Here is a 144,179-nt window from a genome sequence, read left to right as displayed (position 1 = left end):
TCAGATGAAGTTATAGACCCCCTAGGGCAAGGGAGATAGATTTCTAATGCCTACCAAAAAAAAAAAAAAAAAAAAAAAAAATGTGGGTTTAGGCCTAAAGGAGAAAAAGAAACTGAACTCCTTTCCTAAACATATCATCTGCCTAGGGTTCTGAGAGGAGTATGAAAAGTCACCTATGAAAATCAAAACTCTGAGTCTACACCACACATAGGTTTAGGGTCTTAACTTATAAAGTTTCCATGATGTGGAACCTCTAGCTGGTAGTTTAACATAGTCTAGGGTCACTCGGTGTCCCCTGGAATTCAGCGAAAGCCAAGGCAAGATATATCTGTAGAGACACTTTCAAAGACGATCTCCTCTTGGTTGTTGCAAAAGCACTTTGAACCCTAGGTGGAATCATCCCTCCTCACCAAGCCTGGCCACGTGCCAATCCACCCTACTCAAGCATGACACCACTTCCCATGAAGGTACACGAGTCCAGGAATTGTCCTTGACACCCTACACCAATCCATCACCAAGGCTCATCGATTTTACCTTGTAAATATCTATCAGACCTGTCCCCTTCTCTCCATTTCCAATACCCCATCCTAGTCCAAACCACTGCCATCTCTCCCCAGTCCCCTAACTGGTTTACTCTGCATCCACTCTATCAGGTGGAACCATAGGAAATGGCCATCTTCTAGGACAAAAAGAATCTAGACATGAAACTTCCATAGGATTCAACCTGATATTTCTTCCCATCTGATTTCCACAGTACAGAGTGAGTTACCTTTCCATAAAGCTCCCTGCTGAAACCTTCCATGGCTTTACTACTGCTTTTGAGCTAAAGATAAAACTTCTAAGCATGGCCTACAAAGCCATGTGATCTTACCTTTCTCTCCAGCCACACCTCCCCACTCTTGCTCATTCCCTCTGCACCTGACCCACTGGATTTCTTCTAACGCCGCATCCTCTCCGCATTTCCTGTTCCACAGAACTTTTACACATGCTGTTTTCATGGCCTAGAATATTCTTCAAACCCCTCTTCAATCATACAACTCCTTATTCTGCAGATCTTTAGAGCCTTATCTGACCTTTCCGCCTTCACCAAAGGCCCCATCACATGGTCTCTTAATGCGAAGGTCATCTCCTTCACGGCACTTGTCCCAGTGACAATTTTACATTAGAACTGCAAGTCTCATGACAATAGGGGCTGGGTCTGTTCTCACTGACCACTGAATCTCCAACCCAATGCCAGGCATAGGGTAGGTGCTAGTGTTTTGGGGGGTAAATACAACATTTTAAAACTATGGAATGGAGGAGTGAAAAGACTGGATGCAAGGTGACCAAGGTGGAAACAGATGTAAGGGTCCTGCAAGGGAAGGTGAAGACCTAAAACTAAGGCTTATTCTTCATGCATTACCTTGGCTAGTCTTCAGAACAGCCCATGTTTTGCTTTAGGCATTTTATAAACAAGGAACCTAGAGATATCAAATGACTTGTCCCGCGTTCACATAATGGTAGACCTAAGATGACTATCTAGGTTATCCCCATCCAGTCTTCTTATTTAAAAAAAAAAAAAAAATTGACAGGGCGCCTGGGTGGCTCAGTCGGTTAAGTGTCTGCCTTCAGCTCAGCTCATGATCCCAGGGTCCTAGAATTGAGTCCCGCATCGGGCTGCCTACTCAGCAGGGAGCCTGCTTCTCCCTCTCCCACTTCCCCCCTGCTTGTGTTCCCTCTCTCGCTGTGTCTCTCTCTGTCAAATAAAAAAATAAAATCTTTAAAAAAAAATTGAGATAAGCAGAGGAGATAGCAAGGAGCTCTGGAGTGAGAGCCGGGAACTCCAAAACCTACAGGAGCCAGGCAGGTAATGTAAAGACTGAGGTACACCAGAGCTAAGAGAGTGTTGGGAACTGCATCCAGCTGGAAGGTGCATGCCCATTTAATTCCAGGTCTGAACTATTGTTGGTGGATGGGAATGCGGGCCCAGTATTTTTAGGCTGCCCTAATTTTAAGAGCAATTTAAACCTGGACGTTTGTATGAAATCACTCCGATTTTAAGACACTATGCAGATCAAACAGAACATGTCTGTAGGAGGAACGTGGGCTGCTGATGCCAGTTTGCAATCCTCAGTCTAGCTGGATGGGGGAGCAGGAGGAAAGATGCAGTGCACAGACTTAGCTTGCACCTTGCATAGAAAACATTTGGGTAGGGCCCTCATAAATAATCTTAGCAATAGCTATCCAACTTGGACTTTGATGGTTCCATAGAACTGAGACGTCAGGTTCAGTTAATCTGTAACTGGCTTTATTGTTCCCGGAGCACTGTGTTCTGCTAAAGCAAAGAAACAAAACCTGTGGGAGGATAAACATCTTCATTCTCCCCAAGGAAGGCAATGAGGCAAGGAACCCAAATGGCCACTGGGGGAGAATGTATAGATCACTGACTAGGTTGTTCCCCGTCCAAACAAAATACAGTCCAAAGAAAAGCTGCGAATGGCCCTCAGCTTAATTCAAATTCCCACTGAGACACTGAAGTCACTTTCAGTATCCCAGAGATCCTGGGAAAGTTTATCTTGATCTCATTCTGAGTTCCTTTTTCCCTAGCGTTTTTCACTGAAGGAATAAAAGGATGTCACACACTGCTCTTCCAAGAAAGAAGCTGTGATCGAATCAGTATCTGCTTTAGCTTCATTCAGTTCCTCTAGCTCTGGAGGGGCCGGGCACATAGAAGAGCTTCCCAGATTTTCCCAATTTGACCTCCCCCGCCTGACCACCAACTAAGTACATGCCTCAGCAATCACTGGGATCTTTTTTCCTATGCCTTTTATTTACTCAGTTAAATCACTAGCTACTCAGCCGCCATCATGAGCGTTATCTTCTGGAGAATGTTGCTGACTTGAGATCCTAGAATGTTTCTCATACTTACCAGTAATTTTTAAAAGGCATCAGAAGCCAGTAAGAGAGTTCAGCAACAACCTTCCCGCATTCCCGGGTCATGGGAAGGGAAACCATTTGACTGTTGTCCGGGATAGTCAGCGTGTTTACGTCGCTCTTGCATTAGTGAGGCTAGGCCAACTACTGGGACAAATAACCCAGAAGTTTTGACGCATTAAGAGAATAAAAATTTGTTTCTGACTTCCATTACAAAGGTCAGTTCACATTGGCAGGGCTGAACAGTTCTGCTCCATGTAGTCAATCGGGGACTCAGGGTCCTTCCGTCATGTGGTCCCACCATCCTCTTAGCCCAGGGGATGGCAATATTTTTTTGCAAAGGGCCATAGAGCAAATATTTTAGGCTTGGTTGGCCGTATGGTCTCTGTTGCAACTATTCAACTCTACCATTGTAGCACAAAGCAGCCATGGACAATACGTAAATGAATGGGCACAGCTATGTCACCGTAAAACTCCACCGTAAAACCTGAGGTACAAAGCAGGGAGTGGACTGCAGTTTGCTAGTGTTACTCTAGGACCTCATCTCTCTCTCTCTCTCTCTCTCTCTCTGCATTCAGACAATGGGCAGAGAAAGAGCAAGCTCCAGGAAAGAGGCACATGTAAAATTAATGTCTATCCCCGTATAACTGTCATGAGGATTACATTACACAGTGCGTACAAAATGCATAGCATAAAGGTTACTATTTAGGAGTTGCTTGATAAATGTCATCATTTTTAAAATCCAGAATAAACTACCTTTGATATTTACAGGAGTAAGTGGTCATATTTAATTGAGGGAACGCAGGGAAGGTTACAGTTGAGTCTCAAAGGTAGGGTGGGATTTTAACAAACAGAAGTGGGGGAGCAACTTGAGCAAAGGTGAAACCATTGGAAAGCAATGGGGGGTTAGTAAGTGCATTTGGCTCAGTTGGCTGGAATGCAGGGTCATGAGGAGGAATGGTAAGACATAAATCTGGAGAGGTAAATAGGCTTTGAATACCAGGTTTAAAGATCAAATGTTCAGTGGCAATAGGGAGCCATTGAAAGTTGTTAGGAAGTACACACCTAAGTCTTGTGTCTCAAATATCTGTTTGTAAATTTGTTATTTGAAACACAGACTATGTTTTCTAACATAGCAAAAGCAATGTCCCTTTGCCTTCTCTGGGTCTCCTGACTCTTGTCACAAGAACCTCAAAAAGCATCCTCTTAAAGTCCTTTTTTTTTTTTTTAAGATTTTATTTGAGAGTGTGTGTGTGCACAAGCAGGGTGGGGGTAGGGAGGCAGAAGGAGAGGGAGAAGCAGAGTCCCCGCTGAGCAGGAAGCCTGATATGGGTTGATCCCAGGACCCCGGGATCATGACCTGAGCCAAAGGCAGACGCTTGCTTAACTGAATGATCCACCCAGGCGCCCCTAAAAAAGTCCTTTGATACTAGTTTTATATGATGCTGCATCTACCTAGTATTTAAAGACAGATTTGCCATGACACTGAAAAGGTTCTTTTTTTTTTAAATCTCAGCAAAGAAGGCTGACACAATAGCCTGTAACAAAAATCTCCCCCCAGATTCTCTGTGGATTGTAGCTATCTTAAGGATATTCAGTGCAAATGTGAATGCTTGCAAAAAAAAAAAAAAAAAAAAAAAAGGCCATTTGTGACTCACAACACTAGTGCTGAATTTTTTTTTTTTTTTACTACAGAAAAAGCTTTAGGTATCCTCATATATTCTTGAACTCAACAATGGTCCTTCTAGGAATTAAGGTATAAACACACATACAGCTATGAGGAGGCTCATCAAAGCTTTGTTTATAGTAACAAAAACTTAGAAATAACCATAGAGAAATGTTTAATCTATATTACGGAAAACTATGCAAGGAAAATGGTGTTATAAGAAAATACTAAAGATAAGGGAAATATTTGTAATATATTAAGTTTAGAATTTGGTTTCAAATTAATATAAACAGTATGATGTCATGTTAATTGGAAATATGATAAAAATTGTACCAGCATAATATTCACATTCTTCCTCCCTACACCTCCAGGGCAAATTCATTCTTTGCTGCCCGGGTTCCCAGCACCACCACTGCCCAAGATACCTTTACGGTCCCCATCAATGACATCTTACCTTAAGCAAACAGTTCTGTTTTTCTCAGATAAATTCTTTGAGTTTCGTGATATGTAATCAGAATAATGAAGAGAGATGAGCTATTATTGCAGAAGCAGTAATAAAGAATTTGAGTTCTGTGAATGCTGATTTTGCTTGCTGGAGACCCAAAACTGCAGGAGGGACTTGAATTTATTAGGATTATATTTATATGCATATCCACAGGGAAAAAGACCGCAGGTATACCCACGAAGATATTACTGTGATTTGGATGAGGCTGTTTTATTCTTCCTACATATGTGTATCTCCCAAGTCTTCTAGCTCTGGGTGTCTGTGTATAATCTTTTTCATTTAATCCTCAAGTACCTCCATGAACTAGGTTCCATGATGACACCTAGTTTACAGGTGAGGAAGCTGGGGCACAGAGAGAGATGAACATGCATGCTGCTAGTATTTGAGGCGTGAGGGACGGACCTGAGCAATCTGACTCCAGAACCAGTGCCCCAAACACTGACAGTAACTACACAGCTTCTTATTCTTGTTTATTTTATTTTATTTTTATTTTTTATTTTTTTTTAAAGATTTTTTATTTATTTATTTGACAGAGAGAGACACAGCGAAAGAGGGAACACAAGCAGGGGGAGAGGGAGAGGGAGAAGCAGACTCCCCGCTGAGCAGGGAGCCCGACGCGGGGCTCGATCCCAGGACCCTGGGATCATGACCGCCGAAGGCAGATGCTTAACGACTGAGCCACCCAGGCGCCCCTATTCTTGTTTATTTTATAAATTTATTTTCAAATGAAATATTTTCATCCTATAATGCAGTATAATAATGAAAATAAAATAACAGATGCTCAGGTACCCAGCACGCCACCCTAATAAATCTTAATGTTTCACCATATTTTCTTTAGATAATGTTTAAAGAGAAAAATTATAGATATAACTAGTATGACTCTTTTTTTTAGGATTTATTTATTTGAGAGAGACAGAGAGAGAGAGAGAGGACACACACAGGGGTGGGTTGGGAGGGGCAGAGCAAGAGGGAGAATCTCAAGCAGACTCCCCGCTGAGCACAGAGCCCATGCTGGGGTTGATCTCATGACCCTGAGATCATGACCTGAGCCAAAACCAAGAGTCAGACGCTCAACCGACTGAGCCACCCAGCTGCCCCCAGTATGCTCCTTTAGTAATGAAGATTATATTACTAAAAGCAACGAAAGGCTGAATAACAGACTGTAGTTGTCCATGTCCCAGAGAAGTCCCCCTCCCCATAATCAACAAGAGGAAGCTCTGACAATATGAAGACTGATGCTCATTTTCCTAAGGAGGGAGCAATGAGCCAAAGAGACTGTGAGATGGTGGTAATGTGAAGCATTTTTTACCCTGACCCTGGTCCTATTTCTGAAGCAACAGCTTATCTGAAATTTGGTGTTTATCATTTCAAATTTTATATAATCCTGCATATGTAGGTCTTCATTAAATATGTAGCATTGTCAATCTACACATTCAATGCAATCCCCATCAAAATACCATCCACTTTCTTCAAAGAAATGGAACAAATAATCCTAAAATTTGTATGGAACCAGAAAAGACCCCGCATAGCCAGAGGAATGTTGAAAAAGAAAAGCAAAGCTGGCGGCATCACAATTCCAGACTTCCAGCTCTACTACAAAGCTGTCATCATCAAGACAGTATGGTACTGGCACAAAAACAGGCACATAGATCAATGGAACAGAATAGAGAGCCCAGAAATGGACCCTCAACTCTATGGTCAACTAATCTTCGACAAAGCAGGAAAGAATGTCCAATGGAAAAAAGACAGTCTCTTCAACAAATGGTGTTGGGAAAATTGGACAGCCACATGCAGAAGAATGAAACTGGACCATTTCCTTACACCACACACAAAAACAGACCCCAAATGGTTGAAAGACCTCAATGTGAGACAGGAGTCCATCAAAATCCTAAAGGAGAACACAGGCAGCAACCTCTTCGACCTCAGCCGCAGCAACTTCTTCCTAGAAACATCGCCAAAGGCAAGGGAAGCAAGGGCAAAAATGAACTATTGGGACTTCATCAAGATAAAAAGCTTTTGCAAAGCAAAGGAAACAGTCAACAAAACCAAAAGACAACTGACAGAATGGGAGAAGATATTTGCAAATGACATATCAGATAAAGGGCTAGTATCCAAAATCTATAAAGAACTCATCAAACTCAACACCAAAAGAACAAAGAATCCAATCAAGAAATGGGCAGAAGACATGAACAGACATTTCTCCAAAGAAGACATCCAAATGGCCAACAGACACATGAAAAAGTGTTCAATATCGCTCGGCATCAGGGAAATCCAAATCAAAACCTCAATGAGATACCACCTCACACCAGTCAGAATGGCTAAAATTAACAAGTCAGGAAATGACAGATGTTGGCGGGGATGCGGAGAAAGGGGAACTCTCCTACACTGTTGGTGGGAATGCAAGCTGGTGCAGCCACTCTGGAAAACAGTATGGAGGTTCCTCAAAAAGTTGAAAATAGAGCTACCATATGATCCAGCAATTGCACTACTGGGTATTTACCCCAAAGATACAAAAGTAGGGACCCGAAAGGCTACGTGCACCCCGATGTTTATAGCAGCAATGTCCACAATAGCCAAACTGTGGAAAGAGCCAAGATGTCCATCAACAGATGAATGGATAAAGAAGATGTGGTATATATATACAATGGAATATTATGCAGCCATCAAAAGGAATAAGATCTTGCCATTTGCAACGACGTGGATGGAACTGGAGGGTATTATGCTGAGCGAAATAAGTCAAACAGAGAAAGACATGTATCATATGACCTCACTGATATGAGGAATTCTTAATCTCAGGAAACAAACTGAGGGTTGCTGGAGTGGGGGGTGGGGTGGGAGGGATGGGGTGACTGGGTGATGGACACTGGGGAGGGTATGTGTTCTGGTAAGCGCTGTGAATTGTGCAGGACTGTTGAATCTCAGATCTGTACCTCTGAAACAAATAATGCAATATATGTTAAGAAAGAAAAAAAGAAGAAGAAGAATGTAGCAGGAGGGGAAGAATGAAGGGGGGGAAATCGGAGGGGGAGAAGAACCATGAGAGACGATGGACTCTGAAAAACAAACTGAGGGTTCTAGAGGGGAGGGGGTTGGGAGGATGGGTTAGCCTGGTGATGGGTATTGAGGAGGGCACGTTCTGCATGGAGCACTGGGTGTTATGCACAAACAATGAATCATGGAACACTATATCTAAAACTAATGATGTAATGTATGGGGATTAACATAACAATAAAAAAAAATTAAAAAAAAAAAAAGAAGCTGAATCACTGTTTTATGCACCTACTAACGTAATGCTGTGTCTCGACTATACTCAATTTAAAAAAAACAAAGGGAAAAAGGAAAAAAAAAAAAAAAAAATATGTAGCATTGTCTGGTCTGCTTTTAAGAATTATATACATGGGGTCATAACACGCCATCAAAATGTACACAATGGTCAAAGCCGGTCCCTGTCAAGTTCAATCTATCATCCCTTCCATACGCTCTGATTTTTTTATCCTTTGTCTCTCTATGCTGCATTGCGAGTGAATTCTTCAGTACTGCCTTCCAATTCCTTAATTCTCCCTACAAGTATGAAATGTTATATTGCAAAGACTTTCATTGTTTCTGTTTCCAGGATTTCTATCTAATGCATCCTTTTACATTTCAGATTTTCTTACTTGTGTTCTGTAATTTCCTTTTTCTTTTTTTTTTTTTTTATTTTTTTATTAACATATAATGTATTATTTGTTTCAGGGGTACAGGTCTGTGATTCATCAGTCTTACACGATTCACAGCGCTCACCATAGTACATACCCTCCCCAATGTCCATCACACAGCCACCCCATCCCTCCCACCCCCCTCCACTCCAGCAACCCTCAGTTTGTTTCCTGAGATTAAGAGTCTCTTATGGTTTGTCTCCCTCTCTGGTTTCGTCTTGTTTCATTTTTCCCTCCCTTCCCCTATGATCCTCTGTCTTGTTTCTCAAATTCCTCATATCAGTGAGATCATATGTAATTTATTTTTTCAATGAATTTTATGCCTTCCTTTTTCTCCTTGAATACCTTAAACGTGCATAGTTCATAGTCTTTGTCAAATAAATTAATATATTAAATAAATTAATTAGTTTCATCCCTAGTGAATTCATGTCTTTCTTACTATTAGATTCCTTCACGTGTTTGTAGTCATTAATTTACACGTTTGTTTTAAGATTTTATTTTTAAATAATCTCTACACCCAACATGGGGCTTGAACCCACAACCCCGAGATCTAGAGTCATACGCTCTACCGACTGAGCCAGCCAGGCACCCCTGTAGGTTTGTTTTAAATTGAAAAGATGGTGTTTTCATTTTCCTTTTATCTTTCTTTGCTGTCTGTCCCTCATTCCAGGAGTTTTGAAGCTGCCTCCACCTGGTGCCCCAGATCCCAATCCAGAGCACAGCCTCTTAAGGACAGGTTAGAGAAGCCCTGGGGATGACAACTGGGATATCACCAGTCAAGCCGCTGAGTCAGCAGGCAGTTTGGTTCAGTTGCTGCTCAAACCGTAGAGTCCGTGTCCTCCTTCCTCCCAAATCACGTGTGTGCCAGGATGCATGGGGTCCAAGCATTCGTTGGTAGAAGTGTTTCCCCAATCTTCTTTTATGAGACATCGAGTCCCATTCCAAGACCTGGCTTCAAGTAACAGTCCTGTGTCCAGTCCTCCAACTCTCGTGACACATTTTCAAGTCCCTGTTACCCAAGAGAGCCAAGCTCCTGATGCTACTGCTGCTTCCAGATCCAGCAAACCTGTAACTCCAGTCCCACTCACCACTTACATTGTTTGTCCATTTCCGATACACGGGGATATTTCTCTTGTGTTTTCAGTCCATGTATATTTTAAGATGAACCATATAAAAGTTCTAAAATTGGGTGATTTTACTCTATAAGAACTGTAATCACAGAAGGTTCAATTTAGTATTTTTTATTTCTTTTTTCATACCTCAGCTGTTTTGTCAGCATTTTGGAGCAGAGGAGGTATGTCAAAATATGAATTTGCTCTTCTGATTTGACCAGAAGTCTCTTCTCTCCCTTAAAAGGAATTTCCCGTTCCTGAGTTAGAAATTGACTGCCAGAAAAAAAACAATGAAGGTGCAGGGTTCTTAAGGTCAGAGCAAGGAATCAGAAAAAACAAAAAAGGAAGTGTCAGGGCACCTGGCTGGCTCAGTCAGTAGAGCATGTGATTTTTTTTTTTTTTTACGATTTTATTTATTTATTTGAGAGAGAGAGAGAACACAAATTGGGGGGAGGGGCAGAGAGAGAGGGAAAAGCAGACGCTTAACTGACTGAGCCACCCAGGTGCCCTGAGCATGTGACTCTTGATCTCAGGGTCATGAGTTGGAGCCCCACATTGGGCATGGAGCCTACTTAAAATATATATATACACACATATATATATATATATAAATTAAGAAAAAAAAAGTGCTACCCAATTAAGGACACTAAAATTAGGGGAGTCAATGATGGAGAAGAAAATAACCAGGGTTGAAAAGCGGGATAAGATGGGATTAGAGGAATCAAGAGGACACTCTTAGAGAAAACACTTGTGAAACATCTTTCTGAAGGCCCATTCAGGAAGTGAATGTGAGGTCCAGGAAAAGGAATTATATGCTTATATGCCAAATGATTGCAGAGAAAGCAGATTTGACCTAAACTCTGGATTGCCCTGGGAACTCCATCAGAAAGGTCCTTGTTTTTCCCAGGGAAAGGGAAATAGCTTAGCGGGGCTGGGTTCAAAGAGGTAGACTCAATGAAAACAAAATCATGTTACTCCATCTGAGACAGATGTTACAATTCCACTGTGTGTGCCCCTGTCTAGTGTCTGGCTGCAAAGCGGTTCTATACCAAGCTTCTCCACAAGACAATCAAGGAGACTTGACTCCCTACAGCCATGTGAGGCACTAGTGATTCACCACAGAGGAGGAGCCCTGGGAAGGATTAAGGGAAAGGACTATGGCTGAAAGAAGAGAAATCTTTGATCTGGTGGTTGATCACTGGAGCAATGAACAGGAGAAGTGATGGGAGTTGATTGTTTGAGATGCAATCTTGGGTTCTTTCATTCAGCTCAGGATGCCCCTTCCCCAATCAGCATCTCAAGCCTACAAAGGTTTTTCTGCAAAATAATACACACCACCTAATTCACAAGAGCATTATAATTACTATGCTTCACATACACAATAATAAAGACACCTAAGCAATGTTCTTCCATCAGAAGCGATATGGAATCACATGCTAAGTTTTCCCCTAGCCTTTCCATCTGGGTTAGCATTGTGATCTTAATTGTCTTCCAGTTCATACACTTTTCTTGAATGCATAGGAATAATGAGCTCTGGGCTCTGGTCTGTCTGTCACATGTGAATTATTAAGCCAGATTCCTAGACATTCCACTGTACAGCAGTCTTGTTTCCAGCAACTTCACATTCACCTGTATGAAGTAAAACATCTGGTTGCTGGACATGACTTCACAAGTGTGGTATTCCCATTACCTTGCAGGTTATCATGAAGACAGCAAGTCATTGCATCACTAGAAGTCCAGCTTCCTCTCCCTTCAGAGGACCACGTAAGAAGAGCCAAAGCCCCCAGCATATATGGAACCAGTGACATCTGCATTCCCTGCAGATATACCCTTTTACTCTAACTAGTCCGGGCTTTACTGCCTCCAAGGATTGTAAACTGTTTTCAGACTTGATTACAAAATTTCTTCAAAGATTTTGTGCTTGAATAAATTGTCTCAAAAGAAGTGAGTAAAAATCTTCTCATGAGCTCAGTTTTAGCTCCTTCTTCCCCGGGATGCCAAAACATCTTATAAGAAACATGAAGTCTAAAAAAAATAGATAAGGCTACTCTTTTTTGTTTATTATATGGAAACTGCCCCATTGCCTTGGAATTACACCTCATATATTTTATCTCATACATGCTAGTTGGTCGCATTCCATTATTTTATTCACGATGCACCAACTTTGGGGAATATCAGAAAAGAGAAATCCAAGCACAGCACTGCTGTATAGCAAAGGGAGAAGGGGCACAGGATTTGTTTCTTGGCCTCTCTGGACCTAAGTTTGCTCATCTCTTTAATTAAGAACACAGTACTTATCTGATAGGGGCCGTTAAAAAAAAGCATATGAAATCTTTGAAAACTGTACAGTATTGGAGGATTTTTATCACTGTTTTAATGATAAAAGAATCATAGCATGATGAAGCAGGAAGGGGCCTTGGAAATTAACTAGTCTGGACTTAGGAAATGAAGAAACTGAGCACCAGAAAGGCTAAATGATCTACTACTAATGGGCGTACACCATGCTGGGGGCAACTTAAACTCTGGATGCAGGTAACTGAATCCTTTTGCAGATACTCTCTTCAATACAAGGGCCACACAGATAAAAAGAGAGAGAGGAATGGTGAGCGCTGTGAATTGTGTAAGACTGATGAATCACAGACCTGTACCCCTGAAACAAATAATACATTATATGTTAATAAAAAATAAAAATAAAATGAATGGAGGGGCGCCTGTGTGGCTCAGTCGTTAAGCATCTGCCTTTGGCTCAGGTCATGATCCCAGGGTCCTGGGATAGAGCCCCGCATCGGGCTCCCTGCTCAGCGGGAAGCCTGCTTCTCCCTCTCCCACTCCCCCTGCTTGTGTGCCCTCTCTCGCTGTGTGTCTCTCTCTCTCTGTCAAATACATAAATAAAATCTTTAAAAAAATAAAAAATAAAAAAATAAAATAAATGGGAAAAAAATAAATAAATAAAAAATTTAAAAAAAGAGAAAGAGAGAGAGGAGCCAGGTGTCAGCTGAGGAATCAGTGGAGAGCACTGGGGATTGTAATGAGCTGGAAATGCATATCCAGCTCATCCAGGAAGGACATCTATTATTTATCTCCAGGTAATGTTCACCATATCAGAGCATAGGGCCAGGATTGCTAGATCTTCTCATTTTTTCTAGAGAGACCAGAAATCTAGATTTTTGATACATGAAGACTCCCAATTTTTAAATCTGTAAGCAGCAAAATGAAAAATAAACAAGTAGGACTACATCAAACTCAAATGCTTCTGCACAGCAAAGGAAACCATCAACAAAGTGAAAATCTTAAAAATTTTAAATATTTCCATTTTTTAAATATTACATAGGCGAAATACGTCAAACAACACACCTGAGGGTAAAAATTAGCCTATGGTTTACCAGTGTGTTACTCCGATCTACAGAGAAATGTCCAGTTTCTTTCTCATGGTAGCAAAGGCCCTGTATGATCTGTCCCCTGCTTCCATCTCCAGCTCACTCTCCTACCTGTCCTTGCCTTGTACTTAGGTTCCAGCTGCAGCAAACAGCTTATTTACTACAACAAACACAACTACTGACTCTCGCAAACGTGCCCACTGATTGTCACTCTACTGCCCCTTGCCCTTGCCCCTTGTGCCTTATGCCTGCAATTCACCTCTGTCCCCTAACTCGTATATTTATGATGGTTCAGCTCTTATTTCCACCAGGAAATTATCCTTGGGCAGTCTCCCCCCAATACCACCAAGACTCAACATGTTCATCCATTATGTTCTTATAATATCTTGCACATCTGATTGCATTTACCTCATAGTACTGTAAGTACTTGTTTTATGTCTATTGTTCCAACCAGAATCTCAACAAATGTTGAATTGAAATTAGACTCTTCATTCTTACTCAAACGTGACCATTGATCTCCCTTCCTAAACCTTACTCTGCTTCTATCCTGGTGTTTGACTCTAAGTACTACTGATCTGCTGGAAGAGATGCGGAAATTTTCTCAACAATGGATGACCTCATGGAGGACACCCTCCTCAGGAACTCAGATGACTCTACCTCTTCTTTGGATGGGAGGTTGTGGGATGCAGTCAATCTCCCGAACACAGCCCTCTCTTCAGCACCCGAGACAAGACTATCCCATGTCTTGGTCCTTCTTTATTTGTCTCCCCCTTGTGTTATTTTCCACTGTTTGCTTCTGTCCTATTCATGCTCCAAAAGGAGCTAAACTTTCCCTGACTGGTACTGGCCACTAAGCCACTAAATCTCCTTAGAGCTCCCACCTGATTCAGCCCCACTTGGGATCTTGTATAGAACTACAATTCCTCACTGTGACAAAGTGGGCTAACTGGAGGGGGGACGTGGAGGGTGAAGTTGGCTCTACCTGAATTGTATGGACTGACAGCAGAAGACTGACTGACCAAAGGAAAATCATGGTGCTCTTAATTAAAGAAGAATAAATGAATGCCAGAGAGACAAAAGCATAGATGAGCATTGTACTATATCTCTTAATTCCCAGTCCAAGACTTCTTCCACAGCCCCCTTCCACCCCAATCTGGGTGGCTACTTGAGTCCACGTCATCAGAATTTGATGTTTAACCAGAATATACTCTAATTGGGGTTATTTATCATAATAAAACCTGAAGTACAGTTATAAAGATTTCACTTTAACTTTGCAGAACCGTGGACAGCGCCCTAGCTTGGGCCATAAATTCTTAACCATGTGAAGCAGGAAGAAATCTTTGCAACAACACATTAAAGCTCTCTAATTTTACAGATAAGAAAACCAAGGCCCCGAAAGGTTATATAATGACTTGTCTAACGTTATACAGAGATGAAGGTCAAATTCAAGTCCTAGAATCCAAGTCCAGGTCTCTTTGCCCTAAACCCTGCTGTTTCCCAAAACATTATGACAATGTGGGGGAAATGGCAAAGGGACAGATCCAGGGAACTTTAGCGGAGACCTCTTATTTCTCATTTTCAGCATAAATCTCTTCTTACTTCTGTTTTGGGGAACTACAACTCCCCTATTGCAGGGAATATATCCTGCTCTCCTCTGGCCAGTGGGTGTGATGTGTTCCAGACTGGGCCAATTTATGTTCTCTCTCTCATGATTTCAATATGAGTAGGGTTACTTAAAAAAAGGACATATAGTTGAAGGTGATGTATTCCCTTGCTGGCATACTGAAGGGAATCTTTCAAATTTGAAGAAACTTGATTTCATATAACCTAGAACCATGAATGTATAAAGATATATATATTTTTTAATTCTCCCAAATATTTGCTCTAGCTCTTCCTTATTCTTACATCACTCACCTCTCTAAAACTATCAAGAATTAAAAACCATTTAGTATTTTTCCACTTCATTATGTAATTTATACCTTTTTCCAGCCTGTTGGACAGATAGTACAGGTAGAATTTAGCTCTGAGATAATAATCAATTCTTCACTCTAAAAATAGAAATATAAAAAAGTCTACTCATCATGACCCTTAAACCTGCCTTTGGAACATATTCTAAAGTTATTATTCTTTCACATGGGTGAGTCCGTAAATTGCTGAGTTTGGATTGATTCATATTTCATTCACAGATTGTGTGAGATTGCCTTCCATCTTATAGTCTTTGGTTTTGCCCTGAGTTCATTTAAAATGTGTCACCACACTCTCTGGAGACACCTAGATAGCATGATCCACAGTTTACTGATGGAGAGATTGTTAATAGAGTTTACACAGCTGTATATAACCTCAGAGAACAGGGTGGGAGTGAAAGGACAAGGGGAAAAGGAAAAATTAGGCATCTTGTGTAGTAAAAAGAGCCTGAGTTGAGGGGCGCCTGGGTGGCTCAGTCGGTTAAGCGTCTGCCTTCGGCTCAGGTCATGATCCCAGGACCCAGGGATCAAGCCCCACATCGGGCTCCCTGCTCTGCAGGAAGCCTGCTTCTCCCTCTCCCACTCCCCCTGCTTGTGTTCCCTCTCTCGCTGTCTCTCTCTCTGTCAAATAAATAAATCTTTAAAAAAAAAAAGAGCCTGAGTTGAAAGTGAAACAGCCTTGGGATTTTGGGGTTCTAGATCTAGCTTTGTCACTAACCAAGTTATCTTGAGTCTATCATGTCACTTCTCAAGATGGATGAAGTCGCCTCTAACATTCCTCCCAATGTAACACTGTAAGATTTCTCCAGTCATTTGTGCAATTCATAGTTCTATTCTTAATATCACCATGAATTGATCGATAATGGAACACTCCACGATGATGTGTTGTTTTTTTCCAGATCCTGAAAATATATGTTTATATAAGAAATTGATTGCACCCTCTGGCAGGGGGAAAACAGATATTTAGCAAGTTTAGCAGGATCTCATCATTTTTGACACCCTCTAGGGCCTTGTTTCAAGTGGATTTGGGCACAAATATCTTTGGATCCTATAATTACATAAGGGCTTTAAACTGCAGAAACACCTGGTATGATGCTAGATTGAAAATCCAAGACCTGAGTTCCGGCCCTGCCTATAGCTCCTTCTGTATATGACTTCGGTGCATTCGTTAGGACCCTGGTAGATGCAGAAACCCAACTCAAGACCACTTAAACGCAAAGAACGATGGACTCTATGGAAGGATTGAACCACCAAGCTGCAGGGGATCAGAAATGCATCTGAGCATCTGGAACAATCAGGAAATCAAGCTCAACCAGGACTCACCCTTCACCTGGTCTCTGCTCCTCCCAGCAGGCTGGCTTTGTTCTCTCTTATTTTACACTGGCTTTCTCTACTTGCTGGGAAATGCAGTCTCCCACAGCTCTAGACTTACTTACTTATTCACTCAATCAGCTATTGCTTTAGAGCCTGACTGCATGACAGGCACTATTCTGGCACAAGGGGCATGGTAATGACAAGGAAAGTGTCTGCCCTCAGGGATCTTATATTCTAGTGGAATAGAGAAAGTTGCACACTAAACAAATGTACAAATGATATACCAGGTAGTCGTAACTGCTGTGGAGAAAAATAACCAGCATAAGGGCTTAGAGAGTGCCAAGTAGTGGTGGTGATGGTGGTGCAGCTGTGTTTTATTTTATAAACATGGCCAGGGAAAGTCTCCTAATGTTTGGTATTATTTGAACAAAAAAGGAGTGAGGGAGAAAGTAATAAGAATATTTGGTGGAACAGTAAACACAAAGACTCTGAAGTGAGAACATGCTCTTGACATGTTCAAAGATAAACGAGGGGGCCAGTGTGCTAGAGCAGATGGTGGGGAAAGGAAAAGTGCTGAGATAAAAGATCAGGAAGATAGCAATGGCCAGAGCACATAGATCCAAGATAACTGTAAGGATTTGGGCTTTTACTCTGGGATGGAAAGTCACTGGAAAATACTGAGCTGAGAAGTGACAGGATCTGATTCATGTTTTAGTAGAACCACTCTGGCTATGGTGTGGAGATTAAAGGGTAGGAGGGCAAAGTAGAGGAGGGGAGACTATTTCAATAAGCTAGGTCAGAGAATATGTGGCTGGGTAAGAAATTATGTGGTAGAGTTTGTGAGAAATAATCATATACTAAATATATTTTGAAGGCAGTCAGCATGAGATGCTGAGATATTGGATTTGGAGGTAAAAAAGAAGAGAAGCCAAGATAGCTCAAGGTAGAGAATAAAAGAGATCTGAAGATTGAGCCCCAGAGCTCTCCAACCTTTAAAGATTGGGAGCTGGGAACAAACCCGCAAAGAAGACTGAGAAGGAATAGCCAGCAAGGTAGGAGGAGGAGCAAGAGAGTGGTATCCAGATGCCACCTGTAGAAACTGCAGGAGAGAAAAGGGATCAGGACGCTCACATGTTGTGAATGATGGAGAAAAATGAGGGCTGAGAATTGGCCAATGGTTATGACCACAGAAGGTTCACAGGTGACCTTGACAAGAGCTGTTTTTAGTGGAATGGCAGAGACAAACGTTCTAAAACCTGGTGTTATTGAAAAGGTGCTGAAGCCTCAGTTCCAGTGTTTAAAATCCTAGAGATACTCCATGATTAACCTGTTCAAGTAAAGTACCCATCTTTAGATGAATAAACTATGATCACAGGGAAAGGTAATTTCATGGATCAGTGGTGGACCAGTCAACAGTGGGGGATCTCAGGCTGTCATGTAAAAACATGGGCACTCTGAGATGTATGTGTGGATTGAGAAAGGGGGCAGGAAGGAGGAGGAGGACAAGATCACCATGAATCTCCCAAACACCAGGTCTGCCATTTAATCCTCAATTACAAAGTGGCATTGGAAGTTCCAGTTTCACAGAACTGGTTTTAAAACTGGATCAAATAAGAGAATGTGGTGACTGAACTCTGCATATACTGTAACTTCTTTATAAACTTGATGGATGGTCATCATTTTGCCAAAGTGAAAGTGCACACTTACATGGCATTTCTCCAGGCCACACTGCCTGGCCACACTAGCCCCATGAAGAAGCTGCAGGAATATATATTTAAAATAAGTGGATATTCTGGCTACAACAACACAATTCTTTTTCCCAAGTTTAAAAATTGGGAGCTCTTAGGAAAATGTACTCTTAATATCTCTCAAAACAGAAAGTAGAAAAAAACCACCCCAAGAGGAGCTTAAAGGGGTAGCATAATAAAAATAAGAAATTGGGCACCTGGGTGGCTCAGTCATTAGGTGTCTGCCTTCGGCTCAGGTCATGATCCCAGGGTACTGGGGTTGAGTCCCGTGTCCAGCTCCCCGCTCCGCAGGCAGTCTGCTTCTCCTTTTGCCCCTCCTCCCACTCGTTTTCTCAATCTCTCTCTCTCAAATAAATAAATAAAATCTTTCTTAAAAATAAGAAATAATTAGCAAGAAGGAAAGAGGCAAATAAAGAAGTTTTCTTTTTTTCTCCCTCCCTCTCTCTCTCTCTCTCTCTACTTATCTGCATGCAGTGGGGATTTGTCCTTGTTCTTTCTTCTAAATCTGACAAGGCATTTCAAATCTGAAGTGTTTTAAAAATAAAAGAGATCTTGAAGAGCCCTAACCCCAGATGAGCCTAATTACTCCATGGCTCTATGTTAGGGGCTTAAGGAGGCTTGTTAATTCTTTGATATGAAAAGAGCCCTATTTGAAGAAAGATTTGAGGAAGTTTTTTTCCTATCCTCAGAGAATTAAGAATTTTTAAGAAGTGCTAAGACCTGTCAGACTTCTTCTCTGGGAATTGTAGATGTCCTAACTTATTTTATCAAATCAGAAATTTTCTCACAAGGCTCAGTACACGAATATGTGACTCTTTTTCTGTGATATGCTCATCTTCTAAAACGAACCACAAAAATCAAGATAAAAGACAATGAAGTTCTGAAACCTCAGAAATTAGTTGAGTGAGTTTCCTATTGCATTTCATCTTCCTTTGTGTTTACTTTATAATCATGCTTACATATATGTCATCCATGTATACTCCAGAGAGATGCATAAATTCCCATGATATTTCTCTTTTTAATATAAAATATCTATAATTCTTACATAGGGGATGAATTTTCCACTTGTAACACTTAAAGAACTAATCTCACAGAGCCTTTAAGACAGAGTAGAATGAAGAATTAATATTGTTAAAATGTCCATTCTACCCAAAGCCATCTATAGATTTAATGCATTCCTATCAAGATTCCAATGGCAAATTTTTTACAGAACTAAAAAAAATGATCCTAAAATTGATGTGAAACCACAAAAGACTCTGAAGAGTCAAAACAATCATGAGAAGAATGAAGCTGGAGGCATGATACTTCCTGGTTTAAAACTATATTACAAAATCACAGTAATCAAAACTGTATGGCACTGGCAGAAAACACACACAGAGATCAGTGAAACAGAACTGAGAGACCAAAAATGAACCCACATATATATATAGCTATCTAATATTTTATAAAATAGCCAAGAATATTGAATGGAAAAAGACAGTTTCTTCAATAAATGGTGTTGAGAAAACTGCATATTTACATGCAAAAGAATGGAAGTGGAGCCTTATCTTATGCCACTCACAGAAATTAACTTGAAATGTATTAAAGACTTAAATGCAAGACCTGAAACCGTAGAATTCCTACAAGATGTTTAAACATAGGGGGGAAATTCCGACATTGGTCTTGGCAATAATTTTATGGATGTGACAAGCACAAAAGCAAAAATAAGCTTAACATAGACTGCTATATGCATAAGATGTTATATATAAATCTAATGGTAACCACAAATCAAAAACTGGTAGTAGATACACAAAAAATCGAGAAAGGAATCCACATATATCAACAAAGAAAACCAGCAAACTATGAGAGAACAAGAGAAGGAACAGAGAAGAACTACAAAAACACCCATAAAACAAGTAACAAAATGGCAATAAGTACGTACTTATCAATAATTACTTTGAATGTAAATGGACTAAACACTCCAATCAAAAGACAGGGCAACGGAATGGATAAAAAAATAAGACCCATCTTTACACTGCCCAGAAGAGACTCATTTCAGACCTAGACACATGCAGATTGAAAGTGAAGGGATGAGGGTCGCCTGGGTGGCTCAGTCATTAAGCATCTGCCTTCGGCTCAGGTCATGATTCCAGGGTCCTGGGATCGAGCCCCGCATCGGGCTCCCTGCTCAGCGGGAAGCCTGCTTCTCCCTCTCCCACTCCCCCTGCTGTGTTCCCTCTCTCGCTATGTCTCTCTCTGTCAAATAAATAAAAATCTTAAAAAAAAAAGAAAGTGAAGGGATGAAAAAGAATTTATCATGCAAATAGAAGTGAAAAGAAAGCCTGGGTAGCAATACTTATACTGGACAAAATAGACTTTAAAAACAGACTGTAACAAGAGACAAAGAAGCACACTACATAAAAGGGATAATCCAACAAGAAGATATAACAACTGTAAATATTTATGCACCCAACATGGGAGCACCCAAATACATAAAGCAGCCAATAATAAATACAAAGGAAGAAATCAATAGTAATACAATAAGAGTAGGGGACTTTAACATCCCACTTAAAACAATGGATAGATCATCCAAACAGAAAATCAACAAGGAAAGACTGGCTTTGAATGACACATCGGGCCAGATAGATCCAACAGATATATTCAGAACATTCCACTCTAAAACAACAGAATGCACATTCTTGTCAAGTGCAAATAGAACATTCTCCAGAATAGATCACATAAATCACATATTATGTCACAAAACAAGTCCCAAAAAATTCAAAAATGCTGAAGTCATAGCATGCTTCTTTTCCAACGATGAAACTAGAAGTCAACCACAAGAAAAAATCTGGAAAGAGCACAAATACATGGAGGTTAAATAACATGCTACTAAACAATGAATGGGTCAACCAGGAAATAAAAGAGGAAATCAAAAAACACATGGAGACAAATGAAAATGAAATGAAAATCCCAAAATCTTTGGGATACAGAAAAGCTGTTCTAAGAGGGAAGATTATAGCAATACAGGCCTACCTCAAGAAGCAAGAAAAATCTCAAATAAACAACCTGACCTTACATCTAAAGGAGTTAGAAAAAGAAGTCTAAACAAACCTAAAACCAGTAGAAGGAAGGAAATAATAAAGATTAGAGCTAAATAAAAATGGGGGAAAAAAAGAGAAACTCATACAACTCAATAACAACAACAACAAACCCATAAATAATCCAGTTTAAAATGGGCCAAGACCCTGAAAAGACATTTTTCCAAAGAAGATACTCAAATGGCCAACAGGTACATGAAAAAGTACAAAATATCATGAATCATCAGTGAAATAAAAATCAAAAGCACAGAGAGATATCACCTCACCCCTGTTAAATGATTATTATCTAAAAGACAAGAGGTAATAAACACTGGTGAGGATGTGGAGGAATGGGAACCCTTGTGTACTCTTACTGGGAATGTAAACTGATGCAGCCACCCTGGAAAACCATATGGAGTTTCCTCAAAAAAATTAATATTGAACTACCCTATGATCCAGCAATTCCACTTCTGGGTATAGATGTGAAGAAAAAGAAATCACTAACGGAAAGAGATAATGGGTACCCCCATGTTCATTGCCGCCTTATTCACAATAGCCCAAACATGGAAACAACCCATGTGTCCACTGACAGATGAACAAATAAAGAAAAGGAGATATATATATATATAAAATGGAATATTACTCAGCAATGAGGAAGAAGGAAATGCTGCCATTTGCAACAACATGGATGAAACTTGAGGGCATTATGCTAAGTAACATAAGTCAGACAGAGAAAGACAAATACTATATTATCTCATTTACATGTGGAATCTAAAAAAAAAAAAAAAACTGAACTCATAGAAACAGAGCGCAGAAGCAGATAGGTGGTTGCCAGGCGTGGTGGGGTGGGAGATGTGGGGGGGAAGGTAGTCAAAGGGTACAGACTTCCGATTTTAAGATGAACAAGTTCTGGGGACGTAATGTACAGCGTGGTGATGGTGATTAACAATATGATATTGTATATTTGAAAGTTGTTCAGAGAGTAGATCCTAAAAGTTTTCACCACACACACAAAAACTGTAAATATGTAATGTAATAGAGATATAAACTAATCTTATTGTGGTAATCATTTTGCAATATATACATATACCAAATCATTATGTTATATACCTTAAATTTATACAATGTGATATGTCAACCACATCTCAAATAAAGCCAGGGAAAAAAAGATAGTAAAATGTTTTCAAATTGGTATTGAAATTAGTACAAATAGTTTTATCTTTTTCATTTATGGAATAGATCCCTCACACTTTGAAATGCCTCCCCACTCTTTCCCCACCTCTCACTCAAATCTTAACAGTGAGTGTGGTAGGAATTACTAGTGTTTGAATTCTTTGCTGCTCCTTCTTCCAGACCCCTCCTTCTGGGAGGTTATCCATCCCTGACTCACTGAAGTCAGGTTTGGTCACGTGACTTAATTAAGCCATTGATATATCAGCGAAAGTAATGTGTCCATCTTTGAGTAGAGCTTTAGGAACCATCACATGGCCTCCATATTCTCTTTTCCTGACAAGATCAGCAGTGTCACGATTAAGGGCTACTCTCTCAGCATGGGTCCTAAAATTAATAAGCTAGAGCCAAGCTGAACCTGCTCATGATGGACAGATAGCAAGAACAAGAAATAAATGTCCACTGGTATAAAGTTCTGAGATTCCAGAGATCATTTCTTACTGCAGCATAACTTAAACTGACAGAAAGTACTTTAGAAATTATTTTATATATTATGTTTATATTATATAAATATAATAATTGTTTAAGAATTATATAATATGATCTCCAAATTTTCTGGGCCCCTAATTTTCTGGTAGAGTTCAAAAGAAAATAGCAACAAGAGGATTCCAAGAGAGTAGGAAAATTTACGTTACAAACCAGTACTTCTCAGATTATTTTTGTCTGTGAACCACATTGTCAGATTGCATTTATTTTAGATCAATAAAAGGACTCCCCAGAACTAGAGGGGTCTTGTCATTTCATAAAAGGAACTCTCAGAGAATACCTATTGGACCAGTCGACTCAAAGTAGAGTCTGTGAACTTTTTCTCACCAGTCTTCAATGAGATAAGCCGATATTAGGAATAAATATTTAGAAGCTCTTATAGCAACTTGACATTGCAAGAATATCCAAGCTCAAGGCTGGTCGAACTCCCAACACTAAGAACAGGGGTAGTCATTGGCAGAAAGGAATCATTTGTACATGAGGTATAAGTTAGGGAGAGTTTCCATGAATGAGAACTGAGGGAAGAAATATACAAATATTTGGAAGAGAAAATATTTGAAACATCATAGATATTGAAAGTGGAAAGACACCTTGCAGATGATCTAACCCAGTGTATTCCTAAGTGTGGGACATAAAATGTCTATAGGTGGTAGGCTTGCAAATCATTAAAATGAAATGGAATCACATAGTAAAGAAATCACTGATTTTTCAATTATTTTTCAGGTCTTTTATTATAACAAGGATAACAATTCAGCTGGGGTAGCCCTTAACAGCCCTCTCACTGTTGCTTATTTTAATAAGAAGAGGAGGCCTAGGGCTAAGAGTCTTCAGTAGGCAATGGTATCTTTGTAGCATTCAATAAAATTGTTTTGTTTTCATTATTTTTTATTTTTATCAAGATCTTGGAAAAGTGGTATTGATTTTCAATTTGTAATAATGATACTAAGTTTCTTTTAAAATACATTCATTTAGGAAAAATAAAATGAGCTCAAAGAAAATCTTAGGTAAATAGTGTAAGTGGTACATAAATATGGAAAAGAATTACGAAGGCGGTATATAGAACATTAAGCCGGGAAAACACTAGTCTAACCTAATGAACTTCATACTTGAATTTAAAACTGATGAGAGAGATATGCATACAAGTGGGGGGAGAAAACTGCACCAGAAATGGTGTTAAGGTAAAACACAAACCTGTTGCTTGTAGGTAGTTAATTCCTCTGAACACACCCATTTGCACAAACTGTAAAGGGATGCGGCCACAAGGTTAGAGCTTACAAGCTTCAGTGACACATGTCTTAGGAACCTCTGTGTATATCTGCACACTCAACCTACAGCATTACCAGAATCAGGATTTTTTCACCTCTTCCTCCTATGAGACAATCCTTAGGGATTTCCTACCATTTATAGATCTTTCAGCACATCTTTTTGTTTGTGACCAGAAAGAGGATAATCCTATAAAAATAATACATGAAATTTACATATAGCATTGTATATATTTTTAGTCTAAATAATGATAATAAACAACAATTCAGCATGATCTGTATTAATTCAGATGTCGTCAATAACTATGGGCATGCAGTATGCATTTCCTGTGAGTCAGTATGTGAGAATTTTAACCATTAAGGTGAAATAGCTTTGGTTGAGCTCAACAAATGTTTATTAAACACCAAAATATATTCCAGGAACTGTGCTATGTTTGAGGAATCATGATCAAAAAGAGATTCCACGGGCGCCTGGGTGGCTCAGTTGGTTAAACGACTGCCTTCGGCTCAGGTCATGATCCTGGAGTCCCGGGATCGAGTCCTGCATTGGGCTCCCTGCTCAGCAGGGAGTCTGCTTCTCCCTCTGACCCTCCCCCCTCTCATGTGCTCTCTCTCTCTCTCAAATAAATAAATAAAATCTTTAAAAAAAAAAAAAAAAGAGATTCCAGTCCCTGCCTTCAAGGCATCCACAGTTGTACAAATTAAATATGAGCCATACTATATTTATGAAATTTGTCATAGTTAATATAAACAGTGTTACCTGGAATTACTTTACTTAATGCAGAAACATTTTGATGTAAGACATTATTGCTATCTCCATTTTATAGACAAGGAAACTTATGCTTAGTCAAGTTGACTTGCCCAAGGTCATTATTAGCAATATTAGTAAGCAACAGAGAAAAGTCTTCAACCCGGGAATCCTGCCTCCAAATCAGTGCTTTTCCTGCAATACCAGCATTCAAAATTATTCCTCTTACATTTCTGCTTCTGGCTGTAATGAAGTAACATGTGGTCTTGCTGAGAACAACTTGAAAAGCCCAAAAAAATACAAAAATTAAATCTATTTGAAGGCATTTAGTCTATTTGACATCATTAGAAAATTGCCTTAGCAGCCACGATTTTAGAGTACAAGATGACAGAGGTGAGGGAACCTCAAAAATGAGGCCTACCAAACAGAAAAACAATGCAGAAAATAAATGAACCCAAAAACTGGTTCTGGGGGAGTGGAGGATGTTAAAATTCACAAGCTCCAACTCAGACTGATCCAGAAAAATATGAAGAGAAGACAAATTACAAGTATCAGGAATGAAAGAGAGGACATCACTACAGGCCCCAAATATATTAAGGCTATAAGGGTATATTATGAACAACTTTATGCCAATTAATTTGACAACTGAGATGAGATGGACACATTCACTGAAAGACACAAATTATAAAATTGACACAAGAAGAAATAGAAAACTTGAACAACCCAGTATCAATCAAAGTAACTTAATTCACAGTTAACACTTTCAAAAAGAAACTCCAGGCCCAGAACACTTCATTTGTGAATTCTATCCGACATCTAAGGAAGAAAATTACCAAACCTACACATACTTTTTCAGAAAATAGACAAGGGAGAAACACCAAATCATTTTATAAGGTCAGTATTATTCTGATTCCAAAACCAGACAAAGACATTAAAACTAAACAGAATTATAGAACATTATCTCTCATGACATAGATGTAAAACTTAACAAAATATTGGCAAGTTTAATCCAATAATATATATCTGGCATATTGGATAACATATATCCAATAAGCATAATGCATCATGATCAATGGGGTTTTTCCTGGGGATGCAGATTGGCATAGCATTCAAGTCCCAATCAGTAGAGAGAAATCACACAGTAACTAAAACAGAGAAAGTTTGATATGAAGAACTACTGATTCCAGGGGTGCCTGGGTGGCTCAGTTGGTTAAGCGCCCAACTCTTGGTTATGACTCAGGTCATGATCCCAGGGTCCATGAGATTGAGCCCTGCATCTGCATGAGATCTCATGCACCTGCATGAGATCGAGCCCTCCACGCTCAGCATGGAGTCTGCTTGAGATTCTCTGACTCTCCCTCTCCCTCTGCCCCTCTCCCCGCTCACGCACACTCATGTATGCTCTCTCTCACTAAAATTGGAAATGTCTTTGTCTCACTTACAGTTTTATTTACTAAAATTAGTAAATAAATAAAATCTTAAAAAAAAAAAAGAACTACTGATTCCAACAGAGGCGTAAATCTAAAGACATAAAGACAATGCTACAGAATACACTAGCCCTGAGGAAAGTATCCAAGGATGAACAAACATAGAAGAGGGCCCTCATCCCAAAGCTGGGATGCATACCTAGTTGGAAAGATGTGGTTACAGTCCATTGGATGGTGAAAAGGTCCTCTGGCTTGCCCAAGTAATCACTTGTCCATAGTTACCAGACAAGAAAGAAACGCCCTTCCAAGGTTTGGGTGGGCCAAAGCTGGTGTGTGGGCATGAAGAAAAAGTCAGGCACCAGGAGCCCAGTCAGAAGCAGAGCAGCGCAAGGCCCGGGGCGTGAAGTGTCTGCACTGGGCCAGAGTAGGGACTGAGATAAGCACAAATGCATTCTTCAAAATTGTAAGTGAGAAAAAGACATTTCCAGACAAAGAAAAAGATAACTGATTGCCATAAGACCAACATTACAAGAACTACTAAAGGGAATTCTTCAGGAAAAAGGGAAAAAAATGATCCCAAACAGAAATACAGAATTTAGGAAGGAATTAAGAGCACCAGAAAAGGTAAATATATAAGTAAACCTAACTGAATGTTGACTGTATGAAGAAAATGCTAATATTACCACTACTAATTCTGTCTTGTAGAGTTTTATATTTGTGTAAAATTAAAATGCATGACGGGGGTGCCTGGGTGGCTCAGTCGTTAAGCGTCTGCCTTCGGCTCAGGTCATGATCTCAGGGTCCTGGGAGCCTGCATAGGGCTCCCTGCTCAGCAGGAAGCCTGCTTTTCCCTCTCCCACTCCCCCTACTTGTGTTCCCTCTCTTGCTGTGTCTCTCTCTGTCAAATAAATAAATAAAATCTTTTTTAAAAATAATAAAATAAATAAAATGCGTGACGAAATAAACATCAAAGGTAGAGTTCATCTGTTCCAAGGTCCTGTCATTATGTGGAAGTACCAATTTATATTAGACACTAATAATTCAAGAATGAATATAGTAATAATCTCCAGAAATAAAGAATGTATAACAAACAAGTTGATTGGAATGATGAAAAAAATATTTAAGTCAAAAAGAAGCAAGTAATAAAAGAAAAAAAGGAGCATAAAGCAGGTGCAACAAATACTAAGTTGATAAAATTCAAAATATATTAGTAACTGAATTAAGCACAAATGAATACTCAACGTAAGAACTAAGGTTTTCAGACTGAAAATAAAATCAAACCCAAATGTTTCCTACTTTCAAAAGACACACTTTAAATAATAAGGACATAGAAGTTTTAAAAATTAGGAAAATTATATATCATGAAGACACTTAGAAAAGGAGACCAGTATTAGCAAGACTTTTAGATATAAACCATTACTAAAGATTAAGCGTAGTATTTCATAAAAGAAAAGTGTTCTCTTCACCTTACTGTAAGAGTCTGTAAGGCTGAGCATATTTAAGGACTCTCTAGCCTGGCATCCTCTAAAAATTTCTCAATCCCTGCATACTCCTTTTAACAATGCTAAACTTGTCGACTATCCAGAATTATTCCTAAATCTGTAGAGCCAGTTTTTCTGTGAGCTGCTTTAAAATCATGTCTTACATAAAGTTGACTTCCAACAGATTGAACAAGTCTGGATATACATAAGAAACTCACCAATATCAGATGACAGGTGGACACACCACTGTCTCCCACTGGAGGCTGTGGAAAGTAAGTTGTAGACTCAGGTCACTGAGCGACAGCACCACTACCCCCTCACCCAGCTTCCCAGGGATCAGCCCAGAGGCAAGCTCTATAGAGGATCATAGGAGCCCCTCCACAGTACTGATCTGCCCGGTGACCATGGGTCTATCAGCTATCACAAACCCTGGGGAATACCTCAATATTCCACATGGAACCCAACTAGCAATGGGCAGTCTGGATTGGTCAGTGACATCAGTTATGGTGGAAGGGATTTGTACATAAAATGTGTTTCCTTACAAAAAAAAGTATAGAAAATTATATATCATGAAAACACTAATTAAAATAAAGGTGGCATAACTATACTAGTATTAGAAAAGAAGATGACTTTCAGATAGTAAGCATTACTAAGGATTAAGAGTGATACTTCATAAAAATAAGTGTCAATACATCAAAAAATTATCTATTCTAAAGCTGTATGTATCTAATAATACAACTCTCATATATAGAGAGCAAACACTGACAGCACTAAAGAATAGACAAATCTAATTACAATAGATTTTAACTTACATCTCTTTAACTACATAAAGAATAAGGAAGAAAAAAATCTTTAAATATATAGAAGATCTAGATAATCTGATTAAGAAACTCAATATAATTAACATATATAAAACACAGAACCAAACAATGGCAGAATACTTATGATTTTCAAGGCATAAGGAACATTTACTAAAATTAAGTACACGGTAGGCCATAAAGTATCAACAAATTTCAAATATTAAAATCATTCAGAATGCTTTATGAATTCAGTGGAATTGAGCTAGAAAATAACAAAACAGATTAGCTAGCGAATTCCTCCAAACTTTTAAAGGGGGAAAAAAAAAAGAACAAATATTACATAAATTCCTATAGAGAAAGAAAAAAAATGCATAATTTTTAGCTAAATCCTGAAGCCTACAAAACCTTTATACCCTAATCTGACAAGGGCTTTGTAAGAGAGTGAAGTATTATGCTAGTATATGGCTCATGGAACTAGAAGCAAAATTTATTTTTAAAATTAGCAGGGGTGCCTGGATGGCTCAGTGGGTTAAGCACTGACTCCTGGTTTAGGCTCAGGTCCTGATCTCAGGGCTGAGAAATGGAGCCCTTCATAGGCTCCACACTCATCGCAGAGACTGCTTGAGATTCTGTCCCCTCCTCCCTCTCCCTCCTCCTCTGTTTCTCCCCCTCTCCTGCTCTGCTCATGCTCTCTCTCTAAAATAAATAAATAAATAAAATCTTAAAAATATAAAATAAAATTAGCAAATTTAATCCAGAAAGAAAACATAAAAAGGATAATACATCATGATCAAGTTGGGCTTATTCCAGGAATGCAAATATTTAACATTCAGTTATAATTACCATAATTCACCACGTTGACAGAAAAAGAGGGAAAAATCATATAATTATCTCTATAGACACAAAAAAAGCATAGTTGATATAATTCAACACCTGTTTATTAAGAAAACTCTTAGCTACCTAGAAGGAACTCTCATAACCTGATAAGGAATAGGGCACATTTTATTTAAGGTGAATTATTGAAAGCTTTCCTCCTAAGACTGGGAAGAAGACACGATGTCTATTATCACCACATCTATTCAATGTTCTAACCAGGACAAGAAAAGGAAGGGAACAGAAGGGATAAAAAGGGAAGGACTAAAATTGTCATTGTTTACAAATAACATATTTGTATATCTAAAAAATCAAAAATAATATATAGACACTTACTAGAATTGAAAAATGAATTTAGCAAGATTGCTGGAAAGAAAATTAATATAACAAAAATCAATTGTGGGGGCACCTGAGTGGCTCAGTCGGTTAAGCATCTGCCTTCGGCTCAGGTCATGACCCCAGGGTCCTAGGATTGAGTCCCGCATTGGGCTCCCTGCTGAGCAGGAAGCCTGCTTCTCCCTCTGCCACTCCCCCTGCTTGTGCTCTCTCTCTCTCAAATAAATAAATTTAAAAATCTTTTAAAAATCAATTGTGGGGGCACCTGGGTGGCTCAGTCGTTAAGCGTCTGCCTTTGGCTCACGTCGTGATCCCGGGGTCCCGGAATCGAGCCCCGCATTGGGCTCCCTGCTCGGCAGGAAGCCTGCTTCTCCCTCCTCCCGTCCCCATTTATGTTCCCTCTCTCGCTGTCTCTCTCTCTGTCAAATAAATAAACAAAATCTTTAAAAAAAATAAAAAATAAAAAATAAAAATAAAAATCAATTGTGTTTTCTAGATATCATTAATAAACAATTGGAAAATAAAAAATTTTAAAGATATCACTTACAATCATAAAAACCTAGATGTTTTTGTGAAACATCTTGTGAAAGATGCACAAGACTGCTACACATAAAATTATAACCTTTTAAAAAAAAACTAAGGAAGACCTAAATAATGAAGGAATATACCGGGTTCATGTATTAAAAGACTCAAAATCCATAAACCTGGTATATCATAAAGATGTCAACTCTCCCCAAAACTGATCTACAAACAAGACCCCAGAAAATTTTTCATGTACATTCACAAACTATCTAAACTTTGAAAATCCAAAGGATCATGAATAGGCAAGATCATTCTCTTTTTTTTTCTTAAAGAGAAAAAGAAGCTGTATATCGAGTATCCAAGCTAATTATAAAGCTACAGTAATTTAGACGGAGTGGGGATTGGTGGAAAGATAGACAAATAGACAAATGGATCAAAATAGAGAATCCAGAAACAGATCCACACATACACACATACAAAAGGGACAGTGCTGTGAACTGGAGAAAGGATGATATTTTCAATCAATTGTGCAGGATTACCTGGATATCCATACAGAGAAAAGCGGATCTTGACCTCTACCTCACACCATTCAAAGTAATGCATTCCAGGAAGACTTTAGATCAAATGAGAGAAGTAAAACAATAAAGCTTTAAGAACAGAACATATAATATCTTCATGCTCTTGGGGTGCACATGTATTTCCTCAACAAAATTGGTATTCACCAAACTTAACAGAAAATTTTGTTAAACTGGATTACGTTAAAATTTTAGAACTCAGGAAATCAGAAGAAATCATTAAGGGAGGAAAAAAGCAAGCCATAGTGAGAAAAGATACTTGAAATACATCTATCCAGCAAAGGATTCATATCAAGCAAAGAATACAATGCATAACCTGATAGAAGAGTGAGCGAAGACTTGAACAGACACTTCACGGAAGAGGAGATATTCAAATTCCCATGAACTATATGGAAAGGTGCTCCTTCTTGTTAGCCATTGCAGAAATGGACAGTAAAGCCACAATCACATGCCCACCAGAATGGCCAAAACTAAAATTTTTAAAAATCTAACAATACCATCACAGATCACTGTCCCAGGGAAACATAATCCGGCACTTCCAAATTTGTACACAAAGAGGTTTACTGGGCAATGCTCTTGAAAACATCTATAAGGTGTGAAGGAAGTAGGACTGGGCAGAGGGAGAAATCCTGTAATACAGGCCTCAATTAGTCTTGCAAGAAACTCTCAAGTTGGGATGGCCCTTGGAAATTGTCTCCACTCCACCATCACCACCATTACTACCTCCTCTACCACCAGCACCACCAAGCACTATCACCACCCCACAGACCATTATATGGTCTACTCCCAGCCGAAGGCACATGACTTTGGATGTGGAATCACTCTTTGCCTGAGGGAAATTCACAGAAGCAGCCTCAGTAGAGAGCTCTCAACCACCACCACCACCAGCAGTGAAGTGAATGAGCACTTTGGTCCCAAAGAAGAGTCCAGGTGGAATATTCCTTATATCAAGTATTGGTAAAGATGAGGAACAAATGAACTCTCACACAGGGCTGATGGGAGGATAGTTTGGTGCAGTCCCTTTGGAAACAATCTGGAAACATCTAATAAAGCTGAACAAATGCATACCCCATGAGGCAGCACTTCCATAATGAGCTATACGCCCAACACGTACATATTGTACCAAAAGACAGGCACAAAAATGTTCACAGCAGCATTATTTATAATAGTCAAAAACCGGACGTAACCCAATGTCTGTCAACAACATAATGGATAAATAATTGTGACACAGTCATGCAAAGAAACCGACTGCTGTAACAAGACAGCACGCATGAATTTCACAAATGTCATGTGGATTGAAAGAAGCCCGACCCAATAAAGCTTGAGGTGTGATTTTATAATTACAAAGTTCAAAGACAGGGAAAATGAATATATGTTAATAGTAGGTAGGATGATAGCTGTGTACTTAAAGAGTCATTCTCGTGATATGCCCAGAACAGAGGAAACTGGACCCAACTTAAGTGGATGTCTCCAATTCCAGGTCCTGAAAGCTACCAGTAATTTGTACGTGGCATTCCCCCAGCCGAGATAAAATATTTACATTCCATCTTCCCTAGGCTTCCCTTTATATTTAACCAGAGGAAAGAAGGAATAATAGAAAAGAGGGAGGAAGAGAAGGAGAGAGGGAGGGACATGTATATAACACTGGACGTTTTAGTCTTTCATATGTATTGTTTCTTTGTTTCTTCCAATAAAACTGCAGATATCAGTAACTTCATTTTACACCTTAAAAATATTTTTTAAGCTGTAAGAGAAACAAAAAAGAAATGCGAAATACAGACTTTGCCCATATGAATTTATAATTGCATATAATCATTAGTGGACTAGGAACTGGGAGGCTGACATACACATAAAACACCAAAACAATGATACCAGAAACTATGTGTATCTAAAATGAGCACTGGAGTTCAGAGAAGAGAGGGAGATAAGACATAGTCAAAGGCAGCTTTTTGAAGGGGCTGAGCTTAAAAGATTTCATTAGACAGAGGGGGTGCAGACTGCTAGTTGCCTAGCCAATATTTTCCATTTCTTACTTAGTAAATTAAAAGAGAAAAAAAACTGATTTTATTGGAGGCAGCAATCTGCACAATTGTCCCCATTTTCCGGCTTTTCTCACAACTAGATATGATCAGGTAGCCAAGTGTGTACAGCAAATTGTAAGCAGAGGGCTAGATGGGGCCTTTCCGCACTTCCTTCCTCCTGCTATCTGGCATATGGACATGATACCCAGCACTCCATCAGCCACTTCGTACCATGAGGCTAAGATAGCAGAGCAGAGAGGAAGGAGCATGGGACACCAACGACCATGGAGCTCCAACATAAGCACCAGGCTGCCTACCTTTGAACTTGTCTTCCTGAGAGAAAAACAGATGATCTCTAGCTTAGGCATAGAGAACTTTCTATTCAGGTATTAAAATGAGGTGTGGATTTAATGGTGTGATGGTTCATACTGGCTCACAAGAGCCGACTGTTTAACTTTCAGGAATATCTGTGAGCTGGCTGTTAAACATTTCCATTTATTTTAAAGATTTATTTATTTTATTTTATTTATTTATTTACTTATTTGAGAGAGAGAGAGAGCATGAGGTGGGGGGGTGCAGAGGGAGAGGGAGAAGGAGAAGCAGACTCCCTGCTGAGCCCAAAGCCCAATGTGGGTCTCAATCCCAGGACCCTGGGATCATAACCTGACCTGAAGGCAGACGCTTAACCAACTGAGCCAGCCAGGTGCCCCTAAACACTTCCATTTTTTAAAAATAAAATTAGGGGCACCTGGCTGGCTCAGTCAGAGTGTCCAACTCTTGGTTTTGGCTCAGGTCATGAGTCGTGAGATCCAGCCCCAACCAGGGCTCTGCACTCAGCATGGAGTCTGCTTAAGACTCTCTCTCTCCCTCTCCCTCTGCCCCTCCCCCCCACTCACGCTCGCTCCCTCTCTCTCTCTCTCTCTCAAAACTAAATAAAATGAAATTATACAGATGTAAAGCTAAACAAATTATATCAAAAACAAAGGTAATAAATACTCAAAAACTCACTATTTCATAATTATTTTTATGGCCTTTTACTATTAACTATGCCCTTGAGGTTATTTACATCTGTTCCATCTGCATGGTAGAAGTATTTCATAATACTGTTACTATACATCTCTTCCTAACTCTACATTCCATGATTTCATGTTGGTAGCTTGAAATTGGCCAGGATGGAAGTCCTTCACCATGGAATTCAGCAAATGTTAAAAATCAACGCTTCTTCTTTTTTTCTTTTTCTTTTGCTTTCTCTTTTCTTTTTTTTTCCTGGAGAGCTTGCTGGTAAACACTTGCCAGCATACTGCTGAGTGAGGTCAATGCTATCCCTTGTGATATTAATTGTAATAGCAAAATACTGGAACCAAACCAAATGTCTATCAGTAGGAAGCTTGTTAAAAAAAAACTATGGGTCTATCCACACAATATAGTATTCTGTAGCAGTTCAAAGAAATGAGGAAGACTTCTTCGTACCCATAGCTACACAAAGGAATATTGAACAGAAAAAGGAATGAGCAAGAGCTCTGTATCAGAGTATTGAGTGAGCACCAGGATCAATGAAAAAAGTGAGGCATAGAACAGGGCTTGGAAAATGTTACCTTTGTGTTATAAAGGGCGGGAGAATAGAAATATAAATATTCTGTTTATGTTTTCTAAAAAGAACCAACTGAAGGACAAACCACACAATAGACAGCTATGAAGTATTACATATGGTGAGAGGGAGAGGAAATGAAGAGTAGTGAGAATTCTCCGTGCTGTTTTAGTTTTGACTGAACTATGTAAATGTTTTACACGCTTTAAATCAAATTGATAGCATAACCACACAGGGAAAATAATTACTTCAAGTGACCACTGAACACAGTAATTTGACTGTATATGCCTTGAGGGATATATTCTGGGGCCAAAAGAACCACAAAGAAATCTTAAGCTGTATTCAGTGGTCTTACAATTAGACGTAATTTTTATATATGTATATATATAAATATATATATATTTTTTAAGATTTTATTTATTTATCTATTTGACAAACAAAGAGACAGCGAGAGAGAGAATACAAGCAGGGGGAGTGGGAGAGGGAGAAGCAGGCTTCCCGCTGAGCAGGGAGCCCAATGTGGGGTTTGGTCCCAGGACCCTGGGATCATGACCTGAGCCGAACGCAGACGCTTAACAACTGAGACACCCAGGCGCCCCTATATATATATTTTTTTTTGAGAGAGGTGGGCGGGGAGAAAGAATCTCAAGCAGCCTCCATGCTCAGCACGGAGCCCCATGTGGGGTTCCGTCTCACAACCCTGAGATCATGACTTGAGCTGAAATCAAGAGTTGGACGTTTAACCAACTGAGCCACCCAGGCACCCCTGTTGATATATTACTATTACGTATATATTATAGAATTAGGAAATAAATACTTGAATTAAGGTCTTTAAGAACCAAGATTTTCAAAGTAAAGAAAAAAGCGATATGAGTAAAATCAAAGAGATTTAATCAAAACTCTGCAGTGTTAAATTTGAATTGACTCACACATATTGGGATGGCTACTATTAAAGAGAAAAGAACCAGTGTTGGTGAGGATGTGGAGAAACTGGAACCCTCATGCTTTGCTGGTGGGAATGTAAAATGGTGCAGCCACTGTGGAAAACAGTATGGCAGTTCCTCAAAGTATTACACATAGAGGGATGCCTGGTGGCTCAGTCGGTTAAGCATCTGCCTTCAGCTCAGGTCATGTTCCCAGGGTCCTGGATCAAGCTCCAGGTAGGGCTCCCTACTCAGCAGGGAGCCTGCTTCTCCCTCTGCCTGCCACTCTTCCTGCTTGTGCTTTCTCTCTCTGTCTCTCTGACAAATAAATAAATAAAATCTTTAAAAAATATTACACAGAGAATTACCACATAGAATTCCACTTCGGTATATACACAAAAGAATTGAAAGCAGGGACTCAAACAGATACTGATACACCCATTTTCACAGCCTCATTATTCACAACCCAGGTGTTCATCAGTGGATGAATGGATAAACAAATGGATATTATTCAGCTGTGAAAAAGAAGGAATTCTGACTCATGTCAACACAGATGACCCATGAGGACGTTATGCTAGGTGAAACAAACCAGTCACAAAAGCACAAATATCCATAGATACAGAACATAGAAAGGGGGTTGCTGGGAGCTGGAGGTAAAAGGGAGTGGGAAGTTAGTATTTAATGGGTAGAGTTTCAGTTTAGGAAGATGAAAAAGCCCTGGGGATGGATGGTGGTAATGGCTGCAGAACACTGTAAATGCACTTAATGCCACAAAACTATACATTTAAAAATGGTTAAAACTGGTAAAATGTATTATGGATATTTTACCATAAGAAAATTTGAATAGGAAACATTAGTATGAACTCATTATTTGTCCCTTTCTATGAACTATGTATTTCTGAGTGCTGTCCACTAAAATGCCTAGAAATATTGACAACCTGGTAGTGATGAGCATCCCCATCACCAAGACTATAGTTTCTAAATACTATTCTCCACGATAAGGAACCCAGAGCCTTTGGAGAAATGGCTGATTCCAGGGCAAGAAATGTGTAAGAGGGTCCTGGGACATCTTGCTGAGCCAGAAAATAAGAACACTATTTGAAGACAAACGGTTTGGCCAAAAGACATGGGAGCCAAAATGAAGGGACTCCCATTAGCTAAAGATGGGACAATTTGAGCAAGGAAAAGAATCATGATTGTAACTGATGTGCACATTGATTTATATGTTTTGGATGGATTTATGTGTTTCAAAATAACACTAATAAAAGTATTCACAATAACACTAGTAAACATAATAACACTAATACAGTGTCCATCAGTGTTCAACAGTAGTATTCATAATAATACTAATAAAAAAAACAAGGAAACAAATCGTCAGTCACCATTGGAGGTTGCTCGTGCACCAATTCATGATTGAGAAAACCAATAAAGGGAAAAAGTTGATCGTGGATCCTGCCTTTTTTGTACAAATTCTATTTCAGGGTAACCAAATAGCTGATGAGGTAAAAATTCTTTTTATAGAAGAATCCCAGCAAATATATTCAGAGGAATGATAGAATTAGAACAAATTAAATAAAATGATCTTAAGCAACCATCACTAACAGATGCCAAAACCATATTCAAAAAGTTGATGGTGAATTTATCCCAGATGAATCAGGCTGACATCAGAATCCACTGTTCGTTCAATCTTGGCACTGCTAACTATCAGACCTCTAGATCTAACCACCAGCTTAGAGGAAACAGTGGGGGAGGGGAACAAATTAATTACCACCATGAAAAAGCAATCAGCCAAATCCAGTATGTGGGGAATCTTGTAGGACAAATGACCCAGTCCCTTCAAAAAACAAATGAGATTGGGGGGGGGGGTGTCTGTTGTAGAATAAAAGAGACTTTAAAACATAAACAACCCAATGTAATGTGTGGACTCGTTTGGATCCTAGTGTCCAGAACATTGTCCCTGGTTGCAACTTGCCTTGCGGGCCTTCATGGTTAAAACCTGCAGTTGAGAAGATATATTCTGCTTTTTCTCTTGGCTTCATTAGAGCTGAGGACATCTAGAATAGCCTCAGTCTGACCTCAGCTACTGATAGTAATAAACAAGTGAGTCTCTGCATCAGGCCAGTTCACACGGAACCCCCTCCCCCCAAAACTCTGAGAGTCGCCTTGTCCTGCAAAGCCCATCCCGTGGCTCTCCGTTCAGCATTCCTGCCACCAGGAGCCACGGGCGGCTGGGAAGTGAAATCTCAGATCCTCTCACTGCCTGACAACACTTCTGCCACATTTGTGTTGATGTGGTTGCACCTCAGGTTGGTAAGGGACAGCCTGGGAGGCAGCCCCCTAATGGGTGGTCAGAGACAGAGCTGTCACCCTCTTTTCTCTAACATATACCGCCTTCCTGGACAAAGCCTGGAGAGAGAAAACAGGACCAGCCTCTCTTTTACTCTCCCTTTGGTCTTCCCACCAACCCTTGACCAGAAAGTGTTAAGTCTTTCATCGGATTCCCTGTGTCTTCACCTCCTACTGCAAGAGTGATGCCTATAGGTAATGGGGTGGCTTTCTTCCACTACAGAGAATTCTATGAGATGGATTTTTCCTGCTGGGATTTTGATATTCTAATGAGGAGGTGAAGGAATATGAAACATTCTTTCTCAGGATAATAGCCTTTCCTGTTACATAATCCTACCTTCATGTAGAAGTGGAATGTTAGTACATTTTGTTCTTTAAATTCCTTCTGTAACAAACCCTAATCTCCCAAGCATATGAACACCTTGGCCTAACAGAGCAAAGAACACGAGCTCACACATTAATAACATTCAGATTACCGGGCGCCTGGGTGGCTCAGTCAGTTAAGCATCCGCCTTCAGCTCAGGTCATGAGCCCAACGTCCTGGGATAGAGCCCTGTATTGGGCTCCCTGCTCAGCGGGGGTCTGCTTCTCCCTCTGCTGTTCCCCCTTGCTTGTGCTCTTTCTCTGTGTCAAATAAATAAGTCTTTAAAAAAAAAAAGAAAGAAAGAAACATTCAGATTACCACCCTTACACACACACACACACACACACACACACACACACACACACTTCATTGTAATTACAATATGCATATTTTAAGTTTTATATTTTCAGGTATACAAATAATAAATGACTACAGCCTCATAAAAAGAACAACTCACCCACTGTTTTATAACTTACTTTTGCCATTTCAAAACATAGTTGTGTGTCCTTACCATTTTCCCATGTAATTCAACATTCTGCTGAAATATGCTTTTCAATACCTGAACAGTGTTCCATTGTCCAGTGTATCTTTACACACTTAACCAATCTTTACCCAATCCACTTTATTAGATAGTGAAATTGTTTCCAACTGAACTGGAATGGACAGCCCTCCCCCCACCACCGGTTTTTTTGTGTTTGTTTGTTTGGAATAAAGTTGTAGAGGTAGAATGATTGAGTTAAAGAATACAAAAACTTTTGATGAAAGATGTTACAAATTGCCTAACTAGCCTCAGAGAAGTCATAGCATTTTTTAGGTCTACCAGGAGTTTGTGACGCTGCCCATTTCCACGTACTTTCTCTAAGTTTACCAATTTATAATGTTAAAATTACACATTTTAAAATACTTTATCTTAAAATATCTTTGTTTAACTGGTAAACAAATACTGGTTTAAGTTTTCACTTCCTTTAATACCTGTGAGATTGAAAATTTGTTCATGTTTCAAATACATATCGGCCATTTGTATTTATTACTTCACATGGTATCTTCAGATGAGGAAATGAGGTTCAGAGAGGTCAAACAAATCGCTCAAGAACAAGCTTCTACGAAGCAGGTAACTATATATATAGTATATATATATACACTATATATATATTCTAAGATGAAATAGAATTGTTCTTCAGTTTGTCAAAGCAAGCAATAAAGCCTGTGGGCAAAGTTCTGTTGAATTCAGAGTTCAAGGACATCTAAATAATATATAAGTCTCTTCCGGCCAAATCATCTTTATAAAATATTGCTTGGAGAATTATTGTGAAGATTTAATGAATTATAGTTCTTTTACCTTTTAAATTATAATTGCGAGATGAATTAAATAAGGAAGAGATTGCTAAAACGAGTGAATATGCTGACAGCATCCTTCTTACCATCCATCGGTCATGGATGACTGCACAGCTGCAGATGCTGAAGGAGACTCTGGTACCCCATGACCTCCTTCTCCCCATTACCACAGCATGAGGACAAAGCAACCAACTGCATATGTTTTATGATGGTAGAATGCAACCAGCATACTATTTCCGGAGGTGATCAGAAGCTGATGCCTTACTTTTTGTCTCTGAATGCCTTTCATTTCTGTCCCAAGTAATATATAAGCCCACGCTGTCACGTGATGATGTAACCTTGTACAGCAAAGTCAAAGTCTCTTTTCTTTAATAACAAGAGTGTCCATGAGTCAATAATTGAGGACAAAGAAAAGAAAGAAACAATAACAGTAAAAGAAATACCAGAGTTGCTTAAATGTTAAAAAAAAAAAAAAGCACACTGGCAAAATGTAATATATTAAGAAATGGCCAAAGATATCAGCAGGGTGAAGGAGTTTGAGGGGTCTGGAAAAAAGGAGATGTTAACACCTATTGGAGGGGGAAAACCCTAACAATTCTTTCAACTTGGCTTTAAGGTCTTACTCTGGGAGAGTGAAGTTTTTGTTCCAAGACCTAGTGGTCAAGTTCCCCTCAGGGAGAGCTTACAAGGGAAATGCCTCTTAACTTTAGTTCAATTTGAGATCATTTGCATCCATGACTATCATAGGCAATGAAAATTAAAAAAATAAAACTGAAATCCTAGGTCTCCCATCTCCCCCCGCAAAGTGATGCTTCCTATACCCATAAGTAATGCTTATCTCAGGCAAAGAAATCATAGAATTAGGTGCCAGTGTAGCAATGGAGAGTGAATTCAAGAGTTCAGCCCCTGCCCCATAAAATGTAGGCAGCTTCCATGTGAGCACAGCACTTCAAGACACCCTAATGTCCCCTGGATTCGGACAGATGGACTCCTGAAGATCTTACATAAAGTAACTCAAGTAATTTCCCCGTAACAATTCTGTATTTGTTCCTCATAGAAGAGGCGCTGGTTTCAGGCACAGAGTTGGTGCATTCACCTTGAGCCAGACCACCTAGCTCACCTTGATGGTCCTCTTACCAACAGAGGGAACTGAAGGAAGTTACTTACCTTTGTGTGCCCCAGATTCTTCAGCTGTAAGAGGAAGATGATGATGACACACAATATCTCATCTGATTCTTCCAACAGTCCCATGAGGTATAACAACAGTCCCTACCGCATTCAGTTGTTGGGAGGATCAAAGGAGGTAATGTGTGCAGAGTGGTTAGAAAGCTTCCTGGCACATGGCAGGTGCATTATGTCTGCTTATTAATTATTTTTTATTGCCAGCTAAAGTGGAACTGCCATGGAGCAATAGCATAAATGCAGTTTATAATTCCCTTGGCCCACCTGCTTTGAACTTTTGAGATTCTTGACTCATATAATTTAGGAGATTTTTATTATTTCAAAATTAGTGTATACATGCTGGCTTTATTCATCTTTTTATATTGCACTATTTTAAAATTGCATGATTTAAATAAGCTTAAAGCAACTTTGTACTCTATGAGCGTTAGGTGTGAAAATGCGGTAGATTTAGATAATGGCAACTTTAAAGGGTAATTACTCTCGATAAATATGCAAGGGTTCCTGTGGGTCTGACGTAGTTCAGGGGACGTTCCTGACAGGCAGGCCACAGGAGAGAGGGAGTAAAAGATGCTTGCTCATGTTAATTCCAAGTAAAACTAGCGGGAGTGCTTGCTGAGTGCCAGGCACTGTCTTTTAAAAACACTGTATTCAACTCTTACAATACCCCCGTGAGATAAACAGTATTAATGCCTCCATTTTACAGATGTAGAAACTGAGACACACACACAAAAAAACTTAAGTAACTTGCCCAAAGTTACCCAGCCGGTAAGTGGTGGTACTGGGATTTAAACCTAAATATCCTACCCACAAAACCCAGGTGTAGTTGTTCTATTATACCCCAAAAAGTTGTGATGTACAAAGTTCTCCTTAGTTCTTCCACTTTTTTCTCTCTTTAGGGCCTGTTTCTCGCTTAAATACAGCCCTACCCACAACTGTAATGGGCATGAGTATGCTTACGGGAAACACTTGGGAAAATACAGAAAGAAAGCAGAAAGATTCGAACATGCTTATATCACCCAAAGACGACCGTGGTTAAAAATTTGGCGTATTTCCTTCTAGACTTTTTTTTCTAAGTATATGATTTTGTTTTCTATGTTTGCTTTACATAGTTGTGACCAAATTATATACACAATTTAATCTTCCTTTTTTCCCTCATAATATTATAACATATGCTATCTCATGCAATTAAAAATTTTATAAACTTCCTTTCTATAAGCTGCATAATGTACTACTGCGTGACAGTTTCATAATACATTTGCCTTCCTTTTACGTTGGACACCTGAGTACTTCCAGCTTTGTGTGTGTGTGTGTGGGATGGCTATCTCTACCTCCTCTTTCTTGGTAGTTTCCCTCCTGACACTTCCTCAGATCCTGCTCAGGCACAGAGTGACCTTGATACCCCTCTATCCTTCCTTCTCTCAAAATTTAGTTTCTGGAAAGGAGCTGACAAAGTCATTCATACTAAAGTGTACGGGGTTCATAAAGCTGAATTATAATCTCTTCAAGAAGGTTTGCATCAATTTCAGCCAAAGGAATGAAGCTCTAACTGTGGGGTTTTAGTCATCAGATAATCCAGTTGGGGAGCTCCCTCACCCTCCCCATTCACAGAGTAGCCTCCACAATAGCAAAAAGAGGTGCAGAGCTTACTTAATGTTAGGAAAGCTGACATAAAGGCCGCCTAGAGCTGGGGAGGTGGTGATGTGGGAAAGGAAAGGAAAGAGTTTGTCTAAGTGACGGTGAAATAACGGGGTAGAAGAATGGAAGAGAACTCGAAAGGTCACTTAGCCTCGCGGAATATATTTGGCACCACTTACCTAGTTTCTCCAACTCCTCTGTTTGCCCTTCCAGTGCATTTGGCCTTAGGGATGGGCCCGCCCACCATCACCCAACAAAGCTCCGCCGGGCGCTCAGACCTCATTACTCTGCCAAGTCTCCCAGTTTGGGGGCCTTTGGCGGCCACAGAGCCAGTCAAGTTCCTAAGAGGGCCGATTGCAAGCCCTGTGTCCACAGACCATCCTATTGGTGCCTCACCTCCCGCTACTCCGAGAAAAGAGTTAATAATACGGGCGGGGGCGGGGGGGGGGATTAGAGGTGAGAGCTCACAAAGTCCTGTTCTGCTCCCCCCACCCCAGCACTCTCTCTTCCCCTCCCGCTAGGGGCTTCAAGTTTTCTAGACGGCTGGCAAAGCCGAGGCTACGGCGGGGAGCAAAGGGCACCCACGACAGAGCTGTTTCCCTCACTTCTCCCCACTGGCAAGGGCTTCGCGGTGCCCAGGGGCTGGCGTGGAGAAAGCGGAGGGGGGGGTGTGCAGGGAGAGGTCCAAACCATAGTGGCTCCGCCCACCTGGGCTAGCCGAGGAAAACCTAAATCCGAAAAGCTGGGCAGGCAGGACAGAGGGGGAAAAAAAGCAGGGAGCCCAGGTGAAGGCTGGGCTGGCGCGTGGCTGCGGGCTCCCCGGCACCCCGCGCGCACGGCGCACGCCCCCACCCGCCCGCGCGGCCGTCCGCCCCTCCCTCCTTCCTTGCTGGTCGGCCCGGGCGCCGCAGAGCGCGGCGGCGGCAGGAGGAGCCGGGCGCGCCCAGCGCGCACTGCCGGCGAGGTGGCCCGGGCGGCAGGCGCGGCGCGAGGTCTCAGGTGGCGGCGGCGGCTGTGACAGCGGCGGTGACAGCGACAGCGGCGGCCGCAGCAGCCGGCGCGCACCCTCTCCCCCGCGCGCCCGCCTCCCGCCCCCACTGCGCCGCGGAGCCTCCGCCGATCCCCGCGCGCACGGCCGAGCTCCGCGCACAATAGCGGCGGCCGCGGCGGCGGCGGCTCCCGGCGCCCGCCATGGGGAAGCCGGCGAGGAAGGGATGCGACTGCAAGCGCTTCCTGAAGAACAACTGGCTGCTGCTGTCCACCGTGGCCGCGGTGGTGCTAGGTGAGCGGCGTGGCGGGTGGGCGAGGCGCGCGCCCTCACGCGCTCCCGGCGCCCAGGCCGCGTGCGGGGCTGGCGGGTGGAGGGTGGGCGAGGCGCCGCGGGTGCACCTCGGCGCCCCGGTCGGCCTCGGAGCCACGCGGGGGCTTCTCCGCGAGGGTGCCGATGTCTGCGTGCGAAGAACAAAGCTCCTCGGGGACTCCCATTTGGGTGCTCCACGAGCTGCGGGCTCCTGCTTTGCTCAAAATGATCAAAGGGGCTTGGAAGGGGAAAGGGAAGCTCTCGGTCCTTCCCGTTGGGAAGCAAACATGGTCTATTATTAGGTTTTCAATCCTATGTGCCCCCCCCATTTTTTCCGGAACCGTGCTGCCGGGACAGGGATCGAGTGCGGATTACGGTCCTCGGTCGGACTGGAAGAGGCACCTTAGCCTCAGGGATGGCCGGGCCCCCCAGGGAAGGGAGACAGAGGGTGTTGCCACTCACCCTAGGCCAAATTCTTGCCCAAACTCAGGGGTGTGCAGTTTGGGCCTGCAGGAGGTCACTGGGGGAAAGAGAGCTAAGAGAACTCGCGTTTCTTCCTTTCCCACCCTGGTAATCTGCCAAAATAGCCTCCTTGAGCTTCGTTGCTCTCCACATTGTTTTTCTGAAAATAATTTTTAAGTCCTGTTTGCGTGTTTTTAAACAAGGGTGTATTTAAATGATTCACTCCTGACAGATTACTATTCTAAGCAGATGTCTGAGCCATTGCTCAGAGGTATGGAGTTGTTCCTATTTAGATTATGAATTTCTGCCAATTTGTGTGTCTTAAAAGTTAGGCTCTGGGATGCACCCCTTTGGGGTTGGAGTCTCTCTCCTTTCCTCTATGAGCTCACACAGGTGGGGATACCCAGCAGGTGAGATTCCTTTCAAGTCCCCACCTTCGCTTTGGAAACGGGATCTGGGTTTGCTGAAAAGGGGATGGGGTGGCAGCCTCCGGACCTCATGCACCTTCTCCAGGGATGCTTCTGACTCTCAGAATATTTGGTATTGCCTACTCCCACGCTTGATGCCCTACCCCCCAAAAACCTATGGAAGTTAAGGGAATCCTCAGAGTCAGATTTGCTTCTCCAGAACCTTGTGCAAAATAAAGTCAGGTTTCTAGTAAAGAAATAACATCTTGGAATTGCTTTTGCAGAGGCCATTTGTGGGAGGAAAGAAGTAGAGAAGCAAGTCTTTCTTATCTGCTTAACTCCATTTCCCCCAAGGGCCAAATGGCTTAGGGGTCTTTAGGGAAGGTTTATCCTGCCCCCACTACATTTAAATAATATACCACAGAGAGAGTGCATCCAAACAGATGAGATGGCCTTGTTTGTTTTCCCTAGTGGTAAGAGTCCAGAATTAATTGTTAGACCCTTTTTAAGGATGGTTACTGGGTAACTCAGGGCCAGCATTTCCCTCCCAATTCCTGGTGAAAGTGAAATAATGCTGCATTTTTAGCTTTAGAGTTCTCCTATTAACCAAGTGTTGCATACCACACTTCAGTGTACCCATTCACTGGAGGCTGGTTTGGGAAGGATTTTGAGCAGTTGTTCCCTGGCCTTTGGAACCTGTTGAAAAATACAGCTTCAGGGTCAAGAGGAATTACATGCCCATTTTGCAGATCTGGCCTTTGGCAGCAGGGCACTTTCCAACAGTTTTTAATCTGGGTGAAGCACAGGAGCTTGATTCAGACACTCTTCTCAAGAAAGAGAAACCACCATATAAAAATGTCAAGTGCCCCCACTGAAGTCTTTCTGGACATTTGCTCCTCCAGGAGCAACACAGGGCTATCCTGAGGGTTTCCACTCCTGGTCCGAAAAGTGTCAAGCCTGAGCCATCCCCAGTGTGCCCATCACAGGCACCTCCCGAGGTCTTCCTTTTTTCTTTTCTTTCTCCAGAGTGCTGTGTGTGAGTGGAAATCATACCTCTGTGTTGTCTGCATGAGCTCAGTTGTTGAACCAGAATGAAATTCCAGCTAACTTAAAACAGTGAGGCTGAGTCCATATCTAAACTGATAGTGAGTTTATTTTAAAAGTCTTAATTGATACAGGAAATTACAAGCTCTCTAGTGCAGCCTCCTTTCTGGACCTTTTTTAAGAAGAAGAAACTTAAATTTATTAACTACCCTGACAGAATGTCATCTTCTGATTATAGCCATCAAAATGTTTGGCCCTGGCTCTAATTCAGCAGCCCTGACACTTTGAAATATTTTGATTTTTGAAATGAGGGGCAAAGGTTTTTATGAGCCAGCTTGAAGCCTCTGATTTTTCAGAGGGGAAATGCAGTTAAAGAGCATTTTTTTTTTTTTAACGAAGATACGGGAAGGATTAACCATTTTGTTTTGTGCCCCATAGCCTGCTTCTCAATTTGTTTAACAGGCAGAAATTCTAAGGGTAGAATTTTTGTGCTCCAGCTGAGAATTCTGTCCAACAGAATCACTGTGTGTAAAAATTCTGTGTCACAGCATTCCGATTCAAGTGACCCACTAATGATCATTTCGTGTACAGATCTTCCTCAACTTAGGATGGGGTTATGTCCCAAAAGCCCATAGTAAGTTGAAAATATCAAATATCATAATTCAAAAAATGCATTTAATACACCTGACCTGCTGAACACCATGGCTTAGCCTAGTCTGCCTTAAATGTGCTCGGAGCATTTACCTTAGCCTACGGCTGGGCAAAATCATCTCACACAAAGCCTATTTTTTAAAGAAGTGTTGAATATCTCATGTAATTTGCTGAACGCCGTAGAGAAAGTGAAGAACGGTGGTTGTGGGGTGCAGAGTGGTTGCGAGTGTGTTGGTTGTTTACTCTCTCAGTTGCGTGGCTGCCATGCCCATGCCCAGCGTCAAGAAAGAGGATCGTACCCCATCTCGCTGGCCCAGAAAAAGATCAAAATTCAAAAATTTGAAGTCCGGTTTCTATGCACACGTATCTCTTTCGCACCGTTGTGGAGTTGAAAAATCATGCCGGGGGCTGTGTGGATCGTGTTGGTAAAGCACTCGGGGAGCCCTCACCCCATTCACGACATAGAGCTGGAGCTTTCTGTCCAGGACCTGCTTTATTTCAGCCATTTGAAAAACCTGATTTCCACCTTGCAGATTTTCGGGAAAGGAAGTAGATGTTACTTACGTGACAGAGCTGGCAAGCTTATTCATTCTGAATAATTTTCTTCAGCGCGCTAAGAAAGCAATCCTTTATAGATTCCGATTCCGCTGTTTGACATGGAGAACAATTCTTTCACGGTATCAGTAACGCCCTTGCCCCAGCTTCGTGTCTCCTACCCTGGGGGCGCTCCCAGCATGTATCTGGCAGTGCTCGGTAGAGTCGTGGTATGTGCTCTCTTCCTGTTTCTCTGTGTCGCGAAGCCTCTGATGACGGGGGCTGGCTGCAGCAGGCTCAGGGTGCAGCTCACCTGCGCAAAGCCTTGTGTGTGGCAACATTCCAGAATGTATATCGTTACTGATAAAGCTCGTTTGGTCTGGCGACTCCCATGCCTGGTACCGCTGGGCCTCTAATCCGCTCAGTCTTGGAATATACCTGCAGCGACCAACGCTTAAATCGTTTGTTCATTCAGTAGAGACTGTTGTGGAGCCTGGGCGCACAGCAGTGAACAAATCAAAACCCCTTTCCTCGTGAAACTCCCGTTCGAGCGCCGAGAGGTAAACCGTAAACAGAATAAATGGGCAGACTGCAATACGGAGTGTGTCCGATGGTGAGGGTGCTCAAGAGTAACACAGAGCAGGGAGGGGGCTGGGAGGGGCTTGCACTTTTAAATAAGGGCAACAGGGATGGTCCTGCTGAGAAGGTGACCACTGAATGAAGACTAGAAAGAGGTGGAGGAACAGGTGCACAGATATCTGGGGAGCATCCTGGCTTGTTTGAGAAAGAACAAGGGGTGCAGGGAGTGGGGGGAGGCAGGAGGCCAGGAGGGGACAGAGCAGTGGGAGATTGTGGGCTCCTCTAAGGACTTTGACTTTTACTGGGAGATGGGAAACCGCTGGAAGGTTCTGAGCAGAGCAGCGTGGTCTGGTTTTATTTTAATCAGCTCCCCTGGCCGCTGTTTTGACCACAGACTGGGGGAGGCAGGGGGGGGAAGCAGAGCCAGGTTGAGGAGGCTGTGGTGCGCTTAACCTGCGACGCATTTGACTTCTTAAACTGTAATCTCATTTCCATCGTGCCTAGTGAAATACCAGGAAATGCTTATGAAAAAAGGCAATGAAAATGTTTCGCAGCTACGTAGTAGGCGTTGCCTATATATGTATATGTAAATGCCCACCTAGGGATGAGGGAACTGAGACTCCATGTCACGGTCACTCAGATGAAAACCGGTCCTCCTGTTCCTTTCCTTCCCCTCCTTTGGGCGGCTTCTCTCTGTCTTGCTCCCCAGCTCCCTGTCATACCTGGTCCTCGCCGACCCTCCTGGGAATCACAGCGCCGTACTGGGATGGCGTACTTTGGTCTGTATTGTTCTTTTCTCCCCTGAGACTGGAAAGGGGCAGAAACATGCCTCCAGGACTCTGCGAATCCCCGTGTGGGTCTTTGGAGGAATCCTGCTCCAGTGAGACTTGGCAGATTCATCGGCCAGGCTGGCCTCCACTCTGGGCTCAGACCCACTCTTATGCCTCCGTTCATGAGGCTGCCCAGCTCTTCCTTCCACCTTCAAAGTCTGCCTTTCCTACCTTCTAACAGAGGGGCTGGGCATGACTGCGGCGGAGGGTATGATTGAGGGACATGGAAAAACCAAATGAGCAAGGCTGCTGAAGAGGCAGAGGCAGCTCCCGGAGGGCCTGGAATGCCATGCTGACGAGTTCGGACAAGGTCTGAGGATTAGGTTGGCAAGGACACGGTCAGAGCTGTGCTTGGAAAAGATCACTGAAGCAGGTGCATGTGGCAAATGGATCCTGGGAGGGCGGTCTTGCAGGTAGGCAGACAGGGAGAGCTAGGGGCCTCGGCTGCAGAGCTGCCGGGGAAGTGGAAAAGAAGTGACAGTTAACTCGAGGGGCTCAGCAGGTTAAACTGATGGGGTATGGCCGGATTTGGTCCTCGAGGGGAAGAAAGTAGCCATCTCTAACAGGAGAGGGCGTCCTAGAAGTGGCACAGACTTGGAAAAGAACTATTGTGCACTCTCACTCTGCAGAAGCAATATCTACTTGTATGCATTACTCTGCAGTTAGAATATATTCTCTTTTTTTTGCCTCCCCCACCAATCCATGAGCCTCCCTGAACCCACAGCATCTGTCACAATGCATGGTGGGCTCAATACATTTGTTGATTTGTTGGTGAGACATTTATGACCCAGAGAGTAAGACATTTTCCTTGTTTATTGAGTGAATAAATGAGCCTTAACCTTAGCCTGAACTCCATTTCCTCCATAAATTCTCTTCTGCCTACTTCAGCATTCTCCAATCTGCAACGGTCACCCAGATTAACACTTAGTCTACATATATATATCAAGCACGGTCATCTTTTCTTCCTCAGAACTAGATTACAGACCCCTTGAGGACCAAAGCACCCTATTACTCCTGGCAGATCCTGGAAAATGAAATGAGACCTTAAAGTAATGAGACTGACTCTTCAGAGCTCTTTAAGAGAGTGTATCTGATATTTAAACTCTCTGGGCCTTTGTTTTCTTATCAGAAAGAAGAGGAATTTGGATGAGCTGGAAGAGAAAGGATTTCATTCACGTGCCACCTCCCCTTTATAGATAGTGGACTGTTTGGTGGAATATGTTTGTTGAGAAAGAATTGGAAACAGAAGTTCTGGAATTGATTACTGATGTCTGCCAAGGGCTTAGGAGCAGAGTATGGGCATGTGTCCTCCATACTTGTTGACCCTGGGTTAGAAAATCTCTGTGGTTCCTTCTAGCTTTAATCCTTTCGCTCAGTGATTGTATCATCATCGTTCCTCAGTTTATTGCTAGAAGCTCTTCCATAGGACAGTAAGCAAGTGATAAAGGTCATTATGGGAGGATGAAATGATCTTGATGTTGAGTCACTTGTAAACCTCTGTGACTTGAGTTTAATAATGTAAATTGTAAAAATAAGTAAATAAATAAATAACGTAATTTGTGTATGGAACTATTACCAGGGCAGTGTTCCATGTCAACATTAGATTATTCAGGAATATGAGGTCTAATAAACTTATGTTGTTCCTGTATATGTATACATATGTTGCATGTATCTGCTTAATTAAGTACTTTAGAGAAGAGGTCCTTTAACTGGCTTGGCCCAAGTTCCACGTATTAAAGAATTAGGAAAAGAATTTTGGGCTTTGAATGTCCATGCCTGATGCTTTCATTTTTGAAACCAAATCAGAACCAAGCAGACTTGCGGACTCACTGAAGAGATTCTGATTTTTGGTTGCCTCTGCATGGTATATATACCTCAAGTCTATCAAACCAAAACCCCACACAAAGCTATATGAACACAAATTGTAAAATTCAAAAATTATCACAGGTGTTGGACTCTGCCCCATACCTTATGTTGTATACACATTCTTAATACCATCTATTGGGAGGACTTTGAAGGTCAATCGCTAAAGTACAGAGAAGGGCAAAAGAAGGTGTGTGTGGGGGTGTGTGTGTGTGTATGAATCTGTGTCTGTCTTTCAGTTTAATAGTCAGAAAAGAGAAGATTAGGGGCACCTGGGTGGCGCAGTTAGTTAAGCATCTGACTCTCGATTTCAGCTCAGGTCATGATCTCAGGGTCCTGGGATCGAGCCCCACATAGGACCTGCGTTGGGCTTCACATTCAGCAGAGAGTCTGCTTGAGATTCTCTCTCTCCCTCTCCCCACTTGGTGCACGTACTCACACTCTCTCTCTCTCTCTCTCTCAAATAAATAAATCTTTTAAAAAGAGAGGGACAAGATTGTTCATAGATATTCAATATCTTGTTAGATGTCGCTTAATGTGAGACATTGGTTTTTTTAGTGCAAAGAAAAAAAAAACCCAAATCCTGTAGAATCAAAGTTATCCACCTGTCAAAAATTTGAGCAGCAAGCATAAGCAGTAAAGGAAACTTCAAATGAAGACACTCGATGTAGAAAATTACCATGTGCCAGATCAGGATAGGGTAGAGCTCACAAAGCAGCTCAGATGGCTAAAACCCTGGCTAGGTCAGACGAGGTGTGCAAACCTGGGGTGAGGAATCCGCTCTTGGAGAGCATATGCCTGCTCGTGTGAGCGCTTGCTTGTTAAGAGAGAAAGCTTTCCACATTAATTACTTGTGAGAAATTGTGATTACCTGTAACAGAGCTGAGCCTCCAAGTAACTGTCCTGTGGGGAGTCAGCGACAGCCTGGCCTGGTGCCAGGGAAGCCCGGTTCGCCGGAAGAGCTGCAGATCTCCCCCGAGTCGGTGCTGGAGATCGGGAGTCACGTATGCTGTGAGGACTGGAGCACTCTCGAAGAAAATGAATTCATTTTTGGTGACATCAAACACTCCTGCAGCAGTGTTTAAGGTAGCAAGTGTTTTCAGTGGCCTTTCCTATTTAGAATGTTAAACATGCATCTCATAGCAGAGAATATTGGAGACAGTGACTATTAAGCCAATAATTCACTTTGGAGCTATAGTTTGGCTCAGTGGATAGATTTAGAAGGAGCTAATTCATTATACTTGCTGAGGAAACAGCCCAAACTGCAACAAAGAGCGCTCTGTTGTAATTAGTACACTCCACAGTAACACCTCTGTTGATGGAAAGAAAGTGTTCCAGTGGCTCACTCGTTGCCAGAAATGTTACTACCCTGCGTTCGAAAAGTATCTGCCAACTGCCTGTTCCATTACCAGGGATGGAATATTTCCTTTCCAGCAAATACTCCTGCACTTTCCGGGATGGGAGGACCTTGTCCCAGCCCACAGACGCTTCACACTGTGTGTTCCGGGCTGTTCCTTCCCCGGCCCCGGTTGTGTGAGTTCTGGGCAGCAGCCCCCCCTCAGCCAGGACGAGGAGGACGCTGTGCCTCGTTCTCCAGCACAAGACCCAGAGCCAGCACTGCGGAGATGAGACCCTCCCACCGGTTCCTCACGTGCAGCCTGAGGTCTTTGTTACCCAGGCCCTTCTTGGTCTCGAGGTCCCTAACTGTGTCCACAGATGGGACAACTGTCACAGCATATTTTCCTGTGTCCAGGAAGGGTCCTGACATGAGCATCATGTGACTCTGTGAGGTCTGCATGTTGATGCAAAGGGGTGGCCTTTGGGGCCGGAACTTCCATTCAGAAATGACCAGAGAGGGTCCACTCTGTGTGTTTATTCTTATAACTGCCCTGAGACAATTACTTGGGTTCAGTGCCCTTGGGTTTTTAAAGCTACATTTACTTACTCAACTAAGAAGGAAACCCTTCGGGAAGAGAGCTCAAGTGAGATTATATAATCAAATTATCTTTCTACCACTATTCTGTTGCTCTAGAGTTATCTGGTTACTTATAATTCAGTAAAGAATTAAGTCTACAACAACAAAAAATGCATCGTCACCAGAAATACCTAACCACAGAAAGCCTAATCTCCAAGCCTCTTCCCACTTCTGGACGATAAACTGATTTTGCTCAGTTTCTGTGGGCATTTCATATACTTCATTGTCTTCTGATCCCATTAACCACTTTACAGGTTTCATACAAGATTCCCCAGATTATGGGACAGTGAGGAAGACACATTTTCTACTTTGAAAAGTTATTTCTCTTGTAGTTCACCAAGCCTACGATTTGCTGACATTTGTTGGGGGCTTACTGTGAGTTTTATGCACGTTTATTTCCCACTTGACCCTGAGTACAATGAGGTAGGAAGTTTGCCCTTCTGTGCAGATGAGGAGAAGGAAACATAAAAGGCTGAAGTCCCGTGGCTGAGGTCCCAGTCAAAGCTGGGATTTGTACCCAGGACTGTCTGACCCCAAAACTGAGGTTCTTAACCATTAAGCAAGTCTTCCTTCCTAACAGACCTTGATACACCTAAAGCATAGTTCAAATGATTCTTATAGACTCAGTCTTGTACAGTGACTAAATAAAGCCTATTCTCCACCTTCTCACTCCATCCCTTGCCTGTCTTTTGGTGCCATTTTATCCTGTCCTTAACGTGGGGAGGTCCCCAGTGGTGAGCATTCCCCCATGCTCCCCCTTGCAAGCCCTCTATTTGAACGGGTATTCTGGTCGAGCTTGTCTAGTGGTTGCTTTCCTGGAGTATGTTGTACTTTGCTGCCCTAATGCTTTTGCTCATTGTTTCACCCACTGTTATCCTACTCATCCTTGAAGATGGATCACCTAATTCCCACTCTTGCTGTATAGACTTCTCTGGCTGGTCAGATGATCTGCCGTCTCTGTGCTCTTGTCGCCTTTCATTTACATCTGCACGTTACACTGCATTTGCACCACCTCCCCAAACCCTGCCCTGTGGCAGACATCACTAATCGATTACTGCAGTCTTAACCACGGAGCTCAGTTATGGCCTCAAAATCCCCAAAACTATCCTCCAGGCAACCACTGTCAATCAAAGGGAATTGGCGTGTAAGAGGAAAGGTGTTGTCTCTATGATTGGGAAGATCTATTCATTTAGCAATCAATTAAGAGCTCAGTTCAAAAGGAGCAAATATTAATGTTACTGGCAGAAGACGCAGGGTGAAAGTCTGTGTTTCTTCCCAGTGCGTCAGAGGTGGTGCACGGGCAGATACCACCAACAGTAGCCCAAGTGTGGTAAATGCTGCAAGAAAGCTACATCTTGCCTTGGGCCTTCAAAGAAGACAGTTGAGAAAGAGTTCCTGGAGAAGGCCAGGAATGGCCTTGAGCAGGTGTGGTAGGATTCCTGGGCTGGATGATTGGAAATATTACAAGAGCCCAGGTTGAGATAACGATAGGAGGACAAAGGCCCATATTCTGTCTTATGTCCCGTTTTGGTATCATGTGCAACTACTATGCAATCAGTGCGTTGCTGTGTTTTCACAACTTCTCTGTCTCACCTCAGTTTCCTGAGGATAGAAAAAAATGCTGTCTGATTTGGGTCTGTCATACTCACGGCATCTAGCACTGCAGCTGCTTTGTAGAAGATGCCCCCAAAATCTTTTTTCACTGGTTACAAAACCTTTCTCGTTAAAGAAGAGGTAAACCATTGGTGAACCTCTCCCATTAGTCCCCGGGCTAACCACTTAGTTGTATCATTTTTTTTTGTTTTTTTTAAAGATTTTATTTATTTATTTGACAGAGAGATAGAGAGAGAGCACAAGTAGGCAGAGTGGCAGGCAGAGGGGGAGGGAGAAGCAGGCTCTCCACTGAGCAGGGAGCCCCACGTGGGGCTTGATGCCAGGACCCCAGGATCATGACCTGAGCAGCCGCTTAACCGACTGAGCCACCCAGGCGCCCCACGTTTTTTTTTTTTTTCTTTTTAAGATTTTATTTATCTATTTGAGAGAGAGAGCACAGAGGGAGAGGGAAAAACACTCCCCACTGAGCAGGGAGCCTGATGTGGGACTCGATCCAGGACCCTGAGATCACGACCTGAGCCTAAGGCAGACGCTTAACCCACTGAACACCCACGTTCTCCTGTTGTATGGGTTTTTGAGTGAAGACCCTGGGGAACTCTTATCAAGCTGGAGTCATCCCAGATGTACTTTACTTCTACTTTGGGGATCCCAGAAGAAGAGCAAGCCTGGCCAGCAACAGTTCTGAAGCCATTTTAGTGTGAGCTCCGCATGGCCTCAAAGCTCCCAGACTGGAGGGCATCTCCCCACTCCGAGGAAGGCGTGACCTTCTCAGGAAACCAGCACCAGAACCATGCTGATCTCCAGAGAATTCTGTGGACTGATTAGAGAAGATCCATCTGGTCTCCCGAATTTGGGCCATGGCATACAGCTGAATCAGCCTTGAATGATAGAGCTTTTTTGAATGTGGTAATTAGCAATTCCTCTGTCTGTTTGTGAATTTATTTCTAGGTTTCTGCCCACCCCCCCAACACACACACACATCTTTTTACATCCTTGTCCAAATTCTGCCCATTTCTTTCCCTGTCTGGAGATGATTTCTCTGATAAAGAATTAATTAGCCTGTCTGTGCTGCCTGTTCCAGGAGACCTTGAGCTTGAACTGCTTGGATAAACACTAGATTTGGTCATTAAAGAGTCTGAAGATGGGTTTTTACTTTTTTATTGGCAAAAGTTAATTGTCAACCAGGAGACGTAACAGGTCGGCTCCGTTTCTGCTTCCTCTTCATCGATTCCTTTCTTACATCTGGAGAATTTGCTGAGGTTGCGTCACCTGGAGGAGCTTCTGAGTTCCCTGGAGGGATGGAGATGGAGATGTTGCCAAATCAGAAGCCACAGACCCTGAGAAAGAAAGTTTACATCTACTACTGTTTAAGTGGGAACGATTGAATAAAGTTTGGTTGCTTTTTTAACCTCAAGCAGGTAACCGTAGAAGACAGGACTTACGGAATCTAAGATCTAGAACTCTAAATTTCCCTGGACTTTGGGGCTCATCCCAGAGCTTTCATAGGCTTTGTGAATCCTGCTCGGTGCTCTGGGCTCGGAAAGGGTTAGTGGATCACAGCAGGTGGGTTTGCAGCTGTGGCTTTTTACTTAGGTTTTCTCTTTCTCCCCCTTCACAGCCTTCCGCCACTCCCCAGGCAACATCTGTTGTCCGTGTGGGCAACACCGAGAAGGGGAGCTAAAGAGCCTCGCAAACATTAAACATTCCAAGGTTCCAAAAGTAAACAAAACCCTTAATTATTAATGTGAAAAGATTACACTCACCATGTTTGATTTTGGAGGGATCTCTGGTGGTCATCTTAAATGCATTTATGGTTATTTCTAGAACTTCTGTTTAATCCATTGTTCTCAAACAAGCTAATCCATGGACAGGGACTTTATAAACCTGGGAAGTGTCTTATAAACGTTTCTTATTGTTGGGGGGAGGTGCAAATGGGGAAATTTGGATCCTGGGTACAATGGTATGCGTTGTATACGTCATCTTTGTGTGTTTTTCTGGGACCCTCCTCTCATCCTGTATGAAAAGGCATCTGGGCTCCTTTTAGTGGCTCTCTGGTAAGTTTAACATTCTAAACAGGACTGTTCTTTCACAAATAATAATCAAACAAGTTGGCTCTCTCTTTGCCTTTTTTCTTCCGATGAGGATTAAGAGAAGTATCCAAGGTATTTACAGACAGATTCTTGACCCAAGCTTTCAACCCTGGAGACCGCTTTCATTTTAATTTTTAAAAATACCATAAAATTCTTCAAATACATCTTAACTCATTTGAAGATAAGAGTAAATATTTCTGTGGTCCTTGTGGGGGTGGGGAAGGTTAGTTCAGAGTTACAGCTCCGCAGAAGTTGAGGCAGATACGTAAACAGTCGGCAGCCAGGTGGCGTAGTTGGGAATCATTAGAGACCCACTTAGCCTTCTGGGTGCAAGGTTCCTCAGACTGGGAATTCCAGGCTTGGGACAGGTCTAGAAAATCGAGGGTAGCTGGCTGCCTTCTTTCTGCCAGAGGCCCATCTCTTTCTCTGCTCTCAAATTGCTCCTGACTAAAACCAGCTTGGGGGGAGATGGTCGGATTTTGTTTACTCATAGGGAGAAGGCTTCCTGAGATTGTGTAATGAACCCAGAAGGAGTTTATGAGAGTCGTTAAACTGGTTATGATAGGTAGTGTTTCCAGACATCTAGTGTTAAAGCTGAGGAAAAGGTGTGTCCTCCAACCAGAGGATCCCAGGGCCTCTCCAAACCATACAAGTGTGGGTGAGGGGATTTACAGTTCCTTCAGTGACTTGGAGGCCAAATAATTTGCCCAGGTACCAAGGAGGGGAGAGAATAGAGTGAAACCACAAGGTAGATGAAGGTCTTTCAGAGGCATGCATAGAACAAGCTGAGAGGTGGCATCGTCCATGAGATTATCAGATACGGTAGGAAATGGGAGATTTTAGAACCCACAAGTCAAGTCATAGATATGTATCTCAGAAATAGCCCAACCACACAAGTGTGGGACTGACACACCTTTGAGGGAGAGTCTGCTTGCTCCTGGATTGAAAGGTTCACTCACAACTGGCCTCTAAGCCAGTCAATGCTTCCTGTAGAGATTAGAGTCCTGTGGGGTAGTCCTACAACCGAGCTCATCCTCATGTGACCCCAAGGGGCTCTTTGGACTCCAGAGGCCCCAGAAGCCTGGGAGAAGTCCAGAGGCGTAAGAACCAGGCTCCCAACTTCTCATGGATACATTACCATAGCCATTGTCAAAGGGAGACAATCCCACGAGTCAGGAGACACTGGAGAGGCCGTATTTATGATGCCCCTCTGGGTTGGATGGCCCTGGAACAATGTGGCAGAATTCACGCCCACATTCCTGTGGCCCAGTTTCCGCCCTCAGCTGGTGACATCCTCTCTCCGCGGTTTCCTCTTGCCTTTTGTAATCAGGTGTGGTGAGTGAAGAGTAGAAAATGCATGACCTCCTGGGCCCACACAATGCATGGCAGTTATGCATCCCGGGTTCAGTTCGGTGCAGCAGATAGCAATCAAGTAGCTGTGGAGGGTCAGGCTTGGTTCCCCGGGGCAGGGGGAGTGCAGACGTGAGCATGCAGCGGTTGTGCATCAGGAGCTCGAGATGAGGGGATGGGCCGAGACAGAGGTCTGAGAGGGGGTAACAGATGCAGATGAAGCTCAGCAGGGCCAAAGAATAGACTCAGTCCGCCTGGGGAGAGAGCCCAGGAAATGCTTTTTGGAGGAGGTGACATTTTAGCTAGGTTTTTAGGGGTGAGTAGGAGTTCACTAGGCAAAGAGAGTGACAAAAGGGTTTTTTGTTTTTTGGTTTTTTTTAGAAGGGGATCTATACAAAAAAGGGCACAAAAGCAAGGAGCATCTTTAAGAAATAGCAAGGAGTTTGTTGAGACTATATATGATGAGACAGGGTGGTGAGGACATGCAGTCCTGTATCAGTTAGGGACCTGTCAGAAAACACAGGGCCCACTCACTCAAAAGTGTTTAACCGGGGCACCTGGGTGGCTCAGTTAAGCGTCTGCCTTCAGCTCAGGTCTTGATCCCAGGGTCCTGAGATCGAGCCCCTCATAGTGCTTCTTGCTCAGCGGGGAGCCTGCTTCTCCCTCTGCCTGCCGCTCCCCCTGCTTGTGCGTGCACGTGCTCTCTTTCTCTGACAAATAAGTAAATAAAATCTTTTTTTAAAAAATCTTAAAGAAAAAAGACACCCCGGGCTAATAACTGTGGCAGCTCTTAGCTCCCCTATACCTAGACAGGCAGGGGGAGAGGGTGGCATCAGCATAGTCCAGGGAGGGTTGGGGCCCCGTGACGGGACCTGCGTGGTCACAGGAACACAGCTCCTCTGAGAACCATGGCAAGGCAGGGAGGGAGTACAGGTGATAAGTACCCCAAGCTCACACGCTCTCTCTGTCTCTCTGTTTCTCTCTCTCTCTCTCTCTCTCTCTCTCTCTCAGATCTACAGCTAGTGCCTCTCCTTCGCTAAACTCAGCCGAAGCCAGAGGACTAGGAACCCTTGGTTACACACTTCGTAGAGATCAGCCTCCTGGGACATAGAGCAGGGCAAGAAAGGACAAGTTAAGTCTGAAAGGCAGGTAGAGAAGAACCAGCACAGAGCCGTATGGCATTGAGTGCTAGGTGGTTTTCCGAGGACACTATTATACAGAACAAGTGTTGAAAAGATAACCAGGTCTGTGAATGATGCAGAGAAGTAGGTTGATGACGTCTGGCAATACTGGTGCTACTTATGGGCATTATAGGAAGGGAGCCTCTGTAACTGTTACCAGCATGACCATTCACCGGCCTTGCCTCGTCCCACAGACCCATCCCCTTGGCCTCCACATCAACCAGCCTTTTCTCCATGCAAAGAGGGCAAATGCGGTTGATGGTGGAAGCAGCCAGAATACCAGGGACCTTCTCTCCCCACCTATAATTTAGGACTCTTCAATTTGGAAGTGACAGAAAATCCAGGTCAAACAGGCGTAAGCCAAAGGGGCGGGGGTGAGGCGTAGAATTTATGGCCCAGATAATTTAAGAGCTCAGAAATAGTAATGGCTTCAGGTACAGCTGGATGCAGGGGTTCAAACAATACCACCCCAGCCCCTTCTGTGTTTACGTACAGTTTCTGCACGCCTGGGTCGTTGTTTTCACCCTCGGGCAAGACTCCCATTGGTGGTGAGATAGTGGCCAGCACCGCTGTGGGTTTCCGTGTCCCTGTTGCACACCCAGCAGAAGAGAGAAAGTTTCTCATCCTGTAGTTCCAACAAGACTCGTGTGTCGGCTGGAGCCTCAGGCAGCCCTAATTGGGTCATATGGGCCCATTCCTCAATCAGTCCTGGGACGAAGGGAATGTGGTTGTCTGGTTGCCGGGGCCGGAGTCACTCCCTCATCCCACACCATTTCCCGGCTCTGAGCTGGGTAGAGGTGCCCCTGCCCTGGGCGGATGGGGAGCTGGGAGGTGTGCTGGCAACAGCAGGGACAGTGGGTCTCTATCAGGTGGCAGTTACAACAAATGCCCTGCCTTTTACCTTTTGTGTTCCTACACTATTTCCTGAATGCAGTTAGTACCTAATCATAGGCCAAGTTTTATTGAATTCATAGTGTTACAGAAACGTTTGAAGTTGTTTAGATATTCACCATCTGCCTTGAAATGGATTAATTTTAGACAGAAACCACTTTAAAATCTGAGAGAGGGGAAGAACAATTAAGCAAGGATGACAATTGAATGTTTGCCTTAAACTCTTAAGAATTCTATTTTTGAAGAGTTTACAGCTAATATCATATTTAATGATGAAAGTCTGAGTGCTTTCCCCCCAACATCAGGAAGAAGACAAGGAAGTTCATTCTTACCACTTGTATTCAATATCTCACCGGGCGCTGAACCAGTCCCATGGAGCAAGAAAAAAGAAAAAAAGGCACAGATTGAGAAGAAAGAAAACTGCCCCTAGTCACAGATGACATGATTTTCTACCTAGAAATCCCAAGGAATCTACAAAATAACTCCTAAAACTGATAAGTGATTTAGCACATTTGCAAGATACAAAGTTAACACACAAAAATCGTTTTTTTCTGGGTACTAACAATGTATAGCTGGAAATAGAAATTTTTAAAACTATTACTTATAATAGCTCCAAAATTACAAGATTAAGTGTGTATCTGACAAAATATATGTAGAATCTGTAGGCTGGAAATTATAAAACACTGACAAGAATTTATAGACCTAAGAAAATGGAGAGACACACCTGTTCATGGATTAGAAGATTCATCACAATAATCATGTGCGTTCCCCCCAGGCTGATTTATAGATTTAATGTAATTTTTTTTAAGATTTTATTTATTTAGAGAGAGAGCGAGCCTGAGCAGGGGGAGAGGGAGTGGGAGAAGCAGATTCCCCTGCTGAGCAGGGAGCCCGACTCGGGGCTCCATCCCAGGACCCCAGGATCATGACCTGAGCTGAAGGCAGATGCTTAACCGACTGAGCCACTCAGGCACTCCAGATTTAATGTAATTCTGATCAAAATCCCAGCAGTATTTTTGTAGATCCATCAGAGAAGATAATTCTAAGCTCTGTGTGGAAAAGCTAAAGGAACTAGGAACTCCTAAAACAATTTTAAAAAGAAGAAGGAAATAAAAATAAAAAATAAAAAGAAGAAGGCAGTTGGAAAAATCACATTATCCTATTTTAAGACAGTGATCAAGACCCTGTAGTATTGGTGAAGGGACAGACACATAGATCAATGAAACAGAATAGAGATCCTGGAAATAGACCCATGCAGAAACGCCCGATGGATTTTTGACAGAAGTGCAAACGCTATTTGAAGAAGAAATGATAGTCTTTTCAACAAGTGGAGCCACTGGGCAGCCATATGCCAAAATTAAAAATGAACATCCATCTAAACATCACATTTTTTGAAGGTTTTATTTATTTATTTATTAGAGAGAGTGCGTGAGTGGTGGTGGGGGGGGCAGAGGGAGACGAAGAAGCAGAGTCCCCGCTGAGCAGGGAGCCCCATGTGGGGCTCCGTCCCAGGACCCTGAGATCAGGACCTGAGCCGCTCCACCAACTGAGCCACCCAGGTGCCCCTAAACATCACATTTTATACAAAGATTAACTAAGAGTCTATCATAGATTTAAAAGAAAAGGGGACAAATATAAAACTTTTAGAAAAAAAAGAAAAATCTCGGTGACCTAGAGTTAGATAAGACTTTTCAGATATCCAAAGCACAGGTCATAAAAGAAAAAAAAAATTGATAAGTTGGACTTTATAAAAAATAAAAGCTTTTGTTTTATGGAAGATAACCTTTAAGAAAATGAATATGTATCAAATCATCAAGTCGTACATCTTAAGTTATATGCAATTTTTAATTGTCAGTTACACCTCGACAAAGCTGGAAAATAAGTATTGAACAGTCTACAGACTAGGAGGAAATGGTTGCACATCACCTATCCAACAGATCTGAACTTGCATCCAGGATATATAAAGAATTTTCAAAACTCAAAATAGTAAGAAAGCAACTCAACTTTAAAAATGGGCAAAAGATCTGGTAAGCGCTGTGAATTGTGTAAGACTGTTGAATCTCAGATCTGTACCTCTGAAACAAATAATGCAATATATGTTAAGAAAGAAAAAAAGAAGAAGAAGAATGTAGCAGGAGGGGAAGAATGAAGGGGGGGAAATCGGAGGGGGAGAAGAACCATGAGAGACGATGGACTCTGAAAAACAAACTGAGGGTTCTAGAGGGGAGGGGGTTGGGAGGATGGGTTAGCCTGGTGATGGGTATTGAGGAGGGCACGTTCTGCATGGAGCACTGGGTGTTATGCACAAACAATGAATCATGGAACACTATATCTAAAACTAATGATGTAATGTATGGGGATTAACATAACAATAAAAAATTAAAAAAATAAAAATAAAAATGGGCAAAAGAGCACTGGGTGTTATACGCAAACAATGAATCACGGAACACTACATCAAAAACTAATGATGTAATGTATGGTGACTAACATAACATAATAAAAAAAATAAAAAATAAAAATAAATGGGCAAAAGCTTTGAGCAGAACTTACCAGAGAGGGTACATGGATGGCAAATAAACACACCAAGAGCTGTTCAGCACTATTAGCCTTTGGGGAAATGCAAATTAAAACCATGATGAGATGCCACTCCATACATATTAGAACGGCTAAAATGCAAAATACAACATCCAGTGCTGCTGAGTGTACGAAGCTGCTGGTACTCATACATTGTTGGTGGGACTCAGAAAAACCATTTGGTGGTCTCTTAATTAAAGTTAAACATACTCTTACCATATGACCCAGCAATCCCTCTTCTGGGTAGAAACCTAGAAGAAAAACTTACATTCACGCAAAGACTGGTACATAAATGTTTATAGCAGCTCTAATCATAGTCACCCCAAACGGGAAACAATCCACATATTCTTTGGGGAGGGAATGGATAAACACACTAGTGTGATCTATTGGGCAAGAAAAAGGAACATACTACTGATATGCACAAAACTGGGATGAATCTCAAAGGCCTTATGCTCAGTGAAAGAAGCCAGTCTCAGAAGGCTACCTCAAGTATGATTCTATTTATACGACCCTCTCAAAAAGACAAAACCATAGTGTGTAGAACAAATTAGTGGTGGCCAGACATTGGGGGGGGGGGGCTGTCTATAAAGGTATCACTTGAGGGAGTTCTTTGGGGTGATGGAACTGTTCTATGATCCACAGCCTAATCTTGATTATGGTTGTAAGAATTTTCGCACAGGGGCGTCTGGGTGGCTCAGTCGTTGAGCGTATGCCTTCGGCTCAGGTCATGATCCCGGGGTCCTGGGATGGAGCCCCGCATCGGGCTCCCTGCTCAGCAGGAAGCCTGCTTCTCCCTCTCCCACTCCCCCTGCTTGTGTTCCCTCTCTCGCTGTCTCTCTCTCTGTCAAATAAATAAATAAAATCTTAAAAAAATAAAGAATTTTCGCATATGTTGAAAATCATAGGACTAAACACTAAAAAAGTCAGTGTTACCATATGATAAATACACTTACGTACACACACAGACCTCAAGAGTCAGGTTGGTGCAGACAAGTCCAGCGTTTGCAAAAGGAGGTCTGTGTTTAATGGTGAGGAATTTCTGCTTTCTGGTGTGTGATTCCTGTGAAGAGCAAAGCCTCCCGTGGCCTGATGCTGCCCTCGTTCCCACCAGGGCTATCTGATCTCATTGTTCTGAGCGCTATCGGGCATGGACAGAAAGGGAACTTCTTAACTCTGTATCTTCAGGGCAAGCCAGGGCCGGCTGCTCATTTGGCCCGGGGACACACGTCACATGGATCGCGGAGGAGGTTGGGAAGGCTTGGCAAACACCCTTGAGCTATGTTTTGAAATTTCCAATGTGGGGGCGCCTGGGGGGCTCAGTCAGTTAAGCGTCTGCCTTCGGCTCAGGTCATGATCCCAGGGTCGTGGGACGGAGCCCTGCGTCGGGCTCCCTGCTCAGCGGGGAGTCAGCTTCTCTCTCTCCCTCCACCCCTTCCCCAACTCATGCTCTCTCGCTCTCTTCTCTCAAATAAATAAAATCTTTTAAAAAATAAATAAATGAAATTTCCAAAATGGCCATCTTGCCAAATCTTCCCCTGCCCAAACCATGGATGTGGGATTCTCACTCTCCTCCTGTCTTTGCTGTCTCCCCCACCTTGATGGAGCTCCTTTTCCATCCTCCCCGTCCTGCACACCTCAGGTTTATCTCCAGTCTGGGCCCGCCCGTATGCAGACATACTCAGTGCCTGCTCATTATCTCTCATTACTAAAAGCTCATCTTTGTGTATCACTATATAGTTGAAGTTTGTTTAGCTCCTGTAATCCTGGCAAAGACCTTGTTGGTAGGGGAGGGACTTAAGGGGCAGAGCTATATACGCTCTCCTCCTGGGCAGTCTGGGCATTTCAGGATATGTCCCAATTTTTGTTTCTGTAGTTCTCTAAACCACTGCTCGAGCACCAGCCAGACTGGGGGCTGAACTGCGTGAAGGAGCGGCACTGGGGGGTCAGACAGACCTGGGTCTCCAGGCTAGCCAGGTGACCTTGACCAAGTTTCCTGATCTTTCTCGTCTTACTTTATCTGTAAGTTAAAAGCTTAATAGATTCAGAGATTAATAAAACAATGGATTATAAAAGTGCTTAGGACAGAGGCACTTGAATGTTTGTTTCTTTTTCCCTGACCCCTTGGTTTTGGGGTGTTTCTCCCACTGTCCTTCCTCCTCAGAGGCAACCCCTGCCTGTTGAATTCCTGTTCTCAAAGATGCATCTGAACTTCTGCCTTTCTTAATCCAGCCTCATCCTTATCTCAAGGTAGCCTTGCACTCCGACAGCTTTGGGGCGGCTCCCCTGCAGAGTAGCAAGGTCTCTTGTCTATGATCGCTGTGCACGTCGCACCTGCCTGCTGGGAGGTGCGTTCTCAGGGGCAGGGGCGGCACCCCCTTGTTGGCCTCACCCCGCTGCACTGCCCATGGTGCCCACAGACATCACTCAGCACTTGCAGGACTCACTCAGGGCTGCACGAGGTCCTGGTGATCATTTCCCAGTCGCCGTGGTATTTGCTGTCCTGTGAGCATGGTGGCTCTCCTCCATCGGATCTGTCCTGCTCCCAGACCATCTTCCGTGGGAACACTAGGAGGAGAGTCCTCATCAGTCTGAATGCACAACTTAATATCTAACCTATGGCATCTCAAGAAGACATTGGCTTGTGGAGGTATTTGGTGTGACCTCAAGGAGTTTAACAATTGTCTTTAAGCTTCACATTTAAAAATGAAGTGGTTTCACACCAAGACTCAGATTCTTAGTTTCTCTTTTTTAAAAATGCCGGAGATGAGGCCACCATAGACCCTCATTTCCATGTGACAGCGCTTGGCTGGAGTTGTGGGGGCCACCACAGACCCCGGGGCGTGCTTCTCACTACCGCTCTGACCCCCTGGCCTTGGACGGTTGCAATCCTTGGTGTAAACTGAAAAATCATTAGCATCTATTTAAACGCCCTGTTTAAGAATGGTTCCTCGTTTTCAGTTTAGGACAGGTGACCAAGTTGCTGTTATTTCCCCAAGGGGTAGAAAGGTTCTTCTGTTTTATGGGTATTCTCAACGTCTGTGCCCTCCGTCTGCAGACATCTTTCAGTTGTCTGGAATCTGTGGCCCCAACCCAGCTCCAGTGCCGACCACTTGTCCATGCGGCCACTGCAGCTTCTTGGACATGTTGGAGGAGCTCTTAGCCCCGTTTTGTCTGTCCATCAGGGAGGAGGGACAGGTCATATCACTGCTTCCGCAGTCACCTTTCCACAGTCGTCCCTACCCTCCCCAAGGGGAAAGGTCGATGTGACAGGGAAGGCCCACCTTCCCTGAAGGGAGAAGAAAGAAGAGGAAGAGAATTTTCTTCATTTTACACTTCATCGCATTGAATCCCTCCCCTAAGACCCTGAGTCAGGTATCATTCCTTCTAGACTGATGCTAGAACTAAGGCACCGAGAGGCTATTGTTGACCCTCTGTCCCAAGGCAAGGACATAAATAGTGAGCAGAGCTTGGGCGACTTCATATCTAACTTACGGTGTGTCCCCTGTGTCCGTCTGCCTTAGGGTCTTCAACCCCGTCCCACCAGGTTTCTAAGACTGGTGTTTGTGGAAGTGTTTACTAGTTGGAAGACACTTAAGAGCGAAGCTAAAATCAGTAAAACTTGAGCGTCTGCCAGCTCTAAATAGAAGCTTCTGTTCAGCTCTGCCCTGGGATTGGGTCGCTAGGCCTCCCCCCTCAATATCTCTGTACGTGGATGGTCTTCGAGGAAATAGGACCAAGTCAGATAAGATAAATGCATTGTAAAGTAAGAATACATGTCCTTGGTTTTAGATCAACGTACTTCCTGCATACATTTTCTCACTTGGTTCTCACAACATTTCTCAGGTACCTTCTTTGAAGTTTTTAGGTGAAGCAACCCCCCAAAAAAGGCAGGACAGCTACATATGAGGTAGAAATGGCAAGTCCAGATTCCTGACTCTTCGTTCTGTTACGTGCTCCTGCTTGGTTTTTCCTTTATTTCTACAGGGTAGAAGTTAATTCTGAAAGCTCTGTTCTGGATACTTTTTGCTGTTGCTGTTACCACCTGTTGTTCATCCTTGCTCACACTTCCCGAGCCTTCTGCAGGGGTGGGGCTGAGTTCTCCGCATTCCTTAGCCCTCCCCACCCTCACCACAGTGCTGGGAAATCCGACTGTCCATTCTTCCTCTTCAATAAGGATACTGCATTGTCATAAGGGGTTTATGTAGGTGGCTTCCTCGGGTCCCACAGCTAGCAACTCTTAGAGCCGACTCAACTCCAGACCTGGTGACATAGGCACATTTCTGATGTGACCCGCATCTTCACCTAGACTCAAAAACGCATGAGGATCAGGCCCCTGAGTGTGTGGTCCGCAGAGCTTAGCAAAGTGGTTGGATGCAGCCGGGTTGCAAGTCATTAATTAATGACAGCTGATTTTTTTTTTTTTTAGGCCGTTAGTTTGATTTTTCTTTTCCCAAAGGGATTTTCAGGTCATCCTGTTCTCAGAATAATCCTGGTTTTCTGTTGGTTGTTTTGATTGATTTTTCTACCCTGTAATTGAAAATTAAGCTCCCAAACATCTCCTTTGTGGGCTATGAACTGCAATCTGTAATCACAACTTTTCTTTAAATTGATCATCTTTTTTTGAGCTGTTAATAAACATGTCTGGCTTCATTGGAGTTTTCAAATTGTTATTTCCAGATGGTGAGGCCTTCAGATTTGATAAGTTCATGCATATCCTACTAAGTGGAAGTTTGAACAAAATGCCACATTTTTGGCAGTCTTTGTGCTATTAGTATGGTAATTAAAAGGAAAAAAGAAGTTTCCCTATATTTTTGTCTTCTGTCCCACCCCATGAAAAAGCCCATCAACTTGTCAACTGATCAAAATGGAAATGAATCACATTTAATATTATTACTTGCCTTTCTCTTTTTCTGTTTTTTTTTTAATCAATTTAGCTTTCTGAATGTGTGTATATGTTTCTTTTTAATTGAGATGTAATCCACATAACCTAAAATTTAAAAACGATTCCATGGTTTTTAGTATATTCACTGTGTTGTGCAACCATCACCACAAACTAATTTCAGGGCATTTCCTTTTTTAATTTTTATTTATTTATTTTTAAAGATTTTATTTATTTGAGAGAGAGTGAGCGAGAGAGAGCACACGGGCAGGGGCAGAGGGAGAGGGAGAAGCAGGCTAGGATCATGACCTAAGCCTAAGGCAGACGCTTAACTGACTGAGCCACCCAGGAGCCCCAATTTCTGATCACACACCCCCAAAAGAAACCCCATACCTCTCCCTCACCCCATCCTGTGGCAACCACTAATCTGCTTCCTGTCTCTATGGATTTGCCTATTCTGGACATTTCATATAAATGGGATCCTATAACTATAGGTACATAACAGAACGAAGAGTCAGGAATCTGGACTTGCTATTTCTACCACATAGTTATCAATGAGCATAAAATTTTCAAGACGTATCCACACTCTGCCGCGTGTCCGTGCTTCGTTCCTTTCCATGGCTGAATAGTGATCCATTATATGGATATACCACAGTTTCTCTACCCAGTAATAAGTGGATAGACATTTATTATTTTCACTTTATGGCTATTATAAATAATGTTGCTATGGACATTTGGGTACAAGCTTTCATGTGAAGGCATGTTTTAAATTTCCTTGAGTATATGGTTCAGAGCAGAATTGTTGGGTCATAGGCTAACTGTGTTTAACTTCTTGAAGAACTATAGTTTTCCAAGGGATTACACTGTTTGAACATGCCCACCAAAACGTAGGAGTGTTCCAGTGTTTCTCCACCTCTTCACCGACCTGTCATTTTTTGTTTTGTTTGTTCTTTGAAGAGCCACCCTAATGAGTGTGAGTGGTATCTCATTGTGACTTAAACTTTACATTTGTGTGATGACTAATGATACTGAACTTCCTTCCGTGTGATTATCAGCCATTTGTGTATCTTCTTTGGAGAAAGGTCTATTCAGATCCTTTGCCCGTTTTTTAATTGTTGAGTTGTAAGAGTTGTGTATATATTCTGGGTACTAGACCCTTATCAGATATATGGTTTGTATATCTACCTTTCCTGAGTCGATTGCAAAGCAAAACTTTTATAAGATTTGTATTTTGCTGCTATATTATGGTCTTTACCAGGCCCTACCTCATATTTAATTATTAGTGTCTGGAAAGTCACCAGAATTTACATTCAAAAGTGGGGTTTGGGGTTAAAAGGAAGCATTCTGTGGGCCCAGGGTTTTGATAGTGAGGTCACGTATGAGTCTTCCTGCCACCTTGAGAAAGTCATGGTCCCCATCTCCTTCAGTGGTAGAAGTCATGAAGCTTGAGGGTTTATGGCATTTTTATCCATGGTGGGATGGAAACTGTGTTTTTGCTTCAAAGTTAGATTTTTATCTTTTGCTCTTAGAGAAAAATTCTAGCGCAGATGAGCTGCCCCCGCCCTCAGTCACCCATCATTCCAGCGCATTTCTTCTGGTGAGGATGAGTTTGCATGTTCGAGGCGGCTTGGCTGGAAGCTTCCTGGTGGCTGGGGGAAGGCCCGTTCTTTCTCATCCGGGCTCCACTATGACTTGATCACTGCACGCCTTATAGAAGCCATTGCTCCCCAGAACTGAGGCAGAATGGGGAGGGGAGAAGTGCAGCTGAAGAAGGTGGCTCTAAGTGACAGACTATGAGTCAGTGAGGACAGTTGTGTGTTCGGGGGTCTCTGCGAAGGGAGCACCTCCACTTGCTCGCACGTTGACTGTCCCCATTCCTCACTGTGCTGGGGCTTGGGGCTGGCCGCAGCTCTTTCTGCTGAGTCGAGGTGGATCCACCATGACTGGCAAGGTCTTGGGGTGCCCTTGCCAGGCTCATTTATCCCTTCACTACTCAAAACATGATTCCACTGACTGAATCTACCTTTTAACAAAATCCCCAGGTGGGGCATCTGGGTGGCTCCATCAGTTAAGGAGTCCAGCTCTTGATCTCAGCTCAGGTCTTGATCTTAGGGTTGTGAGTTCAAGCCCCACATTGGGCTCCACGCTGGGTGTGGAGCCTACTTTAAAAAAAAAAAATAACAATAACAACAACAACAACCAAAAAAAACAAAAAACCCCGCAAAATCCCCAGGTGATTGATATGCACATCAAAGTTTGGGAAGCCTGTGTTCACGTCAGTCTCCCTGTTGCTGCATGCCTCACATGGTCATTCCGTCTGTGTCTGAACAGTCTTCCTCTTTCTTCTCTTGGCTTCCATGGGCTTAGCCTGATGTGATGTTGGTGCCGTCCGAGTCCTGGCTGCAGGACTCGGCGTATTTTATTATGCCTGTGGTTACAGTGAGAAAATGGAGGCATAGACAGCAAGATAAACGTTTTGCCCGAGAGTACACAGCTAATAAAACGGTTAGGCCAGTGTTTAAACACAGATCATCTGACTACAGAGCCTGTCTCCTAAAGAGTTGGTGCCAACTCTTTAGGAGACAGGCTCTGTAGTCAGAGATAAAAATCTAACTTTGAAGCAAAAACACAGTTTCCATCCCACCATGGATAAAAATGCCATAAACCCTCAGGCTTCATGACTTCTACCACTGAAGGAGATGGGGACCATGACTTTCTCAAGGTGGCAGGAAGACTTATACAGGACCTCACTATCAAATCCACACCCAGATGCCCCATCCTCACCTCATCATTCCCTCAAGATGTCCCACGTGATTTAATATGCCTCATTTCATCATGTAGATTAAAGGTCCCTTGATTATGCATTACTCTCATCTCTGTTTCCCTATTGGGCAATGTGTTGCAGGAATTAGGTAGCCTGTAAATGATTGTTGGCTTAATTGATCCCACGAGGGTACATGGGACTACTTGGAACAGCAATGGATGTTTTAATATAGCAAGATCTTTCCTATGTACTGTGGAACTCTCAACTTTAATCTTCATGGGCTCCCTTATCCATCTTAAAGAGGACATAGTGGAAAGAAAAGAAATAAATAATTGGAGATGTTGTAACATCTAGTGGTATGATGGTTGAGCTCATGTGGATTGGTCCCTACCATCTCAGACACAGAAATATAACATCCATCTCCAAATAGCCAAACCCAGACTCAAAAGAAATAAAGGAAAATCCTGGGGCATCTGGCTGGCTCAGTTGGTTACACATGCGACTCTTTTTTTTTTTTTTTTTTTTTTAAGATTTTATTTATTTGGGAGAGGGAGAAGCAGGCCTCCCGCCGAGCGGGGACCCCAGTGCAGGGCTCGATCCCAGGACCCTGGGATCATGACCTGAGCCGAAGGCAGACGCTTAACAACTGAGCCACCCAGGCATCCCACACATGCAATTCTTGATATTGGGGTTTTGAGTTCAAGCCCCATATTGGGTGTAGAGATTACTTAAAAATATATATATCTAAAAAAGAAGAGAGGGAGGGAAGGAAAGAAGGAAGGAAGGAAGATAGGAAGATAGGTCCTCATGTGCCAGAAATAAAAAAGGAATTCAAAACTGGAAGTGTAAAAAAAAAAAGGTGATGCTAAGGTCTAGACCCAATTATAGGCCTTACAGAGGTTTTAATATCCATTCGGGGAAGAGATGTGAGTTTGGACTATGTGAGTGAAGGAGCTAGAATCAGACCTCTGCATAAAGCCTGGACTCTCAAAATTTGGCCCTGTCCTTGAAAAGAATACCAGAAAAATTCTAACCCAATGACTCAGGAACACCTCAAGAAAGCTTGCCATCTGCCCATCGCTACAAGTAACAGGGAAGAGGGCCACCTATGAAAAATTAAAAAGAGGACTTAACTGGGTATGTGATCTAAATTTACACCACCACAGAATGCTGACCTCCACTCTACAGAACAAGCTGAGGGTTGCTGGAGGGGAGGGGGTGGGGGGATGGGCTAGGTTGGGGATGGGCATTAAGAGGGCACCCGTTGTGATGAGCACTGGGTGTTGTATGTAAGTGATGAATCACTAAATTCTACTCCTGAAACCGCTACTACACTATATGTTAACTAACTTGAATTTAAATAAAAACTTGGGGGGGTGGGTAGAATGCTGACTTCCTACACTGAAAAACTAATAGGAAGACAGTCCTGGTGACCTTGAAACTCCTAAATCCCAAAGAGAAATGGGTTTCCTACTCTGAGAAAGCCACCCCCGTCCCCAAAAGAGAAATCTACAGCCAAAAATTACAAAGCACACAAGGAAATGACACAAGTTAATATATACACTATAAGCAAGAGAATGTATATTCCAAAAACTGGAGATGATACAGCAATCTGAAAGAATACAAAGTATGTTTAAAATGATTAAAGAGAGAGGCGCCTGGGTGGTGCAGTCGGTTAAGCGCCGGACTCTTGGTTTCAGCTCAGGTCATGATCTCAGGGTCGTGAGATCGAGCCCCATGTCTGTGCTCAGTGTGGAGTCTGCTTGAGATTCTCTCCCTCTCCCCTGACCGCCCCCCCCACACACGTGGGCACTCTGTCTCTAAAATAAATAAGTAATCTTTAAGAAAAATGACTAAAGAGAAACAGATGAACAGAAACTAGGAAATAGAAGAAGGATACTCTGAAAAGGATACAGTAACTTCCAGAGATGAATCTTAGAGATACTGGAATAAAAAACTCAGTGAATGAATGAAATACCCAATAGGTGCAACTGAAGGAAAGATGGATAAACTGAAGTGGGGACTAGAAAATCCGTGAGAATGCATCACAGAGATAAAGAGAAGGAATATTAAAAGCCCCCAAATCCTCATGTATCTAGATACTTATAAGCATATTTTTAGAGAGTTTACAGTTTGAAGAAATCACAATAGCAATTGGAAGACATTTAGAACTAAACAACAATGAAAATACTATGTAATAACTTAGGGAACACAAACACATAATTTAGAAGGAAATGTATACCCTTACATGCCTATATTGAAACAAACAAGCTAATGTGCTAAGCCGTCAACTCCAAAATTAGAGAAAGAAGAACAATCGATCATTCGATAAGAGCAGAATTTAGTAATACAGAAAACAAAACAAAATAAGGAGTGTGGTATGGAATACTGAACATACTTAGAGTGGATCTTCCTGTATTAATATGAATAAGTCTCAAACACATAGTGAAAAAAATCTCAAAAGGAAAAGGCAGGCAACAAAATACTGTACCCAGACTGATATTGTGGAAATCAAGTTTTCAAACACATACAAACGACATGATACATTTTTCATGGCTTGAGACATATACATATTAGATCCTCATCAAAACAACTTTCTTCCTGAGCCAGACTGAATTCTTAATTGTAGAAGAGAGTGATTGTTCAGTGTCAACAGTCAACAATATAGACAAAGCAGTGCGGACCATATTTCCTGTTGACAGGGGACAGATCCATCCATGAAGGAAAATGTTTATTATTGCAGTAATAACAAAATTGTATTCTTTTTTCAACTCCTCCCCCTCAGATCCTCCAGCATTCAATACAAGACTTGGCATATAGTTGGATTTTAATAAATGTGCACTTGTTTTTGCTTTTTCTTGAATTTAGATACTACAAAGAATGCATTTAAGGTACTTTCTTCCCTTGAGCCTGAAAATGCACAATAAACTCAAGCCTTTGTATCATATTTAAAGCTTGTCCCCTTTGATCATTAGGAAAAGTCCGTGACGTTCAACAAAATTGTCAAGAATTGAAATGTTTAACAGTGGGGTGGTGGTCAAGAAACTTGTCCATCCAAAGTAGTATTATCCAGCACTTAAAAAAGATGAAGATGTGTGACATGAGGAAATGCTTATAATATAACGTTAAATGAGAAATACCAAAAACAAAACAAAACCCTTACAATATTCACAGATGAACTTTGGAAACATACTAAGTGAAAGAATCCAGACACACATGCCACAGTTATCAGTCAGGATTCTCCTGAGAAAGAGAATCTCCTGTGTAAATCTACATGAGATTTATTTTAAGGAATTGGCTCACACAATTGTGGGTTCTGTTTAAGTCCAAAATCCATAGGGCAGGTGGACAACTCAGGCAGGGAGTTGGAGCTGCCGTCTTGAGGCAGAATTCCTTCTTCTGCATGCAACCTTGGTTTTTGCTCCTCAGACCTTCAACTGATGGGATGAGCCCACCGAGATTATCAAGGGTGGTCTTGAAAGTGAACTAACTGTAGATGTTAGTCACATTTACAGAATACCTTCACCCACACCTGGATCCGCGTTTTATTGAATAACTGGTACCGTAGCCTAGGCAAGCTGACACGTAAGACCAACTAATCATGACAGGCTCGTGTTGTATGACTCTGTTTATATGAAATGTCCAGATTCAACAGATCAAAAGAAAGCAGATTAGTAGTTGCCGGGGGCTGGGGCAAGGGAGGGTTGGGGAGTGGCTGCTAATGGGTGTGGGTTTCTTTATCGGTGATGAGAATATTCTGGAATTAGATAGTGGTGATGGTTGCACAACATTGTGAATATACTAAAAACCCCTGAGTTGTACATTTTAAAAATGATAAATTTTATGTAAATTTTATCTCAGTGAAAAACTGCCCCCAAACCCTATAATTATACAGCCATTAAAAATGACAAGAGATAACTCTGGACTCCGGGAAACAAACTGAGGGTTGTGGAAAGGGAGGTGGGTGGGGAGATGGGGTAACTGGGTGATGGGCATTAAGGAGGGCACGTGATGTGATAAGCACTGGGTGTTATATGCAACTAATGAATCATTGAACATTATATCAAAACCTAATGTCCTGTACGTTGGCTAATTGAATTTAAATTAAAAAAAATTACAAGAGATAATGTATAAGAGAGAATCCATTTGAAGGGCTTAGCATAGACTCTGATCTAAAGTATGTACCCGGTAATTGTTAACCATTATGTTACTTTTTTTTCAATTTTTCATTTAAATCATGTTATGATTAACCACAATTGTATGTGAAAAAAATGAAAACAATTTCTCTTTGCATATATTTCAGTTGGTGAGGTTGGGATTGGATTTTTGAACTTGTTATTTCCAGTAGAACTCTGATAATATTGCTTGTGCCATAAATACATTTTTTAAGGGTTTAAAAATAAAGCTTTACAGAGGCATCTGTTTGGAGCCAAAATGCATGCAAAGAGCTCTCACTTGTGGAAGAAAACAAGAGAGGGGAACAGATCTATTTCAGTGGAAGGACAGGTTAGAGTCTATGCAGCGTATGCATGCAGTCATTTGTTAATAACTATTCATTCTACACTTTTTATTTTCTGGTTATCAATGTTCATCTTCGATGAGCTCCCAAAGGGCAAGAAGTCATATTGCTAATTCTCCTAATATGGTGCCCAGCAAGATGGCATGATTAGGTAACTAGTCCAGGGATAATTAAAAAATATTTCTTCCTTTGCCAGTAGTTCTTATTCAATCAAGCCAAAATCAGTCTGTGTACCAGAGAACCATTCTGGGGCTTTGATTAAAAAAAAACCACAGAAGATTTTAATCTCTTTTCTGAAAATACCCTAAAAGGAACAATGCTGTTTTCATAAATCTGCTTTCTCAAATGCAATTCAGCTACTATCCCCGGATTAATTTTTATAACTATAAAAAAAAACACATGTACATAAGAACAAAGGCTGGATAGAACCTGAAAAGTGGGGGAGAGGGGGAGGATAGGTCAGTATAAATTATTTTACGTGACTTTTTCTTTTATTTTGATTTCTAAAATTATTTTTTATTTTTAAGTAATTTCTACACCCATTGTGACTCCACTGACTGAGCCAGCCGGGCGCCCCTCCAGAATTATTTCTTGAACAATAATTTTTTATGAGCTTAGAGTGAAAAAAAATCACCTCATTTCTTCCAAGATAGGGCTACTGGACTGGCAATTGTTTGAGACAACATGAACTTGAAGAAGAAATCTCCAGCTGAGGTCTTCATTGTTTTCCTTGAGGTCTTAATTGTTTTCCTCCTGAGTTTCTTCCTTCCCTATTTTATTTTATTGTTTTGTTTTGTTTTCTTTTTTTCTTTTATTTTTTTTCTTTCCTTCCCTATTTTACTGATACACTTAGCATGAACAGTGGGGAAGGCCCAGCCAGCTCTCTAGGAGCCAATGAGCCCATTTTATTTTAGTTTATTTTATTTTTAAGATTTTGTTTATTTATTTGACAGGGAGAGAGTGAGCACAAGCAAGGGGAATGGCAGAGGGAGAGGGAGAAGCAGGCCCCCCACTGAGCAGGGAGCCTGACATGGGGCTCGATCTCAGGACCCCGGGATCATGACCTGAGGGGAAGGCAGATGCTTAACTGACTGAGCCACCCACATGCCCCCTGTGAGTCCATTTTAAAGCTGAGGATACCAACGCTCAGAGATTATCACAGCATCTTGGGCCTTAGAACGGACCTTGAGGGCATCTCATCTAAGCCTTTTGCCCCATACCTTCAATCCCATCACTCAGTGATGGAAGAGGTTAAAATTATGGCCCAAGTTACAAACCTTGTAAATGGCAGAGCCAGAACTTGAGCCAGTGGTGCTAACATGGAGCTCTTCCCAAGCTGCCTTCATACCTGCTTGGGATCTTCTTGCCTGAGTGAGAGGAAGCCGCCCGAGAGTGAGTTCCTGGTAGTTTCTGGGGACAGAGGTCTGCATAACAATTCTACCTTTGGGCTTCCTTGTTGGCCCTGCCCAAGGCCTCCGGAGAGCTATACCATTCAGAGGCATCTGTTTGGAGGCATCTTTACCTTCCCTAGTTCTAGGAGTGGTCTTGCCAGGTGGGTCTGACCTGTGTACCTTCAGGCAGGTTCGTATTCCCAGCAGCCTTTGACTCTTGACACCGCTCTATGTTCTTAAATCTAGTCCAACATTCTGGCCCTGGAAGAGGGTAGAGAGTCAGTGTGCCCAGTGAAATCCTGACTTCATCTTGGGACCTGGAAAATCTTCCATTGATTTTTCTTATCAGGCATCCAATTTCTCCAAACTGCTTTGAGACCAAGATAAAACACATGCATTTACAAGGTGTAACTCCTGGCTGAAGCTCTTTACCAGCTACTTCTTAACACTTGAGGGTTCTGGGATGACATTCCTGGCCCAGGGTAAATCTTTCAGCTGTTTTTCCAGGTCTTGGTTGGTATTTATATTTTCAGAAAAAAAAGGAAGGGAGGGAGAAATTAGAACTTGTGATACTCAACTTCAAGAACACGCTTGATGGAAAGTTTTCGTTACTAAATAGAGTAACCTATTCGTGGTGCTTGTCCCTCTGATAGCTTTGAAATGGCTCTTTGTGGTGACTCTTTTCTGTCTCCCATAAAAACCCATTATTTGGATAAAGGCTGAAAAATAGCAAGGACGCTTCTTTCTAATTTCCCTGCATTTATTTGGGGTGGAGATGATTAGAGACACAGTTAATTGCTAGTAATATAAACCCTAAAATTGGAGCACCTGGGGTTCTTTTGCTACTCAACAGAGTGCTTTTGTGGTGGGTTTTTGAGACAGACACATCTCTTTTCTTCTTACACACAGAGCTTGCTTTGACATACAAGCCAAAAACTTACTTGAGGCAACCTAAAGAGTATGAGAGAGAATGTCTGTCTGTTTGGTTTTTTTAAACACTGAACACTACGGAGTATCCTTACAGCATAAAGTAGGTATGTTCCATATAGGACAGCTGAACACAGGCATTTATTAAGTAGGAAGTGAGCACAATGTGCTTTTTAAATTCACTGAAAATATTTTGAATCCTTGCCGTTCTGAACCGTTCAGGAATCTTTAACCCTAGGTTTTGAAATATGAATCAAGCAGGATTGATACTGAGCTTTTTTTTTTTTTTTTTTTTTGTCTTGGCTACAATTTGAGAAATGTTTTTGTATATGTTTGTTCCAAAAATAATTAAAAATGGCTGATCAGAAATACATATAGAAACGCATGCCCAAAATAAAGAGATCAGGACAATGGTGGAATAGGTAGGAAAATAAAATTAAACCAAGGATAAGGTCACTACACAGAGGTATCTTGTGGGGTTCTTTTATTTGGCCCTACTAACGGACATGAGAAGTATACCTGGATTTAAATGAAAAGTCTAGTATTGATTATAATTCACATCTCTCTTTGTTGCCCTAGAGTTCTTAACTGTGCCCCAGCAACTGTAAATTTTCACAGACTAATTATTTGAGTTTGTAAAGGAGCAGATTCAGTGAGGTCCTCCTTGAGTCTTTCTGCTGTTTAGCCATTTTATCTCCCATTAGCATATCATCCTCAGAGGTTGATGAAGGAAAAAGATGTGCAAGTCATCCCGGCCCATCTTATGTCTTGGTTTAAAAAACGTGGGGTGGGGGGTGCCTGGGTGGCTCAGTTGGTTAAGCGACTGCCTTCAGCTCAGGTCATGGTCCTGGAGTCCTGCAATCGAGTCCCGCATCGGGCTCCCGGCTCGGCGGGGAGCCTGCTTCTCCCTCTGACCCTCTCCCCTCTCATGCCGTTTCTCTCTCTCTCTCTCTCAAATAAATAAATAAATTAAATCTTTAAAAAAAAAAAACAAAAATGTGGGGGGTGTGATGGGGTGCCTGGCTGGCTCATTCGGAAGAGCATGTGACTCTTGATCTTGGGGTTGTGAGTTTGAGCCCCAGGTAGGGGGGAAAGATTGCTTACACGAAATAAATAAATTTAAAAAACAAAAAAGAATTATATAAAAGGGGGTACCTGGTTGGCTCTATTGTTAAGCGTCTGCCTTCAGCTCAGGTCATGATCCCAGGGTCCTGGGATTGAGCCCCGCATCGGGCTCCCTGATCAGCAGGGAGTCTGCTTCTCCCTCTCCTACTCCCCCGCTTGTATTCCCTCTCTCACTGTCTCTCTCTCTGTCAAATAAATAAAAATAAAATCTTTTAAAATATATATATAAAGGGGGGGGGCCTGGGTGGCCCAATCCATTAAGCGTCTGACTCTTGGTTTCAGCTCAGGTAGTGATCTCAGGATCATGAGATCAAGCCCCACAGTGGGCTCCAAACTTAGCACAGAGTCTGCTTTAGATTCTCTCTCTCCCCTTCCTCCTGCTCATGCTCTCTCTCTCTCTCTCTAATAAATAAAATCTCTAAAAATATAAAAGGGGGTGTTGCAAAGGGGCAGTGTGGGGGTCAGAAGTAAGGCAGTTAGACGTTGGGACCATTCGGAAGAGGATAAGTAAGAAATACTTAAAGTTTGTGATTTGTAGTTACCAAAACCAGCATAAGAAAGAATTCATGTAGACGTCTTGTGAAGGCAAGCTTTCAGAGCTTGAACAACATGGGTTTAACCTATGCAAGTCCCTGTACACACAGATTTTTTTTTCAATAAATGCAGTCCAGCACTGTAAATGTCTTTTCCTTATGACTTTCTTAATAACATTTTCTTTTCTCTAGCTGAGTTTATTGTAAGAATCCAGTTGACAGTACATATAACATACAAAATACACGTTAATTGACTGTTTATGTTCTGGGTAAGGCTCTCAGTTAACAACAGGCTGTTAGTAATTATGGTTTTTGTGGAGACAGAAGTTATACATGGATTTTCAACTGTGTGGGGATTGGTGCCCTGAACCCCAGCATTGTTCAGGGGTCCACTGTGTAACATTTCTTGATTTTGAACATTTCCCTACGCTCACAGAAATATAAGCTTCAGTGTCCAAGGTACTCAGGTTCAGTAGCTTCATAAAAAGCCTCTTGATCAGACCAATTTGGACACATCATCATCTAGAAATAGCCAACACAGAATAGAGAGCATTAGACAGCACAGTTGTTCAACAACATGTAAATATATCAAACCAAGAGAACCTTATGTTGCTATTAAAATCACAAAAGTTGCATAAACAGAGAGTGTCATAAAAACTATGAAAAGAGTATTTATGAGAAAATGAGAAAAATGAACACTGATATGTAAACTATAAAACGTAAAATACCTGGCTGGCTGAGCCGGAAGAGCATGTGAGTCTTGATCTCACGGTGGTGAGTTCGAGCCCAATGTTGGGTAGAGATTACTTAAAATAAAATAAAATAAAAATAAAATGTAAAATACCTAAGGTAGATAAAGACTAAAGGGAGTGTGTAAAAACAAAAGTAGTTATTTTGGGTTGACAAAGATGATGAATTTCTTTTCCTTCTCACAGTTTTTTTTTTTTTTTTGATATTTTGTCATAATAAATATAATTGGAGGAGAAAAATGAAAACAAAAATTTTCATGTGAAGAATATTTTTTTATAAACTCACTGAATAATGTGTACTTTGTGTTCATTAAAATGTGATTTGTTTTTTAAGTCTAAAATTTACAGAATCGTGGAAGACCATCTAAACTGTTTTTCTTGCCAATAAAATGTGGGGGGTGGAGTGGGGGGATATTTTTCCATAGAAATGTACACAGAAGAACTCAATGCTGGTTTTCTTTTCTTCTTTCCAATCTTTCTTAGGGATCACCATAGGAGTCTTGGTTCGAGAATACAGCAAGCTCTCTAGTCTGGAGAAATTCTACTTTGCTTTTCCTGGGGAAATCCTAATGAGGATGCTGAAACTCATCATTTTGCCATTAATTATATCCAGCATGATTACAGGTACCTTGAGAAAACTGATGGTTCTCTGTGATTATTTAAGGAGCTGTCTTTTAAGTTGTTCTTTTCTAATTATGGAAAAAATTGAAATGCATTTGATGCATCACACACATACACACACACACTCCTTACTTGGAAAGTGTATATTTGCTTGAGTGGAAATATTTCATTATTCACAAAGTGGCATGGCTCTGCCTAAGGCCCTGTCCACCACTGCTTGAATCTTCATCTGGCCAGCCATGTGATACCTTGGGAGGAAGATGCCATTTTCAAACATATTATAAATAAAACTCTATCCAGGGCACAGGACGTAAAAAAAAAAAAAAAAGTCCACATATTTGATCACTGAAATGTCAGCCAGTGTCCCCGGGGGAAATGTTGGTGTCAGTTTTGATGTTGTTTTGAGTAGCTCACTCATCTGTTTCCCAACTGCCGCCATGCTGCCCCCTCCCCCCCAATGAGGCTGTCCTCCGAGGCTCTCTGCCTTCTTCACTCCACTTCCACGCCTCCGCATACCTGCCCTGAAAACTCACAGCCACACGCTGTGGGGAACGTTTAAGGATGGGTTTGCACCACATTTTAAAAGCCTAGTATTTTAAAATCCGAACTTGTGACACAGTTGGATTTGGAAATGCTTTTTCCCTTCTTGGTCACTCTATTACAGGATCCCTTTAAAGAGCAAGCTCGCCTCTGGGGGTAGAGATTAATTTGGCTTACAAAAATGTCATTTGTCTGGGTGTGGTAAGCTGCTCAGTGCATTCCATAGTTTCTTGTACTTACCTTAATTCTGGCATTAAGTAAAATGTGGACTGACAGTCGCTAGTGTTGTCAGCTTGAAAAAATCAAGGTTTTCTGTAATCATGCAAGTAGGGTTCTTGACGTGTCCTCTTCTAGAATGTTTTTCCCTGTTGCCACTACAAAGACCTGGGGCTGGTCTATGTAGAGTACTGGGTGTTGGTTCAGGGGAGGGAGGGTGGGTATCAGGATCTGCTGCACTTAGCAGCCGCATTGCTGGAAGAACTATAGATTTGGCTATTGAACTTTCCAAGTGCCAAACTCAGTCAGGCTAGAATCCCCCGAGAGCCTTGTCCTTAAATGGTCTTGGTGTTCTTGGCTTATTACAAGCCTGAAAAGAGCATTTAATTATTTTTATGTATGTATTTAATTATGTTTTGGAAATGCCTGGCTTCTTTTAGGCCCTGCAACCTGGAGGCCAAATCAGTAGGCCAGTGGTTTATACCACATATGAGTTGTTTATCTGTTCAACTTTAAATTATCAGAAGCATTTAAAACTTGGAAGATTTCGTGTAACCGCCCAGGTTTCTGGGTTCCTCTGAAAAGAATTAAGATCAGGAAACACTGGACCAATGTCCGCCCACAGACCAACAGTGATCTGGAGCTGAGAGACGACTCTTCTGTTTAGTTGAAGCAAATACATTTGAGGATAACACAGCCCCTACCTCTCCCTATCATCTGATACCTCGTCCACTGCACTCATTTACATTACCTGCTGGCCCCATTGGTGTTGCCTTTATAACCCCTGAGCATTTTCTCCAAATCAAGATTCTAAACCTTTTCTTAGGCTCCTTTGAGAACATGATGAAAGCTTTGGACTCTCTCCCAAGAAAAATGTTCATGGTTGTACATACAATACTGTATTTTGCATGCAACTGTACAAGGTACATAAATCACTTGATGATCAATACCATTTAAAACTGGGGTCTATGGAGGGGGGCACCTGGGTGGCTCAGACGGTTGAGCGTCCAACTCTTGCTTTTGGCTCAGGTTATGATCTCAGTGTCGTGGGATTGAGCCCCACATCGGGCTCTGTGCTGGACATGGAGCCTGCTTGGGATTCTCTCCCTGCCCCTCCCCTGCTCGCTCAGACACTCTCTCTCTCTTAAAGATAGATAGATAGATAGATAGATAGATAGATAGATAGATAGATAGATAGATAAAATAAATAAATAAAACTTGGGTTTATGGAGGAATGTATGGAAAGTTGATCCAAATCAGGCAGCGAATCCAAAACTGATGCATTAAACTGGGTTTTAGAACAAAAGGTAAAAATACATGTATGAATATGCTCGTATAATATCAGATGTTGAAATATGTACCACTCTTGGCAGTCAATGACTGGTGGTATTTTTGCAGTCTGGCTGTTTTGTGTGCTAGCTCAGCCTTGCAGATAATCTAGGAGAATAATTTGCAACCCTCAGCACTCTGCTCACATAGCCCAGCTGCTTTCTAGAGCGGGAGCACAGATCTGGACATTTCTACATTCTACATTTTTCCTAAAGGAAAACCCCCAGGAGTGAAACAGGAGTAAGAGAGAGACCAGAACCGCTACCCAAAGGGACGTGAATAAAGCAGTCTGGGAACAGTGATGCCATGTTCGTGATTTAAATTGTCAGATTAAAAGGGGAAACATAATATTACTAGTGTTGGCAAGGGTGTGGGAAAACGGGCTTATTCATACATTTTTGATTATTGTATTAATTGGAACAAACTTTTGGGGGGTGCAGCTTGGAACATGTCCCGATCTCTCTCCACTTCGTAATTCTACTTCTCAGAATTTCTCGTAAATAATTAGAGATCTGTTCAAAGATTTAGGTACAAGAATGTTCGTGGTAGCATTTTTTTTTATAATGTTGGTGAATTATAAGCAATCTAAACGTAAATTATACCCCTAAGTTATGATTCTCTGCAATTGTTAAAAACCTTGTTTTGGAAACATTTAATGGCATGTGGATATGTTCCTCACATGGCATAAAATAGGAAGATAAAAACAAATTGCACAAGAGGATGTTGTATACAATCCGAAATTTATTAAAATTTATGTGCATTTTTAAATGTTGGGAAGCAAACCAGTTAATGATGGTTAGATCGAGGTAGTAAGAAAACATGACTCATTGCGCTTTCTTTACATTTTCAAGGCGAACACATGTTTGTTATTTTTGTTTGGTTTTGTATTTTCTTTCTCTCTTCCTCCCTCTCTCTTTTTCCCCCCCCCTCTCTTTCTCTCTTTCTTTTTTAAGGAAAAAAAGGCGAGGCGCCTGGGAGGCTCAGTCGGTTAAGCATCTGCTTTCGGCTCAGGTCATGGTCCCAGGGTCCTGGGATCAAGTCCCGCATCAGACTCCCTGTTCAGTGGGGAGCCTGCTTCTCCCTCTCCCTCTGCCTGTCTCCCCACTCATGCTCTCTCTTTCTCTCTCTCTCACTCGCTCCCTTTCTCTCTCAAATAAAAAAAAAAAAGGAAGAAAGAAAAAAGAGTGGAATGGGTTCTACTTTGTGCTCCTCGGGCTCAGCCTCTGGCAGGTTCCCCGCTCCCCTCCTCCCCAGCCATGCTCCCAGCCCCCCACAGCTCTGCACCACCTTTTCCCTGGTGCTCCGTCCTCCCCCAAACCCTGCAGGGGTCCTAAGCGCCCCCGCCCAGCAGGGGAGAGCAGCAGGACAGCTGTAGAAATACACTAGAGCAGTTTTCACATTCCAAAAGCCTTCATAAACCCAGCAGATCAATAACACATCTTATACACTTATTAGGACAAAGGAAGATGGATGTTGGAAGCTGGGGAGAGTGAGATGAAAGCCCTCAGGATACAAATTAGAGGTAGAAATAAAAATTGAGACCTACGACTAGTAACGTGTGCTTCTGCATAAAGGAAACTCTCTTGATGAATTAACACGTAGGAAAAAAAAACCCTCTGCCATCAAAGCCTCTGCTGACATAAAAATACTTACTTTATAGCTTTTTTTTTTTTTTTTTTTAAAGAAGGAGCCTTCTTCATGTGACGAGCGGGGTAAGATGTCACATTAGTCGGGGAAATTTTAATATAGGCTGGCTGTTAGATGGTATCAAGAAATTGTTGATAATTTTCTTAGCGGGGATAATGGCATTTAGTTATGTAAGAAAAGGTCCTTTTTAATGCATATGGAATGATGTAGGGGTAAGATGACAGAATGTCTAGAATTTAGTTAAAACAGAAAAAAAAAGGCACAGTCGACAAAATCTCAAGGCGTTTTCAGACACAGGCAGTGTAGGCACTGAAAGAATCCTTCCCATAATTTACATCCCGAGGGACACACTCGTGAGGCGCCGACTATCTGTTTGGGCCCCGTTAACATTTAGGTGTCTAAGCTGTATTTGTAACCAGGCCATCAGGGGAATAGCAGGGGAAGTGGCTTATGCACATGCCTGAGAACTGTGGCTCTGGACAATCCTGGTCCAGGTTTCCCCAGCCAGTGAGTTTAAATTCAGAGCACGTTTTCCTTAATACACAAATGATGATGACTTGAGCCTCCTAGGACCAGCACAGGAAAGGGAATGGCCCCTCAACGGCCGCTCCCCGAGGTTCCTTGAGCATCTTTCCAAGGTGGCGCCCCAGCTGTGCTCAGGAAGAGGTCCCCAACTCTTCCACTCCAGCCTCTCTGCCCCCACCACCTGGGCCAGAAGTGCTCTGCCAGGCACAGCGCACCCCTCCCCTGGCTGTCTCCTCTGCCTGCCGCCACCCTCTGACCCCGAGGAGCTCCCCCTTTGCTCCTCTGTCCTAAGATAGGAATGAGAACGTAATTCTTCGAAGCATAGCTGAGCCCAGGCTGTGCCCTGGGACAAAGCTTTGTGAAAGGCTGGGGAGTGAAAGTGGGGGAAGCACCCACAGTGACATCCACCTGCTCCCTGATGGGGGTCTTCTGAGAGTCCCGGGGCATCTTAAGAGGGCTGCCCCTTCGCTTAGCTGTCAGCCTGTTCCTTCCTCCACATGAAGATGTTCCAGGCATTGTCACACCCTTGACCCCACCACCTGACACTAGGTTTTGAAAAGGAAGAATTTCACTGTCACACAGGTCTTCCTGTCCTGGCCCAGAGGCGACCTCTTCCTGGGAGGACCAACATCAAGGAATATCCATTTTGGGGGAGCCCTCCTCCGAGCTGCAAAGGGATGGTTTGCCTTGGGGGCCCCATCAGGAGACTCACACTAGAATGGGTACCATTGGTACCCGCCAGGTTGGGGCCTAGGCCCCTAACCTGCAGGACATGGGAGTCTGTCCAGGTTGGGCTGTGCTGGGTCCATGCCACGTCCTGTGCACGGTTGCTCCTGGGAGCCAGGTGCTTATTCCTACCCCTTCTGTGGCCCTCCGCTCTGGACTTCCTACACGTGTCGGCCCCTCAGGAAGCCACAGCGGTGTGCCGCGCAATACATTCCAGATCCATTCCATTCCAAATTCATTCCATTCCAAGCCAAGGAGACGCCCTCCTTTCCCTCCGCCCCAAGCCACCGAGTCCCTGGATCCTAGTACTGATTTCACCTCCTGAACAAATCACGTACCAAACATAAGACTTTGGTAGAAAACACTTGCATTCTGTTTATTGATGACTTTCCTATTTTGACAAGAGCACTAGTTGGGTTGGATTTACATCTTCAAGGATAAATGTAAGACTCCACCCTTCAATGGTTTAAAAAAAACTTGTTTCAAACTTTAAATGGTTGTCACTTCGGCCTCTACATCAGGATTTTCAGATTTGGGGGGCTTCACCTCAACTCTAAGGCCAGAGGTTTTCCACTACATTTTAACCAAGAAAAAAAAATTAAGTCTTATAGAGGCTTAGACAGAAACAATATTTATGAAACAACAGCCAGATGTAGAATACCTACGTAAGTTGGTTTCCTAGCAAGCAGGGGTCTGCAAACTTTTTTTTGTAAAGGACCAGATAGTGAATGTTTTAAGCTTTTCAAGCCAGATGTGCCTTCCCAACTGGCTGTCACCAGAAAGCCGCCACGAGCAATATGTAAGTGATGGGCATAGCTGTGTGCCAATAAAGCATTTATTTGCAATAACAGGAAGCCAGCCAGCAGCTGGTCAAGATGAAGGACAAGACTAGATTCAAACTCTCAAGATACAGGTTCGTTAAGGTGGAATCATGTGGCAAAATAAATGAACACAACAAGCAACTATGACTCATATCAAGCAATGAGTGTAAATGTCCCTAAGAGGCACTGAGGAATGGAGAAGTCAGTCAAGGTTTTTGGAGATGCCTATTTTTTCAATTCAGGGTTTGCAAGCGATGACACACTTGGATTGTGTGGGCTGGGGAAGGCTTTTTTTTTTTTTTTTCAGCTGTGTATTCATTTACTCATAAACAGCTGTGTACCTGGGTACGATCCGTCATCCTCCAGTGGAAAGAACTGTCCCGTGTGCCCCCCTGAAACGGGGTTCGGTGGAACTCAACATTTGTTAACCCCAACTGTATGACAACAGATGAAGAGAAAACCACCGGTGGGAGGGTGGGGTGCCTGCCACTCACCTGTTCATGGACCCCAGGACTTGTGCCAGTCGGGTCCACGAGTTCCCTCGTGGGTAAGAAAGTAGGAGGGAAGACACACGTATCATTTGGTTGTACCTCTCACTGTAGGGAGCTAAGAATGTTCATATGCAAAGTGATTTTTTGTGCATTTTTGATCAAGAAGTTAAAAATATACAATGCCGTGAAACTGGAGCTAAGAGTGCAATGTCAACTTCAACTGGTGGGGGAGGGGGTGGAGTATGCGTGCTTTTTTGGAAACATTGGTGGTTTTTTGTGGTTTCATCTCTAGAAGACTGCCATTCCCAGGTGGCCTGTAAACCTAAAACGCCATGCTGGGGAAGGCAGGGTTGTAGCCAAAAACCATACAGACCAAGAAGGAACTTCTTGCCTCAATTGCAACATCTGTAACCACTGGACTTTGCCTGAAGTGCTTTTTTTAACTTTCCCAAGCCTCAATGGGGAACCGAGAAAATAAGATGAACTAAACAGCTTTGCACACGAGTTAAACATTTTCCTAAGATCATCCGGAAGTTCATGTTGAGTTAGAACACAGCTATTGAAGCCAGAGGACTTATTCTATTAATGTGATGTCTACGATGCCTTTTCTGCAAAGCAGAAAGGAGCACCTAATGTACAAAGAGTAGAGCTCCCACAGTGAACGTGCCGCTTGCCACAGTAATCAAATGAAAAGTGGCAAGAGATAAATATGCCCTGCTTCAGTCTCGTTCTGAGATAGTGAAGCCCCAAGAATCAACCATGGATGAGCTTTAACTTGTGCCTGTACTCAGGACACTGGCTCACAGCTCTGCTCGACTGTAAGCTAACCTGATTTTGTTTCTTTAAAAAAAGGAGTGATAAACCATGCAGGGACTCTAAAAAACCTCCTCTGTGTTGACTGCATGGACCTGGGATACCACTCATTCATTCATTCACTCACTCACTCATTCATTGCATCTTCAACGTCCCAGGCTCTGTGCTAGGCACACATGACATAAAGATAAGTCCTGGTCCAGCAAGAAAGATGCATTGTGATAAGTGTTTTGTGGGAATGAGGACGGTGGAGGGGACGCTGGGGTGGAGTTTTCAAGAAAAGATCAGAATCAGATGAAGAGGGCAGGGACTCCAGGCAGAAGAAAACAGCAGATGGCTCGGCACCTCTCGAGGAGGACAGTGAGACTTCGAGCAGAATGCTGGAGACACGGGGAAGAGGAGTGCGGATGGAAGGGTGAGCATGTGCCTTCATCAGGGGTCTGTCTAGGCATGGGGAAGCAAGTGACAGAGGTGACCGCCGTCTGCACCGTTCTCTGCAAAGGAACACGGCGAATGAGCTGCAGGTGGGGAAGTACTGTTTTGTTTTGTTTATTAATTTTTTAATTTTAATTCAATTAATTAACATATAAAGAATTACTGGTTTCAGAGGTACAGGTCTGTGATTCATCAGTCTTATATAACACCCAGTGCTCGTTACATCACGTGCCCTCCCCAGTGCCATCACCCAGTTACCCCATCCCCACAGCCGCCTCCCCTCCAGCAACCCTCAGTTTGTTTCCTATGATTAAGAGTCTCTTCTGGTTTGTCTCCCTCTCTGGTTTTGTCTTGTTTTATTTTTTTCCTCTCTTCCCCTATGATCCTCTGTTTTGTTTCTTAAATTCCACATATCAGTGAGATCATAGGTGGGGAAGTATTGTTAAAGAAAAAAAAGATTCAATGACACTTGTTAAAGTTGGTAAGGTAGACTTTATCCCAGACCATCATGATAGGTGTGGGGACCACTGCAGTGGGATTTCACAGTGGGGTGGGGGGGGCGATGGGGCTCTACTCGGAATACAGCATCAGCAAGTGAGAATTGATCTCCAAGGAGCAGGGGAGGGGGGATCAGTAGGTGGAAAATCACTAAGAGAAACCATCAGGGGAAAGGGGGATTCTGGCTAAACCAACCTAGTAGGATTCTTGCTGAAGGCAGGCCAGGGTGGCCAGATACCACCTGGGAGATGGTGGAGGATGGGGAGCCTAATTAGGTATGCAGAGTGATCAGATACTGGGTTCTGGTTAAACCAACTTAGCAAAGTTCTTAGGAAAACTAGATTTTGCATGAAAATACACAAATGGGTTTAGGAGGAGGTCCAGGAGCCTGACAAGGTGTGGTTAAACAGAAACCTTTGTTGGTATCAATCACAGAGGAACAGGAGAGTCTAGTGGTGAAGCATGCGGACCAAGGGGCCAGACTGCCCAGGTTTGAATCCCGGCTCTGCCATTTGCTAGCTGTGAAACCCTGACAAGTTACTTAACTTGTCCTCAACTGTGAAATAGGGAAATAGTAATGCTGTGTTGTGGTATGCCTGATACTATCAGAAGTTTCTAGAAAGTCCCTGCATTGGCATCAGAAGCTACAGAGCCAATATTCGAATTGAGCCATACAGATGCAAGTACGCTCAATGCATGCATTCTGGAAAGGAAAACGTTATAAAAAGACTGACTCTTTGTAAGACACTAGATTGTAAAATTCACCAGCATACAAGTGGCTTCTACCCAGAATCCTGAGCTACTGATTTTATAGGATAAGGAGAAGCAAAAAGAGAGCTCAATAATAATTAGGTTGTGGTAAAGAAAAAAAAAGAGAAGTTTCACTGAGCTGTTGGCTGTCCTGATGTCAAAGCATTCGTATGGACTTTGAAGAGAACGGCTGAGTCCCTCAGATCGTCTAAGGTGTGTTTAATACTCCTACTGAATCATAAGCCTCCTATAAAAGCTCATGGGGTCTTCTGAAAAGTTGGTCCCAACTACAAATACCACCAAGGTCCGTAGTATTAAAAAAAAAAAAAAAAAAGTTGCAAACAGCTCCCTGAATGGCTGAAGACCAGGAGACCAGCTGGCTGCTTCTTGACACACGTTTTGAACATCAAATGTAGAGGCTGCAAAGTGACCTTTAGTTGGTTCTGCCTAAGGACCGGTTTATTTTGTTAACTTCACAGAATAGTCTAAGGTGGTGATATAACCTATTTTCAGGGAGTTCTTTGTATTGATGCCTCTAAGAAAAGTAGATGTCATGGGCAAGCATGCACAGAAATATATTTTGCATGCTCCTGTCTGCCTCCTCTCTTCCCCTGTCGCACCCAGGGGTATTAATCAGGCAGCAGAGATGTCCCCGTGTTCTGGAATAGCAAGGTGAGGTCATAGCCAGCCTTGTTTTCCCTGGGGAATGAACTTGTTCATTTAACCCTCATAGCAACCCAAGGAAGTCGTAAGGTAGGGGTGACCCTATCTCCATCATCAGAGATGAGGACAGTTCCAAGGACTGTTCAAGATCACACAGATCATAAGAGCAGCACCTGGGACTAGTGCAGAGTCTCGAGTTCCGTTCTGGGACATTCCACCGTCCAGGGACCAGAGACCGAGGGAGGGGGCTGCAGCAGGCAACCATATATAACTAAGTGACTCATTCAACCACCACACGTTAATCAAGCTCTTCCTACGTGTTGGGCACTAGATGTGCATTGGTGACCATGCAGGCATCTGGGTCTCCAGGAACTTCGTGCTGCTCACTACAGTCTAGTGCTAAAGACAGACGATAAATAATGATCCCATTGATACAACTTGTGAAATGTGATATGAGCAGGGTGCCAGGTGAAGAAAACAGAGGAGCCTGGTTTAGCCTGGTGACTCAGGAAAGGAGCCCCAGGAAAAGACGTGAACGTAGACAAGTGAAGAGTAGGGGGAAGGCCGTTCGTTGGACAGAGAAAGGAGTCCCTGCAAAGTGAGAGGGAGCTGGGTCTGTCCGGGTGAGGGCTGGGGGATGCCCAAGCTGGAAGGTGGCGCAGGCTGGGTTGGGGCGGCAGGCAGGCCCCCTTCCCTCGGGGTCTCTTCAGCCGGGGTGAGGATTCTCTAGCTTATCATCCATGCCATTGAAGGTCATACCAGAGTGTGAAACGGCCTGACGGATGTTCTTAAAGGATCTCTTTGGTGCCCATGTGATGAAGGAATACAGAAGGATTCTGGAGAAAGAGTGAGGGAATGAATGAGCTAATAGTTGCTGAGTGCCTTCCATTCGATTATTTCATTCAGTAATGATGGAGGCTATTTACCGGCACAGTTAAGTCCTAGGCACTGTGTATACTAGGTGTGTTATAGATACTGTTTCTAATCTCTGCAGCAGCTGTGCAAGATGAGGTTACTCGCTTTGCTCCTCACAATTACCCTGGAGGAGGTAGAGGCATTGAAAACGTGCATTTTTACAGATGGGGAAACTGAGTCTAGAGGCAAAGGCTGGGATTTGAGTCCATGCTTGTTTTCCTCCATGACGGTGACAGAGGGACCGGAGTCCTCTGGATGGGAGGGTTTGAACTCCTTGCAACAATGAGTTTCTTGGGTCTTGTGTCCATTCCCAATTGTGAAGCACCATCAAATACCAGACAAAAAAAAAAAACAAAAAACAAAACCTTCCAGTAATGGAGTTAATTTTGACACCTTAATGACAAGGTGGAGGGAGACCGTCAGGAAAATTTTGTTCTCCAGTGGGTGGTAGCTTAATCAGAGAGCTCTCAGGGGAGTCTTTTGCCCTCAGGTGTTTATTTTTAAAACATGCTGTTGTTTATCCCATAGCAACTGCTTCCTTTGTAGTGTTTTTATAAAAAGTTCTAATAGATTATCACTGCTCTGGCCAGCACCCCAGCTCAGAGCTCCCTCCCAAGGTACAAAAGCAAGTGTGCTGTCTTAAAGAGCTAGCAGGTGCCCCTGACTTCCAAGGACAGCCTTGGATGGTATCCCTGTTTCTAGGCCACAGCCCAGCCTCGAAACTGTCCCTGGTTTTAGAGGATAATCCTGGGCTCACTAGAAACTGGACGTGTTAAGGAAATGAAAATTCAATGACACTTTTTGAAGGTGGTAAGGCAGACTTTATTCCGGACCATCACGATAGGCGTGGGGATCGCTGTGCTGGGATTTCGCAGTTGGGGGAAAGAGATTGGGCTCAACTCTGAATACAGCATCGCATGTGGGAATTGATCTCCAAGGAGCAGGGTGGGGGTCAGTGGGTGGAGAAGCACTAAGAGCTGGGGGTCCTGGGGGATTCCGGCCACACTGAGCTAACAGGGTTCTTTCTGGAGACAGGCCAGGGTGGCCAGACATCACCCCGGGGGATGGTGGAGGACAGAGAACCAGACCAGATATCGAGGGTGGTGGTTCTAGTCGAACTAACTTAGCAGAGTTCTTGCTAAACCTGGATTTTGCAGGAAGTAGACAGATGGGCCTAGGAGAAGGTTCAGGAGCCTATGGTCAAGCAGAGAATCTTTGTCAGAATCCTGCTCATCCTTTTCTGCCCAGTTCAGATGCTGTCTGCCACATCACCTCAGCCTGGCGACATCTCTGGCCCCTCCAAAAGCCCACAGGACCCACCCTCTGTGCCAGGGCTTTGCGAAGCATCCAGTTTTTTAGATGGATGGGAGAGATCCAGGTTTTTTTTTTTTTTTTTTTTTTTTTTTTCATTTCCAGTCTGTCACAGATCGGTAATCTTTGTAAACTAGGATAAAAATGAATTACGGGGTAAAGATATAAAAAAAGCAAAGACATACAAAGTGCTAGCCCTACTTTTTGTGTTTCTATTGAACAAACATAAAATCCTTGTCCAATCGCTATAAACTGTTTTAAACCCTGACGTCTGGTTTCTGGGCTTGTAATGTGCCCTGCCTTGTAATGTGTTAGTGTGCAGTCTCCTCTCAGCTGTCCGTTCCCAGAGGGCAGGTGGCCGCTCCCAGAGGAAATGGGTTCTGGGAATGGACTGCAAAGAGGGGTGACCAGGCTTCACCAGGCGTGAGGCATGGCCTGAAATCCAGGTGGCTGTGGACAGTAAAACCCCAGGATAAAGCACAGTGATGTCCCACCTGTTTGGGATAAAGGTGAGCGTGCTGTTCAGCCTTTCCCCCCAGTAAGTGATGGGGGTCATAGTCTTAACCACGATGTCATGTTGGTTCTATCCATGCACTACCAAATTCTAGACCAGCGCTGCCTTGTGGGACTTCGGTGGTGGTGGAAACAGTCTCTATTTGTGCTGCTGTCGTAGCCACGAGGTACACGTGGCTGGGTGTGACTGGGGAAGTGATGGAGAGGTGCTTTCTCCAGGGTAGATTAAGGTACCACTCGCATGACACCCACTGAGCCAGACCACACGTTCTCAACAGGAGCGATATCACCTCCAAGGCAGCAAAGACTGATTCCGTAGGGTTAGGGGAACAAAGGTACTCTTTATGTAAAAAGCACATGTATACATCTAGTACATGCACAGATGTACAGTTTTCTGTAGTATTAAGATTTCATGGGGAAAAGTGTCTAAAAGGGTGGGAGAGGGGCAGGGAGAGCACACGATGATGGGGGGAAAGGTAGGTAGAGAAACACTAAGATACTGAATATGTTCTCACATGAAGGTCTAGCGTGTATGAAGAGTGTTTTTGTTGGTCACCCTGGGAACTGAACGAAACTGCCTTGCACGGGTGGTTTCTCAGGAACCTACCTGCCGAGTTCCTAATTGCTGACACATGAGTGGATCTTTGAAATGGGCTCATGTTATAAGGAGGGGACTACCTGTAAAAAAAAAAAAAAAGAAAAGAAAAAAGAAAGCAGCTTTTTTCTGTCACAGGGAAAGCATCAAGTACAAAATTCATAAAGCACTTTATTTAATGCCCTGGGGACGCAGAGAAGAATAAGCCTCAGGCCTTGTGGTCAGTGTCTTGATGGAAATGCATCCCAGGAAATGATGGTTCATCATCGGGTCCCCCTGACCCCGTGTTGGCAAGGTAAAGAGGTTGTACTGAATTTTGTAAGAGTTAAGCTTGAGTTTGTTTGTTCAGCATTACTGAGCACCCACTAAATGCTGCACACTCTGGAAAGGTCTCGAGATTGTGCTGTCCAGCATGGCGGCCGTTACCCCACGTGCGAGATTCATGACAATTAAGCAAGGTGAAAATTCCCGGTCCCACTAGCCCATTTCCAGTGCTCGTTAGCTACACGTAGCTTGTGACTACGTCAGACAGTACAAACAGCATTTCCACCATCCCAGAAGTTGCACGAGGCAGCGCTGGTCTAGAATTTGGTAGCACATGGATAGAGCCAGCCGGACATAGTGGTTAAGAATTTGGCCTTTGGGGTCGAATCTGGGTTTGGGATTCAGGGATGAACCTGAATATTGAGCATAAAAGAAGGCGATGCACTTAACCTGCACTCATCACCCGCTACCCGGTGTGTATGCCATCATCATTTTTATTATAATTATCATCAGCATCATCGCTGTGATTGGCAGGTGGGGTGAGTAGGACATCCAGACAGGCATTTTATCTTCAAATCAGGTTCAGGCATGTTCCTGTTACTTATGGAGGTTTTCAAAGATGAGGCTGTTTTCCTGCTTAGGTTCCCAGTCTCTGCGGTGGTCCCCACCTCTATCCTCAGCACCACGTTGTAAATCCAAGAGCCTGGACTTGGGGGCCAGTTCTGCCCCCGATCAGTGACTGGAGAGGTAGAAGGGGAACTCTAGAGGTAAAATGTAGAGAAGGACGATGGTTGGTTCGAATACGTTTCTGATCTATCCAGGAGAATTGTAGGACTGAAGTAGATTTGAGGAATAAAGCCCTTTCCGAAAGTCACTACAAGACAGGTGCTGTACTCCAGCAGAGAGGAGCTGGCTGGCTGCTTTGGGGGATATATTTGCTTAAGATATTTCCGCCAAGAATCTCATTATTATGAAGTCTTTTATTACCAGCTAGGTCCTGGAATAGAAGCAGAGGCACCAGCCCCATGGCCAGATCATTAAGACAAATTAAGACATATTAACATATGCTGGAAACAATTACCTACATAGATTTAATTTGTTTCCCTGCTGGAGGAAAACCCCAAGAGGGCACAAAACACGTACCCGAGAACAGTTCTGCGGCTACCCTGTGAGCCTGTCACTTGTCAGCCCCTTAGGGGCTGGGAGCCGCTGAAATTAGACATCTACCCAAGGACAGTATGTCTGAAAATACATCCTCTCTTGGACCAGGATTATGTGTGCTGATACAGGTTACCTGGAGTTTTGTTGAATTGGTGATTTTCTTTTTCCTTTTAATCACCTTATTGATATAAATAATTATTTTGATTGTTTATGAAAATAATGCCCAGAGCTCTGAAATAGAATATTAGAGCACATTTTATATTCATACAATATACTTAGCAAACTTACATATTTGCATTATTGTTTGCTCTTTTTTTTTAAGATTTTATTTATCTGAGAGAGAGGGAGAGAGAGTGAGCGGGAGAGCACAGGCGGGGGGGCGGGGCAGAGGCAGAGGGAGAAGCAGGCTCCCCGCTGAGCAAGGAGCCCGATGTGGGGCTCAATCCCAGGTCCCTGAGATCATGACCTGAGCCGAAGGCAGATGCTTAACCGACTGAGCCACCCAGGCGCCCATTTGCTCTTTGTTTAAGAGACCAAAGTGAAATAGGAGATCATTCATTTCTGAGAGATGATTTGTCCTGTCATCATGATGACAGCTTCCCTTACAGATTTGTCCCATTCATTGAATATGTACAATTATGTGTGAGAAGCGTAGTCCCCCAGTCACTTTAAAAAAAAGTAGATGGGCCTTTTACAGTGTCAGGAGTGAATATACAAACTACCTGTGCATGCTGCTAGCCTACAGGTTTATGGCCTTTCCTTGGGGCTGCCCTGCACTTAAGGCTTTGCTCACGGTTATGGGACAACTCACGCAGGCCAGAGATTCAAGCAGTGATTTTCTGTGATGATCGTTTGGCTCAACATGAGGTTCTCATTTTGGAAATTAGGCAAGATAGGGTCTGAAACCTTCACATAACAGCTTGCTGAAAGGTGGTTTGCTTGCTTCTCCACGTGCCGTCTTCCAACATAGACGCTATCCAGATAGCTGCATCACTTGGCTCACTTTAGAGAAGCATCTTTACTGGAGGGCAAGGGTTTCTAGCAAGAAGGGATGTGTGTCTCCCACCTCTACAACTCTTCTCGACACTCTAGACAACCCTTCCAGTTCCGGGCGACGTTCAGTCATTTTAGAGGCTACCAAAGACCATTTGAGCCTACAGCGAACAGTGTGGCCATAAATCTCTTAAACTGGAAATTTACAAATTGGAAATCTCTATTTATATCCTACCTCTTGAAGATGGGTATTTTAAGTTGTCTCACCGAGCCAGCCACGATAAGGTTGTTAACGTAGAAGCGATTTGAAAATCATGAAAAGAAGAAAATGTGCTAGCCAGGATAAATAATGAAATTGCTGTGATTTATTATGGAAGTTGGCTCTGAGACTCTCCAAAACTCCGGCAATAAGTGAATGATTAAATACATTACGGTACGGTCGCATGACAAGATTATGTAGCTATTAAAATTACCCTCAGGGGGAATTTATAACAAGAAAATTCTTATAATACAGTATGAATAAGAGGATTAAAAACTGTAGAATTAGCTATGTTTACCAAAAAAATCAAGAAAAAATATTGACAGGAAATTCACTACGGCTGATGAGATGGAGTGATTTTTATTTTCCTCCTTTCAGATTATTATCACGAACACATATTACTTTCATAATCACACACGGAAGTTTTCTTTTTGGTTGACTCTGAGCTCCCTGACAGAAAAAGGCAGAAGGGGAAACAATCGTGAGTTTTACAACGTTCATTATGTGAGGGAAGAACCGTCTCTGTCCTTCCAAGATCAACTTTCTCTGGATCCTGAATTCCAGAAGGGGTTTATCCTAAAGGCTGTGGGGTGATGTGACGTACAAATCTTGACGAAATTCTTGAAGCAGCTGCTGACCAGGCAGCGGGGTGAGCGGGGGAGGCCAGCCTGCCCCTCGCCCGTCTTCCATCTCCATTCCCTGTCCGCAGTTTTGAAGAGCTTCTTTTGCCCATTGCATCTTAGCCAGACAAAATGTGTGAGATAGGCCTAGCAGGTGCGGAGGACAGCTCTCGGCGCTTTCTTTCACACCTTGAGAATTGAATGACCTCCAGTCCTAGAAATGGCTTCTTTTGAAAACTAATGTAACTTGACTTCTCCCCTCCCCCCACCCCACGCCCCACTGCAGGTGTAGCTGCGCTGGATTCCAGTGTATCCGGGAAAATTGGTCTGCGTGCCATCATATATTATTTCTGTACTACTGTCATCGCTGTAATTCTAGGTAAATTCTATTTCTGATTCCTTATTCCTCTGTATAGTGGTGACTTTTCCTTTAAAAGTAGCTGGGCTTTTTTTAAGGCACTTTTTTTTTTTTTAATTCAAAACGTAGTTTTGTCAAACCACCGTGAAGCCTTTGGGCTTAAAGTCTACCCAGCACCTTTTCTATGAAGAAAATACAATACTGACTGAAGTTCAGCCGTGATGCTGCTTATTCATGTCCCTAGTAAGAAACAGAAAGAGGGTGAGAGTTCTGTGCTTTACCAGGTTCACTGGGTAGAAGGAGGTGAAGCTAAGAGCTTATATAATCTGTAAACTGAGTAATTAGTCTATAATAGTGGAGTTGAGTGTAATTGTGAAATATTTCCAAAATGATGGCATTTGGGTGCATTTCAGATTTCACATGGTACTGAGAGCTCGCAGTGTCTTGCCAAGTATAAATTCCGCTTGAAAAACGGAGAAGGTTCTAATACGGGACTATCGCTGATCTTGTACCTTTGGCATTCTTTTGTGAAGAAAATGCAGTCCGTCCTGTGACCTAACGTTTCAAGAAGGGTGCCCCGAGTGGGAAGAGAGGCTGGGATGTAGTCAGATGTTGCAGCCAGCGTGACCCCGCTGCTGTTTTAATGGATTGTTAGGATGTGGTGAGGTTGGAGTGGTGTAAGGCAGGGCACCTAGGAGGGCCTGAACCCTGCCTTAAACCAAAGCCACCTCTCCTCATGAGGTTCCTGAGGGAGGGAGACATGAAGGGAAAAGCCAGTGTATGTCTCTCTCCAGCAACCCTGAGAGGGACGAGGGAAGAGGGAACCACACCCACCATGGTCCTTGCATCACCCACTGACTCTTCTCACTGGCAAAACTGACCTGCTCAGCATCCTGACGTCCTGCCCCTGTGGATTGGCATCCCCCCCACCCCCAATCAGGCAGTCTCTGATGCTTTGATCTGTTCTCCAGCCTCCCACCTCTGCTTGGACACCTCAAAGGACAGGAACCCATTACCTCCAGGGGCCAAAGTGGCGCTCTCAGATCTGATACTCCCTGTTTAGACAGTTCCTTTCGGCAAGAACTGTCTCTCCCTGTAATGCCTATTTGTCCTCATTCCATCCCCTCAGAGTCACAGGGAATACTACTTTTCCTAACCCTGACCCTTTTTTGGATTAGACAACAGCTTTCCAGATTTTTTAAGGCTTGGGGTATGGAAGGAAGAGAAGGCTTGTTCTGTAGGAGCCTCAGTAAAATAACCAGCATCTGTGGGTAAAAGTTACATAAAGACATTGAATGGGTGCCCTGAGCTGGAAAAGGAATCACCCTCACCCCAACCCCTGCCTAGGCTGACCTCATAAGCTAAAGCAAAGAAAATAGATAATTCTCATCAGCAGGTGTTTCCAGTAGCAATTCTGGAATGCAACCTCTTCATTAAAAAAAAAAAAAAAGGAAAAGTTCCTTCTGCTTCATTTAAATGGAAAAGTCATTAAGGCCACCGCTGAGGTCCCAGCTGAGGCTCAGCATCTTGGCTGGACCTGAGAGTCCTCATTCCAGTATTGTCTGGTGCCACCATGCCTACTGGTTCTAAGAAGGATGCCGGGGGGGGGGGGCGCAGGTGTTCTGGAAGGTTCTTAATGCTCTGTGGTACTCTCCTTGGCCATAGGCATCGTGCTGGTGGTGAGCATCAAGCCTGGTGTGTCCCAGAAAGTGGATGAGATGGACAGAACAGGCAGCAACCCAGAAGTCAGTACGGTGGACGCCATGTTAGATCTGATCAGGTGAGTGTCTTGCCAGCCGGGCAGCATCGTGGGCTCGTGATGCTGCGATCACACGGGACCCATGCTTGCTCCGAGGCTCTGCTCTCGCTGGTTTGAAATTTCTGATAGTTTTTGAATCATTGCGCGTGTTCAGTGAGCCCTGCGCCCCGAAATTACATAGCCAGGCCTGCTTGCCAGAGTGTGGTTCCAAGAGGGGATGGGAGGAACAGGCTCTTCTGTCCGGATTCAGGATGGACAGAGATGCAGAAAGTATATACTTATTGCATTAAGATGCTGGACTGGGTGGGGGGTCAGTTCTGAAGCACACTTAAAGAAATACACTTTTTAATGGTACAGGAGAAACCCTTTTATCAGAAGCAATCAGGGCTGGAAATTGGTCAGTTAATTTTAAGGGAGCCGTTAAAGCAGAGAATGGTAAAAAAAAAAGACACAGATATGCATGACATATTTTGTTGACACTTTAAATGGCATTTATTTGCCGATTTCTGACGTAGGGCCAAGGTCTTCCCTTCGAGTGTGTCAGTTGATTATAATTTGGTATCATTTCTCTTGTACCCGCTGCCCTTACAAAGGCATCATGTACAGTTTCCAGGTTCAGTTTCCATGAAGGAGAGCAACAAAACCCTCAGAAACTGCAAAGAAAGCTGAGTGCCAGTTTTTCTTTCCATTTCAGTGGCCCTCCCAAACCTAATTGAACCACAGAAATTTTAGTCACTTGCTTTGGTTGAGTTTCCAGGCGTTGAGTTTAGCGTTTACAAAAACCACACCTTCCGTTTCATAGTCCTGTTCCATCGATTCACATCATTTGTAATTCAGTAATTATGCTGATATTCGCAATTGGCATAAAGACCTTGGGAACAATTGCAGTGACTCTCGGTGAGCATACATTCTCATCGATGAACACAGAAGGGGACAGAAGATTAAAGACGTCCCTTGACTGTGAGCGTCCCCCTGCCCATGCTGTGTGGCACCAAGGACAACGAGCCTATCGGTTACTCAGTGAATCAGCTAAGTGATGGTTGTTTAAGAGCACTTTCTAGACTTGGTTGAAGCTCAGCATGGGGGGAAAATATCTTAATCCAAGGAAATATTTGCAAAGGAGAAGCCAGAAGAGAAACCAGAGGACTGATTCTGTGTGCTACTCATGTTCACCAATGTATTGGGTATGACAGAAACCAAAAACAAAACACTTTTGCCTTAATGTGACACTGCTTTTCATGTCTCCAACAGGAATATGTTCCCTGAGAATCTTGTCCAAGCCTGTTTTCAGCAGGTAATCATAATGACTTTTGCCTCCAGGTTCCTCCCCTCTTCACTTTACCCATTCAGATTTTTATGTCCTGCTATATGACCCAGGAACTGGAATGAGCCCATCCCAAATGGCAGGAAATGTACCTATGAATACGCACACGGAGCCATCGTAGGTGACTTCTCTGCTTCATACCTCTGGTCTTTCGGGCCCCGGAAAGTCCCTGTTGGAACTGACCCAGGCTCCCTTTCCCGGTTTTTGGAGAACCCCGTGGTATTTGCAAAGAATCTTAGATTGTCTGCAGATGCAGCACCCTGCAAAAACGACCCCGTCTCCTCTCTCCTTTCTCCCTCATGTTGGGAGAGCAGTATCTAACCCACATGGGGGCTTCGTGTTCCTGGCGTCTGGTCTTTTCCTTAATCCTCGCGTGCCCATTGCCAGCATGCCCCCTGCCCCCCTGGCCATGTAACAAAGCCCTGATTTTTTTCTCTAGGAGAGCTTCACGGTCTCTTCACTCCGTTTCCTTGCTGCTCTTCTGTGCACTTGAAGACAGCGGAGTCTATCCCAAACTGCTGAATTCATTTACATAAATTACACGAACAGAGCCCTCTGTGTATACCAACAGAAATGGCCATGAGCTTGCTCCCTGCCGACCTCCAGGAGGCACAGAACTACCTCTATGTCAAGGTTCAGCCTCAGTGGTCGTTTGTAAGGTTCTCCAGGTTGGCAGAGACTCGGAGGAGTGACGTTGACGCCTGGTGTAATAGGGTACTAGCCCTTTCTTCAGCCTCTCTGCTGAAGCTCGGAGGAACCCAGCAGAGCTGAAGGAAGGAAATTCAACAGAAATCTCACTCATGGACCGGCCCTAAAGGGGCTGTTGATTTTGGAACAACCATATAGTTCTTGACACGTACTAAAGTCGTGGTGACTGCGTTTATCAAAGTAATGAGGTGTTTTGCCCAGATTAAAAATAATAAATGAATAAACAAATAGAAACAAAATGATTGGCAGGATCCCTGTAGCGTCTGTTAAAGCTCTTCCAGATAAAACCTATACTTTCTTTCCCATTATCGCTCTGCTAATTCGTCCCTTATTATGAAAGAGAACATTCTGACATCATTGAACGGTGGCTGTGGGAATCAGGGTTTGGATTTCACGGTCTCGCTTTTTGCTTCCAAAGCCTCGCGGGAGCCAAGAGAGGCGACAGAGGCAGAAGCCTTCCGTGGTACTCATTTAGCCAAAGTAACATATTCCTGTGGTTTAGGCTCAGATGCTTGAAAAACTCTTACTTTGTTTGTTTCTTTGGTCTTCTTTTTCCCTTTTTCCCTCCAACATGCAGTACAAAACCAAGCGCGAAGAAGTGAATACTCCCAGTGAGCCAGGGACGAACATGACAGATGCACCTGTCACAGCCATCATGACAACTGCCGTTTCCAAGGTACCTTGTCGCCCATGCCCCTTCCCCAGTAGGCAGGGGCTGAGTTGTGAGGAGCAAGCAGGAGACGGAAAGAGTCAGTCCTCACTACTTGTGAATTCGCCTACCCGCTAAAATGTATTTGTAACCCCCAAAATCAACACGATGTTCCCACGTCATTTGCAGGCAGACAAGGAGTGGTGAGAAGTTTAAGTCACCCAACACACACATTCCCAGCTGAGGATGTACAAGCCGAGCTCTGCCTTTTTTTTAAGTAGGCTCCATGCCCAACGGGGGGCTTGAACTCATGACCCTGAGATCAAGAATCGCATGCTCTACCAACTGAGCCAGCCAGGCGCCCCAGGCTCTGCCTTCTTGTTTCAGCTCTCTTGTAAACAATTGTTCTTTTTTTCACATTTTTGTGCTTTTTCATGATGATTTCACTGTTTAAAACGTCCCCCAAGCATAGTGCTGTAGCGCTGTGTGTGGTTCTCAGGGCAAGAAGGCTATGATGTGCCAGATAGAAAATACATGTGCCTTAGATCAGCCTCACTCAGGCCTGACAGTGTTGGCTGAGTTCAGTGTTCATAACTGCACAATATATATTAAACATTTATGTGTTCTTTAACAGAAACACACGTAAAGGAAGGTTATAGACCAATTATTGGATGAAAATGTTGTGAACATTGGTCCCCAGGCACCTGACCTTGTTGTATGTCCCCTGGGAATGAGGATTCAGCATTTGCTAATTCAGTGTTGGTGGGTGACCGCTTTGTAGAATGAGACCACCAAACATTACGAGAAGCAAGTGAACTGCACAGAGAAAAGAATGAGGCTTTTTGTCTCTGCTACCCCGTCACCCCTTTGAGTTGAGTTGGGCACCTCTAGGAACTGTGTTAGATTTGCAAGACCATGTAACTACGGAACACAGGGCCACATCCCTTATCTGAAACTCTCTGCCCAGATGTGATTCAGAGTCCAGAGTTTCCTTTTTTTTTTTTTTTTAAGATTTTATTTATTTATTTGACAGAGAGAGACACAGCGAGAGAGGGAACTCAAGCAGGGGGAGTGGGAGAGGGAGAAGAAGGCTTCCTGCTGAGCAGAGAGCCCGATGCAGGACTCGATCCCAGGACCCTGGGATCATGACCCGAGCCAAAGGCAGACACTTAACGACTGAGCCCCCCAGGCACCCCCAGAGTCCAGAGTTTCTCACTCTTGATGGGCCATGCGGTGTAGGCACTGTAGGTCATGCAACATGCTGAAACGGGAAATAGGATCAAGGACATCAGTAGTTCTGCAGCAGACTCTCGAATATCCTGCCAGATAAGAGAAATAAACCATAAGTAGCCTCAGCTCAGCTCAGGGTAGGTTCTGCCACCGAGAGTTGGCTGTCCTCCTGTCAGTAAAATCCCTGGGTTTTGAGAGCTCTTGGAGTTTCAGCATTAGAGCCGAGACCGTATGGGCCTGAGGTAGTACTTCTATAGTCCTATGGTAGATTTCTGCTGAAGTTCTCTGGCACCACACAGAAAGAAGATTTAAGGAACAAATGTTTGGGAGACTTAGGAATTCAAACTAGAGAGCCTGCGGTTGGCTCCTACTTCCTACTGCAGAAGCCTTAAGTCCTCCTGCTGACTCAGGGGCCCTCCACGTCTGGGCGCCTCCCTGGTTTCCCAGCTCCCCTCCCGGTGGCCCTCTCTATCCCATCCAGACCCACCTCCTCCGTTTCTCCTTATTCCCACCTTTGCATGTGATTCCACAAAGATTTTTGCTAGCGCCTCGCCATGAGCTAGGCCCTGCTGGGCATTGGGATGCCAACGGAGCAGGTAGGGGTGGCCTCTGCCCGCATGTGACGGGCATGACAATAGGGAAGGACAGGGTACTCGGGGGCGTTCAACAACAGAGGCTTAAATTAGTTTGGGGGCCATAAAAGAGGAGTAGGAGCTCTCCAGGCAGGGTAGGGCAGCCCAGTGCATGATGACTTTTGCCTCTGCTATGCCATTTTTCTGGAATCTGGTTCCATCTCCTGGCCGTCTGCCACTCAGGCTGAGCTCTCCCCAACCCCACGGCCTCCATTCGGTCTCCGCCTGATGCCAGCAACCTGTGGCTTGGCCGTGCAGTTAGTTACGCATCATCTCGCTATCACTGGCTTGTTTTTCTTACGCTTAATCTTATCTATCGAGCTGTATTTTAAGACTTACCCTGTAGCCGGTGCTGTTAGCACACTTGCGATGCTCGATAAATACGTGTTTGAGCATATCACATTATAAGTAAAAAAATGACGGGCACGCCAGGAGCTTCAACCATTTATAATACTTTGTAAAGCTGGCTTGTACGACTCCGGTTCCATTATCTCCTATGATATCTACCAAAGCCCTTGATCAGCTTACACCCAACTGGCATTTATCTATCCCTATGAAATCTCTCAGTAAATCTCGCACTGCCCCACTCAGATGAAGTTTTTTTCAGCATCACTCATGCTGTTCTGACCCAGGATAAGGTGAAGAAATGGTTCACGGTAGCAGCTATTTGGTTAATATTTACATCTCTAAAGTCTTTTTGGTCATCCAAGGTTAGGCAGTAAGGAATGTTTCTGTGCTTCACTATCAGGATAAAACAGATAACATAAAAATGTTCACCGTGGTAAATATTTTGCGCTTCCTGCATTATTTAATGCCTGTCTTTTTCACGCAGACTCCAAACGTAGCTAGTAGTTAAAATAACCCCCCAAAGTGCCTTGATTCTAAAGTTCTTATTAAAAATGTAAGACATCCCAGAATAAGAACTCTTCAAAAGAAATCTTCAAGTTTGGGTTTTTTGAGAAAGAGAAAAAAAAAATCACTTTAACCTTCCAGGGGGGGGGGGGGGGGGGGGGGGGGGGGGAGTACAAACTTGATACATGTGTAGGTGGTTTGTTGTTGTTGTTTTTTTTTTCTCCGCAAGTACTGTTGACTCCGACTGGTAGATTTACTAGCTTATTATGTTTGGTTATTGTATCTTCTCATTTCGGGGCCTCTGCCTTCCAACAAAATTATAATCATGCATCAATATATTCTCTTGGTTTTGATCCGCAGAACAAAACAAAGGAATACAAAATTGTAGGCATGTATTCGGACGGCATAAATGTCCTGGGCTTGATTGTCTTCTGCCTCGTCTTTGGACTTGTCATTGGAAAAATGGGAGAAAAAGGACAGATTCTGGTGGATTTCTTCAATGCTCTGAGTGATGCAACCATGAAAATTGTTCAGATCATTATGTGGTGAGCAGATGCCAGTGAATGCCATCTTGCTTCTCCTGACAATTGTCCCCTCAAAATTAGAATAAAGGGACCTACGTTTCTCCACTGACCTCACCCTAGGAAGGATGAACACGGAATGTTGAGACACTAGAGTGTTCAGTAATTCTACGTATTCCTTAGGAGTTAGTTCACAAACAAGAATCTGAGTATCAGCCGTTGTCTGTTCTACCAAAGCCCTTAATCAGCTTGCACCCAACTGGCATTTATCTAAGAAATAACTCTTAAAATAGTGACTTGAAGGGGTTCCTGGCACATCAAAACTAAGTGCTTTCCTTGTTAGGCCCAGTGCAGAAGTGATATTCAAAATACTTGCAACTGTATTTCGTTTCCATCCAAATGAAAGCTGCCATTTGGATGAGAACGCAGCAGCAGCGCCACCTGAGTATCTGCCCTGTCCCTGGAGGTGCCAACAAGTCTGCCTTTTCGAGGTGATCTCTGCCCCCACTTATCTCATATTGAGTTGACTCGACATTTTTTTACTCCGAAGTGTAGACATTGACAGTGGTTTCGGCCACTTACTCCCGCTGAACCTCAGCTTCATCATGTGTAAAAAAAGGATAATAAAATCTACCCCTCGAGTTGGGAAAAGTACATTAAGGGAAATGATGCATGTCAAATACTTAACCCGATACAAGGCAGGCAACAAGAGCTCCGCAATAAGAGCTCCACAAAAAGAGCTGTTATGACCACTTCCACGATTAATTGTATTGCTCTGTGGCTGGTATTACTACCTGGAGACAAGATGACCCAGGCTAAAAGGAGCGTAGTGGCCGTATAGGGAGGGTCAGGCAAAAATGAGATCTGCACATGGGACCATCGGCAGGACGTACGTGCCTCGGGAGCATGGCATGGGATAGGCCCCTGTTTAACCACACGTTCTTGCCAAGTTCGCTCACCCAAGGTAGCTTAGGTGGGTAGAATTGAACATGCATGCACAGGCGCTAAATCCTGGCTCCAGTGTGGTCCACCAGGGCCTGAGGCTGAGACCTTAGCCTCATTGTGGACCAGGTGCTCCTCCCAGCTGAGCGCATGTGCCACAAGCCGAGGTGCACGCCCTGGCTTGTTTCCTCCCCAGCAATCCCACCTCGAGGAGACACCTGATGACAGAACTGTCTTTGCTGTGCTTACATTCTAGTTACATGCCACTCGGCATTTTGTTCCTGATTGCCGGGAAGATCATAGAAGTCGAAGACTGGGAAATATTCCGCAAGCTGGGCCTTTACATGGCCACCGTCCTGAGTGGGTATGGCAGACTCGAGAGAGGAAGCAGGAACTGCGTTTGAGCCACTGGATCGCTGCTGAGAAGCTGTGTTTCAGTTATAATTGGCTTCTCCCACGTGCCGAGGAAGATGGGGTTCAGAGATAAGAGAGCGGGTTGGGGGGGCTGCCCTTTAACAGCTGTACTGGGGGAGGATCACACTGTGCTAATTGCCAGATCTCGGCAGAACAGCCTGGACCATGGTTTATTGCTGCCTTTATTAGTTGTGTTAAGATCCTTTATTGAAACGAGCAAAACCCACTGGAAGCCTCTCTTGGCATTCACTTCTTCAAGGATGGAAACTCACCAAACTTGTAAGAATAGCCCACAAGGACCACAGCCCCAAGAAAGAAATCAGGCAGGGCCTGAATGAAATGAGACTCAAGCAAGTAGGAGCGGGTGGCTGGTAGGTTCCAACCCCGTTGGTGGGGCTGGGCACTGCTACCAAGCCCAGCACCATCGAGTGTCAGAGAGGATGCTGGTAAAATCTTCAGGCTGGGACGAATTGGGTAAAGCAGGGAGGCAGCAGGGGACAGGTCATTTGCATATTTATTGCAGCCCAGTTATTGGTTCCTTGAGGGGAGGTAGGGTGAGATAAGTTAGGAATGGTGCCCCTGGATACCTAGCAGGGGCAGGATATGTCACATGTGCTAAGAAATATGGACCAAGGGAATGAATAAACATCATCAACACTCCCACAGGTCGGTGCCTCCAAACACCCACCTTGAGCAGTGAGCTCACCTGTTGGAACTTGAGTTCCCTGGGGAGTCCATCTGTGTTTACCTAAACATGGCCCTTCCAGCCAACGACAAGAAGCCTGGGTGTCCACAATGGGAGGGCCAGCGTCCGATCCCAGGGCCCTAGCCGTATGGGAGCAGGGCTGTCTACCCTTCTAGAGGCCATGGCCTGTGTCCAGGGAGTGATTTGGCTGAGGTTTATTATGCTGAGCCATTTTAGAACACATTTCTGCTGGTTTCTGTTCAATTGTCCTACCTGGGTTTCTAACAGAAAACTAAATTTCTCCTAGTTCTTAGCCACATGCCTGCTATCTAGAAGACCCTCACAATGGACCTTCAGGATCTGTATTTTCAATGGCCATTTCTTATTTCAGCTTTAAATAACTGATCTGTAAACTCTTACATGGCACCTGCTGGATCGATCTCATTTTTTAAGCCCCCTGTTTTGCGTAACCTGTATATTCCTACGTGAAACAAGGAGTCGTTTCGGAAGGCAGGAATAACAAAGAAAAGAGGGTCAATCCTGAAGTATGACTGTAGGAGAGCAGGGACTCGCTCCTTCCTGCAACCTGCCTGCCCTCTTAGAGGGTGGACACCATCCAGCAGGACAGCAGTGTGGTCCAGGGAACAGGGGGGCTGGGTGTAGGATGAGGGTTTCTGGTAGCACTGTGTGTGGAGCCAGAGAGCTGCCGAGAAGGAAAGGTCCACTCGACGTAGGGAGGTGAGGGAAGGCTTCCTGGAGGAGGGGGACCTTTTGCTGAGTCTTAGAAGAGGGATAAGAAGTCAGCAGCAGAAGGAAGTGAAAGTACATTAGCATTTACTGCAGGAATAGCACACACAGGGCTTGGCAGTGTGACATACATGTTCTGTGAGCTCTGAAATGTGGATTCAGCTACTGGCTGCATCACTTTGACAAGACACTTCGTTTGCTAAGTGAGTCTCCTCATCCTCATTGGTGGAATGGAGACATATATCCCTGCCCTACTTCTCATTTTCTTTTGGGTCATTATGGAAATCAAGTGATCTATCATGAATTTTTTAAAAAGCTGTTTGGAAAAAAGGATTAATATGAGGAGGTGTGCCCTCCATGCATCCGCTCCTCTCTCTTGTTTTCAGACTCGCGATCCACTCCATTGTCATCCTCCCACTGATCTACTTCATAGTCGTACGGAAGAACCCTTTCCAGTTCGCCATGGGAATGGCTCAGGCTCTCCTGACGGCTCTCATGATCTCTTCCAGGTGAATAGAGGAGGGGTGTCCGGAGTAGTCTCTGGGCCACACCTTGTCAGCTCTCACCAGCCGCACTTGAGAGCTGTCCCGGCCACATGTGAAGCTGACGACTTAGTAGCTGCCTTTAACTCAAGGAATGACCTCTATATTCTCTGCCCATGTCCTTGAACATTTCTGCCCCCTGCTGGGCATTTCCTGCCCTCGTGGCACGGCCGGCAGCCCAAGAATGGGTTACACCGTAACTTGGAGCAGCGGCAGACCCAGCACATTCTCATTCCTGGACCTGCCGAAAGTGCCGGCATGCTTTGGGCTCTGGGTTTGGTTTTTGGCATAGAAGTGTCTCTTCAGACAGGGATTGAGCTCCGGCGTTAGACCATAGGTTCCTTTCTCTATCACACAGTTCAGCCACACTGCCGGTCACTTTCCGCTGTGCTGAAGAAAAGAACCAGGTGGACAAGAGGATCACCAGGTTCGTGCTGCCCGTGGGAGCTACGATCAACATGGACGGGACAGCTCTCTACGAGGCAGTGGCGGCCGTGTTCATTGCACAGTTGAACGGCCTGGACTTGGGCATCGGGCAGATCATCACGATCAGGTAGGGCACGAGGTCGTGCTTGTGCTCATTTCTGTTACTGGAATTGTCTCAAGGAAAAATCACCTGTGGGGGAAAGAAAATAAATCGCCTGTGAAGGGAGATCAGGAATGGTCCACTGGTGGATTGATTTTCTTGGTCTACAAAGCCCCTTCCCAACATTACACACAACTTTATTACAGGCAGTGGAGTTGTGGTCTGTAGGATTTCTGCTTCAGGGTCTGGAGAGCCAAAGGCATCACTGTTCTCGGTTCAGCATACCCACCGGGTGCTAGACACACAGCGGATACCACGGATTCAAGGTAGAATAAGGGCCAGTCCCTGCTTTCAGGGGGTCCCCAGGATGTAGGGGGATCCAGAGATCTAAATAAATGGTGGGGGGTGTGATAAGAGCTATCATGGAGGTTTGAGGGGGCACGGAGGGCACCAAAGAAGGAAGGGAAGGTGAGGAGAGGCTTCCCGGAGAAGGGGAAGGTTTAGTTAAGGTTCAGAAGAAGAATAAGAATTTAGTAAGAAAAGAAGGAACCTAAGAGCATCTGGGATAAAAGGACTAGCTTGTACAGGGGATCATGATATAACCATGGCCTCGTTACAGTGGACAGATTATTGGATGTGGCTGCATAGAGTACAATGTGGAGAACATAGAGAAACAAGAGGGCAAGGATCATCTCATGAAACCTTCATGGGATGTGCTCATGGAAGGGGCTCAAACAGTCTTTCATAACATGGAAGATTCAAATCAAAACAGATTTGAATTTTTAAAGGATAACTTGGCAATACGGTGGATGGACTGGATGGGAACAGGAACATAAGCTGGAAGACTAGTTAGGAGACTACTGCAGAAGTCCAAGTAAGGAATTAAAAGGCCTACATCAGGGGTGCCTGAGTGGCTCAGTCAGTTAAGCGTCTGCCTTCGGCTCAGGTCATGATCCCAGGGTTCTGGGATCAAGTCCCACATCAGGCTCCCTGCTCAGCGGGGAGTCTGCTTCTCTCTCTGTCCCTCTGCCCCTCCACCCCACTGGTGCTCGCTCTCTCAAATAAATAAAATCTTTAAAAAAAAAAAAAAAGCCTACATCAAGGCACTGTCACTGAGGATGGAGAAGAGCTAACGAATTCAAGAGGCATCAGTTGGATTCAGAGTGAGGGATGGGAAGGGGGGCGGTTAGGATGACCTCCAGGATTGGCAGATGGTTCTGGACTGGTGAATGGTGGTTACCAGAATGAGACTAGTGGAAGAGAAGCAAGCACAGATGGGAAAATAAAGAGCTTATGCTTTTTGCCACGTTGAATTTGAAATGCTTTCAGGACATCAGGTGGGAACTCTGCAGTGAGAAATGTGCAGATACGGATGTCAGAGGCATCAGGGGGAGGGCGGTCATCAAGCACGTGATTACGAGTCAGTCATCCATGTTTGAGTCTTAGCTTCACCATGATTAACAGTGACCTTGGCCAAGGTACTTGAATTCTATAACCTTCTGTTTTCTCACCTGTAAAATATGGATAATAATAGTACCTACATTTTATGCAAGTAGTGATAATTAAGTCCGTGCACGTAAAATGCTTCAAACAGTGTGTACATAGCACTCAGGGGATGCTGAGAATGTTGGGATGACGTTACATAGAGAGGGTTTGTGCCAAATAGAAGAGGACTAAGAACTGAGCCCTAGAAAATCCTAATATTAGAGGCAGGCAGAGGAGGGGAGAACCAAGAGGGAGACCAAGAAGGAACAGAAAGGTAGGAGGAGAGCCATCACATCATGGAAGCCCAGAGAAGAGAGATTTCCAAGGATGAAACACTCAACAGAGGCCCGATACTGCAGAGAATTCTACTCAAATGAAGACTGAAATTGTCTACTCAAGTAGATGCTGAAAATGTCATTAATGAATTTTGTCAGCATTGTTGCTCTAAAACAGTCCTGTTCAAGATGGTAGCCACCAGTCACGCACACAGGTTGGACAGAGCAGACACGGGAGGTTCCATCATTGTAGAATTAGGTTCTGTCATGGAAAATTCTACTGGACAGCGCCGCTTTGCAGGGATGGGTTGGGTTTAGAGCTAATCCGGAGACTTTCATTCAGTTTAGAGTGGAAGTTTACAACTAAACTGGGTCCCTAGGCCTACACAAGGCTGAGTCTGGCCTTTCCGAGTTAACTCACTCTTGCATCCCTGGTCCTTGCACAGGCATAAACTGCAGGCGTAAAGTAAGTTCTAACAGTGTTCTAATACAGTGTATTTTTAAGTCTTCCCCAACCCTAAATCATGAAGTAAGTACTTAGTGCCGTTGGCTTGAAGCTAACTGAAGACAAATGCCAACTAGACCATTGGCACATCGGCTGGGAAACTGTCGCTGTACTGCGTGGTCTATAAAGTGTCCGTGGCTTAAGAGCTGAAAGAGCTTGAGGAAAGTCCTGTAGTTTGAACAGCAGTGAGTGTGTTAAAATCGAAACCTTGCATCGTGCCTGAGAAAGCTCCGCAACCACCTGGGGTCCAGTGCTTGTCACTTTGGTCCTTCCGAGTGCCCTTGGCCACCTCCCTCACCGTGGCCTGTGGGACCCAGTCTGCCCTGGACTGATTTCCGAGAGGTACCCGTTGGTTTGGGTATTTGCCACTTTGTGGTGAAGCCCCTCCCCCTCCCTCAGTCATGAGTTCCCTAGATCTTTCTAACCTTGTTTTTTTGTTAACCTGACTGCTAGACAAATAAACTTTGGGCAGAGAGGCTAAATAATTCACATCAAAACCTGTCCCTTTTATCCCCCTCCCCACCCCCCGCTCTGGTGTATTTTTTTTTAAGATTTTATTTATTTTTTAAATATTTATTTGACAGAGAGAGACACAGTGAGAGAGGGAACACAAGCAGGGGGAGTGGGAGAGGGAGAAGCAGGCTTCCCGCTGAGCAGGGAGCCCGATGTGGGGCTTGATCCCAGGACCCTGGGATCATTTAAGATATTATTTTTAATTAATCTCGACACCCGACATGGGACTCAAACTCATGACCCCGAAGATCAAGAGTCGCACGCTCTCCCGACTGAGCCCGCCAGGCGCCCCTGTATCCTTAAATCAGACTTACTGATAAATAACCACTGGCCCAGAGCCAACAACCACAACTGTGAGACCCAGAGTAATCACTGACCTAAAATTTAAAATCCTCTCTGGCTCTGCCCAGGACAGAATGAAGTAATAAACATGGTTTTTCCCTTCACAAGTTACAGTTGCGGCTCATGCGGCTGATGGTTAGAGACCCATAGTTCATCTCCTTCTGTGGCCCGTTTGGCCCGACACCAAAGAAACGTAGGCGCCATCCACCCAAGACAAACCCTTTTGTGGTTTTATCATAATATTTAGTAATCAAAGGTTATGACTGATTGAAAATAGGATAAATATGCTTAAAATGAAAGATGATGACTGGATTTGAGGCCTGGAGGAGGAAAGGAGCCAGTTGTGGGGTTTTGTAGCAATGAAGGGTGATCCCAGGGGCAGCACGGGTGGGACCAGCGGCTGCTGATGGAGCAGAAGTGGCCTCGGTGTGGAAGGATCTGATGCGGCCAGGTGCCATCCTGGATGGATGCCCTCCACATCCTACCTCAGTTCACCTTCATGACGCCCCGCAGCATGGTCTCCCCATCCCACAGGCAAGAGCGGAGATCCAGAGGGAACTTGCCTAAGGATGTGCTGCCACTGAAAACAGGCCTTTCTGACGCTCAAACCTCTGCAGGCTTCAGCTCACACCCCAGGCCCAGCCTGGATGGGACCCGAGCTAAGTGTCCTGTCTGAAAACTAGCTCTCAACGCCAGGAAAGAACTTTCTACCGGTGATTATTGTGTGTTCATCTGTGAAAACCCTCTAAAGACAAAGTCGAATATATTCAAGCCGAAGGAATAGGTTTTTATATTTTTCCCCCTTCTGAAGATTTACAGTTCCCAGTCTCAGACCAAAGCCAGTCAAGTGGCTGAAGTTTAGGAAGCAAGGTCAAGGCTCCAGGGCAGAGTTTTCTTTGACGAAATGGGTTTTGAGTTTTGAGCCCAGCCACAGGCCAGAGGGACGTGGTTAACCATGATGTGTTGGGACTTCCAAAAGGGATCCGTGGTCACGGGCACAAATCACTTCTGGCAGAGAAAACCCGCTGTTGCATTCAGTTTAGATTTTTTTTTCAACCAGCATTGAAATAAACTTAGGTTTTCCAAAGAGTACTTAAGTCAGAACAGATCTAAAGGATTCTGTGGGCCTGAAACGTTTCGAGGAATTGGGACAGCCCAGAAATCTTTAATTTACTGTAAATTGGTGGCCACAGCCGCTGAAGGAAAACACACTTGCCGAAGAATGCTGGCCTGTTTGACTGTGCCCTTCCACACCATCCGCGGCACTCGGAGAGGCAGATGAACGAGTCATGGAGTCAGCTTCGCTCGAACTCTGAGGCTTTTGAGCCCACAAGAATATAGATTTGTGGACAGAATCAGGGATTCTCCTAGTTTAAATGGACAGTTTCTACATCTTCACCTGTCAACCCAGTGGCCTCTTTGGACTAAGGATGAGAATAGGTGTCCAAAACGTAGAGTGGGTGTCCTTTCAAGTTCATTCAAAATTCAGGGGCTTCTCAGGGCATGGTGAGCCCTTGTTTCCTCCAAAATGACCAGATCTGTTTTTTTCCTTTTTTTAATTTAAATTCAATTAATTAACATATAATGTATTATTAGTTTCTGAGGTAGAGTTCAGGGATTCATCAGTTGCATACAACACCCAGTTCTCATCACATCACGTGCCGTCCTTAATGCCCATCCCCCAGTTACCCCACCCCCCAACCCACCTCCCCTCCAGAAACCCTGTTTGTTTCCCTGGAGTTAAGAGTCTCTTATGGTTTGTCTCCCTCTCTGATTTTGTCCTATTTGATTTTTCCTCTCTTCTCCTATGATCCTCTGTTTTGTTTCTTAAATTCCACATATAAGTGAGATCATATGATAATTGTCTTTCTCTGATTGACTTATTTCGCTTAGCATAATACCCTCTAGTTCCATCCACATCGTTGCAAATGGTAAGATTTCCCCTTTTGATGGCTGCATAATATTCCATTGTATATATATACACCACATCTCCTTTATCCATTCATCTGTCGATGGACATCTTGGCTCTTTCCACAGTGGCTATTGTGGACATTGCTGCTATAAACATTGGGGTGCACATACCCCTTCAAATCACTACATCTGTATCTTTGGGGTAAATACCTAGTAGTGCAGTTGCTGGGTCGTAGGGTAGCTCTATTTTCAACTTTTTGAGGAACCTCCATACTGTTTTCCAGAGTGGCTGCACCAGCTTGCATTCCCACCAACAGTATGAGAGGGTTCCCCTTTCTCTGCATCCTCGCCAACATCTGCAAAATTACCAGATTTAAATAAGGATGATATTTTCGATGAAAACCAGCACATTCCAAAGACAAGAATCCCTAGCACCACATTTTATCTGCCCAGGAGGGATCTTTTTAAATACACGGTAATGAGGTTCATCTGCCTGCCTCTCTCGGTTCCAGACCTCACTTCCATTTGCAGAAAGTGCATCCACTGGCAGAATGGAGCAGTCAGGAGTAAATGCTTGTACCTCGGGCAGGAGGCATGGCTGTCCCTCAGTTCAGTGCCATGGAGAGCAGCTCCCAGAGGCCAGGAGTCTTGTGATGTCAGGAAAGTGCATAAAACCTGCTTGATCGCTGCCCCCTTCCTTCGCCTTCACCTGAAATATGCTTCCCATCCACATGTACACCCTCCCTCTGACAGGCCTTCAAGGCAACATCAACTCCGGGCACATAGGAGATGCCAATGAGTGATGGGCCGGGTGAGTAGGTGGACACAGGGAGAAGGGAATCAGGGAGAGAGGTCACTGGCACCTGTTGAAGATGACGGATGCCTGCAGGGGTCTCTAATGCCTTCTGCGCACCCCCTGGTTGGTGGACTCCTGCCTTCCTCTTGAATATCCCTCTTGCCCATTCTTTGCCCCTCAGGCAGTTCTTCCCTTCCTGGCATTAGACAGATTTGCCGTATCTCCCCCCACTGGAAGGAGATCGACCCCCCCCCCGGTCCCCCACAGCTCTCCAGTGAGGCCGAGCTGATGCTCAGCAGAGGACAGATTCTACCCGGCCCATCTGGGGACACAGCAGTAACAGCCTGCGGGACTAAGGGTTTCGGGGAGACGGGGTCTAACTCCTTCTGCACCGCTGTGTTTTGGCTGCAGCGTAACGGCCACGGCTGCCAGCATCGGAGCTGCCGGGGTGCCCCAGGCCGGCCTGGTGACCATGGTGATCGTGCTGAGTGCTGTGGGGCTGCCCGCGGAGGATGTGACCCTAATCATCGCCGTCGACTGGCTCCTGTGAGTTTGGGGTAGACGCAGTGCCTCGGCCGGCTGGGGAGGCGGGCCCCCCGCCCTGCGGGATCTGCGGTCTGTCACCATCCTGTCCTCACTTGGCCTAATGAGCCATCTGTTGATGCGTTAATGTCCCTCTGGCCAGGCCATCCGATAACGTGCTTAAAAATTAACTCCTCGTCAACTCTGGCGGTGACTTTAAAGGGCCAGCGCTCTCCATTAGAGCATTCATACCTGCTAATGCTCAAGGATAGGAGGTGGGTGTGGGGGGGACACGCATAAAATACCAGGGTGAGGAAGCTGGACAAGATCCCAGACTGTCCAGACCCCAGAGGCTCCCCTCGCCTCTCCGGGCCCTGGGTCAGCCTCACTGGTTTAGAACTCCCTGCTTCAAAGGCAGCCCATCTCCCCGAGACCTTCAGCATCGTCAGGGGCGGGGGCACGAGCAAAGGCTTTGGGGTGAGACGGGCTTGAGTGTGAATCCCTGTTCCGTGTCTCAGGGGCTGTTTGGCCTGGAGCAAGTTCCCTAGCTTCTCCGAGGCCCAGTTGCCTCATCTGTGAGATGGGAAAGATTCTGCGTATTTCATTAGGTGGGTGCAAGGACTGAGCTAATGTGAGCAGAGTGTCTAGAACAGTGTCTGGCGGCCAATATGTGCTCAATAAATGGCAGGTTTTATTGTTACGATTAGAATGGACAGTTCACGTCTCAATCGACAGTTCTCTCTCACACATCCACACACATGCACGGATGCGCGCACACACACAGAGGGCTGAGGAACACAGCGGAACATCTGGGCAGGAATATGCCTTGTGTGACCCCCCAAGGTTCAAGTTAGAATGAACTTGGGGTCCCCGGCTTTATCCTTAATACCCACTCTGTGCACTGGTCTTCCCGCAGCTAGGCCTGGCTCTGTCCCCCGGCCATCGGGGGCACGCATGGCTCCATGTGGAGCCTTTACTCAGAACCACCCGGGGTTCCCGGGGAGTACGGTGCTGGGTGGTTTGCAAGTAGTAGTTGACATGGTGAAGATACAGTCACCCCCCAGAAGGCAAAAGCTCCGGAAGGCAGGCCGTGTAAGGCCCCCCAGCAGCTGGCTGGTTCTGCAGGCCCCCAGCTGAGGTGGCCCCTTTCTTGCCAAGACACCCTATCAATCACTGAGGCAAGTGCTTCGAGTTTTCTTTCTAGTGATGAGGGTGGGTTTGCACTCGTCTCCTTTCCCTGATTCTTCCTGGAACCGGTGACCTTCAGTTCCAAGATACCGAGAGAAGTCAAAGGTCCGGTCTGGTCCGTGGGATGAAAAGGCACTGGTTGGTTCATACCAGGGTCTGGTTCAGTCCATGGCCTCGTTCTAGGTCACAGCAGGGCATCCAGAACGGGGCTAGATAAACACTGTTGGCCTCTTCTGTCCTGCAGAGGTCGTTCTCACGAGAAAGCGTTCACGTGCACGCTTGTTCCCTGCAGTGCCCCACGGTCCTCTCAGCAGGATGCCTTCCTGCTGCAGCATCCCCTCCAAGCGTCTGGAGCTCAGGCTGGCCCAGGGTGCCCCGAGGAGGAAGCCGCTCCTCAGCTGGTCCGAGCTTTCTGGGCCTGTGCCCTGCGGTGTCCCTGCTGGCTTGCTTGTAGAGTGACGCAGTGTGGCAGAGAAATGACTGTACCAGGGACACACAAACACACAGGGACACTCGGCTGCACCCACAGACACACACTCCCCCTCGGCATGTACACCACCCACAGGATCCCCTCTACTTAGCCGAGAGCGAGCCTGGAAATGCCCCAAGGCAGAGGGTAGGCGTGAGAGGCTTGTTCAATTCTGACCCTCCCTCAGCTCCCCCAAAATAGCTACGAAGACTATTCACATTTGTTTGGGAGGGGAGGATGGAATTTTGGGAGACTGGTGCTGGATTTAGGAGGGTCACTGTGACTTCCTGGGAGCACACACCCGGGGAGCCCATTTGCTCATTCTGTACTTCTGTGAGCCCCGTTCTGCCCCAGGCCTGTGACGAGAGCAGCCTCTGATCCAGCCACGAGGACGGCACTTTCTCCGTTTGCTTAATTCATACCTGAATGCTTCAGATCCTTTTCTCTCTCCAGTGGCAACTGGAACTGAACTGCAGGCCTCCTGTCTCTCTGTTCCCCAGGGACCGGTTCAGGACCATGGTGAACGTCCTCGGTGACGCGTTTGGGACGGGCATTGTGGAGAAGCTGTCTAAGAAGGAGTTAGAGCAGATGGATGTTTCATCGGAAGTCAACATCGTGAACCCCTTTGCCTTGGAATCCACAATCCTGGATAACGAAGACTCAGATACCAAGAAGTCCTACGTCAACGGAGGCTTCGCCGTAGACAAGTCTGACACCATCTCGTTCACCCAGACCTCACAGTTCTAGGATCCCTGGCTTCACAGGACCAGGAACGATGAAGGACAGCTCCATGAGAGTCATCTCTTAGCAAATTCAAACATTAAATAAGGAAGAGAAGAACACTAATGGCCAACTGTACATTTGACTTGATATATAGACTTCCAGATTATTTTCTATATTTGGATTCACAGCTTTCACTCTCTGGGTTCTGGGATTTGGGGGTGGGGTAACATGAAAGAAAATAGATTAAAAGGGAAGCTGGATCCATGTCTGGATTGTAAAAATTCTATGAGAGACGAAGTTTGGAAGTAGATGGAGTAGTAACTGTTGGATTAGGACATGGATATGAAAGAAAAATTGCTTTCTCATACACAGTCTAGTGTTTTAGGTTTTTTTAAAAAAAATACTCTCTTCTTGATTACAAATTTTTACTCAAGCTTTCTATTGGCATGGATTTCCTTTGACCTCTCACATTTTTCTAGATTATAATGCATATAAACACCTCTCCCCCATCAACGTGCCAAATTGTCCATTTTTAACTCATCTCCAGCCAATTTCAAAGTAACTGCTTTGAAAGAAAACAGACCAGCACAGTTCTGCAATCAGAGTTTTAAGATGGGTGTGGGGTTTTGTGGGAAGGGTTCTTTTTTCAATGTACTGTATTGGGACACTGGTAACTAGTAACCCAGTGTTCAGTATAGAGCTAGATAGATAGATAGATATATGTGTATATATTTATTATTTTCATATAAGTTGCCAGACAGAGATCAGAATTGAACTGTCAATGTGAAATAAAGAGCTCTCCTCGTACTTGAATAATAACTACGATCTCAATCCAGATCTGCTTTGGGGCTTATTCATACTCCTGCCTCATGAGCACGAGAATGAAAAATCATGTTGTCTGATTGTTCCACGTGTGTGTGTCAGCCTCAAAGCAGACGTGTCTTATACTCCAAGGTGGCTTTGCCATTCATCTCCAGCTCCCAGGCTCTACTGCTGGGAGGGAAGCCATATCAGCTCCGTGTAAGATGGTATACAAAGGTGTCACGCACATAAGGCTGGATGTGTTTTTATCCAACTGGAAGGCTTCATTCTTCCAAGGTCAATTATACCCACTTAAAAATGACAGGACTTCGCCCTTTTGTACCTCTCAGGGCCCAAACCACAGTGGCAAGCTACCAGCTAAGTTGTATTTGAACATGGGTTTGATGGATTGAACAAGTCACATTGGCCAGAAGAAGCACGGTCCCTACCCTGGATTCTTGCAGAGTTAAGTCCCACAATATGAGACATTGGTTACCAGTGGTTCAGGGAAATTCTTCCATTGTACGAAACTCGTTTCCTCCTCAAGGGGGGATTGTTCCAACTAGTAGTCTAGTCATCTCGGCCCTGCTCCTTACCGTCCATTTCCTGTCATTCTTCTGCTGATTTATGAAGATAGTTTATTAAAAATCTGTGCTTCAGCTCTCTTGTAAATAACACTTAACATACAAACTTGTATTTACACCGAGATCCAAAATAGTCCCGTTTCTGCAGTATTGAGTAGCCAATTTCAGCCTGTGCTTTAGTATTTAAGAAACTAGACACTGTGCCAAAGATCATGGGAAAGTAAATAAATGTTCACTATTGACCACCCATACCTGAAATCTAGAAGAGAATGGTACTGGATTGTCGTGCAAACACCATAAATATGGATCAGTGATTGAATGTGAGTTTTAAAATGCAGATATCGATGGTGCGCACTGGAAGTCGATCTAAATGTCGACGCAGTTGAATCCATCATTTGTCATGGGCTGAAATGTCTTACCCCCTTGGCCTTGGCTCAGATCTGAGGCACGAGAGTTGGCAGAGCTGTCCGTGAGCTGCAGGTCATCCTTCTTTTGGAGCGAGTTTGTAACCAGCGTCTTAACACACTGTGCTGTTAACTCATAAAAGAGAACAGTGTTCCATTTCAGTCTCAATAAATACTTCCGTCCTTCCTCCTTGCCAGCCTTGTTCTTCCTTTATCTATTCTTTCATCTCACTTACTCAGAAGGGGTGTGGGAAGGTGGAGACATGGTCAGTTGACTCAGATGGGAAACGGATTATTGTTTTCAAAACTGTTTACACTCAAGGATAATAAAGCAGGGCTTGAGGAAAAGTAATCTGATTCTTCACGTGAATCCGTGGGGATGATAAAGACTGAAATACAGTGCCCTAAATGATGAACAGTTCGTCCATATTTTATCACTGAGAGGAAAGGGAAGGTATAATTTGGCTAGAAATTCCTATACCGGGAGGGAGTCCTAACTCCATATGATGGTGCCCTGGTTTCATGGGAGGACAAGTCCTGCCCTCCGAGATGTGCCTGCGAACGACCAGTCCCGTATTAAGGGATGCCACAGTGTTGCCCGGAACCTGAGTCATGATGGGGTCCTGCTGGTGGACTCACTTGTCTATGACGGACAACAAACAAATGGACAACTCCCTACCCTACTGAGAGAGGACAGTGTCACGGAAATGCTTATCACTACCTGGCCAGACTAATTCAGGATAGCTACCTCTTCAGGTGACACGGGATAAAACACCCAGCACCACAACTACTCAGAGACTTGTTTGGAAGAGTTAATACCCCTGAGCAGGGCCCCCCTATGACTTTGATCTTGCCCAGAGTATACTCATGTACAGAGGAACAGTGATATCAGCTCTAATAAATGACTATTCCTCAACAAATCTTTGTGAGCCCACTGGGCACAAGGCCCTTTATTAAAAACACACCCCGTTGTTCGGAGAGCTTGAGAAAACTGTGCTTGGCTTGTAGTCGGGCATGAGCCAGCAACGTGTTGGCTTTGCAGGTGGTAAGAATCTTCCCTCCTGGAACAGAAAGAGGAAACGGTCCTGCAGAGCCCTGGCAGAATGCCAAGAAGACTCTCTGCAACAGGATCGATACTCTGTATTCTCTAACTGCCCAGCAGGGCAGCACAGAAACCAGTGAGTGGGCACACAGCCCTGATACCTAATCAGCCCTGGGACTCTTGCCAATGATCTAAGCCTTGGTTCTTACCCTGCGAAATGAGGATAACAAATCTCGTCTCGTGAGACTAAGTATTCGATGAGAAAATGGATGTGATGCATTTAGCGCATAATATGTTCAGTAAATGCTAGTACCTCTTGCCCCAAAAAACCACCATACACCCTCACCCCCCATTTGCATGGGTAATCCACAGACATGCAGCTTCCCGAGTTCAGGTAAGTTTTAGGGCCCTTGCCACTGACATGGCTGAGGACTATAGCCCACACCGCTTGGCCTTATTACCTGGGTTATTAGAGCAACAGTAAATCCAACCTAGTGAGACTTAGTAAGCAACCCCCATTCAATAAAGGGGAAAGCCCTGTCTGAAAATGCGACATTTTCAACTAAACAGTCTAAGACCTAGAATGTTTCCTCCTGTAAAAGATCATGTGGGGATTAAGCAAAGGTAAGTGTTCACAATCCTTTTTCACACGGAGGGATTTGAGGTGCTCGGGCTGCATGCGTGAGGCTGAGATGCCCGTTCATGGAGCAGCTGAAATCACAGTAGGACATGAAGTTCACCTTTGTCATCTTGGTCCCTAAATCTCACATAACCATCCCCACCTGCTGGAAGCAGCAGACTTTGTTCTGGGCCCCACACGGGGCTTCGTAATACCCCCTATGCCGGAAAACGTGCCTCCCTCCCCTGCAATCTTAGACTTTTTAAGTGAAAGCCATATAATATAAACAACCAGAAGTAGGCCTTATTAAATTAGCTTTGGGAACAACATACTGATCTGTATATATTGAATTAGGTGACTGCACCTCACACTATGAGGTTATTGACCATGGATGGGAGACCGCTGGGGACATTTCTCAGTGGCCTAGGCTAAATAGGGCCACAAAACACCTAAGCAAGCCGTAAGATCTAACCACACAATTGATGTCTCATTTCCTCCTCACTAGGAAAATCCAGTGCCGTTCGTGATTTGGAGGAGGTCTCTCCGGGATTGCGGAGACGTTTCTGGTTTCATCTACAAATCTCCACTTTGTCTGCCCAACTGTAAGGTATCACAAGGTTCAGTACAGTTATTGGTAAACCCCCAAAGCCTAGATAAAGTCAATAGCCCTTTTGTTATTCTTGTTGGAGGAAAGGAGAAAAAAAAGCAGTAGCCTCATTTAGAGATGGTTCACTGATCTCTGGAGGGCCTCGCTCACCTGGAGCTGGGAAGCTTTGGCCTCAGGAAAGCAAAATCAGGATATTACCTAGAAAGAAGCTGCCCCACAAGAGTTCCGTTTATCAAAAGATGGAGGCAAAGAAATCCAGAAACTAACATACAGAATCAACCAAACTCCTGAGTGGTAGCATTTGGAACCCAACCCCAACCCCATTCCCACCCACCCCCATTTTCCCTCCCAGAAGATGCCTTTCCTGACCGACTGGAGGCTTCCGTAGCTGCCCTTCCTCCATGACTCAGGAAAGCTATTCACTAGGTTATGTGAGGACATCACATCCTCTTTCGTCACTTCAGGGCATTTGAGGGAATGCAAAGCAAGGTTGCATCAACTGGGCATTTCAGAGTAAAAGGTCTGGCTGCTAGGGGAAAAAAATGAGGAGTTTGAAGATCCGCTAGTAGTCTGGGCCCTGTAGGAAAATGTAGGTTTTCCAAGGTGAAGATAAGAGCAGTTGAAATGAATTGAGTGAGGGGTGCCTGGGTGGCTCAGTCGTTAAGCGTCTGCCTTTGGCTCAGGTCATGATCCCGGGGTCCTGGGAGGGCCTGGGATCGAGCCCCGCATCGGGCTCCCTGCTCAGCAGGAAGCCTGCTTCTCCCTCTCCCTCTGCTTGTGTTCCCTCTCTTGCTGTCTCTCTCTCTGTCAAATAAATAAATAAAATCTTAAAAAAAAAGAAATTAATTGAGTGGTTGGTCCCAGGAGGGCAGTTGCAGGAGAAAAGGCACCACTCCATCACTGCAAGGGTGCTTCATCTTCTGGACATGCCTTCAGAAAATGCTGAAAGCATGCACATTTTAAAGATGACTTTGATCTTCCTCCAAGCATTCAAATGTAATTTTCATTTAGGGAGTCCTTGTGTTTCCAAGGCCCTCCGCTTAACTTGGCAAGAATTAGAGGCCAGCAGAAAGATCTGTCTGAGCTGAGGACTTTGCTGGGAGTTGGAGAAGGGGCGAGGGGAGTTTTTCCAGAATCTGTGGATAACGAAATATCCTGGTCTTTAGGAAACTGCGTGGGCTCCACAAGGGTCAGAGAAGTGCTACTGTGTAACTCATACTTATGTTATTTATTAAAAACAAAACAACAACAACAACAACAAACACCAGCAGTTATCAAGGGGAACCCTGGCTGATCCTTCCCCAACACTTGGTTTTGTCTCCCCAGCACCCCAAACTGGCTTTAATGCCCAGGGCTGATCCACTAAGCCTCTGTTTTCTAATTTAGCCAGAAAGGGTAAGACAGACAACAATGGGTCAACTTTCCATTAAGCACACACACACTCAAAGCTCTTTGTTGGGTCAGGCGGGGCCAGTTAGGAAAACATGCCCCCTGTAGTTGACGAGAAATTGGAAGAGCAAACAAGGCAGCCTCAGGTTGCAAGGCTACCAAGCCTGCCTTTCTGGCACAAAGGAAAAGTTTGCTCCAATACCTTCCAGGCAGACAGCCACCTACCCCATTCTTGGGCAACATCACCTTTCTTAAAGATGACACTCTAGGGCGCCTGGGTGGCTCAGTTGGTTAAGCATCGGCCTTCAGCTCAGGTCATGATCTCCAGGTCCTGGGATCGAGCCCCACATCGGCCTTCCTGCTCAGCGGGGAGCCTGCTTCTCCTTCTGCCCCTCCCCCTCCCCCTGTTCATGTGTATGTGTGCTCTCTCTCTCCTTCTCTCGCTCTCTCGTAAATAAATAAAATCTTTAAAAAAATAGAAGCAGAGGTAACACTTTCAAATTCATTTTTCAAGGCCAGAATTACCCTGACATCAGAGGCAGACAAGGACATTACAGGGAAAGAAGACTATAGGCCAATATCCCTGATGAACATAGATGCAAAAATCCTCAACAAAATATTAGCAAACCGAATTCAACAGCACATTTATTAAAATGATCATACACCATGATCAAGTGGGATTTATTCCTGAGATACAAGGATGAGTCAGCATCCACAAATCAGTAAGTGTGATACACCACGGTAATGACAAGAAGCATAAAAACCACATGGCCGTTTCAGTAGATGCAGAAAAAACATTCAACAAAGTTCAACATCCTTTCACGATAAACTCTCATCATATAGAAGGAACATACCACAACATAGTAACAGCCGTATATGACAAGTCCACAGCTGACATTGTACTCGATGGTGAAAAGCTAAAAGCCTTTCCTCTAAGATCAGGAACAAGACAAGGATGTTCTCTCACCACTTTTATTCAACATAGTACAAGAAGTCCTAGTCAGAGCAATTAGGCAAGGAAAAGAAAAGAGGCATCCAAATCAGAAAGGAAGAAGTAAAATTGTCTGTTTGCAGATGACATGATATTATATATAGAAATCCCAAAAGATACCACCAAAAAACTGTTAGAATAAACAAATTCAGTAAAGTGACAGGACATAAAATCAATACACAAAAATCAGTTGAGTTTCTACACACTAACAACAAATTATTAGAAAAAGAAATTAAGAAAACTATTTACCCTAGCATCAAAAAGAACAAAATACTTAGGAACAAATTTAACCAAAAAGGTGTAAGATCTGTACTCTGAAAACTAAAACATTGATGAAAAAAATTAAAAGAGACACAAATAAATGGAAAGATATTCCAGGCTCATAGATTGGAAGAATTAAGATTTTAAAACATGCATATAACCCAAAGCTTTCTATAGATCCAACCCAATTCCCAAATTCCAATGGTATTTTTTAGAAATAGAAATAACAATCTTCGCTTTCTGTATGGAACCACAAAAGACCCCCAAACAGTCAAAGCAATCTTGAAAAAGAAAAACAAAGATGGAGTCATCACGCTTCCTCATTTCAAACAATATTACAAAGCTATAGTAATCAAAACAGTATGGTATTGGCAAAAACAGACACAGAGATCAATGAAACCAAATAGGGAGACCAGAAATAAACCCATGTATATATATTCAATTAATTTTTGACAAAGGAACAAAGAATTTACAGTGAGGAAAAAATAGTCTCCTCAGTAAGTAGTGTTGGAAAAATGGGATGTCCACACACTAAAGAATGAAACTGGACCCCTATCTTACACCACACACAAAAATCAACTTAAGATGGGTTAGAGACCTGAAGTAAGACCTGCAACTGTCAAACTTCTGGAAGTAAACATAGGGAAAAAGCTCCCTGACATCCATCCTCGCAATTATTTTTTTGGATTTGACACCAAAAGCAAAGCTAAAGCAAAAATAAATAAGTGGGGGGGGGCACCTGGGTGACACAGTCAGTTAAGCATCTGACTCTTGGTTTCGGCTCAGGTCAGATCTCAGGGTCCTGAGATCGAGCCCCATGTCAGACTGCACACTCCGTGGGGGGGTCTGCTCGAGTTTCTCTCCCTCTTCCTCTGCCCCTCCCCACTGCTCTCTCTAAAATAAATAAATAAATCTTTTTAAAAAATAACAAGTGGGACTAGTCAAACTAAAAATCTTCACAGCAAAAGAAATCATCAACAAAATGAAAAGGCAACCTATGGAATGGGAGAAAATATTTACAAACCATCCATCTGTAATCATAATCACAATACACAGGAACTCATACAACTCAATAGCAGAAAGCAACCCAGTTTAAAAATGGGCAAAGGAGGGGCGCCTGGGTGGTCAGGCGTTAAGCATCTGCCTTCGGCTCAGGTCACGATCCCGGGATCCTGGGATCGGGCCCCGCATCGGGCTCCCTGCTCGGTGGGAAGCCTGCTTCTCCCTCTCCCACTCCCCCTGCTTGTGTTCCCTCTCTTCCTGTGTCTATGTCAAATAAATACATAAAAATCTTTTTTAAAAAAATGGGCAAAGGATCTGAACAGACATTTTTCCAAAGAAGCTATCCAAATGGTCAGTAGATACATGAAAAGGTACTTGACATCACTAATCATCAGGGAAATGAAAATCAAAACCACACAGAGATACCATCTTACAACTGTTAGTATGTCTATTATCAGGAAAGGTAAGAGAGAACAATTACGTGAGGATGTGGACAGAAGGAAACCTTCATGCACTGTGGGTGGGAATGCAAACTGGTGCAGCCACTGTGGAGAACAGCGTGGAGGTTCCGCAGTGACCCAGCAATCCCACTTCAGGGTACAAATCCAAAGAAATGAAATCACCACCTCAAAAAGATACCTGCACTCCCGTGTTCACTGCAGCACCATCCACGATAGCCAAGATGTGAAAACAACCTAAATGTCCGTGGATGGATGAACAGGTAAAATGAAGGCGATATATACACACAGTGGAATAGTCTTCAATCTTAAAACAAAAAGAAGGAAATCCTGCCATTTGCAACAACACAGATGAACCTGGAGGGCATTATGCTGTGAAATAAGACAGAGAAAGAAAAATAAATGTACTGCATGGTATCACCTATATGTGGAATCTGAAAAACAGCAACAGTCCACTTCATAGAAACAGAGTAGCATGGTGGTCTGTCAGGGGCTGGGGGGTGGGGGAAACAGGGAAGGGTTGGTAAACGGGTACAAACTTGCATCTAATGTACAACGTGGTGACTCCACTTGATAGCCCTGGACTGCCTAATTCACATTTACTAAGAGAGAACTTACGAATTCTCACCGAAAAAAAAAAAAAGTAAATACGTGCAGTGATGGATGTGTTCGTCAACTCAGTGATGCAAATCCGTTCCTGATGTATACATCTATCAAATGATCACACTGTACACTTTAAATACATTACAGTTTTGTCAATTATATCTCAATAAAGCTGAAAAAAATGCCTACAAAGTAAAAAGGGAGAGCATGAAAGCATCCACGTCACCTCTTGAAAAGTTACTCATTTTCTTTAAAGCATCTGTCATTTCATCCGTTGGGATCATTTTTACTCAAACTGCCCGCTCCTCATTCTCCCACTCTAGCAAAGATCTGAGTGCATCTATAGCATCTCCTACATGCCCTGCTCACCCCGCCTGACCTCCCTTAGAGTCGACACAGTGTTAGCAGACCCGTGCTTCAGATCACTTTCGAATCTTTCCTTCAAAACCTAATCCTGCCAAGGGTTCCTGTCTGTCCTGAAACCAGAGGTGGGAAGGCAGCCGAATAAAACCAGGCCCGCTGTTTCTCCTTCCCTTTCTTCCTGACCTTCGGGGGCTGCACGGCAGTCCTCGGGCTTGGCCTCCTCTTCCTCCCACTCACCAGCACCTTAATCCCCCCTGCAGTCTGGCTTCACCCCCACAGCTCTCCTGAAACTCCAAGGTAAACCCAACGGGCATTTTCTCAGTGGCCAACTTTTACTCTTTTGCCTTATTTATCACTGTTCATTGGCTTGTTTTCCACTAAGCTCTCTTCCCTTGACTACTAAGATGTTACGAGTGCGCTCCGATGCTCTCCCATCATCTTCAATCACCTCTGCAACCTTCTCTGGCTTCTCCCTTCCTGTGGGCCTCACCTCTGCCCACTGCCAAATACACAGGGGCCCCTCAAACATTTGTGGTTTGAATGAACAAACTCCATTTCCTCCTGGTCTCTCTCTCTCTCTCTCCACGTTCTCCACCAGAAATTCATTCATTATTAGGGCTTCAAGTACCACAGCTATGCAGATAATTACCAAAATGTGGATCCACAAAATCTATGGCCATTCTTCGTGGCTTCCCTGACCTCCGACCAAATTTCAGATTTGCATCCCCAACTTCTCCTGGGCATTCTCCTTTGACCTCTCCAGCATCTTTTTTAAACTGAGGTTGTCCAAAAGCAACCTTGTAAATTTCTTTTGTAGTCTCTCTTTTCACAATTGGCGACCGTGTTTACAAAATCCCCTTTATTTCCAAGGAAACCTGGCATCATAACAATGTCTTCCCTCTTTGACCTCAAAAGGTTTGAAGCTGCATGTTCATGCATGTATTTAAATCTCTCCACTTTGGCAAGAGCAGCAGGTGGGAGCCCCTGAGCGACAGTGCTGTCTCTTTGTGAAGTGAGTGGCCCAAGACTTAGCGTCTGTTCTGACATAGTAACGCGGCGTGGTGCATCCCTGCGTCTTCTCTGCCCGTGGACTTCTTGAATAAGCAACACGTATCTTGATAAGCCTCTAAATTCTACTGACAACAATGAGACCTTCACAGGAAGAATTCTTCTTCACAACACTAAGAACCCCCACCTAAATCCAAGAGAAGGCCCCCACTGCCTCTGAGCACCTCACCCCTCAGTAATCCTGAATGTTCCCTGCTCTGGCCCTATTGTCAAAATTCACCATGAAAAAAAAAAAAAATCCCTCCCCGAAAGTTTTCACTCAGCCACCTCTTTTATTCTCAGTCCTGAGTTCCTCTCACTCAGGTCACGGAGAACGCAAATCTGTAAAATAAAGGACACTGTGTCCTGATGTTGGCAGAGTAATTATTGTCTCAATCAATACTTCATTCCTGATGATTAAATAATTCACCTTCACTTTGCAACTCAGCCCCGGCCAGCTGACTTAAAGGCGCCAGCCTCCCCCTCCCTGCACCCCACACACCATCAGAGCGCCGTTAAAATAAGTTGCCTGAGGGGCGCTTGGGTGGCTCAGATGGTTAAGCGTCTGCCTTCGGCTCAGGTCATGATCCTGGGGTCCTGGGATCGAGCCCTGCATCGGGCTCCCTGCTCTGCGGGGAGTCTGCTTCTCCCCCTGCTCATGCTTTCTCTCTCTCTCTCTCTGTGTCTCAAATGAATAAATAAAAAAATCTTAAAAAAAAAAAAAAAGTTGCCTGATCATTTCTTCCCGCCCCTGAGGTTTAATGGCCCCTTTCTTCTCTGTGACGCTCTGACCCAGTCCAGACTCGATTGTCCTCATTTCCAAAGTTCTTGAAGGACTTTGTCCTAGCCTCCCTGCCACCGGCCTCTCCCAAACCACCCTGAATAAGGATCATCAGATGAATAGCCTGCCTTCCCATCCCAACCTCTAATGGCTTCTTACTGTCTACAGCACAAAGTCTAAAATCCCGGGCCTAATATTTAAGCCGCTTCAGAAGATATCCCTAGAGGGTATTTCCTCCTTCTCCATACACAGACTTTCATTAGATTACAGGTTCCTCACTTTTCCCAAACCTCTTCTCCACCTGGTCTTCCTATTCATTAGTGTCAAAAATTCTTGGCTGTCAGCCCCAAGATCTCATCATTTCTAACCCATTATTTCTTACTTCGTGGAACCCAGAGAAGTAACAGTATCTTGGTCTATAATCAGATACTGCCTTATTAATTTGAGACTTGATTATAATAAAATTGAGTTCCACAAACTACTGATAATAATTCAGTATCATTATTTGATATTCTTTTTTTAAGATTTTATTTATTTAGAGAGAGCGAGCAAGGGGAGGGGCAGAGAGAGAGAATCCCAAGCAGACTCCACATTGAGCACACACCCCGACATGGGGCTCGATCGCACAACCCCAAGATCATCACCACCTGAGCGGAAACCAAGAGTCGAATGCTTAACCGACTAAGCCACTCAGGTGCCCCTTGTTATTCAATATCCTTAAATACGAGTCAAAACACGTGGCTGTGAACAAGCTTCAGCTTCAGACCAGCTTTATGTTACCGTAGAGCCTTTTGTTGTTTTAGATTTGAACTTGAATAATTTGAACACCTTGCGGGAGTTGGAGGGGGGTGGACTTAGACTCTCCTTTCACCCAGTCCCCGTCACTCACGGCTTCTGGCAGTCACGAATCCTGCCTGGTCCTGAAGACATCGGAGTTTGCAACAGCTTCTGAGAGTCCCATCTCAGTGCCCTAGCGAGTCCAGGGCCTCCAGGAAGCACAGGCTGTATCTTCCACTGCTTACAGAGCTCATCCGCTACCCCACCCCCCAGGGCACGATACAGTACTGAGCACATAGTAGGAGCTTAATAAATACAAATCGAGTGATTCCATACGAGACTGTGGAATCAATCTGGTGAACTGTCAGGGCTGGGAGACCTCAGGACTCAACACGGGATGGTATCCTTCACCCATGCTGAACTCCCCTTATGCAAGGACGCGTGAACTTTCACGATGGCGCGTTTTCTCACCATGAACCCAGCACTTCCAGCAATGCCACCTATTACACGGTCTGTCCCTGCAAGTCATCCCACTGAAACAGGTGTGATATTTATCTCAGTTCAAGATACCAATTTAAGTTAAGTGTCAGTTCCCAGAGAACAAAGAAGAGGGATTTCTAATTGGGGGCAGGGGAAGGGAGCTGGCTTCCTAAACACGCTATTTACAAACATAATACCCCAGTGACAGGAAATCAGGGCAGAAAGCATCTCTTGCCCAAACAAGAAGCGGTTAGCCTCGTTCCAACTCCTGTCAGGAGACCGTAGTTGCCCTTTCACTGTACTGGAATGTTCTGAGTTAATTTTTTGCAAACCCCTTAGGTTGAATTATCCAGTATGCACAAGCCTCGGGGATAATCAGGTGACAAGCAAGGGGGTGGCAGGAAGTGGTAGAAAGAATGAGGTTGAGAGACAAAACAGACCAGGGTTTGGAAATTGAATCTGACACTCATTAGGTTTTCTGAGCCTCGGTGTCCTTAGCAAAAAAAAGAAAAAGAAAAAAGTGGGCAGGAGGCCAAATGCCTTCCTCAAATAATGAAATGAGATGCAGATAATAACAGCCGGTACTCAGCGAGACTTCCTTTGTGCCAGGCACGGACATAAAGTGCTTGCAACGTGCTGACTTCCCTCCGCTCAGCACAGTAACGTTACAAAGCAGATACTGTAACTGCCTCTGATACACAGACGGACGCAGACACACAAAGGGGCTCTAAGTCGTTTTGTCCCAGTCACTCACCCACTAGATGGCAGAACCAGGATTCAAATCCAGGGGTTCTCACTCCAGAGCCCTCACTATGGTGCCCTGGGAAGCAGCCGATGCAGCGCTGGCAAACCGAGCACTCAACAAAGGAATGAGAAAATGAGGGAGCCCAGGCAGCAAGAAGGAAAAAATGCTTTATTCCACTTCTCTACTGGGATCCCAAGTCTCCTAAAGTTAGATGGTAAGGTCTTTACAAGGCTGTAGCTCTCCCTCAATGTCGCCCTTGTCCTGGCCTCCTCTGTGGAAGAACCTAGAATAAATCACCCGCCACACCCGTTCACGCTAAGCAGGCCCGGCAGAAACACAGCCCCGCTGGTTCAGAAGCTTCCCAACCAGTCACAACCCAACACGTGTCCTTCGACTCTTACCTTAGCGCAAACACTCTACCTTGCCGGAGGTCTCTCTTCTCCCTCTTCCCTTTAAAGTCCTAATTCTGGGGGCGTCTGGGTGGTGCAGTGGGTTAAGCGTCCAACTCTTGGTTTCGGCTCAGGTCGTGATATCAGGGTTGTGAGATCGAGCCCTGCGTCAGGCTCCGCACTGAGCACCGAGTCCACTTGAGATTCTCTCTCTCCCTCTCTCTGCCCCTCCCACTCATGCTCTTTCTCTCTAAAATAAATCTTTTAAAAAATAATAAAGTCCTAATTCTGGTAACTCGGCAGTCTGGCAGCCCCCAAATCCCCTTCACCATATCCGGGGCAGGCCCTGGTGGCCTTCAGTGCTGTCACCTTGGAGTTCCTGGTGTTGAAATGAAGGTTCCCTCACCCCCCGGCTCATGTGGCCCTCCCACACAGACAAAGCAAATCCAGCCCATACATTATGTTTATTGCCTGTCTCATTAGAGGCAAAGCTGTGGTCCCCACAGAGCCACAGAGAGCAAACAAACCCCAGCAGGTGATTCTTACAGGTAGATGAGGAGGACTGATAGTAAACCATGGGCAACAGGGCACTTTTAAAATAAAGCTAAGAAAAATACATACTTAGGGGAGTGCTGGAGGATCACTCTAAAAGATACAGAATCCCCAGGGGAAAATTTCAGACTGGGATCTCCTTACTCTGCTCAAGAAGCTTGGACAACCCACCCATCCTGAAAATGACCCATTTGCACCAAGGAAAAGCTCTAGTCCTAGGCATGACGCTGTTTATGCCAAGTTTCCTAGCTCTGAAGGTGAAACTTAGCATAGGCTCTTCGCTCTAACGAACAAATCAGCTCCAGCTGCCCCGGACCCAGCGTGCAGGGGCCGGTGGGAGCAGACCCAAGCAGCCGCGGGGTGAAGCACTTCTCGTTGCCCACCAGGTTCCCAGTACCTGGGAGCTCCAAACCTGCATGTCCCCGAGGAGTGCGGGGATGGGTCACCTACTCAGAGGACAGCAGCACCAGCGGGATCACTGGTCACCTATGGACAGGAAGGCATGCCCTTTCCTCAGGCTGCCCGCCGGACAGGCCAGAGGGCTGGAACTAATGGAGTAGTCATGGCCATTATTAAGAGCAGCCGGGCACTCAGGAGCTAGGCTGAGCTTGCACACGTAACTCATCAATCCTCTCAGTTATGCATTTAAAATCAACCACCTTCTTTTATGTTAAAAGTATTGCGTGCACTCTCATTTTTTAAATCTTATTTAGAATTCGGGGTCTGTAGGTTTCAGCGAACTTTGGGTCAGTCAAGCGACTTTAGGAAAACGGCCTTTTTGTACAGTGGCTTTTGCGTGGAGGGCCCGGGAGATTTTCCCTCTGCAAACCCAGACCCCTATCACACCTGCTTGGAAAATATGCTCCAGGCTTTGACAGATCTGCAACTGTGCAAGTCAAAAAAGGATAATAAACCGAAGCCAGACAGGTGGGAATATTTTATCATGTTTAAAGACACAGATCTTCCCAAAGAAATCCCAATCCATCACAAAATTATTCACATTCTTATATACCCCAAAAGCAAAATACCTCAACTGCAATCCTGGCCCCAAGGTGATTCCTCAAAATGGAAATAATTCCTTGAGACATAAAAAGGTAAAATAAGAATAAACAATAGCGTTAGCGGATCAGAAAGTGAAAAAAAGACTGATTTGCAAAACAGAAACAAAAAAACAGAAAAGACTTTAAATAAGAATGGGCATTTAAGATCTTATACCTCAACTGAATCAAGGAGTTATGTTCAAACCATTTCAGAAAAACTGAACAGCGACTGTCCCGGCGTATGTTTGAGCGGTAACTGACATGGGAGACCAATCCACTAGAACGGGTTTCCTCGAGCGGCTTACGTCCTCTGTAAGTGGTTCTTTTCTGAGCCTTGTTCACAGCCTTCATGTAACACAGTATTTTTTATTTTTAATGACTACTCAACATCAAAATAACTGGCTATAGTCTCAGACACACCGGAAAGAGATAAGCAGGTGTAATCAAACATTTGTCTGTTTTCCGAATTGGATGAAATGCTTGTTGTAACATGCACACCTTTACTTGGCTGAAAGTCTGAGAAGAGAATAAATGAACTTTGTTTTATTGTTTTTGTAAGGTTTTTCTTCTCCTTTATTAATGTTGTTTTCCTAATTTACCTCACAAACCAATTCCTGTGGTCATAATGAGAGAAGGAAATTTAACTCTCACTGAATCCTTTAAACACTAAAAGGGATTTAGGGCATGGTAGAGGAAGATGCCAAGTTATAATGTGAAGGAAAGACCAAGGCTCTCGTTTTCAGGCCCCTCGCTCTGGGCCTGTCCCCGCGAAGACAAATGCGCTTCCAGCCCCACATCATCCAGGCGCGTCCTCCCCCTCCTCCTGCTCCCTCAGTCTGTGTGAGCATTTCACCAGGGTGCCCTTCTAACTCATTTTAAATCTGGTTTTGGCAGTCATATTTGCAGAGTGTATTTACTTAAAGTAGCTCTTTCAGAGAAATATTTGAGGAAGGTTTTGTTCCTCGTATAAATTTATTAAGCACTGCTGGAAAAAAGGTGGGGGGCGGGTAGGTGACAGAAGGAGTGGTTTTAAACTATAGTCCAAAGAAACTAGTCTCCTCTTACAAATGTATCCTAGAAAGTGAGCCTTTGGAGCAAGATCTGAATTCTCCAGACGTAAGGCTCCCTCTTCCTAAGTTTCCAGTGGACTTCGTGTAAATCAAGCCTAACACTAAAAAACAAACAACAAAAAACAGATTTACCAAAAAGAAAATCAGGTTGACAGCCTTTTTCTAGAGGATTTATCAGGTTATTCCTCTAAATAGCAGCTTCCTCTAGTTCGCATAAAATCTCAGTTGAGGAAGGAAGGATGGAAGGAGGGAGGGAGGGAGGAATGGGGCGAGGGAGGGCAGGAGGAGGGGGAAAGGAGGGAAGGCAGGGGACAGGGGGAGGGAAAGAGGGCATGGGAAGGGGGGAGGGAGAGGAGGATGGAAGGAAAAATTTTAAAACTTTTCAAGAACACACCCAGTGGGGCGCCTGGGTGGCTTAGTTGGTTATGCGTCTGCCTTCAGCTCAGGTCATGATCCCGGGGTCCTGGGATCGAGCCCCACATCGGGTTCCCTGCTCAGCGGAGATTCTGCTTCTCCCTCTGCCCCTCCACCCACTTGTGCTTCCTCTCTATCTCTCAAATAAAGTAAAATCTTAAAAAAAAAAAAAATCATCCAGTGCCACAAATGGGGAAGCACCTGAAAAGGCGTCCTGACACTTTCATTAGAATTCTAAAAAGTGCTTTCTAAATGAAAAAGCACCTGCCACCCAACTATGGTTATTTTCTAGTTGGAGCTCAAAACAAACACATCAACCAACTATAACACAAATTCTCCGACTTGACAAGAAAATATGAGCCCCACACAGGAAACACTTTAATCAACAACTCTTACCTGGGCACAAAAGACTGAGTACAGGGTTTGATTTGACAAAACAACAAAAACTGTTGTTCATTTCTCTAAGGACGTGTCAGTTGGCTCCATGAGTGAGTTCTCCATGACGCTCCTCCAGCTTTCCTTCAGTTCCCCTTGTGAAATTGGAAATTTCACACACTACACGTGGTACAGAGAAAAAGGCAAACCATCAGCACCCAGGAGAAGGTGATGTCCCTCTAGCTACCTGGCACGTAGCCCTACCTGGGATCCCTCGGGGTCTGAGCCCGCTCTACAGCCCCAGGGCAGGAGGAGGCGACCTTGGGGAGCAGGACAGAGCAGCTCTGTGACCTTGGGCAAGTTACCAGCCTCTTTGCATCACATCAGGATGAGGATAAGCCGAGCATCTACCTCTTAGTGTCCTGAGGAGTTCACACAGTCCTCGGGTCGTAGTGAATGCACAGAAACTGCGCTGAGCTGTTAAGCATGCCCCCATCCTATTCTACGGAACAGGAACATATTTTTGAGCACAGAGAGAGTCAGTATAGGATTGGGGGGCTGTTCCAAGTCCCCCATCTCAAGGTGCTTGCAGCCGTCTGCAAGATTCTCAATCCTAAATGTGTATCGGAATCTTCCGAAGAACATCTATAAAAATACCCTTTCCAGGCACCACCCAAAGAGATTCCAATTAAATTGGTCCAGAGTGAGGCCCAGGATGAGAATTTTGCAGAGCCCCCCAGGTGATTCTAATATTCACTGAGGCCCGCTGACCCCGGATTGTGCCTCGTGATCTGGGTGCACGGCCACCACCTGCGTGGTGTGTCGGCCTGGCGAGACCAGAGGTCCTGGGATGAAGGGAGGTGTGTCATCATCCACTGGATCAATCCCCCTAAGCCACCAAATAACAGGCCCCTCAGAAGCTGTGACTGAATCAGAGAGCCAGGGTCCCTGAGGTCGGAGCTGGGCATCTGTAGGCTGGTTTGCTTTTTGCTTTGGTTGTAACACAGATGAAGGGACCCCTGGGAGACGGGGCACCATGGCTCTTGCCTGCCCACTGGGGACAAGTGAGGGTGGAAGCCGTACCAGCCACTGTCTTAGGACCTGGAGGCCTTAATGAGCTGTGACAGAGCAGAAACCAACATTCTAATTAATTTTTATCCTTTTCTGGTTTCTTTCTTGGTTTATTTCCATTTCGCTCCTCGTTGATTTGAGAGAGGTTTCTGTGCTACAATTCTTGTCTGCGTCTGAGGACGTGAGGCCTGAGTTCCGTGGCCACCTCCAGCTGGGGGCATGCCCTGGGGAGCGGCTCCTGCTTCAGGCCAGCCATGGTGGTGGGACACTCAGGGGGTCAGAGCTGGGGCCATCTGGTCAGTCTCTGTCCCCTTCTTGGGAGGGTTATCATAAGGAAAACCAACTACAACACAACGCTGGAGGAATAAGGTGCTGAGTGGAGGCAGGTTTGGGAGCAGAGGGCAGAGGGCCTGGGTCTGCCTGAGGGACCAGGAGGTGTCACAGAGGGGGGCCCTGTAAGCCCGTCCTTGGAAGCAGAGTCTCAGTGAGCTCATGCCAGACATGGGCAGTCAGTCCCCACCCTTGGTAAGGACCGTGACACAGAGACAATCCTTCCTTCCAGAACTAGGAATAATTCCGGTGCGGGGGCGGGCAGGTAGGAAGTGGTTTATGGGATTTTTTTTTTTTTTTTTGGTTGCAAAATTCACCTAACACAAAATTTTGTTTATGTTTATAAAATTTTAACCATTTTAAAGTATACAAGGTATCATCTATTTTATACCAAAAGTACCAAGTCCCAAATCATCCAGAATAAGGAGAAATAGATGTAGTCCAAAGCCCCCTCCCCCCATTCTTCCACCCATTCCCTTGTCAGACAATTAGATTCACTGTTTTGGGCTCAAGAATCACTGGCCCTTCTGGGGTAAGAATCTACTGTTTCATTTCCCCCAGTCTTGAGATCACTAGGAATCCAGGAGAGGGATGCCTGCTCAACAGCAAAAGAGCAGAAGTGGAAAAGGCAAGAGATAAGAACTAGAGCTGCAAGCAGGAGGGAGTCTTTGAGAAAAGCAGGGCCGGGGACAAGTAGTGGGAGCCCACTGGGTCTTCTGCAGATGCTCCTCTCCAGGGCTGTCTTCCTGACCTGTTGGGGGACTCTAGCCGTCCCATTTTGGCAGCCTGATCTTGCTTGTTTGGATCCTCCCTGGATTCACTAAGATACTCAGCATCCTTCTAATAAATGCCCTGTTTGCTTAAGACGAACCAAAGTCACCTGTGTTTCTTTACAACCACCAACACTTTCACTAACACGGCCCTCTAGCACCCCTGCCTCACCATGAATGCATGACCCAAAATGTGAGGGGGGTGGGGGTGGTATGGAGAGCTTCCAGAGAAGGCCTACGAGCACATTCCAAACCACCCGGTGGGAACTAGTGTCATGAAGGACACCCATTTTCTTTTTTTGCTTTGTTTTTTTTAAGTAAACTCCACCCCCAACATGGGGCTTGAACTCATGACTCTGAGATCAAGAGTTGCACGCTCCACTGACTGAGCCTATCAGGAGCCCCAAGGAAACCCACTTTCTAAGACAGAAGTTACTCATTTTTTTTCTTCCCTTCTCTCTGTCCCCTCCCATCAGCATCCACGTATCAGCTGGTTTTATGTAACTTGATGTCCCCCCTGCTGAAAGTCAACACAATTTGGCATTTGGTCATTATGTGGGCCATGTTCCCATTGTGGTCATTATGTGGGCTATGTTCCGTAAAACCGCCTAATAAATACCTAGATTACTGTTTTGGCAACTGGAGATTAAGTGGCCCAGAATCCATCCTTTCATCAACCAAGCAGAACGTTCTGAGGTAGAAGCCTACAGAATGGGCTATTACGGAGCTGTCCTCCACATTCCTCGGTGCTGATGGCAGGGAGTCCTGGCCAGCCTGGGGGCAAGGCGGCTTGTGCCCTGAAGCATGAACAGCCCTTGAGCCAGACTTTCAGGAGCCTGACTGCATGAACACCTAGCATATCATCCCACACTCCTTTATGGCTTAAAAAGATTCGTGATGGTTGTGATGTTGCTAGGATGATGTTGCTGCATATACAACAGCATGGGCTCCTCACGGGAGATGATCAAGGGTGCTATCCACAGACCCTGCTGGGATCCAAAGGGCTCCGCTCTTTCTCCCCAGGGCTCCCCTATCACACTCTCTAGGTTTGGGGAGGCAACAGGATGTAATGGTTTAATAGCATGGTTGCTGGGGCGCCTGGGTGGCTCAGTCGGTTAAGCGGCTGCCTTCGGCTCAGGTCATGATCCCGGGTCCTGGGATTGAGCCCCGCATCGGGGCTCCATGCTCAGCGGGGAGCCTGCTTCTCCCTCTCCCTCTGCCTTTTCCCCCTGCTTGTGCTCTTGCTTGCGCATGCGCTCTCTCTCTCTCTCTCAAATAAATAAATATAAATAAATAAATATAAATCCTTAAAAAAAATTTTTTAATAAACAAAAAATAAAAGCATGGTTGCTGAAGCCAGACCACCCAGATTCATATTCCTAGACATGCCATTCACTGGCCACGTGACCTTGAGCAAGGCACCTAAACCTCCCCATGCCTCAGTTTCCCTATCTGTGAAATGGAACTAATGATAGAACCTACTTCATAGGGGTGTTGTGAGAATTAGATATGAACTCATCTAATGCATGGGAAGTGTTTGCACCAGTTCCTGGCGCTCCGGAAGCACTTCATAAGGAAGAGCTATCATAATTCCAGGCCTGGGTAGAAAGGGACAAGAAGAGAACACCTCTTGTGACGTCACCCCACAGTATGGCCAACTGCTGACCACAGACCCGAATTCTACAGCTGCCTCGTCACCCCATTCCACACTCACTCACAAAAAAATATTTACTCGGCGCCAACCACAGTGGCAGGTCACGTGCTACAAGGGTGGTTGCAGGGTGGCAGGAGGGGGAGTTAGGTTCTCGCTCAGGGCACACTCCTGGCATGGAGTTGACTTCATCTATGTTAAATGGAATTCCACTGCTGGGTGCCAAAGCTGGCTATAAACTAGTGAGCACGAGAGACAGAGTCCCTGACCTTGAGAAGGTTTCATTAGTAGAAGGGGCAACCAACCCCTTATAAAACCATCAACCCATATACAAATATAAAAACAAATGGTGTCAGCTTTAGGAAAGAAAAGGGCAGGGCGCTAAAAAGGTATACCATGGAGGGGAAGGAAGTGTCCTGCAAAGTCATGAGACCAGAGGATAAAGAGAAGTGATCCAAGTAGGACCAGGAAGCAGTATTCCAGATAGAGAGCGTAACAGGTGCAAAGGCCCTGTGGCAGGAAAAAGCCTGTGTTCCAGGAGCTAGAAGAGGTATCATGAAAGAAGAGGGGAGGCAAGGAGGGGAGAGACAGAGAGACAGAGACTGGCCTGGCAGACCACAGACTCATGTGCTATCGTTCTCCTGTGTGGTTTTTGGGGTCTCCGCCCCATCTCCTGTCCACCACATTTTCTAGTTACTTCATCCTGACAGCAGGAAATTATTTAAGCAAATCAACATAAGAAGCAGCACTTAAGCTGCTTACTTACATAAGACAGCAGCTTAAAAATATCTCTGTTCATGCACTGGGTATTCCTTCAGCGGGTAGCTTGGTCTTTCAGTGATATACTTTGCTTCAGAGACAGAATATTCCTATAACAAAAGCCAAGCCAGCAACTGCGTTACTCATAGTGTCACATAAATCAATGCTACTCAGATGCGTGGTTTTGCATTTAAAAGGCCCATGGACCCCATGCGTGCCATACACGGGGTGTTTACTACACGCGTGTGCACGCAGATACTTTCTTCTTTCTTGTTCTTCTCCATCCCTCCCTTCTTTTCCTTCTTTTTACATTTTAAAGGGATTCCCTTACTTGAAAAGACTGGAAATTAACAAAGCAAGGCCAAGGACTTTGCCAAGAGGAAGCAGAGTAATTTACAACCCCGCCCCGTGAAAATCAATATTCATTCATAAGTGTCATCCTATAAATCTGGGCTATGCCTGTGTTTAAATAAGTCAAGACCAAGACGACCCCTTTGACTATGACACAGTATCCTTAAATCCAACCACTGGGGGCACTGCTAACCTCTCATGGAATTCTTTTGAAATGATGACCGGTCCCTTGGCTAATCCACAGTAGACAAAGTACTGGGTGTATCTACCTATGGGTTAGAAACCACACCCCACACGTCAAACAGCCAAAACACCTTATCGACGTTTAACATTCTCTTCCACATTGTAGCCTCACACAGACCACAACTTCCGGGGACCAGGATTCCTGCGCACAGTGCAAGGGGTTGGGCTTCGGGCCGGGGAGACTGTCTTCTCTCCTTGAAAGGACCGAGCTCCCTCTTGCTGTAGGACTTCTGCCTAAACTCGCTAGGACTCATCGCTCAGACGGAAGCTCCCTTGTGTCTTCCTCAGGGAAGCCTGCCCTGATTCCCCAGCGAGTCAAATACCCCCTCTCAGACACTCTCAGGACACCAGGCACCCTCCTTGGGAAGTGTCACAATTTTACATTTATCTCTGTGGTTACTTGATTAATGTCTGTCTCCTCACCCCGCCCCCCAGCCCCAGACCGGACGTCCCAGTTCCCCTATGATTTTGTCAGCAGAGATTCCGTCGTCTCAGAAGCCCTACCTTGTGTAGGTGTTGCTGAGCTCTGTGGGGTGTCAGGAGACTGCACACCCTTTCGTGGGTCTTCCTCCACGAGGACTGAGAGCAAGGGTGGAACCTGCCCAACACAGGAAACCAGGGTGGAGTATTATGCAGCTGCTAAAAAGGATCCTTCAAGTACAGAACACTGTGGGTTGATATTTATAACTTAATAGCAAGAAGCAGCAGTAACATGCAAAATAGGATACATAGTGCGCTGTCAGGGTCTTCATTAACCCTACGCATAAGATACACACTGACAATAAAAGCAACCACAATGTGGAGAATGGCTTGTGTTTGCGTGTGTGGCTGTGAGTGATTCTTCTTTGTACTTTACTGAGCATTTCAGATACTTCTCTCAAGAATCAGTCCTGCTTTTATGCTTAGAAATTTAATCCACAAATGTTTAACACAAAACGTAACCCCGACTGTTTTCCGCCGCAAGCATTGTTTGTTTCGTCTCATTTACTTCAGGCTGCTCAGACCCAAACTTACCCACAGATCATACATACCGGTGCCCTCTGCTTCCTCAGACGGGAGGCATCTCCTCCCTTCCACAGCTCCCCCTGCCCGGAATGCTGCCACCCCAACCCCGACTCCCCACTCGTGTGAACCCCTACCCACCTTCAGAGCTCAGTCCAATCACTGACTGCTCACCAAAGTCCTTCCCAAGCCCCCTCCAGAAGAGGAAGTTGGCTACCCTGCTACCTGCACTTGGAGTCCATTTCCCCCTCGTTCACGGCACTTCACCAGTGACCCCTGGTCAGTATTTGCTTAATGTCTGTGGACGCCCCTAGACTGAAGCTGGCATGGGGAATCCTAGGTGAACGGCTCATCCCAGGGCCTCGTAGGTACTGAATACCACTGTAGGTATTTAATATTTCTTGAGTGACTGGATTCATCCCTTCATTCATTCATCTTTGGGAGGGGAGTGGGTACCAAGGCCTAAACTCTGAGACAGAATTGGCCATTTGATTATGAAAAACACAAATGCCATTTTCCAAAGATTCCTAAAGAATTTTAGCAATGTGGATACAATCATTCTCTTTAGTTAATGTACGATAAACACTGGACAGTCCTGGGCAAGCCAGATGGCCTTTCCGTGACTGTGTTTTCCCTTGTCACAGTTGATCATGGCCTTATTTACAAATTCATGGTCAAATTCGTTCCAAAGCTCTCCATTTAGAGTGACTTTGGGCACGCAGAATTTGTTGATTCATCAGAGGTAGAGGATACAAATCTGCTCTGCAGCCAGAGTTACCATCCTCCAGTCAAATGTGCTAACTCCTGAGAATGAACTTGCAAAAGCTCCCCACTGCCTTCCAACAAAACCCAAACTCCTTAGCTTGGCTTCCACAGTCCCTCAGACCCTCAGCCTTGGCACTCACTATTCCCCCAAGCTGGTCTAACTTCTAGAAGCTGCCAGTGCCCCATGCCTTCTCACCTCCCATCCCTCCCCTCCATTAACTCTATCAAAATCCAATCCGCATCCCTCAAGGCCCACATGGAAATACCACCTCCTCCATGATGCATTCCAGAAGTGCCTTCCTTCCTCCTCCTTTCTACTCTGATAACATTTGGTCCATACTATTCTCGAAGTTCTGCCTGGTAGAAAGCTCTCTATGCACATGTTTTTACATCCTCTGCTAAGTTGCAAGTTCCCAGAGATCAGGAGAAATGCCTTCAATGTTAGGGTTTCCATTCCAGGCTAGCGGCCTGGCTATCAATCCTGTTCTCCTCCGAGGCACTCTTCTACCCACAGAGATGCTACACGCCCACCACACACCCAGTTCCAACCCCAGGGATTCTGACTCAGTGGATAGCAGGCGAGTCCTTAGTGGGCCACAGCTGAGAATCACTGGCCGGCTGCATAAAGACACTCAAGAAAGGCTGGCCGAATGAATGCGTAAGCCGTCGCAGAAATTTATTTAAAAAAAAAAAAATGAGGCCTTCTTTGATCTCCCTCTTGAGGAAGGTACCCACCTCCTGCTCTGTCTCTCACCCACTTTTGGACCGTACTCCTGTGGACTGCATCTCACCAGCTGCCTCACATTCAGTGGCACGAGGCTGTGCCAGCCTCCCGGTCTAGTGCGCGAACCTCTGGCAAGCGGGGACGCGTCATGACCATGCACATTCCACCTAATAGGTGCCCAAGAGACGCAGCCCCAATTCAGTCCCTCAGAAATGCTCACTAGGCTGATTATAAGGAGGAGTTTGGGTGATGTATAAAAACAAGGCACGTGGACAAAAGCCACGAGCTATCTCTGCTTCTGGCAGCAGAGAACCATTTTGTACCTGTAAGAGAATGGCTATTTGATTATCACACCCATTTTACAGATGGGGAGACTAAGGTCTACAAGGCTGAGTATTTCTGTGAGATCACAGAGCAGTTAGAGACAGATGAGCACTAGAGCCCAAGTCCCCTGACTACCACCAGCTGAAGGTCCCTTCCCGTCTCTGTTTAAAATCTTTACATCCAGAGGATAAGCCAGGAGGAGATGATGACCAGGTAGAGAGAGGGATGTAAATGTCTTTAACCTCCTGACTCAGAGTGACAGGGCTGATTTTTAAAAATCTATTTCATGTTATTTTCCTCTAAAAAAGTAACTAATCAGGAATTCTCCATTCTTTAATAGATTTTACTAAAATATTTGATTTGGTTTCCTCAAGTCCATGATACAACATTTTAATATAAAGGTATTCTATCATTTCTACAAAACACTAAGAATTCACTGCCACTTTCTTAGTCTTAGTCAAACTTAATATAATTTGTATTAAAACTGCAGGGCTTTCATTGCATTCTGACTTTCATTCTGGGATATTTACTACCTAGTCCCTTTGTGAGCAATCACGTCACTCTGACATGGGGCTTTCTCTTATTCTCATCACTAACAGTGCAGAGAAGAGCAGACTGGCATATCCTTCATTCAGAACAACTGTCTTAAGGAAGACAAAAACCATATGATCTCACTTATATGTGGAACACAAACGGACAAGCTCACAGATACAGAGACCAGACTGGTGGTTGCCGGACTCAGGGGGTGAGGGGAGTCAAAGTGTACAAGCTTCCTATTATAAAAGAAGTAACGGGGACATAATGGGCAGCATGGAGACTACGGTCAACACCATAATGCACATTTAAAAGCTGCTGAGAGAATAAATCTTAAGAGTTCTCATCACAAGAAAAAAATTTCTGTAGCTATGCATGGTGACCGATGTAAACTGCATTTACTGTGATGATCATTTTGCAATATACACAAATGTTGAATCATTATGTTGTATGCCTGAAACTAGTATGTCAACTATCCATTTTTAACAACTGTCTTAAAAATACTATCTTCAGTGCCATTTTCCTGGAGTTAAGGTGACCAAGAAACCAAGAAAACGTGTCTAGAAAAAGAGAAAATACACCTACATGTTAATAATCTTTGGCTTTGGGTGGCAGGACTATGGGTGATTTCTTTTTCACTCCATTTGTTTTTTATGAAAGACAAAATGGATAGATAAATAGCATCTATGCCAAGTGAGCTGATTGTCCCACTTTCAACAAACATTCTGAGATACGCTTTCCACAGGCAAGAGAAAAGGCTCAACTCTTCCTTCCAGGAAGATTTAAAAACGAATAGTGATTTTTCATATCCCCAGCTGAATATCCCTAAGGAAGCAAAGTGATGAAGTGACCAGGATTTCCTCCTGCTAGACCACATCACACTCTTCAAGCAAATAAATGGGGGCTTGCCGCTGACCTTTCGTCGCAGAGAAGGGGCTGATCCAGAAGAGGGCTGGGAGATCTGGAATGCTGGGAGGCAGCAAACGAAGCTTCCCCGTGGAAATCAGCATACCCTTGGTTACTGTAAATGGGCGAGGGTTTTCCGAACTTACTGGAATCTAAAGGTGATGATGATTCTTTCCTTAAAACAATCCGTTCATCTGGCTCTTTGATGACCTAAGTGACAATGTGCATTATTCTTTAGTTGTGATTTTGTTTTCGTATGCTGAATTTAGAGCGTAGGGGGTGGGTGGGATGAGGAAGGGGACAAGCTGATAGAAGGCCTGCCCCCCAGGGAAGCTCCCGCTTTTGTCCTGCTGAGACAAAATGCTCAGAAGCTCAAGGTCAAGGAAAGATAAGCAAAATTCTGCACATTTGGCATATATTAACAAGCCAAAATAAACTCATGCTCTGAGCTTTGATTTGTGAGCATAAGGGATTATCTGGTTTGGCAAAGATATAATTTTTTAAAATAAACTATTTAAATGCCACGGCATAAAAAGCACCGTATACTCCATTTCTTTGCCTATATCTATTTTCATGTTGTAACACAGAAGTTTGAGCCTTCACCTTGACAAACCAATCAAACTTCAAGAGCAAGTGGTTTACCACCTCTATGTATTATGGAAGTATTCGTTTAGGAAAAAAAGCAATAAGAATACCTACTCATAAAGTAGGTGTTGGGGCCATATACATGGGGGATTCATTCTACAGATGGAAAGAGCTTACGTGAGGGGAAACAAACCAACTAATGCAAAGCATTCAGCGGAGCCTGGGCATCTCTCAACCTCTGGTGAACCTACAGCAACTCCATTTCCATAAGCAGCACTTGCTAGAAATATACTTTCCACCACTCGTTGGGGATGCACAGTAACCGGCATTAGAAGCTGAAAATAAATCATTTTACAAATGCTACTTTACAATTACCTTTACATTAGCAGCAAGGCTGTCAAGAGAAGAAGCTAGAAGAAAGAGGAAGAGGTGTTTCAGTGACTCATTACTACAAATTACCCCTAAAACCACTGTTAACATTTGTTCCACAGAGCACAGAAATATTACGCAGGGATGAATTATTAAAGAACTTAAATGCTCCCTCGTAAGTTACACTGTCAACTCTTACAAGTCCCTTGAGTCACAGCGATCCTATCTAGGAGTGTTTCTGTCCTCTTGAGGCCCAGTGAAGTTACATTATTAATGACAGCACACAGGGACGTGGGAAGGGCAAAGGAGAGTTTAAAGGGAAGCCATAAATTCGGTAATCCTCACACAGCCTGGAAAACAAAACTCATACTGGCCCAGGTGCCCAGAGCCTGAAAGAAAACCGCGTGGCTCTCATATAAACAAAATTCACCCACTCTGCCTCTTCTGCCATTCCCTTTCTATCTGCTTTACGTGGATTCCTATTTAGGCAGGAAATCTCGAGCCTACTTGTCCAAGATAGAGACACATGTTAGGTGGACACCATGAACAGCAAGAGCTGGGGAGAGCATAATGCAGGAAAAGTGCACATCATGATGAGTACCCTAAACAATCATAAGTAAGTAGACCTAAAGCCAGAGAGTGGTAAGAATGATTAGGAAGTGAAGCGATAAACACACACAGGCAAAATCAAGATTAAATTGGGTTTTTCCAAATTCGGAAAAAAAATAATGCTTCTGGAATGAGTTTTCGCAAGGTTATGCGGAGGCCACCGTGCCTGCCCCCTCTATGCTTGGGGCTTAGGCAGTGACAAGGGGCTTTTCGTGGATTGCTGATTCCCCCATGCCACTGGCAGTAAGAAGGAAGATACGGAAAGGGCTTTTTTAAAGCCTGGCAGTCACTGCATCCTCCAGGCATGTGTGTGTGTGTGTGTGTCTGTGTCTTGTCCCAGAAGCTGTCTTCT

The 144,179-nt window shown here is 44.1% G+C and overlaps 2 protein-coding genes across 2 annotated transcripts in view; one reads left to right on the top strand and one right to left on the bottom strand.

Annotated features, from left to right (window-relative positions):
• The first annotated feature begins 43,580 nt into the window (after window positions 1-43,580).
• On the top strand, window positions 43,581-118,018 carry SLC1A1 (solute carrier family 1 member 1). Its single transcript, XM_032427468.1, has 12 exons — window positions 43,581-43,766; window positions 79,200-79,340; window positions 95,709-95,801; window positions 97,446-97,560; window positions 98,791-98,833; window positions 100,149-100,247; window positions 103,295-103,479; window positions 104,654-104,761; window positions 106,630-106,752; window positions 107,144-107,338; window positions 113,550-113,684; window positions 115,818-118,018. The coding sequence occupies exons 1-12, from the start codon at window positions 43,676-43,678 to the stop codon at window positions 116,062-116,064; spliced, it is 1,575 nt and encodes a 524-aa protein (XP_032283359.1). The 5' UTR covers window positions 43,581-43,675; the 3' UTR covers window positions 116,065-118,018.
• Window positions 118,019-132,729: 14,711 nt separating this feature from the next.
• SPATA6L (spermatogenesis associated 6 like) overlaps window positions 132,730-144,179 on the bottom strand; it is a 46,394-nt gene continuing 34,944 nt past the window's right edge. The window contains exons 10-14 of the mRNA XM_032427607.1: window positions 143,225-143,259; window positions 142,275-142,474; window positions 138,514-138,607; window positions 137,423-137,525; window positions 132,730-133,014 (exon numbers count right to left, since the gene is read on the bottom strand). Of these exons, the coding sequence (XP_032283498.1) occupies window positions 137,436-137,525; window positions 138,514-138,607; window positions 142,275-142,474; window positions 143,225-143,259 (419 nt within the window). The 3' untranslated portion in view covers window positions 132,730-133,014; window positions 137,423-137,435. The remainder of the gene's footprint in view (window positions 133,015-137,422; window positions 137,526-138,513; window positions 138,608-142,274; window positions 142,475-143,224; window positions 143,260-144,179) is intronic.

The sequence above is a fragment of the Phoca vitulina genome, unplaced genomic scaffold, assembly GCF_004348235.1.
Source record: "Phoca vitulina isolate PV1807 unplaced genomic scaffold, GSC_HSeal_1.0 scaffold37, whole genome shotgun sequence".
NCBI lineage: Eukaryota > Metazoa > Chordata > Mammalia > Carnivora > Phocidae > Phoca > Phoca vitulina.
The sequence above is the reverse complement of the archived record's forward strand: the minus strand, read 5'-3'. Positions and strand labels throughout refer to the sequence as shown.

Coding starts and splice junctions, on each gene's coding strand:
- SLC1A1 (XM_032427468.1), top strand. CDS start 43,676: ATGGGGAAGCCGGCGAGGAAGGGATGCGACTGCAAGCGCTTCCTGAAG. Junction 98,834..100,148: donor TCCAAGCCTGTTTTCAGCAG/GTAATCATAATG, acceptor TCCAACATGCAG/TACAAAACCAAGCGCGAAGA. Junction 103,480..104,653: donor ATTGTTCAGATCATTATGTG/GTGAGCAGATGC, acceptor CTTACATTCTAG/TTACATGCCACTCGGCATTT.